The following is a 121,809-nucleotide window of genomic DNA, read 5'->3' on the forward strand; positions in this document are numbered from 1 at the left end:
CTAATTGACGTATGAAAAATAAAAAGGTGAGCTATATATATTTACAAATATCCCTTTTCATGGATGGCTCACTAATTTATTATTTATTAACTCAATTCATTTTAATCTATCTAAATTTAATTCAAACTCACTCATTTGATGTCCCTAATTATGTATAAGGAAGTTCATCGAATTTGTTAAATACAAAAAGATGCATGGGACTTAAATAAGTTGTATCCTTTGATTGATTGGGAGGAATAAGTTAACATAGGGTTGTTCATATTTCTTTATTTAATGAAAATGAGTATTACGATCTAATTTCGCAAGACAGGGATTTAAAATTTTCTTGTCTTATCCAATATAAATTGTGTAGTATCTAATTCGTAAGACATAAATTTAGAATTTTTTTATCTTTATTCGTCAAAAAATATCATGTCACTTAAGACATATTTTCTTAATTGCGAAACTAAATTTATGCCTCCATCAATAAAAGTTCTGCAAAAATTAAATTATGTCTTATAAAATATACTAACTATGAATTATAAACTTTTTAAAAATAGAACGTTCTGAAACTTTATGCCTCGTATATTTTACCTTTCGAACGATCCTATTATTTATGCAAATTTAGAGCCCCATTTAACTTTTTTTTTTTATAACCATGATATCTGACCAATTTTCGTATACGCCAACTATTTCCAATTTATTATGAATGTCATGAACTTTGAATCCTTAAATTTTGTTCTTTTTCTCAATCAAAGGGAACTTTTATTCAACTCATCTTTCCTAACCGTGCACGTTACAAGTTTCTATAACTTGTCGTCACCCACTCTAAAGTACTAATACTTACTTTATTATATTTTTATATAAAAAAATTATTGAAACAATAATTGGGTATATATTTGAAATTCACTTGGTCAATTAAATCTATATTTGAGTTGGTAGACTCACTAAAAAGGTAAAACACTTAATATAGAAATATTTCTATTTACAAGGTTTAAACATATCGAATTATATTGAGTATATTATTATTATAGAATAAAATACTTTCTTTATAAGAAATCACTCTACTCTTTTAATGGATTATCCCATGCAAATTTAAATAAGTTAGATTAACGAATTTTGACGAAACAAGGGCTGATCGGTAGGATAAGAAATAACTTACACAAGTATTTATTTTCGTAGAACTTATACAATGTCTGGTAAGTAAATAGAAAATTAAATTATTCATGTATAAAATTAATATGACGTTTGATAATAATATATAAACTTGTATAAGTTATGAGAGAATCTATGCAAGATAGAAGATGAAATAACTAATACATATCTAATTCCTAAATAACGAATATCAACATAAAATAATAGAGAGTTACCCTCATCACTAATTCATACATTACTATGGTAATATGTGCATAACTCTAACCGGCTATCAGATCCAGATAAAAAAGTATTCATAAGTATTTAAATATTGGTTAAATAATTTGACTGTAACTATAGTAAACTGAAAAATGATGAGTGTGTATATAGACAGATGGAGTAACAGTTATGTTCTGATTTGGTCAAACAGGAGGACAAAAAGACTTTCTAGAACTGTAATTCTATTGGTTCAACTGACATCTTCTGCATAAAAGCAGCAAATCTGAAGTTTCCAAGAATCATGTTCACACTAATTCCAGCACAGTCAAATTAGTACTCCCTCTATTATTTTATTTTTTCGTTCGATATTTATATTAGAATTTGACTAAGTCAATTTGTATCGAATATGATCTCAATTGGGAGGTAGTGTTTGCTATCAAGGATTTTTCCATACTTAAAACTCGAATTCGAGACCTTTGATTAAAAAAGATCAGTCACATTCACTACACCACATCAATACTCTCTTAATTTCAATTTGTTCGATTTATTTGTCTTGATTCGAAGTTGACGATGTCAAATTAATATTTTAACTTTTTACATTTATGCGGACTATATAAAGAATAAGTCACATTAACTAAAAGTTCAAAATAATTTTAAACCAATTTTCCAATTCTATGCATTTGACAAATTAAAATACTCACTTCTTCTTGATCGTTTTTATTTAGACGACAATTTTTACTAGAGAAAAGGAATCTTCAACAACTAGTATTAGTTGTGTGAGACAGATCATTGTATATTTTTTTATTTAGACTAAACGCACATGAAGTATGTTGAGAGAAAAAATAAATAATATAATAAGTACATATGATTAGCGAGTAATTTAATTACAAGACTTGTTATAACTTTATTATGCTAATTAAATTTGACAATACTTTGCGATTATGTAATATATAACATTGACTAGGGAAATTTCCATGCAAATGGTTCAAACTAAAGGAATACTCAAAAGTCCAAAAGTGTGTTGGTAGCGTTGTTAGGGTGTTGCCCTAATTTTCTTATCTTATTTGAAATTTATTTTTTCCTAAAAGGAAAGATAGAATATTATCATAAATGCTTTAATTTTTTTTGAAAGGAAACATTAGTTTCTTTCATATTTGATTTATTCTTTTCTTAGAGGAAAAAATTAGAACTCTATAAATTGAAGGTCACTCTTCTCATATCAAGAACACAATATCATCCACAATGTAGTTGTTTAGCGACTTTTGTTTATAAGAAGATTTTCTCCTAAACATATTAATGACTTTCAATATTAGTTTTATAATATGTGGGTTACTTGACCAAACCAAATTAATAATATGTTTTTTAATATGCTTTTATATGTCATTTGATTTATTGATGTCATGATTTGCAATTATAAGTTTCCGCATGAAGCCCTAATCACTTTCAAATCCAACAAGTGGTATCAGAACACATGGTTCAATGATCCAATGGAACAAAGTTGAAGACATGTTCAAATCGGTTTCAAATCAATTTGCAATCAACGTGATGATAATGAAGATTTTTGTGTTACTATATGTGGAGAAAAATTTCAGATATATTTTCAACAATCTTGCTACTTCATCCTTTAAAACAAAATTAATTTTCAACCGATGATTACTCTAACACGTGAGTTCTAACTTTCAACCCTTGCAAACTTTTAATGCTCGGGCTCCATTTTCAACTCATGAGTTCCACTTTCAACTCATGCATATTACTTTTAACGCATGAACTCTACTTTCAACTCATGCATATTACTTTTAAACGCATGAACTCCACTGTCAACCCTGTTCATAACTTTTAACACATGACTCTAATTTTCAACACATGAATTCTCTCCGAAAATATGTAATAAATAGGCACAATTAATTGATGGTCATTCAATCAACTTAAATACAGACACGCAGTTGAAAAAGTAGTTAGCTAGAAAATGACTAAATCATATTAAAATGTAACAAGAAGTCATCCTATGAAAGATTCTACCAAAATTCTAGTTATAAGAAATTTAGCTATTAATAATACATTTAAAAAGCATAGCATAGACTTCCATAATGAACCAATAAATTAAGAAAAGAAGGTAAAACTCAAAGTAGAAATTTTATCACTTATTTTTTCCAGAATACTTTCTCTGTCCCTAATTACTTGTCTACTTTTAAATTAATACACATATTAAGAAAATAATTAATGACATAATGAGTTTACCATTTTACTCCTATTAATTATTAAGTGGATGAAAAGTTCAATATTTTTCAAAATAATTAGTCATTTAATTGAGGGTATAATAGGTAAAAAAAAATTGTCCTTTCTTAATTTGTCAAAATGAACAACTAATTAAGGACAACTATAAAAGAAAAAAATGAACAAGTAATTAGGGACAGAGCTAGGAAATATGTTTTTATTCAAGTCTCCCCAGGACCTAGGATGTTTTATTATTTTGCTTCACATCAAGCCAAAATCATTTTATTTTAATCGTCTTCATCCAACACATTTTCTATACACATTGACTCATAATAAACTTAAAAAACCCAAGATATAGCAATGTAACGAACAATTATGCATAAGATCATATGAAGCGATAATGTAACATTAATATACATTTTTAGTTGAATATCAGGATTTCAACATCCAATACTTGAGTTATAAATTTAATATTTGTGCATATTTAATAATTTCTTCACGCATACATATAAAATTTGAATCAAATTTGATGAATTTTTACAAAACTCATGTCATAATTACTTATAAAGACTAGATCCACAACTATCTTGAAAAGGCCAAATACTAGTTGAAATTTAAAAATAAAAGATATTCATAACGTACGGTGGTAACTATAGTTGAGTTTGACAAAAGCAAATTTACAATTAATGATTTTACATATTTTTGTTTGAATTGTCAACTAAACCTAATGTTCCATGTTATTCAAAACCTATATATGTAGTGTTCAGAAACCCCTTTGACATGTCTACATTATTAATTGAGCTATACAAGTATGAATGAAGTAGCAATAGAAGTAATTAAAATTATATTATATACTCCTCCTAAAAATTTATCATAGAACAAGAACCAAATAAATATCTATAAGAAAATTAGGAATAAGAAGATATAGGCATGGAATAATGCTTTATATGACTGGTGTTTGTCTCTTGCAAATTGCAATAATTAAGATTCATGAATGAGTATGATGGATCAAATCAATGAGAGATTTGCATAATCTGATGATTTACTTTTTTTCCCAAGTATTATTGACTAATATATATATTATATATATATATATATATCGACGTTGTTTCAAAAATAACTCTTTACTTATCTTTATGAGATAAAAATAAGGTTTACATACATTTATTTTTTCTCTTCATATTTCACTAAGTATGTTATTATTGTTGCTCCAATTTTGTTTATTTTCACTTGTCGTATTTGAACTTGACACACTAGTTAAAAAATAATAATTGACATGACTATTTACCACACTACGTGCCCCTATTAATTGATGCATATGGAATTAAATGCAAAACACGTTGAATACTCCCTATGTCTCTAATTACTTGTCCACTTTTTCTTTTATAGTTGTCCCTAATTACTTGTCCATTTTGACAAATCAAGAAAGGATATTTTTTTTAACGTATTATACCCTCAATTAATTACCTTGAAAAAGGTAGAACATTTTGAAAACCTTAAGTTTTTAATTCATCCACTTCATAATTAATAGGGATAAAATAGTAAACTCACTATGTCAATAATTATTTTCTTAATAGGTGTGTCAATTCAAAAATAGACAAGTAATTATGGATGGTGGGAGTATTAGAGACCATTCTTTAATTAAAATAGGAGAATTTAGATATTAATGTTCCTATTTCTCCCACGAATGTTCTGCATCAATGGAATTGAATTATAATACAGTAAAAAGTTAACAAAAATTATATAATCTTGATAGGTGTGAATGTGAAAGATATTCAAAGATATCAACAATGTGATGAAATATATAGCAAGATCATATTGGAATAAAGATTGAATATATTTTTAGAACATACATATAATTTTAATTGAGATCATGAAGTTATTTGATTGAGCTTATAACACATACATATAATTTTAATCATGATCATGAAATTGTTTGATTGAGCTTATAATACATACATATAATTTTAATCGTGATTATGAAGTTATTTGATCGAGCTAGTAACACGTACCTATAATTTTAATTGTGATCATGACGCTATTTGATTGAACCTGTACCGCATATATATAAATTTAATCGTGATCATGAAGTTATTTGATTGAACCTGTAATACATACATATAATTCTAATTGATCATGAAATTATTTGATTGAACTTGTAACATATACATATAATTTTATTCGTAATCATAAAATTATTTGATTAAACATGTAACACATAAATATAATTTTAATCGTAATCATGCGGTTATTTATTTGAACCTATATCACAATCATATAAATTTAATCATAATCACAGAATTATTTGATTGAGCTTGTACCACGTATAAAAAAGACTTTTTTTTTCTTTCATTTGTGACAGTAAAATACTCCCTCCGTCCCTTTTTAGTTGTCCACTTTAGAAATGGCACACAGATTAAGGCAACAATGATTAGCACAGTGAAGTTACAATTTTACCCTTATGACAACTTTTCACTTCAAAATTACAACCACTTATTTGAATTCAAGTGAAATAAATTGGAGGAAAACAACATACACTTTTACAATTTTCAAGAAGTGTAAATAAGGGTATAATAGGAAAAAATTTGTTGTCCTTTCTTGATTTGTCAAAATGGACAACTAAATAGGGACAACTAAAAAAGGAAATATGGACAAGTAAATAGAGACGGAGGGAGTATAAATGTAGAGTACAAGTTGTATAACTCTTTTTGTTCAATTAAAAAGAAAGAAAATAAAAAGACAAAGATATGAAACATGAAGCATGTGTAAGAGAGACCTAGATACAAGGGCAGTGTGCAGTTGTACCACTTAAAATAAAAAACCTTTTTTCTACTTTCCTCTTTTTTTTTCTTTTTTTTTTTTTAAAGTCAAGGTCAAATGTTAATAAACAACTGTTAAAATACAAAAATGTATCTGTCCTTTATTTATGTCTTTATCAACCCTCTTACTAATTAGTACTCATTGTACTTCTCCGATTTTCTGTTCCATTTTATGTGACATTATTTTCTTATTTATTCATTTAGAAAATGTCATTTTACTATAGTTAAAAATAAATTTAGTCATAGATAATTATCCTTTTTATCTAAGGATTATTTTAGATCGTAGGTTTTAATTTTTTATTATGTAAATAAAATAGGAAAAAAGGATAAATATACCCCCGAACTATCGTAAATGGTATGTGGATATCCTCCATCATACTTTTGGGACATTGGTTCCCCTGTCGTCCAAAACTAGAGCTTATATGCCCTTCACTCTAATGGAAGACTAAATAGGGACACGTGACACAATTTTATCCGTCGATCCGATATTTAATAAATGTCGGGTTGGTGAATAAAATTATAACACGTGTATGTCCGTTTGTATAAAGGGTATATATGTTCTAGTTTTTGGACGGCAAGAACAACAATGTTCCAAAAGTATGATGGAGGGTATCCACATACCATTTTATGATAGTTTGGGGGTATATTTATCCTTTTCCCCAATAAAATAATTTTGAAAGAAAAAAAATACTCCCTCCGTCCCAATTTATGTGACTTACTTTCCTTTTTAGTCAGTCCCAAAAAGAATGACATATTTCTATATTAAGTAACAATTTAACTATAAAATGTCTATTTTACCCTTAACGAAATGAATTACAGCCACACAAATTTCTATCTTTCATTTTAGACCACAAATTTCAAAAGTCTTTCTTTCGTTCTTAAACTCTGTGCCGAATCAAACTACTTCATAAAATGAGACGGAGGGAGTATCATTTATTTTATCATTATTTACCGGGCAAGTACGTTAATTTTGCGAGTATAATCTGAAGTACTTAATAAATTAATAATATTGACATTGATAGGGGTAATAAATGTAAATAAAAACCTGGTGTCATTATAGCAAAATCACACCTACCCACCACCCACACCCTCCCCTACCCCTACCCCCCACTAAAACCCTTCTGCCATCTATATAAACTCCCCTAAACTTCTCCACTTTTCCTTCCCTTTTCTCCTTCTTCTCTTCCGTTCATATTACAATTTATAGCTCAACAGTAACAGTTGCTCAAAATTCTCCCACAAGTTTCTCTGTTTTCAGCACGTAAGTTCCCTTTCTCTCTCATTATCTTCTTCTTCTTCCTGTTTACTGATTCCAGTTATTGAATTATTCGATCGGTAACTTATCGCATTCTCAGGTGCGATTGCCAAACGCTGCGGCCGTTTTTTTTCGTTTGTTTTGTATCTGTCTGTTTATTTGTCAAATTTTGGGATAGAATACGGGATTTGAACCTTTGGACGTAAATTTATGCGTCAAACAACTGAGCTATTAAAATTCTTGGTTTATACGGCGGGGATCGTTGTTCTAGTGATTTACGGGCGTGTTTTAGTGACTAAAATAGGTACGAAAAAGCAGTTTGGTGTTCGTTTTTTGTTTTTTAACCGGTGAAGCAAATTGAGTTCTCAGTAGCTCACGCGCGTGAGATATAGTTGCTTGTTTTAACCATCTGATGTTGCCGTTGGTTGTCACGCGCTAGATGTAGGAGTTGGATTGATACCGTGAGGCTTTTTCGGTTACATTCACCGGCGGTTACGTGTGGTATCTGGACTGTACACGTGTATTATGCTAGGGTCCACAAACTTGACTGGGCTAGGGCCCATTTTTATACTAGCTATTCGCAATAGTAGTTACAATTTCTATGATTTCTCTGAATATTTATTATTGGCCGTTAGGTCGATGCGATATAGATTGTGGAATCGGACCCAGTGACCGACCTTGTTAATATCTTTTTTAGTGTTTTACGTGTTAGATGTCACTGTTAGTGCTAAATCATAATACCTGGAGAGTTAGGAATTGACCTTCTCTATTTAATTTGTATATACCATACATCGTGTTTCCTTGGCAAGAAAGTCGTTAAATATTTGAAAATTAAATGTGATACTATATCGGAGCATCTAATTTCTTTATTTTCCTTACAATTACTATGTCGATTAATTAATCATTTTAACTTAAACTATTTATAGCTTTTTTGACTTGGTCCATTGTATTAGTTGAATATGTTACCTTAGTTATTATTATTCTATATTATATTCAACTTCTAGGTAGTTTCTCTAGTGTCGTCTCATGTTGTGTGTATGTCCTTTTGTGTAGCATCCATAGTTTTTTTTTTTTTATAGTTTTAAGTCCTTTTCTTACTGACATGGATTGTGATGTTAATGGTGAGACTATTTCACCCTTAACTAGAAGTCTCGAGGTTAAATTTTAGATATGGAGAAAATTTTACTGGAACGAATGAAAATAAAAAAAGAAAGTTGTTTTCTTAAGCCTTGTCTAAAAGATGTTCCTAATGTGTCAAGTTTATAATCCTCAAAAATTACCTTCTAGATGGTTTATGATTTTTTTTCCTCCCTCTAAGCGACACGTAAATCTTTTTCTTTTTTTAAACCCTTTTTATTAGTTGGAAAATGGTCCTAAAGACTCTTTGAGTCTTGGTTTCAATTTCGTTTTCTTGTTCACACATATGTTTTCAAAAGTCAAATCATTCACTTCCTTTTTTTTTTTTTTTACACCTTTTTTTTTATTTTTACTAATATAAAAAAGTGTAGATTCCATTCTCCTTGTACACGTCTCACTTTTTTACGTGGCAAGGTTTGTATGTTCGGTTTCATGTGAGTATATATATACATGCAACCAAGAGCAATTCTGTGGGTCGGATGAATTATATGATAATAATAATAAAGTGTTGGTGGTGGCTCCAAATGTAGAAAAAAGTAGCAAAACTAGTGGCCCTAGTACATTCTGTTGGGTCCTAGAATGACATAGAAATGGTTAGATACCCTGTTCAATTTACATGACATTGTTTAATTGAACATGAAATTTAAGAAATAAAGAAATAAATTTTAAAAAAATTTAGTGTGTACATAGTTTTGCTCATACCTTAAACTTGTTCTAATAGATCCTCGGTCGTTTTCAAAGGAGACTAATTAATAAGAAAATACAGATGGAGAGTAGCTAGTAAATTTAAACTCCAACTAGAGTACTTATTAGGAGTCTAATCATTCTTCAATTGTTTATTATGTTATGTGTTGCTGTCTTAAGTATTAAAGCAGGGTTGAAAACTGACAAATTTAAACACTAGATTTTCTGTAGAGGAATAGCTCTGACTAAAGTAACAATTAATGTTTAGATTATAATATACATAATTGTATAAAGCACAATCAACGCCACAATTTGTGTTACTACAATAATTCGTCCTAGTCCACATTCTATATGAATATTTGTATTTATCACAATTATTTTCTCCCAACTTGAATGACCTATTTTATTTCCATTTAAATCATTTTTTCCTAGCTATCTAGCTGTAGCAGTTTGTTCATTCTACTTATTGTCTTTTTTAGTTTCCAAAACAGGTGGCAACTATAAAAAGCATAGAAATTGGTAGTTATAACAAAGCCAACGGTATTAACGCATTAAAGTTTGCAATTTTTTATATTTAAAGAAATTGAACTAACATTAATTTTTGTCGGTGTGTGCTGAATCAGTTTGATTAAGACCTTAACTCTAAGTAGCTTTTAAAAAGTTGCCATGTAACGTTGAGTCACCAAATAGGACTTTAATATTTGATTAATGTCCTTTCTTTTTACTTCCTTTTGTCTTCTTCTTGTTTTTATTATGTTAGTTGTTTTCAAATCAAATTATTGTTATAGCGACCTTTCTTTAATAATAATAAAAAAAGACATATTTTAAGTCTTGGAATCTCTACTAATCATTTACTTACACATGTATTATTATTTTTTCGTCTCCCTAATATCTTATGCTCCAAATTATTTGTCACTAGTAACAATCTTTGAAAAAGACTTTATTTCTATTTTTTTTTTTATATACAATCTCTACTTCTTAGTATTCTACTTTTATTTTTTTAATGAAACGTTTATGTATCTTCACCTAACATATTCCAAGTTTAAATATTGATAAACTTGCTTGTTCCTGATTTTATGGGATTTCAACTCCAATTTACCTTTGATTATTTTAAAGACTTGTAGTTGACCTTAATATTTATTCATTGAATTTAAAACAATTGATTACATATGTACTTACTTTTTCTTTTTTTTAACAGTAAAATGAGAGAAAATTTGACAAGGTGGTTTTACCAGGCTATGGGATTCCAGAATGGGCTGGCTAGGACTCAAAGAATTGAGTCCATTTCAAAAGCAACTAAGCTTAATAAGACTGAGCCCAAGGAAGAATCTAAGCCTGCTGACCAAATGGACATTTCTACTGATGTCAAATACATTTCTTGGTTGGTGAGTAGAACATTTTTATTCTCAATGTTACATAATAAAGTGTACGTACTAAAGTTATTGAGTTCTGCTGAATCTGTTAGTTGAACTATAGTTCCGTCCCTAGTGCATGGTATGATCATAGCATTGATAAGAAAGCAAAACAAATAACTAGTCATTTTATTTTGCCTAGAGTCTCATTTGGAAGGTTTTTTTGTTTCATTTCAGAAAGAGCATCCTTCAGCATTAAGCTCTTTTGAGGAGATGATGGACGAAGCAAAGGGGAAATGGGTTGTAGTGTTTTTAGATTATGATGGGACTTTATCGCCAATTGTGAATGATCCTGAACGTGTCTTCATGTCTGATATGGTAATTTATAACTAACCATGTTGCTGTCCTCGTTTAATTTCTTAAATTGTGGCATTCTAATAGCATGCATTACAATGCAGATGCGCTCAGCTGTAGGTGATGTTGCAAAGCTCTATCCAACAGCTATAATAAGTGGAAGAAGTCGACAGAAGGTAATTAAACGAATTACTTTGATCTCAAGCCAAATTATTTATTTATTTTGTTCATAAAATGAGTGTAATATCTAATTTGTTGTTTGCATTAGGTTTATGGTTTTGTAAAGTTGGATGATGTGTTTTACGCGGGGAGCCATGGGATGGACATAATGGGACCTGCAATTCAAGCTAATTGTTATGATGGAAAGTACCAAAGCAAGGCCCTTGATCAAAAGGTTTATTTGATTTCCTTTTAAGCCCAAAATACATTTGATTCCCTATAGCTATAGTACTTATCTTATCTATGTGTCCTCTATTATTTTATATTACAGGGGAATGAACTCACTGTCTTTCAGCCTGCTCATGACTTTCTGCCTTCAATTGAAAAGGTTGGTTAACATCTCAATTTGTCCATCAAGGCTTTTAATTTTTTTATAAAACATTGTGTTGTTGATTACATAATGCTTATAAAATGTTCATGTATGTAGATGTTGAATGAGTTGGAGGAAACAACTTCGGAGATAAATGGAGCTCTGGTTGAGGACAACAGGTTCTGCATCTCTGTTCATTACCGGCATGTCTTACAAGAGGTACACGATCAAATTAGATTTTATTTCAGTTATAATCTGCCAAGTCATGTGCAGGATGTTGAATTTGTATTCCAAATTTTCAGGATTTGGGGCTGCTGGAAAAGAAAGTTCAGGCACTAGTTGCCAAGTACCCTGATTTTCATCTTACAAGGGGTAAGAAAGTTATAGAAATACGTCCATCCATAAAGTGGAACAAAGGCGATGCTCTGGTTTACTTGCTTGAGACTCTAGGATTCACCAACTCAAGTGATGTTCTCCCGATTTACATAGGGGATGATAAAACTGACGAAGATGCTTTTAAGGTACGAGTCTATAATTGTTGTGTATATACCCAAGTTTGTCGTATGACATTTACTAATAATAATGTCTTAATAATTTGTGCAGGTACTTAAGTGTAGAGGACAGGGGTATCCTATTATAGTGTCTAGTAATCCAAGGGACACATTGGCGTCTTACTCTCTGCGTGATCCATCTGAAGTGTTGTCCTTTCTGATGCGGTTGGCCAGATGGGGGGAGGTTTCCGCGGTGTAGATTGCTTATGAAGTGGAGCTGTGACGGATAAGTTAATTATATCTATCCAATATACAGTTTAAATATATATATATACAAGGTAAAACTGAAAGGAGTGGGAGCTAAGGTATACAAGGCGTTTTTTGTGGTCTGCCTGATATGCTCCCATTAGGTTTACAAAGTACTAGTAATATTATATAGAATGAAACTGCAGTTGGGTGAAGTTTTTTGCATCATTTCCCAATTACTGCAGCTTATCAATGGAAACTTTTGAACTTTTTGGTTTTATGTCAAGTTTTTGTTGCAATGCAATGGTTTTTCACTTCGATTTATGTTACTAGTTGTTGTTTCTTGCACTTTGATTATCATGTTATATTGTTGAAGTTATTGTTCAGAATGTTTTGTTTTGCTTTCATTTTCGTTTTTTTTTCTTTTCTGGACCGCAAAGATTTAGTAGTTGGTGCTTAAAATCTGCTTTCATTCAGTAAAGGGAAACAGGTTGGTGTTTTACCAACTGCTTTCATTAAGCTGGCCGTCTCATAACTTGCATACTTATTGGGCTTATCGGTAATACTCAGCCCACTTTTTTATTTTTGTTGGTAGAATCCTTCTTCCTTTTCAGTAGAGTGAAATGGCCCAGTATAATTTCTCTTAAAGGCTCAACACTATTGTTGGTTAACTTACAAAAATCTCACTAGTTTAGGAGTTAATTACTTAGATACATGCTAGTTTGCAGTATTATGAATCTTATTAGATTTTGGTGCATCTCGAAATACATGAGTTCAAAATTACGTATAGTTTATTCTAGATACATTGTATCTAAGTGGATTCGTATGTATCTGAGATATATAGGCAAATCTCACTCGCTTTTCTTCCATCTCACACGTCACTCTCCTATCTAGCTAGCGTATGTGGTATCCCATGTACATGTAAATCACACCAGTCGTCACCAGATACATGTATCTTGTGTGTATGTAATGTGATTCGTATGTATCTGTGATACATAGACAAATTCGATGGTCTCCCTCATGTTCTCACTGGCCTCTCCTTTTTTCAGTGTATCTGGTAGCAAAAAACATGTGTTTAGATGTATCTGACTTGAAAAATGGAAAATGAATGATATAAAATTCAGTAATGTCATTTGTAATTTAGTCATCCTTGATCATCTATCGTACTCAAAAAGAAAACAAAATTACAACAACAAAAAAACCAAGCTTAGGCGTAGGACTATTTCAGCATAGCATCTTTCTGCCGTTCGAGTAGAGGCAACAAATATTGAGTCGATAAGCATCCGGCCAACAAGTATATACAATTGATAAATCATCGAAGGATTTCGAATTATTTTTTATTCGATCGGCCAGCATTAGGCACGATAAATTCCTATATAAGTCTAATTAATTTGTTTGAAGCATTGATAGTAAGGTATTTTAATTTCTCATTGAACATTTGTGAACTTAATTAGCAATGGAGAAAAATGCAACCTTGCCATTGTTGATAATATTGGCACTATGTTTTCAAGTTATAATAGCCACTTCAGATGAAATTGAAAAAATGACCAATTTGGTCATGCACAGAAGGCTAGAGGATACTAATTGTGTTTGCTATAATTGTGGTAGCTTTCAATGCTATTGCATAGGTTGTTCTTCTGAATTTTGCTGCTTATAATTAATCTCTTATGTATTGAATCATATCTTCTTATAATATATATATATGTTGTGTGTTGATTTATGTTGGTTGGTTGTATAGGCGGAACTAGATCAATTTGAAGTTTACTAATTTTGTATCAATAGTTTATTTTAGTTTTGGGATTTCGCAATTAAATATATGCAATATTGATCCCTAGTTGGCCATAACCTACCGTGTAAAACATGGCATGTTTTGTCTAACTATGTTTAGATGTGGTACTTATATAATATGGTTTAAATAAGCTTAAATATTACTAGTATCTTATTTTTGTTTTGTGTGGAATAATTTAATTTTGAATCGTCATGATATTGATATTCCAAAAGAAACGTCAAAGTGCATGAGGGCATCTAGAGCTGTAAAAATGGGCTGGCGGCTAGAGAGTTAAATGGATTGGGACATGCTGGCCCTTTTAATTAAAGAGTCTGTAAAATAGCAACCCAATCCAACCCTAAGCGGGCCACGGGTTGGGACAGATTGACCCTTCAACCAAAAAATGGATAGCATTGCCCTCTTAGAAAGAGTACGAACGTTGATGTCTGATGAACACAACATCGATACATACAAAAATTCATTCATGGATTACACATACTTCAGTGAATATTTACAAAATAAAAACATAATAGCAAAGATACAATATTCATAAGATTCATGCGAACAAAAAACATTACATGATCACTATTTTCATAAACAAGACAATAAAGGAGAAGTGAAAAATTAGGCATAAAAATAAAAGTAGAAGAGGTCAAAGTTTCATAGTTATAATGGAGTAATGAGTTTGGGCTAATAAGAAAAATTAGTGGACTAAAGGCCCTAAAATGTAAAAGATATGTAAAGAAGTTAGACTTGATTTTATATTGATATTTTAAAAATATTTATTGACAAAATCTTAATAAATAAAACACTACTTAAAATATATATAATAAATATTTTATGTATAAATTTTAGGAATCACATAGTTTTAATATGAAATTACAATCTATCCCTATTTAGTTTGTAATTACATTAATCCCTGAAAAAGTAAAACAAACCAGATACATAATATGTAGCTCAGATACATTATAAGATAAACCAGATACATAATATGTAGCTTGGATACATTAAAAACTAGCTCGGATACATTATAAAATAATTTAGAATTAGGAGAGAAATAAGGGATTTTAGAAATAGAAGGGAATATTAGAAATAAGGTAAATATAAGACAGGTATTTCAGTAATTTTTTCATATTTGTAAAATTCACAGTCCACGGGCTGGCCTCTGAGGCTTGCGGGTTGGGCCTCTGAGACTAGCGGGCCAAATGAGGCTGGGCTAAAAAGTCTCGTTACTAAATGGTCTGAAAAAACTAAGCCCAACCCCAGTTAATTCAAGGGTTGGGATGGATAGGTCTAGTGGGTCAAGCCCATTTTGACAGCTCTAAGGGCATTTATGACTCTTTCAAAGTTTTTAATATTGTTCCCACTATCAACTTTTATTGTTTTGTAATCTAATGCCTTAAAGAGTCATTTAGTCTAATACAGAGGTGTAGTAATTAATTACAATAACTCTATCTTTACGTCTCAAATAAGATAATTAAAGAACTTTTTTTTGGGGGGGGGGGGTATTCACTTTATTTGATAATCATGGATTGGAAAAAAAAATCATCTAGTTGAGAAAAATGAACTATTGCTTTGTATAATGTATAAAGTTTGTATACAACAGACTAATTATGTAACACCCCGTATCCGAAACAGACCAAAAATGTAGATTTTGAGAAGTTACAGGTGCAACCCATGGTTGCCATCCACGGACCGTAGGTCAGACCACGGCCCGTGTTGGTGGTCCGTGGTTCACCACGCAACCCCTCCCCAAACCCATCTTAGAAAATCGGCTAAGTCTCGACCCACGAACAAACCCACGGTCCGTAGGTTAGACCACAATCCGTGGTCTGTGTCCGTGGATCAAGACTCTTTTACCCAGCCTCTGACATGAACTATGGTTGACCAGCACGGACCGTCGTTCAATGCACGGTCCGTAGGTCTGACCGTAGATGAGGGTCAACAGCCAGTTAGAGGAAATTGTTGATTGGGTCAACTTCAAATGGTCATAACTCTTAGCACAAAATGAATTAGGTGTCCCATGAACTAAGATATGATAGAGAATTGAATCCTCTTTCCAACGCTATCGAGTTTGCTAAAATTCGACCTCCGAGTAAAAAGTTATGCTTGTTTTAGTGAAGCATTGTTAGGCAGAGTTGATCGACGACCCCAATCTACGGACTGTAGATTGAACTACGGCCCGTAGGTCCAATCCGTCAGTCACTCCGACAGTAGTTAAGTCAGAGGTATTTTGGTCTTTTCCTATTTCGTTGGACCCCTAAGATACGTCGTTTAGAGCCTAAATCATGAGGTTTTAGTCAGTTTAAGCCTAGAAACATAACTAGAACTTATCTAAGTCAAATCATTAATCAAAACTTAGAAAAATTAGAGTGTAAAAGGAGAAAAAAGGTCAAGAACCCTAGTTCAAGAACGCAACAAGTTTCCTTTAGTTCTAGCCCCGAAATTGAAAGATTTCTCTGTGGAATTCGTCACCATGTATGTAGGATTTCACTAGTGGGTTCCTTTCGCTCATTAGGTCCCTATAATTCAGTCATATTCTTGATTCCATGATTATGAACAAACCTAGGGTTTCTAGAATTTCAATAGATCATCATGAGTTAGTTATTTAAATGTTTCAAATCAGACTATCACGCTATTACTCAGTTTATTGCATAAATTTCAGAATCCTAGCTATGTATTTCTTTAGTTCTTGAATTACACATGCTAGGTCAGATATCTCAGTTATTCAGTTATACATGCCTCAATTATCCATGCATCATTATCAGATTAATTGTTGCATTCTCAGTTTGCATGTTCAGTTTTGAGCTATTTAGTATTTATAGAAATTCAGTTATAACTAGTTAACCACTTAATTCATTGGGAGTAACATAATACCGAGTTGGACTAGGGTTCAGCGTACCCATATAGTCCTAGAACTACGAGCCACGTAGGTGTAAGTCCCCTTTGTGGGCAACATCAGTTTAATTATCATGCCAATCATGTCTCTATACCTTTGGTTAGGTATATTGGGTCCTCTCGATGGGGAGTATACATCAGACTCCACATTTAGCTCATGCGGTTTTATTGTCGGTCATTAGTAGCTACCACAGTTCACTCAGATTCTATTGCATTGACCTCATTTACAGTACAATCAGTATTCAGTTTCAGCATGTTATAAATTTGGTCATTGCATTCAGTTAACTCAGTATTCAACATCTATATCATGTTCAGATTATTTCATTGTTTTATTGCTTTGTTCAGTTATATGTTATTTTAGCGTTACTCTATTATGCATGCTCGGTACCTTTCAAGTACTGACGCATACGCGCGCTACATCTTCTCGTGATGTAGGTTCAGGTTCTCAGCATCTAGATCACGCGTAGATCGGTTCCCGATCTCCTGTTCAATAGAATGAGTGGTGAGTCCTCCGAGGACAATAGTCATGAGTCTCTTTTCAGTATTATTTAGTCCTTTAGTTTCAATTTTGCTAGACCTAGTTGGGGCATGTCCCAACATTTCTAGTTAGTTTAAAGGCTTATTTCAGACATAGATAGATTCAGCTTAGTATTGAGTTAATATCATCTTTGTATCAAACTCATCAGTTTTCATTTATCTCAGTTATAGTATATGGGTATTCCTCATCCTTTTCATTTTATTTATGATTTAGCTTCCGCATCAGCTATTATTATCTTTAGTATGCTCATGATTATGTCAGCAGGGATAGCTTGTGGTCACTTGTGATCCTAGGTCCCGTGTCCGAGTGTCGGGAGTAGTCTCGAGGCGTGACAGATTCAGTTAATGGGCGGATCAATAACCAGCCTAAAATTAAACAAATTGAGTTTAATTTTGTCACTCCAAATCTATAGGATCACAAAAACAACAAGATATTTACATTACAACTTTTGGATCCAACTTTCTAAAATTGTTGTAAAGATGCCAAATGGTCTGGTGGACCATTGTACTTGTATATGTTTGTATTGTGAACCCTTCTACTTACCCTTTTGTCATCTGGACCCCTGAACCCATCCAAACCCAACATTTTAAACATTTTTTGATGTGGCATCCTATGTGGAAAGACTCCACATGGAGCGTGTGATACACACAAAGTAAGAGCGTGAGACGCCTTAAAAAGGCACTAACGATCAGATGTTGACCTTTAATGGCCATCTCTTCTTCTTTATTTTACTCAACACCATTGTTTGACAAATTTGAGCTTTTTCCTCCTCTTTTTCTCGATCTTGTTTTTTCAATTTTTTTAACTTTTATTTTTGGCGCCTTTATTTTTTCCTTCGATCTACTCATCTTTTTTTTGTGTCTGATTCTATTGTATTTTTGTTGGTTTGATTTTGTTGGTCTTCACGATAACGGTTCGATGTTGCTACTGTGGAATATATGTTGAACTAAAGACATCAAAAAACCAACTAATCCTGGAAGAATGTTATGGGGTTGCCAAAAATATTCATCCGATAATGGGTGTGGATTCTTCCGATGGGCTGATGCAAATGATTCAACATGCCAAGAACAATACAACATTAAGAATCTATCAACGAGTTCAGGGCAAAGAAGACAAGGAAGGCAAAGAAGGCAAGGAAGACAAGGATCAAACACTAGTATTGAAATCACTGTTATTGTGATTGTTGTTATTTGGTTTCTAGCCGTTATGTTTAAGATATATTGATTTGTACTAGGTGTTATTTGATAATGAAATGGACTGCATTTGCTTCAGAAATCTGAATAGCAACTTCATTCAAACACAAATTCATATAGAAAAACAAAGTCTTCCTAATAGCAACTTAACACAAATTCATATAGGCGTCATTCATATACAAAAACAAAGTCTTCCTAATAGCAGAACCAAAACAGTTGGGATCAAGTCATTAATCAAATTAAAGTTAGTTGGGACCACGTCATTAAGCTAAACCAAGTGAAATCTAATGTGTGCCTTGAGATCCTTGAGTGCTTGGTGTGCCTTGAGTGCTTATGTAACTCTCCTCTCGTAGCTGCCTTTGAGTAATTGCAGCTCTTCCCTTTCACCTTAGTCCATTGGGTTTGTAACCAAGATCAATATTGGTAGGAGTTGAACTTGACAATGTAGCACTATGTAATACCCTATCAGTATTTCCAAACTGAGAGAACAACAAAAATCCTAACCTAAAGATGAACTAATATCAATTAAAGCAATTTAATGTGTTTAAATGGTAAAATGCATACCCTCTCAGTTACACTGCCACCTGATCCAAATAAGAGACCATAACCAGCTGTCTTTGCTTTTTTCGGTCTTGGTTTCTCATATGCAAGAGTTGCACCACCTCTCAAAGTTATGCTAGTCTTTATTTTTTGGCCAGCTGCATTAGAAGTTGATTGTTGAGTACTTAATTGTCTCACATCACTTTATGTAGCACTGGTAGGCCTTCCACCAGATGCCAAGGCAGTTGCATGCCTTACACCACTTGATGAAGCATTTGTAGGCCTTCTAACACTAATTAGACATGCACTTGGAGTTCAACCGACACTTGGACCTGCAATATGCACTTGGACCTGCATTTACACTTGACTGGCTTCCAGCAGTTGTAGCACTTGCATCACTTCTTCCAGCAACAGCATTTTTCTACAAACATATATTAAAGTCAAAAGTATAACAAGCGTAAAATGCAGTAACAAAGAGACATTAAAGCACAACTTACCAGAGTTGGACATCCTTTCTTGTTATGTCCAAAAGACTTACACACAGAACATTTCATTTTTCTTCCCTTCCTTGTAGCCTTTCCAAACTTCTTCTTATCCAGCTCATCACTATCTTTTCTCCTATTTTTTCTTGGTGCTCCTCGCATGGCTGCAATTTCAGGTGGTTCAATGGCTGGTCTATCACTTTTTGGCCACATCTTCATGTTTGTTATAGGTTGAATAAACCTATTATATGCTTTCAGGTATGTTTCCTTCTTATACCAATAATCAACAAATGTATCAACAACCCAATCCTTATAATGAATTGTTGTAAGTGCATGGCCATAAAGAATTCCCTTTAATTGCCATGACCTACAACTACACACCTTATTTTTTAGGTCAACAACATGTTTATATGGTGGATCATAGATCTCAAAGCCAAAATCACCATTAAACTTTACCTCACAATTATCTACAATTTCAACATTTTTTCTAAGAGTATCCATAGCCATTGGTGATACATCAATAATCCATTTTTCTGAAAATTCTCTCATTTGATTCATTTTTTCCATAGCTTTGACTCTTATTTCTTTTAGTATAGTGATTATTGATTTGAACCTAGCACCTAAAATCCAACTGTTGAAAGTCTCACACATGTTGTTCTCAACCACATCACATTTGCTATGTTCTTTAAAATATGCCCTACACCATACTTCTTTATTATACTTTAACAAAGCTTCTACAATGCCTACTCCTAACTCACTCAAGTCATCAAGTTTGGACTGTAAAAGTACCTCAAATGATGCCCTGACAACCTGCCAGAATTTTCTTTCTCCTTTCTTCACCCCTCAAATCTTTCTTCCAGTTTACCCATATATGCCTAGCACACCATCTAATTTCAGCATTTGGCAATACATCAATAAGTGCAAGATGAAGACCTTGTCAAACAAAGAACATTTGACATACAATAATGTTAAATATCAATTGATACAAGAATAATTGTACATTCCCAAAAAGCAATTGAAAAAGAGGCTATTCAGTTCTATCAAACACTACTTGGTCAGAATACTTCTAGTCTACGGAGTGTGGACATACAAATAATGAAGCAAGGAGGGCGGCTTAATCGAGAACAACAACTAAGACTAGCAGCTCTAGTTACAAAAGAGGAAGTGCAATCAGCTTTACAAGGGATTAATGATCTAAAAGATCCAAGGAAAGATGTACTCAATGCTATATTTTTTAAAAGAGCATGGCCAGTGGTGGGGGAGGAGCTGATAAGTGCAGTATTGGAATTCTTCAATACAAGGGTAATGTATCAGGCCATTAACTGTACAAATGTGACTCTTATACCTAAGGTGCAAAATCCTACCAAAATCAGTGAGTATAGACCTATATCATGTTGTTCAACATTGTATAAAATTATAGCTAAGGTTATAACTGCTAGGTTAAAACATGTTATGGAGACTATAGTGGAACCAAACCAATCAACTTTTGTACCAGAAAGGGCTTTGAATGATAATGTGATACTCAGTCATAAGTTAATTAACGGATATGGTAGACAAGGGATTTCCAAAAGATGCATGGTGAAAGTGGATATGAAGAAGCATATGCTTTCTTGGAATGGACATTTTTGGAGCAGATACTAGGAGAGATTCAAATGTCAGCAATAATAATAAAGTGGATCATGCAGTGTATCACAACAGTTACATACTCTATTCAGGTAAATGGGCATAACACTACCCCATTTAAGGCAAAAAGGGGTGTAAGACAAGGAGATCCCATGTCTCCTTACTTGTTTGTAATAGCCATGGATTACTTGACTAGAATTCAAAAGACATTGCAGACAAATCCTGAGTTTCACTACTATCCTAGATGCAAAAGGCAGAAAACAGTTCAATTAAGCTTTGCTGATGATCAACTGATGTTTTGTAGAGGTGACTTAAAATCAGTAACATGGTTGAATAAATGTTTATGATGTTTTCTAGAGCTTCTGGTCTGGTTGCAAATGTGGACAAGAGCAATGTGTATTTTGGAGGAGTTAAATAGCAACAACAAGTAGAGATATTGCAGGAGTTGCAATTTGTGAAAGGGGAATTGTCATTTAGGTATCTTGGAATGCCTCTGAGTACTAAAAGATTGTCTATAGTAGTACAATGTAAACCTCTGTTAGATAGGATGCTTAATAGAATCACAAGTTGGACAATAAAATTCTTGTCTTATACAGAAAGAGCCCAACTCATCAAAAATGTTTTGTATGCAATCCAAATGTTTTGGTCTCAGATCTTTGCTCTTCCAAAGAAAATAATTCAAGCAGTGGAGACTATTTGTAGAAGGTTCTTATGGACAATAAATACTGAAATCTCAAAGAAAGCATTAGTTGGATGGGATAAGCTATGTTGGCCTAAAGCAAGTGGTGGACTAAATTTTCTGGATATATATAAATGGAACAAAGCTGCAGTTGGGAAGTTGTTGTGGAACTTATGCAAAAACAAAAAATTGTGGGTGGTTTGGATACATAGTTACTATGGGCAAAATGGTGTGTGGAACATACAAGCCAAACAGGCTTCCTGGGTAGTGCAGAAGATTTTGAAGGCATCAAAACATCTACAAGAGGCTGGACTTACTGAGGTAAATATGAGGAGCATGACACAATATAGCATAAGCAAAGTATATATGCAAATGAGAGGTACAAAGGAGAAGGTGGGATGGAGATCACTAGTATGGACAAATTATGGTGCTCTTAAGTGGATTTTCATCATGTATCTAGTTGTACAAAGGAGACTTGCAACAAATGACAGATTGGCAAAATGGAGAGTAATGCAAGACTTATTGTGTCATTTATGTCAGTTAGTTAATGAAGATCATGACCATATATTTTTCCAGTGTGATTATGCAGCAGAGATATGGAGGAGTATTTTACAATGACAAGAAATAAGAAGGAATGTAATGAATTGGACGGAGGAAGTACAATGGGAAATGCAGTACATGAAAGGCAAAACCAGCAGGGCACTAATGTACATAATGGCAATGTCAAATGTTGTTTATCATATCTGGTTGGAGCGAAATGCTAGGATATTTAAGCAGCAACAAAAACCAGCAAGCTACCTGATTAGGCTTATAATACAGGAGATTCATGGGAGAGGCAGTCGATATCCTAGAATAGCTACTAGATTACAAAAGTTGAATACCTTTTCATAGAGTATAGTAGTGGTAATGAGATTTTGGTTTAGCAAGGGTGGAGCATATGTCCACACCGGCTAATTCTTTGTTTTGTAACGTTTACTTGGTAAATAAAATTTTACTTATAAAAAAAATAAAAATATCAATTACTCTAAAAATGAAAGAATAAATTTAACAAATAATATAGTAATACCTTCTGCATATCAGACATCACTGTTAGTCATTTACCTTTTGTAAGCTCTAAATCATGTTTGATGCACTTGAGAAACCAATATCATGTGTCCTTGATTTCTTTATTAACTACTGCCTATGCTATAAGGTACATCTGATTATTTCCATCTTTGGAAATGCAAGATAACAGTTCACCTTTACATACACTTTTAAGAAATGCACCATCTAAACCAATAATCCTTCTACACCCTTCTTTCCATCCACTTTTTAGGGAACCAAGACAAATATAGATACTCATAAACACCTCTTTTCCTGGAATTGTGTTCTTAGATGTCCTAATAGATACAGTAGTTCCAGGATTTGTGGTCTTTAATTACTCAACATAATCATACAACCTAGCAAACTCCTTTATGAAATATCTCATATGTTCATTCATAACTCTCAGTTTTGCCTTTCTACAACTTGTCTTACTACCATACAAACCATACTGCTTTTGTATCAAAGACTGAATTTGATGTAGTTTGATGGTAGGCTCACTCATAATCCTCTCCTTGTAATGTTTACTAATCCAAATGGGGGTACACAGTTTGTTTCTTGTTCTTTTAAAATACTTTTGGACATGAAAATATGTTTTAACACTGAAGTTTCTAGTGTTACTATCAATACTTCCAAGAATATGCCAAGGACAACCCTTTTTATTACACTTTGTCCTTATCCTTTCCATCTCATTAGGTTTCAACTTAATATTAACACCATTCTGAATCGAGTAAGTTTGTAATGCCTCCCTGAACTCAATGTGATTCAAAAATACCATATACAGTTGAAATAAAACTTTTTTAGCAGTTGGATCAACGTAGATCTTTGTACTTTCCTTTCTAGGTGTTGGATCTACCACTTCATCATTCTCAATAGGATCCCTTTCATCTTCACTAATGTCACTACCAGGATCTGAGCTATCAAAATAAGGGTCATCACCACCCAAATTGCCTTCAAATCTCCCCCTCTTCTCCTTATAAATGTCTTCAAAACCAGCATCTATACGTACAAGACCAGATGGTATCTCATCTAGATTTACTCTATCAGTCTTCTCTTTAACTTGTTCTTGAATATTTGACAGCCTAGCTTGAAGCAACTCATCATCCAAATCACTCAAATCATCAATATTTTCATCAACATCATAGAGTGAATCAGAATCAGAATGTTTTTCACCTCTAGAGGCAGGGGCTTGTTCTTTAACTAAAAGGGACTACTCTTCAACTAAATGAGACTGATTTTGATTTAAATCCCTATTTTCATTTTCATCAAATGGTTAATATGAAAACACATCAGCTCTATCTATTTGTGGGGAGGATGACAGATCAACCCTATTTTGTGTAGGGAGGAGGACACATCAGCATTATCTTGTTGTGGAAATGAGTACACATCAGCATTAGTGTTAGGCAATACAAGTATCTCCTCAACAACTAAAGGTATACTAATGGTATGTACAACATATACATCAACAAAATCAACACCCTTCAAACTATTAAGAAAGTTTAAAACATCAGAATCAGTATTTAGCATGTAAAAAACACCCTTCTTGTTGACTCTACATCCGTCTCAACATTTTCAACACCCAATCCCAGTGTTATTTTATGAAACAACATAATATGCAACTCATCTATATTAATCTTTTCAACACTACTGATTCCATAGGCATACCTTAAAGTAGGACCAGATACAAAACAACCCTCATAGTGAAACTGAAGTGTCACTATAGTTAAAGCCATTACCTTACGATGCATGTAAAGTAAAAAAAAATAACTACAGCTAAACCATAAACTTACCATGACTGTAACACAAAAAGCCCTAATTTTTTAAAGGAAATAATGAATTATTGTAACAGTGGACCACTAACACTATCAATACCCAAGACAATTGACCAAAAATAAAATATTAATTTTAGTCGAAATTGGGATTTTACGAATAAACCCTAGAATCTACTCGAATTCACGAAAGATGCCATTGAAGTCACTCGAAGTCGTACATCAACTAAGAAAGCATATTACACGAACATTACACCCAAACCAAAGTAAAATCCCCAAGAAAATTCAGAAAATTGAATGACAATCAACCCTAAAATCAAACAAATACGCACGAGAAAATGGGAAAAATCAGAACTAACGCAAAAGGCAAGAACTTACAACGAAAATTGGAGTGGAACTGAGCTTCAACTGAGCAAAGGTTTGGAAAATCACAGACGAACGTGTACGTGTTAGTGGAGAAATCGCGGAGAGGAGAAGAGGAGAAGAGGAGAAGTGCAAAAGTCGAAGGTTTGGAAAATTTCGTCGGGGTTGGACTATTCTTAGTTTGAGTCATTTGCCATGTGGAATATAATATCATACGTGGATTAATTTTTTTTTTCTTTTTGGCCAACGTGTACGTGTTTGTGCAGCACGCACCATACCACAACCAAAAAAGTGATTAAAATGTTGGGTTTGGATGGGTTCAAGGGTCCAGATGACAAAATGATAAGTGGAAAGGTCCATAATACAATCTTATACAAGTACAGGGGTCCACCAGACCATTTGGCCTTGTAAAAACACTAACTACTTCCAAACCTAGCTAAAATTTAATTAAAAATGCAAGCTTAGGACAAGGACTATTTCGAGTAGAGTTGGGCAATTGGTCTATATGAATTCTTCTTGTGTGAAAATACATTAAAAAAAATGACGTTATAAAAAATTAACAAGATAAAATTTCTATTTATTCATCAAAAGAAACGTCCTTCTTGAAGCGAGACAAATGTTGAGTCAATAAACAGCGGGACAACAAGTATATACAATTGATTAATCAATTGAAATATTCCTATATAAGTCTAGGTAATTTGATTGAAATTAGGGTATATTGATTTCTCATTACACTTTGTGAACTAATTAATTAGCAATGGAGAAAAAGGCAGCCTTGACATTGTTGATAATATTGGCACTATGTTTTCAAGTTATAGCCACTTCAGATGAAATTAATAATATGACCAATTTGGTCATGTCAAAAAGGCTAGAGGATACTAATCGTCTTTGCTATAATTGTGGTACCTTTCAATGCTACTGCAGAGGCAGTTGTAGTTCTAAATATTGTTGCTTATAATTAAACTTAAATTTTACCCTCTTATGTATTGAAATCATATCTTATAATATATTAATAAGTTGTGTATTTATTTATGTTGGTTGGTTGCACGGGAGGAATCAGATCAATTTGAAGTTTACAGATTTTGAATCAATAGTTTGTTTTAGTTTTTGGATTTCGCAATTAAATATATGCATATGGATATAATATTTCCGTCCCGAGTTCGCTATAACCCACCGTATAAAACATGGTATTGATTTTGTCTAACTATGTTTAGATGTGGTACTTATATAATATTTGGGTTAAAAAGTTTAAAAATTAGTATCTTGTATTTGTACCAATAAAGAGAAAAAACAACTACTTTAAATGATTCTTCAAACTGTTGGGCCAAAATGGGTCAAATAGTGTTATCAACGGGCCAAGATGTAACTCAAGCCCAAACATTTGGATAATGAGAGTAGTATAAATTTGAAAGAAGTTAAAGAGATTTTTTTAGAAAAACTACCTAACCAGACATACTTCACTACCATACTTCAAGCCGAAACTTTAATATACAAAGGAAAGAATTGATGAAGAAGATAAAGTTTATAATTACGGAATTACTATGGTTTATGATTTCGTTATTTTAGGAATACTTGTTAGAGTTGATACGCAAGAATCCTGTAAATCTGTTTGGGTTGTTAATTATTCATCAATTAATGAAATAAGTTTCACCCCTTTAATTCAAAGTAATAAATCGTGTATCTCGACTTTTAAAACCGATGGATATATGTATCTCGCGAAAAATGATACATATATCTCAAGGCCGAAATATTCAAAACTTTAAGATACAAAAGAATGAATTGATGAAGAAGATGAAGTTTACAATTACATAATTACTATGATTTCATTATTTTAGGAAAACTTTTTAAAGTTGACATGCAAGGATCATGTAAATCAGTTTGGGTTGTTATTCATCCATTAATTCTTTAATTAAGGAAATAAGTTATACCTCTTTAATTCAGAGTTATAAGCCGTGTGTCTCGACTTTTAAAACTGCGAGATACATGTATCTCAATTACTCTTCTAATTAAGAAAATTAGTTACAACTAATTAATTTAGACAAATAAATTATGTATCTTGATTTTAAAATTAAAGTTGGCAAATACATGCATCTCGCGTATTCAGAATCATGTATCCTAAGCACGAAATATGGTAGAAAAAATAATATTTGAAACTATCGAAAGTCTTAGTAATTAAGACCTAAACTAGTGAAATTTATGTAGTTTGCTCTTAATATTTTCAAAAAATACATTAGCCATCACATTCTATTTTTAATGAAGCAAAATTAAAAAAGGGATGAGATATTAATTCATGTTGGGGAAATTAGATTATGATTCGTCCTTTTATATCTTAACTCAACTTATTTTGATCCAAACAAACTTTAAATAAATTATCACTAGCATTTATTGTTTTGACCAGTTTTAACATTTTAAATTTGAGCTCCGCAACAATTTTTCACCTCTAATTGATGTTAGTGACTTGGTAATCAAGTGTATCGCATAAATGTTGAGTGAAATAGTTAAGGGTGTCAAATGGACATACTAGACTTAATTTGGACGATCAAAATTGTCTAAGTTAATAAATTTGTGGGTCATTAATCCGCTTAAGGGTTATTTAGGTCGAGATGAGATGGAGTCAAGATGGGTTAAACAATGAATCATTGTAACTCAATCTATCCAGCCCTTACCAAGTTTAGATTTCTTTGTTTATTCTTTTATAGTTTATTTAACTATCAAATAAAACTGTTTTTTCTTTATTATGACTATGTATTGCATATCAAACAAAAAAAGAGTTCCTAAAAGAATATTTTAACAAGATTTTCTTGTGGGTCATTTTTACTATAGATTTTATTCAAATAAACCTGACTTTTAGAATAAATCAAAATAAACTAAGTTAATAAATAAATAAATTATTAACACATTCAAATTTAAATCAATCAAAAATTATATCTTTTTGAATTAATTTTACCGGCCTAAATATTTATAGTGTAGAAGTATGACCACAAAAGATACAAGATTTTGCTTTCCCCTACTCTATGATATGTACCTAAATACATGCATGCATGGAAAGTGAAAAGCCTTTAGAAATTACACGCAATTAAACAATTGGAGACCACTACCTTGGTCAAAATTTTATCTTATCTAATAAATAACGAGTGGCTAAATAGCCAATCATGATTTTAAATTGATGTGACGTATAATAATTTCAGCTTTCAAAGTATGCATAATACAAAATTATTCTTTTAATTTTTTAGGATATGTAATTTAAACATTCGAATTAAGTCAAATTTTAGTAGAGATGTTTTCAATTCAAATTTTGAAGAAAAAGAAATTATGTATGCACACAAAAATGTCCAATATTTTTTGGAAATGACGCATTTTGATGTGATTAACTTAAGTATTTATAGACAAATGAGAATACGCATAAAAATATCTAAATTTAGAATTGAAAATATCTAAATTGGAACACTTGATTAGGTATAAATATCTATAAAGTTTTATTTGATATGATTTTGACAAATCAAATTTCTAATATTTGTATCGATTTAATGCTTGACCTTGACAAATGCATATGTTGAGAGTTTGGCATTGATAAGAAAACCTTCAAATGCATCTGTCTGAAGTTTGATTTTTGACAAGTTAAACTTCTAACGCGTATGTCAAAAGTTTGCTTGCACAAGCAGTATGTCAAGACTTCAGACAAAATTTAAAATTTTTTGCATGAATTTTGTAACTTCAATTGTTTGTGTATCTCTTCAATTGAAATAGCTAAACTTACCAAAAATTTATAAACTTAAACCGAATCTCGGGGTCCCAACCCAAAATTGGTTATCTATGCACTTGCCTCTAGGAGGGGAGGCATATATTTATGGATTAAATAGTTTGTGTAACCACTTCTTTATATTCTGAAGCTCTTAATGAAAATTTCGACTCTGCTCAACACTTAAAACTTAAAGACACTAACATATATATGTATTTGCCTCATAAAAAAGAAAAAAAAAGGTTGGGTTGAGGGGGTTGATTAAATTATCTTTTAATTAAAAACTCAAGATAAAAGTTTTTACGAGTCATATTTAATTATATGCAAGGTAGTAAATTCAACAATAATGGAAGTTATTATAACCACTAGATCTTGGTCAAATAAGTTTGTATTTAATGAGATGGTAACTATACTACTACTAGCCTACTAGCCAATCATGATATAGAATTGATAATGTGTGCTGCACTTTCTTTTAGCTTCCAAAATAATGGTCAAAAGAATAAAGAGACATTTCACTTGTCACTTGTACTAACTAATACTCCATTTTCTAACACCCAATCATCTACTAGCTAGACTTGGGTGGGTTTGGTACGAAAATGATTTTCTTAAAAAATAAGTGATATTTTTACTTATTTTTTTAGTGTTAGTAAAGGTGATGGGGGAATGATTGTGAAAGACGGAGAAGATATAATCTGCGTAGAATATCATTAATAGAATTTTGTTTTTCTATTCTTATCAAATAAATTATTTTATCGTAGAAAATATTTTAACTAATTAAATATCCACCCTTAAACTCAATACTAACGTTGTTCTAAAATTAAATGTTGATAAAGATGGTCAAAAAGGGGAAAGGGATTGCATTTTTATCATGTTTGATGAGTAAAAAATAAAAATAAAATTAAAAAAATTGAAAATAAAAATAAAAACAAAGACTTTTCTAGTTAAAATAGACAAAATAAAGTCCATGAATATCATTTTATTTTGATGATATTTTTACCATAACTCACATGCTCTAACTTATTTTTTAGAAAAATACTTTCCAAGAAAATGTTTTCTGTCATACAAAACACACTTGATATCTTGATTAGTATTCCTACGCCTCAATATTTATGTCATAAAGAAAATTAAAAACAAACTGTGAGGTTTTAATTAATTAGATACTAATGCTACTTAATTTGAATTTGCTTATCTAGCTAACTCTCTTATATTATCATTAAAATGAAATATTGTGTCTACTTTCAAGGGCACAGTCCACCAAATTAAAAGAAAGTTATTTCTTAACTAATTGAGAAAGTTGAAGTATCTATTCCAAGCTGTTATTTCTTTATCAAGGCAGAATATTAATAAGGAAAATGTTTTTTTTCTACCTACACCTAGATATCAGTTCGATTGAGATTTGAAATTTATAGATTCTTATAAAATTAATTGACTATCAAATATCTAACATAACGGACCAGATATATAAATATCTGTTGTTTCGAAAATTTGATCAGGTCAAGTCAACTTTTTATGTATATATTAAAAGTTTATTTGTACGAGTAATAATATGCAAAACTTGAACAATTAAATGTATTGGAAAAGTATCAGATGTAGAAAGTATCCTAATTAATTAGATTAACAAATATAGAGCCAAAAAACTGTTCCAACCACAAAGTAGCCACTAGCAAAACTTTTATTTTCCTTCACTTTAATTTACGACTAAATTATTGCACAAGACGTCAAAAAAACATGGTTCATGTAAATAAAAAACATAGTAGTAAACTAGTACTCCCTCCATCTCATTTTATATGTCATTCTTTTTTATAAATAACTGGTTCATAATACTTGTCATTTCATAAAATCAATGCATAAATTAGCATATTGTTCCGTTTTTACCCTTGTGAGTTATTAGCATTGAAAACATACATTTGACCAACTTAGAAAAGTTAATAAATGATTCATGTTCATTGGTTAAATTAATTAATCAAAATAAATTAATTTATATTCATTGATTGAAAATTTGAGTTCCAAAAAAAAAAAAAAGGGTAAAAGGGTAAAATTACATCATTTTTTAATGCAAGTGCAAAATAGAAAGATGACATATAAAATAAAACGAAAAGAATAATTATTTTTAAAAAAACGAAACATGACAACTAGAACGGAGATACTATAATGATAAATAATTTGCAGAAAGATAAGAGGATAAGGCCAATTTCGTATTGTCGCTGTATTTAGAACTTTGAGTATTAAAGTACGTCTATCCTATTTTCTGACAAAGGTTCGTTAAAGTGATCCTACTTAATTCATCACTAATTTCTCATGTCTTATCCACATTGTCTTTATGAACCTACTATGCGAATCAGGATTTGAAGACTTTGGTATATCAATATTACTTTAGCTTATATTTAAGCTATAAGATAATTATAAAATAAAAATAATTGAGCTATAAGATAATCTTTAAAAAAAAATAGTGAAAATAGTGCTCTAATGGGATTTGAACCGAGGTCTCACAGGTGGTTCCTCTAATTTGTACCAATAGCATGATGATATTTAATACTCTTAATGAGTACACTGTTAATTACTCTCTCTGTCTCAATTTATGTGGAACTTTTTGGATTTCGAGATTCAAACAAGTCTATCTTTGACTGTAAATTTATCGTATATCTTTGAAATATTTTTAATTTTCAATTATTGTGACTTATAGTACTTTTTACGTAGTTTATAAATATATAAATTTCATTTAAAAAAAAATGAAGATTCCATGCGTAAATTGCCGGTCAAATTTAAACTATTTAACTCTCGAAAAATGAAAAGTCTCATATAAATTGAAACAGAGAGAGTATATCATAATTTTTATCAATTTTTCAAAAAAAAAAATAATAATGAAAATAAATAAATATATATATATATATATGCACATAATTTTTTCAGAAGTTAACATATGCATGCACCTCTACCAATAGGGGTGGGTCCGCCTCTGCCTACTTTTTCAAAGTTATGACTATCACATTATTCGAATGATATTTATAAATAAATATCTTCGTTCGAAAAAATAAAATCTTAAAATAAAATAAGTTACTTCTTATGATAAATAAAAGTAACATACGGATAATTTAAGAATTTTTGTTTTAACAAGAAGATATATAACGAGAAAATCAGCTTACACTATCTTTGATAAAAGAAATTGCAAATTTATCACACTATCAGTTAACTGTCATAAATGACTTTTATTGAAGTTTTTTACATGAAGGGAATGAAATTCGAGATTTTAAGTTGATTAGATTAAAATAAGTACAAATTTAACCCTTTTTTTATCGGACCAAAATATATTAATAGTTGTTTGACATGAGGAAAATATGATCACGTTTAAAATCCTAAATATCTTGATCTTTATCTTCAATCATTTAGTGGGATATTTCGCATGTGGAATTTTTTGTTTGGCCACTGATTATTTATTACTTAGAGGTAGAATTTTCCTATGGAAATTGGTGATGTGTAGATAATTAATACTGTGAGTGGATTACACAATTGTTGATTAAGATGGTCAAATCATGGTGAAACAAAGATATGTTAGAGTATCTTTGATAATTTTAAATTTTAATTTTTAACGTGATATATTTAATATCATTAAATTAAAAGGTATTATGAACAAAATAAACAAAATGTACTTAATAATATTTTAATTTTTTAAAATAATAATTTATTTTTAATAAGGACGATAGGTAAAAGTAACTAGTATGCACTATATTCTTCTTTCTTTATCAAGGGACTTTTGAATTTACTATTTTTCCTAAAACGTACTATGTTTTGTTTACGTTTTTTAAGGTATGAGATGAGAATCCAATCTTTAATTTGCTTGTACTACAAATTTATGCTGTTCTTATATATATTTTAAAATTATTTTTTCATATGTACGAAGCAATTGTTAGTCTAAAAGAAATAGATTGGAAATAGAAGAATCTCAAAAGAAAAGAAAAAAGGTTTATGCATCTTTAAAATAAATAATTTTGGGGAAGAAATCTCAAACACTTTGGGCCCTAGCTAGGGTTTCAAAGGTGCCAAACCTTTTTTGTAGATGCACTTAATTAGGAGATATTTGAATATTTTTTTACCCCATCCGATATGATTTATGTAAACCTATTTATTTTCTAATATGTTTTCGGTACGATTCAAATGGACACCCATTACCATTACACCAAAGGCATAATCCTTTAAATGTAGAATTTGACATATACATGCAACGTAATTTTCCGACGAAGGGTGTCCAAGGTATCCAATTGGACACCTTGGAGTGAGTGTGGCTACGCCACTGCCTGATAACAAAGAAGGAATTTGACCTTGCTTTGAGTCGTCGTGCTAGTAAAACGCTACTTGCTACCTGCCTATCTTGTCAAAGGCTGGAGCGAACTCTTTTCTGGTGTCAAGATAAGCTATGAATAGTTATCGATTTTCGAAAAAGGTATCTCTCCCTTAAAAAAGCATGTTAGTGTCAAATTTTGATGTCTCACTATTTTAGACGGGCAAAATAATTACAATATCATAATTTCGATGTTAGAATTTCGTTGATATATAAAGTTATAATGTATAGTTATAATTAATTAATTAAAATGATATGTGTCGGTAGTCATGAGCAGCAATTATATATGAGTGGACCAAAAGTAGTGGAGAAAATAAAAAAAGAAATATGGTCCAAAATTAATGCATGAATAAATAAAGGCTGTGAACATGTTGGGAGGTAAACGTGCAACTTCAGTCCCACTAATTACTATATATATAAGTATTCACTCATGGAACTATGAATTGTCAAGAGCTTTTTTTTTTAGCTCTATTATTTCGAATTCATACCGCGTAGGGCCTATTCAAGGGAGAAGCGCTTTCCACTAATGATTTTTCTATATTCATGACTCGAGTCCGAGACCTTTGATAAAAAAAGAAGCAGTCTCATCCACGGCATCACATATGGCTGTCAAGAGCTTTATGATAGTGAGGTCTAAACAGTTACCAACTATACTGCAACAAATAGAGAATTTTGTTGTCCATTATTTAGTGATAATAATATAATGGTTATTATATTATATTTAGTTCTAATAATAAATATGAGTATTTGTAATCAGCATTCTATAAATATTATTAAAGGTTTTAGCAACTTTGAATGCAATGACGCTAACTCAATTGTCGTTAAATATTTTTGCGCTAATAAATATTATTGCTCACAGAAAAACTCGCCACTAATTAAATATCTCTTTTGTTGTAGTGTTAATATCTGATAATTACATGTTAGGTGCTTGAGTTTTGATATTATGAAACTATAGATGATCAAACAAGGGCCCCCTAAAAAAAGAAGCAAAAGGAAGCTAAAAGTGATAAAAAAAAAAAAAAAAACCTTAGAAGAAGAAGCAAAGGATGTAATTGGTCATGTGGTCAATTTGCTAAAAAGAAAGCAAGCAGGTGCTAAAGTATAAAGAAATTGATTGTACATAATAAAGGTAACAAGCATTGGGGATCTTTAAAAAGCTAGTACATTGAGTAAGTTTGTAATTTTGGGGTCTTAATTTGAACAAATATATCTATTAATGAAAGAGAATAATTTTTCTAAACAATCATTTCTAAGTTATATAAATATAATTGGACTCTCTGAAGTAGCGCAAGTTGATTAACAATGATGTTATTATACGAAGGAATTTGCTTTTATTTCCCTAAATAACATACTAGCAATATATCTTTAAGGAATCGATTTCCTGCCTCAGAGTCTTATTCAATTCACATATATTTAATATCTTAATGGTGAGAAATCATATAATCGAAATGTTTAAAGTAACTAAAACACATTGCTTGATTTGAGATGAGAATTTCTCTTTTGGATATAATCTCGCTATATTTTAAGATAAAGGTAAAGTCTATGTACTCTCTTCAGATCTTACTTAGTATATTGTTATTGTTAATTCATTGTAATTAAAGCACGTGATAAACTAGATATTTTGATTTTGTTAACTCGTCAAAGTTGTCCTCTTGCTTGCCTTATAGTATTTGTTTTTCTCAAGAAAATTAAACCATAAGTTACCTAACTCATGATAGTACATGAAGAATATAAAAGTAAATATATTTAAGATAGTGGTAATTAAATAACTAGTAAAAATACCAAAACACAAAAGCAAAATTATTAATCATATAGATGGTGCGTTATCAACTTGCGTAGTGGAAAGCAATAATGGATTGTAACAAATAATCAAGTTTGTTTTGGGTCCACATATGTGATCATCAAGGTTCTAGATTCTTAATTTAATTTTTTTTGGACAAATGTAAGCTAATCAATTTTCAATTTAATTTGAAAATAACAACACATGTATATAAGTTATACTAACATCTAATGATTAATTGTTTTTATTCAGGATTTAAACTATGTGTAGTCTTGGTATGAAAATAACAACACATGTATATAAGTTATACCATCTAATCATTAATTGTTTTTATTCAAGATTTTAACTATGTGTAGTCTTAGTAACAACACATTACATTTATTAATCCTCCCCTTGTCTAACCTAGACAAATATTTATTTGTAATTTAAGCTTCAAACTGCAGGACGAGCCATAAATTTGAAATTTCCACCTATAGCCTATACTAACAAGAAGAGGAGAGAGACGGATAAGTATTATGGTGGTCTAATGATAAGTATTTTTTCATCTTTAATTCGAGTTTTCAAATTTGAGTAGTGGATATAGAATTATCCTTGATGAGGGACCTCTCGGTACACATAAATTTATTGGCTCTCAATGAAAATACGGGATATCGGGTGGAAAATTAAAAAGAAAATTACTAATAATATAATGTTTGTATGTCTTATATTTTGATTTTTCAGATGACATAATACTGATTGACAAGACACTGGTGGATGGAAATTTGGAGATATGTTTGAGAGTCTGAAAGCTTCAGGTTAAGCAGGACTAAAACGGAGTATCTAAAATGCAAATTCAGTGACATAACACATGAGGTGGAGGTGAAAGTGAAGATCGAACAAGTCATACTTTTCAAGTATCTTGGTCCAATAATCTAAGGAGATGTGGAAAGATTGATGATGTCGTATGATGTTAGAAGGATGTGTGGGGATGGTTATACGGGACAAGGTATGAGTGGCTTCTGTCGCTAAACAAGAAAAAGGAAACAAGATTGAGATGGTTCAAGCATGTGAAGAGGAGGTGCGAAAGGATGACTGTACTAGAGTTAGGAAAGGTAGAGATAGACTAAAGAATAACTAGGGACCTGATAAGACAAAATATGAGACAAGTTCACATGACCCTGGAGGGAAAGGTATAGAGATTTAAGGTAGAAGATTGGTAAGTAAATAAGTGTGGTCGCAATTTAAATCAACCAAAAACGACTTTGAAATATTGTCAAAAGAAAAAAGAAAACACTTCACATTTCTCACTCTACTTTTTATTTATTTATTTAGTAGCCAATGATAAAGTAGACTTGACCAAAAAAACTTAAATTGGCCTCACCTGCAATTTATGTCCCCACTTTTTAAATAATAGCCAATTATATCCCTAGAAATTAACATGCCTTAAATTGTGGCTATCTTATTGGTTATTGCTTCGAATAGCAACTTTGACATCAAAGGATTGAAGATAAAGACAACTTCATAATTCTCAACTACTTTTAATAAATTCAAAAATAAAGTTAGTTCAATTCCTTCCAAAAATAATTCTAACTTAATAATTTTGCTTGTTGCCTTTCTTATTAAATTCTTAGCTTAAATTGGTAAAATGACAACTTTTTCCTCAGGCAGGTGGTACTGTTTCTAGAACAGAAAAGGACATTTTTTATAATAATATATTAAGCGGATATTTGATCATGAAAATTTGAAAGTTAAAATCAAAATTATATTGGATCATATTTAGAATTTGAATGTACTTTTACTAATTCAATTTCTAAAAACTAGAAAAATATTTAACTTGATTAATTTATGTCAAATATACATTTTTTTTATTAAAAAGAGATACATTTTTTTTATTATCCTTTCTTTTTTAAAAGCACAAGGTATGTCCAAAACTTAATATATCTAAAATAGAAAGGCAAAACCAAAAGCTTTTTCAAAAGAGTTTTGTTTTGTTTTTTCCGAAAATTTTATTTATTTATTTATATATATATATATATAAAATAAAAAAATTAGCGATGCCGCAATCTTGAAGTCGAAGGAAGGAAAAGAAAAGGAAGCAATAGTGCCGCCCCCGTAACTTTTGGCGGCGGCTTTTTCAAAACCATTCTTCAAAAAGTAAAAACAATGTTCCGGACGACGTTTTTTATTGTTGAGACTTGAGGCTAAGGTTAGGTTCCTATTTTATATTTTCACGGCCTATGAATTCATTCGGAATATAAAGAGGTTCATACAAGTGATAATCTCACAAATTTTTTCTTTTAATCAAATTTTTCAAAGATCTTAGGATTACGTTGTGAATATTGATTAAGTAAGAAATAATGTGTCTCTATTTATAGTCTTAAACTTTTTCTTACTAACCAAATATGGAGACTTTACGTTTTTTTAGAATTTTTTTTATCTATAGTAAGAAACTCGGCCAAATACCCAACATTTATAAACTGGGATTTGAGGTTAGATAGGTCCAAGATCATATAAAAAGGGGAAAAAGGACAAACATACCCTCACAGGGGCGGACCTACATATAGCGTTGTGGGTGCTCGAGCACCCATTGACCTCGACGTAAAGTTTACATAGGTATACAGGAATATTAAAAAAACTGATATATAAAACTAGTGAGCACCCACAACATTAAGTCTGCTATGGCGTGTTGGTTGATAGTTGGGTGCTGAAGGTTCTTATTTTCGGCAGACGAGGGATCGATTCCCGTCTAAGGTACCCTTTTTTCCTATTTTTCTTCTTCTAATGTTCTCATTGGTGATTAGTTTGTCCAGTTTTAATTTCTCCTCGTTAGTTTCTCTTGACCTTTTGTTTTTTTTTTCTTTTACTATTTTCCTTTTTCTAATTTAATTTTAGATAAATGAAAAGGAAAATATAAAATTATTAATTCATTGTAGCAAAATTATAAAATAGAAAGAAGCTTTTAAAAAATTTCAATAAATTACCACTCATGAAGGCTTGAACAATTCTAAATTATGAGTATTGTTTTTAAATATAAGAAGCAAAATATACCTATGAGTGAACTTTCTTGTCCATGAGTTATATCACAAATGAATTTTATAATAATATTGGCGTAAATTTATAATGTTATTTAATATTTCATACATAGCATTTAATATTCACAAGTGTTAGCAGTGACATTGTTAATCATATCCACTCCAAAATATGTAATTCGATGGGTACATTTGTTATTTGTGACTAGTTTTCTTTCATAACGGTGATACTAATTGTAATGATTTCATTACCATGTTTTTACTTATAGAAAAACACTATTGCAATCAAATAGTTCTACACATATACAATTGCATGCTATGTAATTAGTAATAACTTTATGCCAAAATATAAAAAGTTAAGCACCCACTGTCGCAAAATCCTAGATCCGCCACTGTACCCTCAAACTATCGTAAATGGTATGCAAATACCCTTCGTCATACTTTTGGGACATTGGTGCTCCTACCGTCAAAAAACTAGAGCATATATGACATTCACTCTAACGGAAGACTAAATAGGGACACGTGGCGCAATCTTATCCATCGATATGATATTTAATAAATATCGGATTTGTAGATAAGATTATGACACGTGTATGTCCGTTAGTATAAAGGGTATATACGCTCTTGTTTTTAGACGGCAGGGGCACCAATATCCCAAAAGTATGACGAATGATATTTGCATACCACTTATAATAGTTCAGGAGCACATTTATCTTTTTCCCTATAAAAAAGGGAAATGATGGGAATTTTATGCTTTGTTTCAATTTTGGTGTTTGCAAACATTAAAGATGTGGACATGGAGCTTTAAATGTCATTTAATAGGCTCAAAGTTGAGAAAGAGAGAGTTCTCCTTGAAATAACTATTATCTATTTACAAATACTTTAAAGACTCAAAAAGGCTTGAGAGTGAAAATCTACTAGCAAATCGAAAAGACCCTTGTGAGATTTATGAAATTAATGTTCATTACATCGTGAAATAAAAAATAACCCAATATCATACCTATTTGATTAAGAAAACCAAAACAAATTCCCTTTTTGCAACTAGTGATACAATTTTAACTACAATTTCAAGTATAACGATTCAATTAATAATTATTAATACATTTTCTTAGAAATTAAGATTTCAAGTTGGATTTTACATTGAATAAGTAATGTTTCTTCATGTATTCTTGGAAGGATTTGATCACAACTTATTGTTTCTATATTTGATAACGACCATTTTGTACCGTTTAAAAGAATAAAATTTGGACGTATCAAATTTATGTTACTACCGAAAAATAGTATTTATAAAGATAAGATGATATGTTCTAATCAGTAGAGAGCTCAAAAAACAAATTGATATAATTTTATGTATATATTTGACTATTCTATCTATTGACAAATATGCATTAGTTTTAAATTATGGAAATTAGAAAATTAATGTTCATTTTTTTCAAAAAGTAATACGACAAGAGTTGAAAATGAAAAAAAGCTATTTAGTTGTAGTCATTCAAGGAATAGTAAAGATAAGCCTAGAAAAAAAAAAAACGCAAGGAAGGATCATGGTTCAGTTAATAAAGACAAAAACATTTATCTGTTGTTATAGATTTTTTATTGTGATATTTAAAAAAAAAAAAACTTTAAACGTACTTTTTATAGGTATGTGAATCACATTATTTCTATCTCAATCATTCTATTAAACATAAATTTGATAAACGATTTAATCAATGAAGACAAGGAATATTAGGTGATTTTATTCATTTGTTGTAGTCTTAGTGAACAGAGTTATCTGATGCATGTTATTGTGGGAAGTGATAGATATCTCGTAGAATTAATCAAGATACACAAAAAATATATTTTATTTTAATTAAGTAGAAATCTGATTACATTTTTCATAGTGTAAAAGAGAGAGAGAGTACAAATCGAATAATTTTTTATTGTTTACTTGATTATTCGATTTATTGATAATAATAATTCTCAATTCAAAATTATGAAAAATATAAAATTACTGTAGCATTTATTTGTGCTTCAAAGGATAAAGACAAAAACAGTTATTTTGCTGTTACAGATATTTTATTGGTTCCAATAAGAGGGAGCTGAAACTGAGAAATCCTATCCCGTAAATAAAAGACTTATCGAGGGGTAATTTGGGAACTGTAGAAGTGTCAACTCCCGAAATGGACAAAAAGAGTGGTTCATCGGGTAGATACGGAGAATATGAAGGGTAAAAGCGGAAAAAGACAAAGAGCAAGAAGACGCCGAAAATGTTTTAATATTCCAGGAGAGATAATTAAATAGCTGTACTAAATCGATAATGGAGATCTATTTGTAATGGCGGTGGCTACTTCCCAAACATACCGAGTCCGACTCGTCCACTTGCGAGTTCAATACGCGTTAATCTGTCTCTGAGAGATCTTTGCTCCGTCATCGGGGTGATACTCCAGTCACCGGCGAGAGAAATACACGCCGTTCATTGATTACAGGTTTTGCAGGAAACTAAAGCGATGATGAACGCTAATGGATTCTGCGGTGTTGAGAAAGAGTATATAAGGAAGCATCATCTACATGAGCCTAAGGAGAATCAATGCAGTTCATTTCTAGTCAAGCACATTCGAGCACCTGTTCATCTTGTTCGTTCTCCTCTCCTCTCTCTCTCTCTGAATGCGTTTACTGCATTTTTCTTTAACGTAGATCGATTGATTTATTTTCAGCTGTGTGTGATTGATGATTATCCTTTTAAATATCTTGAAGTTAAACATTAGGTTCGTTATATTTGCGATGATTGTATGGTTCCTGATTTGTGTTGATCCGTGTTCTTAGTTTTGTTTTCCTGAAAAAATACGACGTCACTAGGCTTTGATTTTGGTAGTCAGATCATCGAGTTCCTTCTTAGTTTTGTGTCTTGGTCAAATTTGTATAGAGGATGAAACGGATAAGATTTGAATTGTTTCCTATTTTAGGTCAAGCAAAGATTGTATTATCTTTTAGCTGTTTGGTTTATCCAGTCATGAAAGTTGAAAGTGACTCTTACTATTCTTTTGGTTAGTTGTATAAGAAAGGATCCCTTCCATAAAATTCTTGCATAACTAGGGGGTGAACTACAAGTGTTTATAGTGAACAGAGACGAAAGGCTAAATGTATGAGCAATTGATATGTTCATTGATTATGCAAAAGGGGCAAATGACTCATCTGCAGTTATTCTCCACGTTGATTGCCTGTTTGCCTTGTGCTGGATAACTGATATTACTGCAAGCAGGACAAAATTAATATCTCTGGTAACATGAACGAAACTTGCATTTTATATTTTGTGTTTAGCCAGTCGTAATGGTTGTTGGTTCTCCCTCTTTTTATCAGGTTTGGTCATTGGTTAGGCGGTTTGATCAGCCACAAAAGTATAAGCCCTTTATTAGCAGGTGCATTGTGCAAGGAGATCTTGCGATTGGTAGTCTTAGGGAAGTTGATGTCAAGTCGGGCCTCCCTGCAACAACGAGTACCGAGAGATTGGAGCTTCTTGATGATGAAGAGCACATCTTAAGTGTCAGGATTGTTGGTGGGGATCACAGACTTAGGGTATTAAATAATTCTCTCTTGTTTCGTTGTTCCTTTCTTTTTTCAATTGTTTTTTCTGATTTTTAACAACTTTGAGATTTTGTTGTTATTAAATACACTTGAATTTGGTTTTTTCCTCAGAGGATGATCATTTCTATGATAGAAGATTACCTCCAAACTAATTAGACTACCAAAATAAACTTCTAACTTGAATTACTTAATATACTTCTGATTTCTAGTTTACAGTTCTATTTTTCAAGTGCTTAGTCATATATGTTTATAGAGAAGGTCGAATCATCTGATATTGATACTTTTGTGATAATGATATTGCAGACTACTAATCCTCTTCCCCTTAAAGACACTACAACTTGTCGACAAAATAATGGATATTGCAGTCTGGTATTCTAGGCATATTCTAGGCAGGCTAAAAATGTAGCATGTTTCTCATCTAAAAGACTAATTTGTTCTCTTATAGATTGATGTTTTTCGGGATTAAGCTTTAGTGCATTGAATCATCGTCAGGGGGCTTTTTGTGATTGTACCATGGCAGGTTATACCTTTTAATGCCCCCTTTGACTTGGTGATGAGATCTGAAGACAATAGATCAATTGCTAGGCATTTGAGGGATAGATAAGTGAGTATCTTCCTGATGCAGATCCTTTCTTAGAGCCAACTCTATTGGTTCTTTGATTTGGCAAAAATGATTTGGTTCTTCTGTACTAGAGCAACACTTTTAATTGATGATAGCGCATTATGAAGCTGAATGATCAGTACAGCACAAAAAGATAGTTATTTTGCTTTTGAGGTTTTTCTTAGTAGAGAGCCGAGCATGTGCTTTTAAAAGTATGATAACCTTTTTTGAAAGGTCTACCAGAAGGCCAAGAAAAAATCAATTTAAATTGCAATCATATTGGTAATAATTAATAAAGGGAGGATGGTACGTTATGTAGCACAATGCAGGTGTCTGAACTTGTGAGTTGGATTGGGTTAATGACTTTCATGCACTTTTTTTAATTGGAATGCGGAATATTGTAAATTGATTGCTGTATGATTGTGATGTCATGTCCTGTGAATGCAAGTTTTTATGCATTTGGATTCGTTTGAAGAATCACTAGATGAATGATCTGCTTTTGTTTTAGCAGGTTAAACATGATAGGTTAGTTTGATCTTGCAAAGAGAGAGAGATACTTTGTGCTTGCTTCCGACCTATAGTATTGTTTTCACTACATTCAATTAAATATTCAGCCCTGTATTTTGCCCTTATCTTTTCTATTTGATCTTTTCCAGAACTACTCTTCAGTCATATCTGTCCACCCGGAGGTGATTGATGGAAGACCTGGGACACTAGTGCTTGAATCATTTGTGGTGGATGTGCCCGAAGGGAACACCAAAGACGAGACATGTTATTTTGTTGAAGCATTGATCAATTGCAACCTAAAATCACTTGCTGATGTTTCAGAGAGGGTTGCTGTGCAAGACAGGACAGAACCCATTGATCAGGTCTAAATCAGGAAGACGTTCTGAAGGTTATTTCTACTTAGGATGAAGCTTCCTTAAGGCTGTTAGTTCTCCTGAGGCTTTGGATGCCGACTGTATGTGGCTTGCTCTCTTCAATATTCCCTGGTGCTTTTAGTGCTCCGCCTTTTTTTTTCCTCCAGTGTATGTTTAGGGTTCAGTCATATTACTTGTTTGTAGTGTCTCAGAACCACACGTTTTACAAGGATTTGTAGACACCCTGTAAATGGATGAAAAGACTAGCCTGTTTCAATTCATCGAATTTTGATAGTGGGTGTGGTATGTCACTTGTCTCTGTTTCGTGTTGGTCCAGGGTATATTGAGTGCGTAGTCGTGTCTTTTAAGTGCATTTGTGGTAAACAATGGTTGGGTACAGCGGGGGGGGGGGGGGGGGGGACTCTATTTACTGAATAGAAGCACATTTAAGGCTCCAACAGTCCATGAGCTAATGCTGTACAGACTAGTTATAGAGAAATGCTCTAGATCTGCAAACATTCTTATTTATATCGTTGTTATATTTATCATTGATCACGCAAAGACGTTTTAACTGTTGTGCAGTGGCTGGAGTTATGAGAAGAAAGTTGAAGATGACTTCTAAGATTGCTTTAATAAACTGAGAATGGTAGCTTGTCATGTCACTCTGCGAGAGGTTCTTTCAACGAGCATGTAATTCACAAGATAAAATACTGCACACACACACTACTTAGATCTACTTATTTTCTTGGAAAACTTTTGTGAAGAAAACGTTTTCTTTCATACTGAACACACCTTAGCTCTACGCACTTTGACAAGTTGTAAGTTTTTGTTACTGTGTTAACATTGGAAGTAATGGTTAGCTATTCACATTTACCATAGAAAAAGCAAACAAATGAAAAAGATTATTCCACAGTTCTTATTTTCTTGGAAAACTTTTGTGAAGAAAACGTTTTCTTTCATACTGAACACACCTTAGCTCTACGCACTTTGAAAAGTTGCAAGTTTTTGTTACTGTGTTAACATTGGAAGTAATGGTTAGCTATTCACATTTACCATAGAAAAAGCAAACAAATGAAAAAGATTATTCCACAGTTCTTATATTCTTCTTATCTTGATCAGGAGAAGTGTTTAACAATATCATCTGAGCCCTAGAAGACAATACTTCAAATATAAGACCAAGGTGTAAACTATGAAAATTTCTCTGAGAATTCATTCAAAAGATAAAATACAACAAGGCTGTTATCAGCCATTGATGTGGAATGCTTTGTCGTATACAGTATACCAGAATTTGAAATTTATCAGAGTCTTCGTATGATTCAAACATTAAGGCATCATGAAAAATGATGAGCAGAAGCCAGATGGTTTCATATCATATTTGCAGAAATAAGTGTTGACCCTTTTTACTTTTTGAGATCGTAGATTTGAAGATTACAAATATATTGGACTGTATAGCATGTCAGAATTGAACTGAATTATGCATTTACCTAAATTGATCAAGATGCAAGGGTCATGCTTGGGCAGCTGTCAACTGTGCAGGCCAGTATGTCTCTATAATCTCGAGATATCCTGAACGAGTCGTAGACTTTACCATCTCTGCTCTTTTTGTACTCGAACAACAGATTTGAATGATCAAATGCTGTTAACTTCACAAAGCCATGGTCATAATCCCTGAAGATACTCCATTTAGTTTGGATAGGGGTAAATTCTGAAAGGCTTGCTCCAGCCCCTCCAGCAGCTACGTGTATAGTTCCATTCAAGGCACCTTTATACAAGTGTTTCTCGTTGTTTGTACAAATATTCTGCGGTAAACAGGGAAGTGTTACCCTTGCATCAGTCAAATAAAAGAATGTTGGAACCATTTCAAGTCAGAAATAATCCTAATATGATGTGTGGAAACATCTTACTATATTTTCTGTCTGCTATACGATAGAAGATGAAATTCAGAAGTTCCAAATATACCTGGTAAATGGGACACGTCCTTTCATAGTTATGAACATGGCCGAATATAGCTATATCAACTTTATACTTCTGCCAGAGTTTTTGAAGGCTTTCCCTACCCATAGGTTCTGCAAAAGATCCTTCATCAGCATATGAAGCATCTGAAGAATATCCCAGTACCCGATGAGCTAGGAAGATCAGCCACGGTTGTTTTTGTCTGTCTACAGATGCCAGACAGTGTTCAATAAAGTTATATTGCTCGGTTCCCTGCCTCCAGTCGTGTTCTGTATCAGCTATGCAGAACCGGAACATACCATAGTCGGTAGAATACCTAAGAGAAGAAAACAAGAACTAGTATCTCAAAGAATTGTTGGACACAAAAGGATAACTAGTGGAGGTGCAGATGAAATGACATTCTCCAAAAGATTATATTGCATAATTAGAAAAATGATTGGCAGTGGCAGTTACAGATACAGTGAGGTTCATAGTTGAGTGATGATCATACGTCACAAGAGACGGAAAAAGTACCTATAAAAATGAAATAATCAGATAGGGACAATCACCATACCAGAACTTATCCCTGTTTACTGTGGGAACATAAAACATATTCTGAACTAAAACACCACATTCTCCACCTGAATCCATATTCCCATAAAATGACCCTGTACCAGGCCAGTCACGCTCATGGTTGCCACTGCAGAATGAAGTTAAGAATTTACCCAAAGCAAGCAGAAGATTCTTAAATGTTCAACAAGGTTCTCCGTAGAACAGCAGCATACCTAGCAAGCATATAAGGTATAGTTGAAGCAATTGGCTCAATCTGAGAAGTAAACTGATCCCACTGTGAAATGTAGCCGTTGGCATAACAGATATCACCAATGTGGAATACAATGTCAATGTTCTCTAAATCATTAATAAGCTGATTGGTAGTGTTAAGAGCGCCAGGTTGGAACTGATTATATTCATTGGAGCCATCAGCTTCATCCTGCAGTTTGGAACCACATCATTACAAGATCAACAACTTGATCAGGATAGTAAATTTTAGAATGCTTAACCAGCGGTTTGATCTATGATTTTGTAAAGGAAAGCAAACACAAAATAGAAAAAAATTATGAAAGTTGAAGTTGGTCCTTCAACTAGGAAAATACTGTTCACATAAACTATTATACTTGTGTAGTTTCCAATTTATTTCAAGGAATAAAGAACTACCAAATTGACATCTCATTTACTTGCATCACTATCACACATTAGACTGACAGAGCTAACGCCTAACATTTTTTAGGTAAATTACTGAGTAAGTTGAGCTAAAATAACTTCAAAATTTGGAAAATTCAAGTGGATATGGAAGTAGGAAAAACAAGAAAAACACATCAACTTGACATGGATCACACTAGGTCAAAATTAAGCATGTTCCAGATTGAGATAAGGTTGTCTTTGAGGATTTACTACTATCAATAGATGATTCATCATATGCAATCTAACCACAATTTTCTTTGTACTTCAAAATAGTTTGCTTATCAGTTGGTATAGTTAGCATTATCTGCAGATGTTGAATATGCAACAGTGGAGATAAAAGTCAAATTTACTTGGGAAAATCATAGAATTTAATAGCTCTTGTAGTGATCTAATTTTTACAAAGGTGATTCGAATTCTAGTAAAACTTGAAGGGAAGGCTACCAACTCAACTAGTTGAAAATGACAAGTGCAGGAGGAAGAAACCTAAGAGAAGACGCTCGTCTCTTTGGTCCTTATTTCCATGCAACACAGGAAACCATGCTCTTTTGTTCATCCCTGCAACTTTCCAGATTTTCAATTGCACGCATAGCTAGGAGCCTTCAAATTCCGTTTGAGCTACATGCAGATGCATGCTTATACGCATTTGTGCATTTAAGTAGTGCCATCATAAACAACAAAAATAACAAGTATTGGTCTCAACTAGTTGGTCTATCCACCTTGAATGCTAAAAGCCAGTTGGATCAAACTTATCCGCTTCCATAAATGCCAAACCAATTGACCAGTGCAACATATTGTCATTTTGCTTTCCCCTCATTCTCTTACTTCCTCAGAAAGGTGCTTATTCACAAAATAGTTTAGTATTTGCACTCTTATGCTACTCTGCGATTGATAAAAGCTTTTCCTGGCTCCCCTCCCCCATGAACTTGATAATCCACATGGAAAGATAACAAAAGCTTCACAATTGTTAATCAAACAACAGGAAGCAGTTTATTTTTAAAAAATAAAAATACCATGAAGCAGCACAAAAAGACCGAAAATTCATGATAATGCACAAGTCATAACCAAGGAATACAAATTAGTAACGAAAGCATATGGCGAGCTTTTCCAGATAAATAAACCGATAAAAGTTCTAGCAATCTAACTGAATCTAAAGAGATTACAAACCTTTCCCATGTCCCCAAAAATGACAACACGTTGTACAGAGTTTTGACCAGGATAAGGAGATGATTTAAATTGACGCATCTGATTCCACATATACGTGCCATTTAAGAATCTATGACCAAGCTTGTAGGTATACCTGCAAAGACCAAGATGCAGCATGATCCAGAATTTTACCTACTAAAATAAAAAATAAACACTCCACAGTATTATAGAAGGTACTAGGTTGAACTTGTCTATAAATATAATGAAGTTAACTTTTGTTTTAGAAGTACAACATCTTGATATTGAGTTTAGGAATGTTAAGTGAAAACCAAAGCTTCCCTAATGGAAGAAGTACACATGCCCAAAAACAGTTCTCAATGTTCTATGGAAGAATGAAGACATCTATGGCAATCTGTATGCAGTTCTCGCACACACGGGTAAAAAACATACATTGTGTTCGGCCATAATTCTTTTAGGAAACTGGTGTGGATGAATCCGGGATCACGCCATCCAACAGTTCGAGCCGGTGCACCTGAAAGTGGCATCATATATGAGAAAGACTATTGTTGATCCACCATAACATTTGACACAATTAGACAACATGTTTGATAGCTCTGAATACCAACCAAATTCTGCTAGCTTCCTAGATGTAAGTACCAAAAGACAAATAGAACTCAAAGTCTATAGTTAGAACATGACATGTCAACTCATCCAAAAGCAACATTATCTAAACGAGTACACTGATTCTCGTGGGGCAATATCTTATGTTTCAAGTTTATGGTTCTAGATTATTTTCTGTATTAATAAACATAGAAGGTGATACAGTGCGGAACTTGAATATATGTTCATCATACCACCAAGCTTCATCCCGAGTAAAACGTACCTAGGTTTTTACCTTATGATTATTTTTAATGCTGATGCTCTTATAACTTATCAGTTGGCTCTTTCCAATTAACTCCATTAAGTGGATAGTCATGACTTAACCCAATTCTTCTCCTTAACCAAAATATAATCAAATATAAAAGATTCTAGCGCACCACACATGCTGCTACGGTCAAATGTCAATGTCCCTGCTGGACTATGTCCCTGTTGTCCTCCCTTTGGACCCCATTCCACGAAAGGCTCTGCTTCATTGATTCCATATCCACTTGTCCATGTCACAGCCATCTAAAAGTTAAAGAAGGTTATTTCCTCAACTTATTTGTGTGACTACATCCTAGTCCACAAAAGCAAATTCCACAGAAAGTTAAAATAAATATCAAGCTGCTAAAAGCTTACTCTGACCTCTGTTTGCAGGAAAAATAGACACTTACTTCATTCCATGTCTTTCCTTGTGCTAAACGTGGATATACTGGTGCATTTGGATTTGCAAAGGCAACTATGTTTGATACAGCCACCAGCTTTGGCTGTTGGATAAGGAGACAAATTAATGTAAGATGAGATCACTACAAAGTCGCCTACTGAATATGTTAAATGAAAACAAAGCAAAAGCCTGTATAGTGGAAGAATAATAAAAACTGATCGACATACAGAAACAGACAGACAGATGAAAGAAACATTCTGTAAAGTTGAAGAGATCTATACAATGAACATAACCACAAAACAAACATGTTTTGATAGAAACTACTCTTTTTAGGTTCCAAATTCCTGAAAGCTTTGAGCTTGCAAAATTGAATTCAAAGGAAAATGGATCAGGAAATTGTTTAACTTGTCTACAAAGGGAAGAAAATCAATATATTAGAGAAACTTCGGTCCAGATAATAATTTGTAAGTGATTAAGATTATTTAAGGTGCACATTAGATATTCTTGAGATGAAGTACAAAGTAGTGATGACAAGACATACATAAACTTGCATTCAGTGTATAAATACTCTGGACAGAACACAGAATTGACGAGGATGAGAAAGGTATGAACATACACTGAAGAGTCCACCAGAAAACAAGGAAAAAGAAAAGTCTGATCTCTGGTTAGTCAATTGAAGCTTCAGTGATCCCTTCCCAGTGTCTTTGTAGTGAGGATTAGAGTAACTGGCATATTGATACTGCACGGTAAAAATGCAAATAGTGGGACAATCATGGTTACTTTTTATCCCTTCATTCAAGAGAAACTTCTGGAACCAAATATAATTAAAATTGGCAAAACACCAACCTTTATAGGTGATGTACACAGAAATGGTGGAAATGTTCTGGGATTTTCAGGGGAGCAACTAGATGCACTAAACAAAAGAAATAGCACGGTTATGTAATGAATAACAAATTAAAGCCAGCATACTCATGAATTTATTAAAACTTCACTAGTTATACTCCCAAAGGGACCCGGAATTTAGTTTTTTACACAAATGTTTAGGTAACCTTTCATTTAGGAAAAAGGAGACTGCATTTAGGAACTTCTAGTTATAAGATACTAACAAAGAGATAGTTAAGAATCTGTGGGGAAAACATCAAAACTATTACTTAGTTAGTAGGAAATCATACTGGTTAGTACCATAAAGAAGTAAAAGGATGCACTCCAACTTTTTAATATCAACTGCACTTCGTATTGCCAACAATATCATTTATCAAGACCATGCAATAGTTTGTTTGAACTGATAACTGCATGATTTCTACCTGAAATTGCCAGGAGAAAATACCCCAATCCAATCATCGGCAGAGGGATTTGAAACACTATACTCTAGAGAAACCCATTCTTTATTTTGCCCCTGCAATTTGAAGGGAAATTTAAACTATGAATGAGAGAGACTTTGTACCTTCTCATTCGCAAGCCATTGTTTATTAGAGACCAGGAAATTCAATTTGTTCTCTAGCTCTGTGTGTTTCAACTAGTTTTTCCCTGAGTGGTATATATGTGCCTGTAAGAAAAAGATATTGGAGCTTACATTAACCCCGAGAACTGAAGGAGTAGCTTTAATAGAAGCATGAATGTCAATGGCAAGAACAACATTATGAATCGCAATCCTAGAAAGAGGCTGCTCCCCATGGCATGTTACCCCTTGAAGGCTAACCAGAGTTAACACAATCGAAAGCAAAGCTATTAAAGTTCCCATTGCATCCCCTGCAAAATCTGAAACCAATCAAGCAGTCTTGATTAGAACAGACAGTCAAGGACAAATTTAGCATCCATCAATGAAGATAAGATGGCTGTCAGAAACTAGTAACATGAATAAAACAAGTATCAATTAACACCATTCATGTCTTTCTTATAACCAAAAGTGAAATCAAGGTCAACTTTGAATATTGAGTTCCTTGTGACACCCACACCTAGCACTTGCTTAAGGACCTGTTTGGCCATATTTTTTTGAGCTTTTTTTTCTTTTCAAAAAACTGTATGGTTATGCACTGTAGTCAATTTTTTACTCCAACTTGAAATTAATAAGTTTTTCAAGTTTGAAAATCTGCTTCTTACCACTCTCTCAAAGTTGAAAAAAAAAAATCCCTTTCTTTAAGTGAAATGAATGTCCAAACACAACTTCAATATCCAAACACCCTTTCTCAACTTAACTTCACATACTACTTTTTTCATCTTCAAATATCGCCAAATTCATGTTCAAACACCAGCCAAATAGAGCAGAATGAATGCAGACCACACATATAAACGACTGCTACTAGTTTGTAATCTATGTGTAGTTAGCTCAATTAGCCCAAATACTCTTTTTTAGCAAAGCCTGCACAGTTTTTTTTGGGACTTTACTTGCACACCAACAGCAAATATCAGAACAACTAAACGTCCTGACTAATCAGCAAATACATACAACAAGAAGCCAAGAATTAGCAATTAAAGTTGGAATCACTAAATTCAAATAGAAAGTACTTACCTTTAACTACTTGAAATCAGATTCAGGTGAAGTTCAAGATGAAAATTTTAAGCGGCAAAGTGGGAACAAATCCATAAAAGCTCAAGTTTTTAGCAATTTGAAGAGAGCAAGAAAAGCTTAAAATTATTATTGATAATGATTGTGACATCTTCTGATGCCAAGAATATTCTGGGATCATTGCTTCCTACTTCTAAGATTGCAACAGTCTCGAGCTAATTGAGGTGAAGGTGACAAAAAAGTCTTAAAATTAAAATTGGTGACAAAAAGAAATTTACCAAGTCAAATCTTTTTTTAATTAGTGATTAAGATAATTGGGGATTAAAGTGTAATATTTAAAAATTTTAAACTTTTAAAAATATTCAAATAAACCCATTCCAATTGTCTTTCTTTTTCTTTCTTGCAACAGCTAGAAGCCCATTTCCAATTGTATTTGTTTTTCTTCTTTGCAACAGCTTGTAGCAGAGAGAGACGACATTGTTGCAAAAATATTGTTGGTGACTTCCAATACCTTCGTCTTGGTCTTCTTCGTCATAGCCGTCATCTACCTCAAGGTAACACTCTTTTCTTTTCTTTCATTGTTAGGGTTTTGAGATGGTAAAGATTGAAATTTCATTGGGTTTTATTAGGCCTTCTTTGTTTTTAGCATATGAAAGTTTGTGGATTTAACGATTTTGCTTGGTAGGGTTTTCTTGGGGGAAAAAATGTGGGTCTTTTACACAAGATTTGTGTGCTTTCATTGATCCTACTTTTATTTTATTTTTTGTTATCTATGTGGGGTTGTTCTTATCTTTGGTGATTGATGGCTCTTTAATGTCTGCATTTTAATGTTTTGCCTTGTTTTAGGTTCTTGTTTTCTGTAGGAAAAAAAGAATTTGGTTGCTTTTGAGGTAAATGTTTGAGACATTAGAGGTGTCTTTCTTGGACCTTTAATTATTGCTCATCTTATGGAGAATGTTGTTCTTAGAGATCATTTATTTTTCTTAGTCTTAAGTTAGTTTGATCATTGGTAGTTAAGCATTGCTATTAGTTGTTATATTCCAATATTATGATGTTCGTTAACTCTTGGGGGTGTGTTTCACAGAATGTATTATAGTAACTAGTAACATATTCATTTTTTTCAAGCCTATGGTTTTGTTCATGATTTAAGAGGAAAAGTGTAGTATGGTTTTGTCACTTCCTGATGTTGTTGTTACCTTATTTTATAGTATGCTTTGTATACAACAACAATAATTATTATACCTCAATCCCAAACAAGATGCCATATAGATGATTTGCATATATACTTCAAATAACATGCATCTAGCCAAAATTTGATGATATATTTATAATTGTTTACCCTATTTCTTTATGTGGTTTTGAAACTAACTTTCAAAATTATCTAAATGATAATGAATTGTCTTTTTTTATTATTACATTTTGATTTTATTGTTTTTATATATAGATTGTGCATCCATGACTCCAAGGAAAAAACGAACAACTCCTACTAAAACGTATGAAAGGCGAATAAGAACACAAAGACAAAGAGAAGAAGAACTAGAAAACACATATTTGACATATTTGAAAAAAATCTATAGAAGAAGAAGGAGAACATGAAATAGATGTTTCTTCTACAAATGTAGAAAGAGATGATAGAGCAGTTGAGGAGGACCAGAATGACATAGCCATTCCAGAAAATGAGACATCTCCTATTGTTGAGTCTTCTCCACTCAGTCCTTCACCCGATAACTTCATTGTGAAGTCGGTTAGGTATGCAATTACAATTTGGAGTCAATGATTGATAGGTATCCAAACTTAAGAGGTTCTTTAACTGTTAAGTCGGAGTTACGTAAGTTTTCTAAATTTAGAAAAACAAAAATTGGTAAAGTTCTTTCGATCTTCTATTTTCAGAAATTACTTACAACTTGAAGATCGTATAAGATTTCAAATGAGTTTAGTTTACCAACTTCTTCGCCGTCAAATTTATAGCCATCGAAAAAAAGAAATTTGGATAAATTATAGTGGCATGCCGATTTGTTTTGAAATGAAGGAGTTTGCTATCATTACCGGCTTAAATTGCTATAATGAAGAAGTGTATGATGGTGAAAATATGTCAACTAAGACAAAAATGAGACGAAAAGAAATTCTTGAGGTTGTGGGAAGGAGTTGCAAGAGAAATGAGTTGATTGAACATCTCCAATCCAAAAATCTCAGTAAAGATGTAAAAAAATCATTGTGTTTACTTTATTTTGTTCATAGTTTTCTTTGTGGAAAAGATGTGAATACAAATATTCCAAAAAAGTGGATTTTGCTCTCGGCCGATAGAAAAGCATTTTCTACTTATCCATGGGGTCGTATTAGCTATGATACTACAATAAAGCATCTATTGAAAGCGGTGAAGACTATTGATGGGAAGACTATCAATCTTTATGGCTTTCCATGGGCCTTTATGGTTAATTTAATTTAATTTAATTTTAGTTTATATATATATTTATTTCATTATTTTTGGGTGCTTCCAATATTTTGATCTCTTTTTGTGATTATGTTATGTAGTGTTGGGCATTTGAGGTTGTTCCTTTCCTCCAAAAGAAATATAAGGTGTTTTCGAAACAAGTGTCTTCACCGAGGATTTTTTGATGGCTTTTGGCGACTAATAACGAATCAGTTAACATTAATGAGTTGTTTGATCCCCCTGAGGACTCGGTAAACATTATTCTTTAAACATTTTTAGTAAAAGTGAAATTGTTGTTGCTTTTCTATTTTTGTTGTAGCCTTTTCAACAATTGTTTTATTTATTTAATTAGTTGCTGTCAATTGTTGAAGTTATTACAATAATTGCTGGAACAATTAGAACAACTGATATATAATAATATTTAAATGCAGCAGTTGCTTTATCACATTTTAATTATTATTATTTTTACATGTAGATTGTGCATCCATGGATAATTCCTACATCTAGTGAAATGGAAATGGAATTTTTCACTACGTTTGTGCCTAAGAAATTAACCAAGTATGATAAGATTGAAAAGCTTGAGATGGATTTGAATGGTGTTGTGGCTATAAAAAGAGACATCATAATTGATGAGCATAATCTTGATGTAGGAGGTGGAGGAGCATCTTCTCCAATTGTTGAGAGAGTTTTTAGTGGTGTTGGTGATGGAGGAGGAGGAGAATTTACTCCAAATGTTAATAGATGTACTGATGGTGTTGATTTCGAAAGAGGAGGAGACTTTGGTGATATTAGTGGTGATTTTGGAGTAGGAACATCTTCTCCGATCGATGAGAATGTTCCTTGTCTTCAAGAAACTCCATCCACTAAGGAGACGGTAGCTTTATTGAATGTCAGAGTAGAGTCTTTAGAGAAAACTATCGTCACCATGAATGCTAAGATTGAGTCTTTAGAGAAAGCTATCGTCACCATGAAGTCTAAGAGAGGTATTAGGCCATCATCAAAGATCTCTCATCCATATACTCCCGACTATGTTAAAAGAACAAAGAGGCAAATTTCGGTGGCATTGTCAAGTGCTAGAAAAAAGAAAAAGGGAAAAGTGAATGAGACCATTATCGAAAAAGAATTGGTGTCCGGAGATAGTAAAGGTAAAATTATATTCTAATCATCTTTCTAAGATTTGTCTTGTGTTATATATATTTCATTTTTACATGTGAAATTCATTTTTTTAATTTTACAGATGAAGGGGTTGATATTGCAGATGAAGGGGCTGATTCGAATTCAAAAAGGAGTTGAAAGAGTGATGAAGAATGGGCTGCTTGTGAAAATGCATTTTTACCACTATTTTGCTACACTTTTAATTCACTTTTGTTGTACATTAGTAAATATGATATTTTGAAATTGATGAATTGAAGGGCAACTTGTGGGTATGCATTTTTACCACTATTTTGCTACACTTTTTAATTCACTTTTGTTGTACATTAGTGAATATGGTATTTTGAAATTGATGAATTGACGGGGCTGCTTGTGGATATGCATTTTTACCACTATTTTGCTACACTTTTAATTCACTTTTGTTGTACATTAGTGAATATGGTATTTTGAAATTGATGAATTGAAGGGTCTGCTTGTGGATATGCATTTTTACCACTATTTTGCTACACTTTTAATTCACTTTTGTTGTACATTAGTGAATGTGGTATTTTAAATTTGATGAATTGATATTTTAATCGGAAAAAAAACTGTGATGTTAGTGAACTAGTTGAAGGTGAGGATTTGACTCATCCAATTGTTGAAATTCTCTACAACAATTAAATAAGTTGTTGTATTTTTTACAACAATTAAGCAAATTGTTGTACTTTTCATAGCAATTGCTACAATTCTCTACAGCAATTAAATGAGTTGTTGTATTGTTTTACAACAATTGCTTAAATTTCTACAAGCATGAAAATTATTGTACTTTTCATAGCAATTGCTGAACTTTTCTACAACAAGTAAGAAAGTTGTTGTACTTTATATAACAATTGCTAAAATTTTATCTAACAAGTAAGCAAATTAATTGGCTAATTGATTGTTTATTGGTTGTAACACTCATATTTAATGATAAATAAAGTAGTGTTGATTTAATTTAAAAATAAAATTTATATTAGATAGTGACCTTGTATAATGAGATAGTTATTTGAGATACCAGACGATCAATTTCATTACAATTTCACATGTTATCGATTTATAATGAGTAATTGATTGTTTATTGGTTGTAACACTCATATTTAATGATAAATAGAGTAGTGTTGATTAAATTTAAAAATAAAATTTATATTAGATAGTGATCTTGTATAATAAGATAGTTATTTGAGATACCAGACGATCAATTAAGTAATTTCACATGTAATCAATTTAAATTGATAAATTGATTGTTAATTAGTTATATTAATCATATTCCATGATAAATAGGATAGTTTTGACTAATTTTAAAAGAAAATCTAGAATATGTAGTAATTTTATTTGAATATGCTATAACAAATAAGTAAATTGTTGTACTTTTCATAGCAATTGCTACAATTCTCTACAGCAATTAAACGAGTTATTGTATTGTTTTACAATAATTGCTTAAATTTCTACGATAAACACGAAAATTATTGTACTTTTCATAGCAATTGTTGAACTCTTCTATAGCAAGTAAGAAAGTTGTTGTACTTTATATAACAATTGCTAAAATTTTCTTTAACAAGTAAGCAAATTAATTGGCTAATTGATTGTTTATTGGTTGTAACACTCATATTTAATGATAAATAAAGTAGTGTTGATTTAATTTAAAAATAAAATTTATATTAGATAGTGATCTTGTATAATGAGATAGTTATTTGAGATACCAAACAATCAATTAAGTAATTTCACATGTAATCAACTTAAATTAATAAATTGATTGTTAATTAGTTATATTAATCATATTCCATGATAAATAGGATAGTTTTGACTAATTTTAAAAGAAAATATAGAATAGGTAGTAATTTTATTTGAATATGCTATAACAAATAAGTAAATCGTTGTACTTTTCATAGCAATTGCTACAATTCTCTACAACAATTAAACGAGTTGTTATATTGTTTTACAACAATTGTTTAAACTTCTACAACAAGCATGAAAATTATTGTACTTTTCATAGCAGTTGCTGAACTTTTCTACGGAAAAGTAAGAAAGTTGTTGTACTTTATATAGCAATTGCTAAAATTCTCTACAACAAGTAATAAAGTAATAATAAGAATAACAATAAAATAAAATATGCTCTTACAATCAAAATAACAACAATTAGTACCAAAATAGATAAGATCAAATGTGTTCACAAATAATAACAACAAAAACAACAATTAGTACCAAAAAAGATAAGATCAAATATGTTCACAAAAAATAAGAAGAACAAATGTATTTTTATGCAACATTTCGCTCGGAGCATGTAGTTCTCTTGTGACCAATTCTTTTGCATAAAGAACATTTATTTTTCTTCGTTGAAAATGATTCCCCGATTCCTTTATGTCTTTTTGAGGACCTTCTTCCAACCTTGTCTGGCTCAACAAATGGAGAAGATATTTTTCTCTCTAAAATCCCAATAGGAACTTCCCAAGTTTCTTCAGATGGCACCGGTTTAATTTCTTCCACATATGCAATAAGGTATACCTCTACATTGTAATACGAAGAGGAGTACTCATAAATGCGTCTCCCATAGTCATCACCATATTGGCATCGAAGCGCTGCCATAGCATTTGGACAAGGTACTTTGTCAATGTCAAAAACTTTACAAGTACAAGATTTGGCTAGCAAATCAACTGTTGCAACTTCATCTTGACCGGTGACAATATACTTGTAGTTGGCAGTTTGATGGACCAATAGCTTGTTCCCCAGATTAATATTTTTTGCAATGTCTTTTTCTATCGAAGGGACGAAGATGGTGTTGACACCCAATTTTGACCGACCTTTAACCCCTTTTGGAAATGATATTCGATTAAATACGTATTTTAAAAATTTATTTCGAGTTCAAGATTTTAGTCGATTTTGTCTAAAAATTATATTTTTAGTAAGCTTGATTTATAAAAATTTATTGTAATTAAATTATTATTATATTTATCGTTAGTTCAACTCGGAATAATTACCTACTTAAATGTTTTAAGAAACTTAGATGTGTATAATGTATATGAAAACATTTTAAATATAGTATTTATTAATTGGATATCAATTCCTAATTTTCCTCCGAATCATTTAAATTTTAGCCTATTCTATTCTAATTCCTTGCAATTCTAGACATTCTAATTCAATTGTCATTTCAATTATAGCCATATAGTTGATTGCAATTTTAGCCCATTCTTATCTCAATTTTTCAGATCTCAAATATCCTCCTTTAATCGTAGCCGTCCGTCTAAATCATATCATCCAAGATTAAATCACAGGCGTCTATTCAAATTTAAATCAATGGTCCGGATTTGATCCTCCTATTTTCCTATTTTACATCTAAGGAACTTTAACCTAATTCATTTATTCACTCTCTTCTTCCTCTCTCTCCAGGCAGCCGCCACCCTCTCTCCCCACCATTTTCCGGCGAAAGCCACCGGAGGCAATCGCCTCTCCACCTCCCGTCTCCCTCTCCGGCGCCCTCTCTCTCCCTTCACACTTTCTCCTTTATCTCCCCTTGCCCCTATCTCTTCTTCTCTTCCTTTTCAGGCGAAGGAGGCAGCTGGACAGCAACTTCAGCAGCTGGCAGCACTCCGACCAGCAACAGCAGTAGCCGACGAAGACAGCTGGCAGCAGCTCCGACCAGCAGCAGCCGATGAAGACGTCTGGCAGCAGCTCCAGATCCGGCCAGCAACACCAACTCCAGCAGCAAACAGCTCCGGCCAGCGACTGGCGAAGCCATCGCGAAGAGCAGCTCCGGCAACGCAGGCGACAACAACGACGTTTGCTCCGGCGAAATGGAACACCTTGGACAGCATTTGCTCGGACCAAATCTTAAAATCTTGGCCTGTTGAAGACGGATCTTAACAAATCCGTCCGGGTTAGTCCCTCTTTTAGAATTTTCTATTATATATGTCAAATTTATACATGGAGAAACCATGATGCTCATACATGTGTATTCTAGATGGATTTCATTTTTGTTCTATAATTCATTGTGAGTTTTCTGATCTTTTGAATAGTTGTACATTTTAGTCGTTATGTGATTTTAGATTGGTTTATCATGCTGCCCAGAACTTCAAATTTGTGTTATACGCCGAGATATGCTTATGATCGTTGAGAATAAATGCTAATACTGATAAGAGTTTCTCGTAAAAGATAAAATTGACAAAGATTTGATCTCCTATGATTTTGTTGGTAGTTGGATCATTTGGTAAATCGATTAATATTGGTGGTTTCTAATGCTGATAATTTGGTTATTCCATTTATAAAGATTTGTAGATTGTCTTGCTAAAGGCTCGATTGGATAGTATAATGGTAATCGTTTTTAGTATTGACTTATTAATATATGGATGTTAATGTTTGACTGTAATGTTCCTCCCTTACTTAAGTTTTAGAACAGACCTCTAATTACTCCGGTTATATGGTAAGCTCATTGATACAGGGTGGGTGATATTGACCGAAAAGGTAATTATTCTCTTTCCCTTAAACAATTATTATTTGTCTTGCTTGATTGTGGCATATTGGTTGTTAAATTGACCGTAATTGCCTTAGTTAAAATAGGCAGATTCTTACTTCAGATTTATTTGGTAAAAAGGCTTGATTTAGTATTGTGAATTGATTTGTTTGCCTTAGCAATTTCTTACTTGCTCGTATATTTGGTAAAAAATAAAATAAAATAATAAGTTATGTCTTCCTTCTTAACAAGGAAAATGTTTTAATTGATCCTTAATTATTTCTTTTCCTCTATTATGTGCCCTTCCCTTCACTATATAAAGAGACTTCTTAGTTCATTATTCAGAGGGAGATACGGTTGAATCCTCACACTCTCACACCCGGAGATTTCTAACTTTTACAATCACTCTCATCTTAACTCACTCACGGTTGAACACACACCTCGACATACATTCTCACATTGCTCATATATGAATATTACATAGATACATTGCTCCCTACTCTTGAAACGAATCAAGTTTTCCGGTAAACATCAAAGCATTTCTATTCTTGCTACTTTGCTGGGTACGGGTCGAAAGTTGGATTAGGAGGTCTTCATTGCTGATATTATTTTCTGCTTAATTGGTTAGTTTCTCCTCACTAGCGTAATTTTATTTTGCATTATGCATGGTTGTATGTTCGAATTAGTTTACAAGGAAGCACGGGTCAGTTTTCATTCCTCCTATGGGTGATAATGTCTATGATTATTTTTTATTTGTTTTGATTTTCTTACGTGTGTTGCTGAAAGTGATTTGTTGCTATGAATAAATGATGATATGATTCTTTTGCCATTATATATATGTCTGTTACATTATCCTTTCTAGCAGGATTTGAACAAGATGATGAAGAATCGCCTAGAGGAGAATTTCACATGAAGCTATTATGTTTATTTTAATGTTGTATATTTTTTATTCACTTGCTCTTTGCCTTGGTTTGTAATATTGTGTAGTAACTCTATCTCCATATATGTAATAATTTGGGGGGATCGTCTACGAGAGGGATGGGGATATATGTGCTAACTGTTTATTTATTTATTTTTGCTTATGTGTGACTGTTATAACCTGTCTATCGTTAATCGCAGAATTGTGCAAATATGTTAGAATAATTTAAATAAGTGGTTTAAAATTAACCTTTATTTACAACTTTATTTAATCAAGCAATTTAGCGTAAATATACGCCATAATTTGTTGTGATCTTGACTTTTAGAATCTCGCCTTGCATGCCAATATTGTTAAAATGTGGGAAATTGACTGATAAATTATTAGACGCCATGCCTTAGGTTCTTTTCTTGAATCTTATTATAATCTTAGCATGTCTAAAATTGAATAACATGTTATAGATATCTCCTGCTCATTATTTGATCATTTATGCATTATGATTGCTCATTTTTTGCCATTTAAGATAATTAGGTACTTCAGTCGGATTACAACTAATTAAAATTAATCTGCGTAATTAGTTATTGCTTTGTTAACGATAAAATATCTTTGCGTGTCTATCATTTAAAAGTCTTGTTTATAGGTTATTAATTAAATTGTCAGCATGTCACTAAAAGTTTGAATTGTAATTCAAATGTTAGGATCTTAATAAATTAAGCTTTAATGATATATCTGTTGCAATCAGTAAATAAATAACTCCAGCATGTTCACATTTAGAAATCATGCCTATAGGCTTCTGAATATTGTTATATCTTATATAGAAATTATGAATAATAGGTTTTGATAATATTCTCAGCATATGCCCACTTAGATACCATGCCTACATGAGTTACATAATCTTATATATTATTTGGGTGTAGAAATCAAGCATATAGGTTTCAAGTGATTTTCTATTTAGAAATCATGCCTTAGGATTAATAATTAATTGTTGTATCAACTAATTGATTGTCTAATAAAATAAAACGCTAATTTTTCAGCATGTTTAATTAATCACTAAGCAACTTTAAGTATGTTAATCATTTAATTAGCATATTCATAGGCTTCTAATAAATTTTCAGTATGTTTTTAGTCTGCTATGAATATTCTCTATCTAAAATAAATAATTTTTTTAAATAAATCAATATCTACTCCTGCATGTTAACTGTAATATTAAATTTGTCTACCATTAAAAAATAGAGTTTAAATCACTCTCTTGCAATATTAATATTTCTGTCTTTTTTTTAAATCAATTGGTAACTAAAATCGGCTTTTTGTAATAATTTCTGCAACCTTTTAAAATAGTCTAATCTGCTATTGCATAAATAATTTGTTTTCTGCATAACCCGCTATTTTAAATTTGCTGTCCTAATTAATTCTGCCCAAAATATTGTAGTTTCTACATTGAATAAATTGTTTTGCCACCTCTAATCAACTAATAAAAAATAAACAATTTTTGCTTTGTCATAATTATCTGCCCTTTCATAAATTAACTGTTATAGTGTTGTGTTACTTGTTGTACGCTTATATGTTCACACACTCGTATGCAACCTTTCACTTTATATGTGTTTGCTAGCATGTTTAAATTAAAATCTAGAGGCCAATATGAGACCCTACGTGCTAAATGCTCGTCCAAATTGTTTGACTTGGTGTCTAGGTGGGCCTATTAAGAATGTTATTTTGTCTAAAACCACCTTATTAGTAGTCCAACGCCTCTTGGACCTTACGTGGGGACGCTAGACACCTTTTAGAGACGAAAGCATGCGGTGGTGGGGTAGGGGTAGTCTAGGCCCTATGGAGATGATGACATCGACTCGGTCTAAATGACAAACCTTGGTTTTGTCTGTCCCTACGAGAAACCGACCGAAATAAAGAAAAGTCGAGTGCTGATCCTAAAGTCCTTTAGAGTCTCCCCATCCTTTTGTCCCCTTTATTTTGTTTGTAATTAGATTATTTGGGGTAGTTTAATTAAAATAAAAAATGATATTTGCTTATATACTTGCGTACTTTCTATCTTCTCGCTATTTCTTTTAAATTTTATTTTGTAAGTTATTTAGTATTGTTATCACTTAGTTTTCGCAGGTTTAATTAATTAAATAAATAATGGCTTTAATTGTTTAATATTATTTATCATTCTAGTCATCATGCTAATTAAATAAATAAAATGAAGTGACCTTAATTGCTACTTGTAACCCCTACATATTGCATGAGACACGGTCGGGACCCACATTTGTGGACCTCGAGGGATGCCTAACACTTTCCCCTCGAGGTAATTTGAACCCTTACCCGATCTCTGGTTCGTTGACCTTAGCTAGACTTAGTTAGGTTAGACAGGTGCCCTAACGCGCCTTAATTCGTTAGGTGGCGACTCTTCATCACCCAAAGCCCAAAAGAGTTGTTAGGTCGTGCACCAGAACCCGTTTTGCGAAAAACGGGGCGCGACAGATGGTTGGTGCATTAATGAATTTCATACGTCTCTCATGAAATTTTTCTGCAAATCGCCTGTTTATTGCATCAAATAGAGCAGTAATGGGATATTCTCTTTCATCAAGAAACATTTAGTTAACCGACTCAGCAATATTTGTCGTCATAATATTGTACCTGTAACATATAAGTGTCCAATAATATATTATAAGTATGTGTTTACAACTGTTGTATAGTTTTTATAACACTTGTTGCATATTTCTCAGCAGGTGTTGAAATAAGTGCAGCAATTACTATAAAAAATTGCAGCAGTAGCTATAAAAAACTGTAGTAGTTATGCCAACTATCAATAATAACTATAATAAATTTTACCTATTTTCGGGAAAGAATGCCCTGCTCCATCGGTGAAATCCAACGCATTCAAGATGTGTGGCAGCCTGTGGAACCAAATCTCTTATCCGATTAAAATGATCACTGAACACATCAATATTATATGCTTTTGCCGCCTTATAAAAGTGGTAGACAACACTCGCATTGTGAAAATTATTTCGAATATTTTCTCCGAAGTGCCTCATGCAACAACCATAATGAGCTAAAGGAAATACAATTGAAATCATTTTTCTAATACTCTGATGTTTATCAGAGATTATGCACAATTCAGGAGTATCAAGTACAAAACTTCTCAATTGCTCGAAAAAGTATCGGTAGGAAGCATCACATTCAGAGTCTACTATGCAAAATGCCACCGAAAAAATATGATTCTCCGCATCCTGTGCAACAGCAGACAACAACACACCACCATATTTACTTCTTGAATATGTCCCATCAACAGCTATGACTTTTCTCATTTGTGCGAAACCAAGAATCCAAGCTCCATATGCTACAAAAAAGTACTTGAACCTGCCATTTTCATCAATCTTCAACGCCGTTTTACTTCCCGGATTAGATGTCCTAAGCATATGACTATACGCATCAATCACTCCATATCCATGTTCATGTGTCCCTCTTACCAAAGACTTTGCAATCTCGCTACCTATCCAAACTTTCCAATAACTAACATTGCATTCCAATTCAATACGGATAGAGTTTTTCAAATCTTTTGTAGATGGACTTTTACCTTCAGGATATCTATCTTTGAAGTATGCTCCAATGACTTTTGCTGTGGCATGTGGATTATGACTCGTAAAATGTTTCGAGCCACATGTATGCATCTTTTTATACTTTTTAATATAAAATCTATCCGAATTTTCAACTTTCACCGCTCTTAGCCACCACTTGCACTCAAGATGCTCACATTTGACACAATACACTGAACACGAATTAATTACCTTCTTCAATCTAAAATCTTTTTTGACACAAGCAATTTTCAATGCAATATCTAATTCTTGTTTATTCTTAAACGACATATCTTTGCAAAAACCTGTTCCATCATCTTGAGCATGACTGCATTAAGTTAATTAATTATCAGGTAAAGCAAAAATTAATTAAGTGTACAAAGAGGATGAACTTTTAGAAATAAGCAAATTTATGAGTTTATAGTACTTGCCTATCAGCAATTTCACCAATAATGGGCAATCTATTCCGAACTTCAGGAGAAAGAATATGTTAACCTTCACGCTCTTCATTCGGAATATTCATATTCATCCTACCACATTCATCGTTCAACACTTGTTGGTCATCACATAAATTATGATTCTCCACCAATCTTTCAACCATGTAGATCCTTAAAACACCTCTAGGCTCATCTTCCAAATAAGTACTTAAACTAAGTTGATCATTTATCTTAAAAGGAGCCGTCTTCTGTTTTTCACCACAACTATGCAGGTAAGTGATCACAATATCTTCCAACTCACACTTTAATTTACAACAAGCAATGATTTTATTCGCAAAATCATCATATGCAATATCTCGATGCACAATCATCGCAATTGTCGCGGCCAATTCTTTACTCTTCCAACGCCAAATATAACGATTGTTGGACTCGACCCATTCACCATTACAATCAACTGGTACTACTATTCTATCTCACATTAATGATGTTGAAGATACCTGAAAATATTGTAACTTAGAACTAAAAAATTGATCATAAAAAAATTATATTAAAATATCACAATTGTTGTAAGTTATTTAGCAGTTGCTAAAATAGATATAGCAGTTGCGGCAATTTATTCAACAACAACATTCAACAATTGTTGTAAATTACTGAAATAGTCATATCAGTTGCTGAAAATTATGATACATCAGTGGCAAGAACAATAACACAAAAATCAAATTTTTAAATGAATAATACACACAAACAATACTATTAACTTGTTAAAATGATTGAAAATTATCAGTTAAGAAGTAATTTCTAAAGCTTAGACTTTTTCAAATCACATGTTAAATTAAAATTTGAAATTTTCCCTTCTCAAATTCTTCAAATAAGAAATCTACAATAACCTGCAACACCAAAAAAAGAAGAAGAAGCGCTAGTGATGAAGATTAAAAGCAAAAAAAATGTGAAAAGAGCGGGATGTTGGGAGAGAACAAAAAAAACTGATTTGGGGTTTTCCTATTTTAAAAATTAGGGTTTTACTTAAATTTGGGTGAAAGTGTAAAAACAAAAACTTGAAGACTTATTTAATTATTTTTAAAAATTGATTCAAAATTTGTCACCTACGCTTAATAATTAAAACTAGAGTCACTCTTTTTACATTTCAACACTTTTTTGTCACCTATAATTCATTCTCCCAACAGTCTCTAGCAGAAACAACAAATTTTTAGAATTATTTTCTACCGAATTGCTTACTTTTTAGGTTTTTTAATTCCAGTTTTAGAATTTTGGCCTTTTTTAAAAAATAATTATTTAATTAATGACGTGTCCAATTATTATTGGACATGTGTAAAAAATAATTTTGTAAAATTGAAAGTGTTTTCATTCAGTTAAATAAAAATGGGATAAACAGGCACTTAGTTCAACAGCTCGATGATGTATTTGAGTTTTTTCCTTTATAATGTATGTATATTTCATACTTGTTGACTCTTTGTTGGATACACAAATATGTGAATCAATTTTTATTTCAAAATCACTCCTCGATTTTTTAAGAATTCTTTTTTTTTTAATTGATATGTATAAATTGAATAACAATAATATATCTAATGTAATTTTATAAGTGAGGTTTGCAAATGGTCGGGTATATATAAACTTTATAAAGTAAGAATGTGAACAATGCAAATCTTCAATGAAAAAATATGATATAAAGTTAGAATAATTTAACATTGCTCAATAATTTGATAAGTTTATATAACGATATCGAAATAGTATTTTGCTGAATTTGATAAGTTGATATAATAATATCGAAATAGTGTTGTATTGCTTCAATATAATGATGACTTGTTGTTATGTCTGAAATTTTGAAGAGATAAATTTTTTTTTGATCTTTTATAAACAAAGTAATAACAATACATTTTGTATAATGCAAAAGATTTGATGGTTTGGGAGACTTTTGAATATTATTGCTCGCATGATAAGCATCCGTCACTTTCAAACCAAAGGTTGTGAGTTTGAATCACGAAGGAGCAAAAATGATAGGAACTTTATGGAGGGGTAAAAAGGAAAAAAAGGAAAAAATGGAAGACTAAGTAGGCGTTTGGCCATGCGATACCATATCACGATATGGTATCGTGAGATGGAATCAGCGTTTGGACATGCGATTTTACGCTGATTTCATCTCATGATTCCATATCATGAGATGTGATTCCATATCATGAGATGTGATTCCATATTCTCCAAAAACCATGATATGGAATTATATGGTAATTCCATATCATGATTTGAGATATTTTTAATACAAAAATTGATCCACGAGTTTATATTTTGTTAAAACAACCCCACATTTAAATCTACTAACCATTCATTTCATATGTAAATAAAATTTATAATCACATCATTACTTTTTAAAATTTATTATTCTCACCGACATAAAATTTATTATTCTCACCAGCATATAGTCACTTTAACTCACACCAACCGATTGTTAAAGTGATGAAATATTTATGATCTATGAGTATGAAAATATAGTTGCGGATGATATTGACCAACAAATGGCTCAAAGTAACAATGTTGGTTCGTCTTCTCGGTCACATGATCGAGAAATGCAAGTTCAACATGAGAAAATTGTCCGTATTATGTGGGAGGATTATATTAAAGACTAGTACACTCAATTTATGTTCAATTTTTTTTAATTAAATTAAAGTTAGATGAAACAATTACTTAAGTGGAGAACAAATAACTTTGTAATAATTTATTCTACGATTTTATAAATCTTTGTTTATTTGATAAGATTGAATAAACAATTAGGGCTATTTTAATAGTTTTACAACTTATGAGATTTTGATGTTTATGAGAAAATATACAACACAAAAATTTCATATCGCAAGTCCAAACAAAACTTCAATTTCATCTCATGATTCCATATCATGATACCATATTATGATTCTGTATCATGATACCATATTGCATGGCCAAACGGGCCCTAAGAAAGGAAAATATAGGAATAGTAATATCGGTTGATCTTAGTTGTCAGAAAATAAATGAGGAAATAAAATGGATAGTCATATAAAAAAGATGAACTTTCACATATAGCCACTCAAAAATAGCCTAATTACTCTCAATAACTATAGTTTGATAATTACAATTCGTAGCTATATGTTATAGGGAGGAGAGAGACGAGCGAGACTGGGAGAGAGAGGAGAGAGGCGAGCGAGAGAGGGCAAAGAGTGGGAGAGAGGTGAATTGTATATGTATATCGGTTAGATATTGAATATTATACATATGAATTTGTATATTCTGACGAATTATACATATACAAACGTGACTAATTATACAAACTCGAAGTCAGCCCACGTAATTAATGTTTAATGTTAGTCGCGAGTGGTAATTATAGCAAACTATAACTATGCTGAGTAATTAAGTAGTATAAGTTTGCTTAACCACGTAATTTCCCCGAAAAAAATGATACTACAGTCTACAATTACTTAAATTTATTTCATTTCTCAATTATTATAATGACCCTCCGTTAAAATAAATTAAAAATAAGTTATTTTTAAATTTAATAGTACATAATATATATATACATATAAATTTACTTTAGTGACCTTAGGATACTTCTTGTATCATGGATATTATGAGGTTTAGTGGCATCATTTAGCTCAATATTTTGAGGTGGGGATTGGCTCAAAATGAAAACAATACATCACAATATATAAATGACTCAGAACTAGAGACTATTATTATTTTGCTTTTGGTCCATGCAATTTGAAAGTTTTTTTTTTTTATAATTACATATTACTTTTAAATTTTATTTAAGTTACTAGAAAATTATTTAAATTGAGATTTTCTTCATAATTCAAAATTATTTTCTTTTTCTTTAAATTTAACAATAGAGTAATTTTCAAGCTAAGATATTTGCCCTTCAAATTATTCCCCTATTCAACTATTAAGTAAAGATGATTTTTATTCTTCTAAATAAGAAATCTTTGTATCTTTTTTCCAGCGAGAATCGAACTTAACCAACATATAATTAAGTAATTATTTAATATTAAGTATTTTTTTAGTCTCAAAATCTTATGCGGAAATAATCTAATCAACATATATTAATTTTTTTTGTCACGCGACAATTAACCTAACATATTTATTGCATAACAATTTTTATGAGCATTCAAAATTGTAATTTAATTATTAGTGAGTTACATTATCTGGATTTTGAAAGCACATCATATATATGCCTTCCATGACTAATGTATGAATACAAAATAAGAGATAATCAAACTATTAAAAGGTTTACCTTTTTGATAAATCTTGTATAGCAAGATCTAAAATATTCAAATTTAGTTTTTTTTTATAGCGATATATATATAGCTTGCCCAAGCCTATTGCAAGCAACATGATAATATCCGTATAGAACATCACATGACACCATTTAGAAGCTAGTGTTGTTAAAGGGATATATAGCTTGCCCAAGTCTGTTGCAAGAAATATGATACTATCCGTATGGACCATCACATGACCATTTAATCAAAAGCAAGCACTCCAGTCTCATACAAGGGCTGACCCACCCTTGGCCGAGCGACACCCTTTCACTGAAAAATTGAATTGTATAGAGGTCAAATTTTGATTAAAAAAAATAGATATACATAAGTATTGATACCTCTTGACACAAGTGAAAGGTTTAGTCTAGTTGTTAACGGATTGCAATAGTTCCTAAAGGTTATGTATTCAAGCCCTAATGGCTTCGTAATTATTTTTTTATTTTCTTGCTACAATCATAAATACCCCTTATATACTTTACTCATTTCAGATTAATTAATGTTTAATGTGAATTGAGAGGTAAATTTTTTATTATTTTTTTTAAAAATAAAATAAAATTTACTCTATATGTTATTCAGTCTTTAAACATCATTAATGGAGTAAATCGTTAACCTTATATAAAGAGAAACCATCAATTCATCAAACTCGTCGGCTTTTCATCTCATCTTGTTTCACCTATATATACACCTACTCGGCGTCGTTGTGTGGTGGTTCCGTCGGTGAAACCCTAATTTCTGAGAACATCCGCTTAACCTAGGTTCGATCTGATTTAAACCTATGATTTCTTCATTCTAATTCAATCTTGTTACATTCTAATTCTATATCATATGTTTTTTTTAGTGCCCTAATCCCTATTATTCGTTGAGTGCAATTTAACAATGGCTTTTCAAAACATTTTAGACGGCGACAGTGCTTTTAATTCTTGCTCTGAATCCTGCAAGTTCTATTATACAGTTTTCGGCCCTTGGAGAAATAGGAGTAGCTCGTTTTTTTATTTTTCTTCTCCTTTTTTGGTTTATATATTCGATGAGTTTGAGTTGAGGGACTGTACGATACTATGTGTTTTTTCCCTTATTTAATCGTCTACCGGTTATTCTGCTAGTCCAGCTCACAGTTACCTTAATAGCTGTCCGACCGAGGGTCTGCCTTTGTTGACCATAAATTTTGATGTCTCTTTAGGTGAGTGAATCACAGTGATTCTCAGGAATACAGGACATTTGTATATGTTACCAAACGTCTGTGGATAAGTTAGTTGTTTTTCTGCTGGTGGGACTTGGATGCTTGTGGGTCTTCACTTAAGTAGTATTTATTTTTGGTGGTGCGGGGAAGGGGAGCAGTGACACTAATATACTGATGATTCACTAGTATTATTGCATTATGAGTTTGAAGACTTGAATTTTAGTTTAGCAAGACCACTTGTCATGCTCTAATAGAGATTTTCACTTTAAATAGATTAAATGCCATCTAGTGTTCCATCTAATATTTTCTTTCTTTATCGGTGTCTCGCGGTTAACCTTGGTGTGGGATAAGGAAATAGTAACTGGTTGAGTGGGTTATAGTTGCTTGATATATCTCCATGAGAAAGCTTAGTACAAGGGACATTCCAAGTACGAAGGAAGATAATATATGGCAATGGTTGCTTGCACCAAGTGAAATAAGTCACGTTTTTAAGTGGAGAAGGACAGAGGACCAAGGTCATCAGTTTCAAAAAGAGTTTTGAAGGTTGCAGTTGACCCCCAAGGGTTGGCTTCACTCTGATTTCTTTGTCATAAAAAAGAAGAAGAATCACACATGGTTGCACTTACTCTGAATTATATTCCATCTTTCTAAAAACTTATGTTCCATATGTTGCACAATTGCTTTCTATTTAGAAGCATGCTTATTAGATTCACTAGTTTACATTTTGAGTCCAATGCGCTTTTGGGTGTTGCACTGTGATCCTTTAGCACATGTAGTCTATATACTGCTTATAATCCATTCTTCTCTTAGCTTAGAGACCTCGAGGAGTGTTAAATGTTGGGTCAAATGACATTTTAATATCTGTTGTTCTTTTTAAAGCTTGGGTTTGTAGTTCGGATGGCATCTGCATCTAGCCAGCCTCAGTTTCGATACACACAGCCTCCATCAAAGGTCCTTCATTTGAGAAACTTACCATGGGAGTGCACAGAGGAGGAGCTGATCGAATTGGGAAAACCTTTTGGTAGAGTTGTGAATACCAAGTGTAATGTAGGAGCAAACCGAAATCAAGCATTTATAGAGTTTGTAAGTTGCTGAATTCACCTTTCTCTTTCATAGTATATCTGTTTTTCTTTTGAATCTTTACATCCTTCAAAACTTGAGTTCTTACGTCTGAATTGTTAATATGTGTAGGCAGAATTAAATCAAGCCATTGCAATGATATCGTACTATGCCTCTTCCTCAGAACCAGCTCAGGTACGGGGGAAAACCGTCTACCTACAATATTCCAACAGGCAAGAGATAGTGAATAACAAAACTACAGCAGACGTAGCTGGAAATGTGTTGTTGGTTACAATTGAGGGAAATGATGCTCGCCTTGTCAGCATTGATGTTTTACACTTGGTAAGGATTAAAATACTTCCCATTTGCTTTGGTGGAGAGGAAATCTTCTTCGTGGAAAGGTTTCCTGTAGTTTTGGTAATTAGGTTGGAGTATTTCATGCTTTCTTGAGCACTCTTTAACATGAAATTGAATGGATCAGCAGGCCAATGTCCAGGATATATCTTCAATGGCAGCTTATTGCATCGGGAGAAAGAGCGCATGCGTGTTTGTCTCCTTTCTCTTTTTCTTAACTCTAGCTCTTTCTTCCCTTCTCCTCATCTAACTTTCCTGACTTTCTTGGAGTGTCAGATGTTTCTTATTCCTCTAAAATCTTCATCCTTCCTTAGCATGTGCATAATGGAGATGCAATTTTTTGTTTTCCAATGCAAACTTGTTGCATATGCATCCGGCAACTTGCAGTGGATGCATAATTTCCTTTGCTTATAGTAATAATGTCTTTTGGTTAAAATAATTCGAAAGTTTAGGGTCCAAGGTCAAACACAAAGTCAGATAATCATTTATGAGTCAGACATTTGGTTATCTAAGCTTCCCATCTCCGAGACTTGCTTGTCTTAAAATTTCTGTACTTTTTACTTCAATGGCTTAAGAAATAATCTCCTTCCTCTTGTTTTAGAGTTATTAGGATGTTATTAGTGTGAAAGTTTGGTTTTCTAAAATACAGCTTTGTGGAATGGAGCTTGCCTGGTTAGGGGCCAAGATCTTACAAACTTGAGGTGATTTATGGCTGCTTAGACCTTCTCTGATGATGAGATTTGTTTGATAAGGTTACCCTTGTAATGAAGTTGAATTTTAGGCTTTGTTAACAGACTTGGAAGTTAACTTTCTCTAAAAGTTAATTTTGTTTCGTGTGGAATACTACTCTTGCGTGAGCTTGGTCGTAGCTTAAATGTTTTACATTCTTCCACTAGAACAAGGGTTCAAGACTTGTATCAATGCTTCTTGTGGAATTTTCTGATTGTATGAGTGCCTGACCTAAATTTGTGGACTCTTCAGAGAACTGTCAGATAATTTTCTAACTTCAGAGAATTTTCTCATGTTCAGATAGTTTTGTTTGCATCACATATTCATGTTCAGTAAGTTTTGTTTGTATCATGTGCTGTAAATGACAGGAGAGATGTTCTTCTTTTCAACTTCATCCTGTGTATATCCTTCACATTTTGGAACTTCTTTAGGTCAACTGATGGAGAATACTCCTTGAATAGATTTTTTCTTTGGCAGTAGAGAGTATAATTAATAATCATTTAAAGTAGAAATGTTGTTTGTGCTATTTGTTTCTGATGTATTAGACACTTACTTGAGAAGAGCATGCTGGATTTCTTTTTAGTGTATATTATTTCTCCAAATTTATATTTTTAACATTGAATAGATTCATTTCTGAAATAATCCTATTCTTCCAGGTATTTTCAGCTTTTGGATTCGTGCATAAGATAACAACATTTGAGAAGACTGCAGGATTCCAGGTATTTATGCTTCAGAAGAAGCAAATTTGATCAGTGTCAATAGGCTTGTTGACCTCCTAATTAGCTGACTAGTCCCTCGCCTCTTTGATCCCTCTTCAGGCTCTGGTGCAATTTTCTGATGCAGAAACCGCTACTTCAGCAAAGGATGCCCTGGATGGAAGAAGCATTCCCAGGTGATTTTGGATTTATATTTTAGTTGGCTATGTCTTTAACCATGCTTACCAAAATATTAATAGCCCTTGTATTACTACTATCATAGTTTTCTATGTATTAGTTATACACCCTATAATACTGAATAGGGTGTATAACTAATACATGTATTTGTTATACATGGGCTGAAAATCCTACCAAACAATGGAGTAAATAATACCATGTCTAGTACATGTATTGGATTCTCTAATACGTCCTACCAAACGGCCCTTATTATAGCAATTGTCCTTTTTAATGCTCACACCATTTTGTATTGTTAAATTACTCTCGAGATGTGTTGTTACCATTGTTATTTGACTATAAGGAACAATGTGATCTAGAACTAGTGCTCTGGGTGAAGATGCCTCATATTACATTGAAGTGGCAGTAGCACAATTAGATAATGTTACTGTTGAGGGCTATGATTAAAAAGAGAGAGGATAGAGTGAAGAATTTCTCATTTTTGAGTGGGATTAGTAGATGAAGATGCATAATAAAGGGTTTCTGATATAGTTGCCTCTTTCTCTGAAAGCAGCTGGTAGCTTTATTATTAACCCTATTGTACATCTTTGTTTTATTCTTTTGATCCTTTCAACATGAGTTTTCTTCACAATGAACCTTCTATAAATACACTTGATATGAGCCCTTGCACTCAAATGAAACAAGCACAAATATAACCAAGCTGTATTTGATTAGTTTTCTAGGCCAAACTTGGAAGTATTGTTTGTTAAAATAAAAATCAAGTTAATTTATTTTGTTTTTTAACTAAAACTATTATAACCAAATCTAACATTCTACAAATTTATTGACTTTAAAATTTGTATTTCATAGGGTAATGATACTAAGGAAGATTCGTAGAGGGTGAAAATATTGTACATCCTTAATTAAATTATAAATATCAACTTCCCGATAGGCATTTTCTCCCTCATATATCAATTTACTTCTCTAAATAATAATTTTAGAGAAGGTGATGTGGTGCACATACATGGGGGCTGGACATCTTTGAGGGCCATTTTTTTTTTTTTTTAAATTCACTGGTGCACATGTTCCTTAGCTTAGCTGCTCCATATACATTGTATATTGACATTTCAGGCACCTTCTTCTTGTGCTCATGTCCATTCTAGCTATGTGCCTAATGAGCTTATCAAATTCTGCTTTCTAAATGCTGCTACAGAAAATATTTATAACTAGGAGTCTAGGACTGGTGAGCTTATTTCCTTATTGTGTTAGACAATGGCTGATCCTGGTATAAATTGCTGGTCAGAAATGATGATTGTTTTTTTTTTTGTGTAATTTAGTTGGCTAAAATTGAGGTGGTTGGCTAGCTGTTTAAATTACATATGGTCAGAGCTATTAATGGAATTCTATGATTTTGTAAGGGTGAAAATATCTCTAAATTTTCATACCAAACTCAATTGGTGTACTGGAGAACTTGTTACTAGCTACTACTTTTTTTGATGAAGTATTACTAGCTACTACTTATTGTTCATGCAGGGCAGTTGACTGATTTTTTTCTTTTCTCGTGCATCAGCTACTTGATTCCGGAACTGGGACCATGTACCCTTAAAATCACATATTCTGCCCATACAGATCTGAGTGTGAAGTTTCAGAGTCATCGTAGCAGGTACAAATGATCTCCATCTACCACTCTATCTCACACACGCACATTTTCGGATAAAGTAAATAACCTTATTGATGATGGGAAGAAAAGCTCCCCTATAAAGTGGCATACCAAAAAGTAGAGAACACACAAAAAATATGATTTTCCACAAAGATACTCTATCTTCTATACAAACATACACACTCATAAGTGATGACTGTTTTTTCAAAACCTGTTTTGAAAATGCTTATCTCGAGCTGAGGGTCTTATGGAAACAACCTCTCTGCCTTGCCAAGGTAGGGGTAAGGACTCCATACATCCCACCCTCCCTAGACCCCAATACTTCATATGTTGTTGTTTGAAAGTTGGTCATACAGAATGCTTTTGCGCGATCTTCACTGTATTTAATTACATCTTGTATATGGTTTAATTTGTTTGTGTTAATTATTGCTTTCCACTCTTCCGACTTATATCTTGTTTATGGTTTTGATTTAGGGACTACACCAATTCTCTTCTTCCTGTTGCTTCCTCAGCCATAGATTCAAGTGGTCAGGTAATGAATCAGTCAAAGCTCTAAAGTGCAGACTCACTTGCGCGTAGAGGATTTGCTAGGATTGTTAGATCCCTGTCTTCCAGTTCCCTTGTTGCTGCCATTATGGATTTCTGTTGGATTACTTTAAGATACTGCGCTTTCATACAGCAAAGTATTAATTGGACCACCGTGAACATGTATCCCGATCTAATGTAGGATTGAGGCATAAGTTTATTGATTGGTCATTGGTGTGTATGTGTAGAATTTGAGAAGGAATAAAAGGCTTCTTTGTGTTTCGATATATATTTACATCCCAGGAGAAGGGGTATTTATACAATGAGCCCTATAAATAAATTAGGAAAGAGAGTTAATTTTGATAAAAGTAATGTTCTCCTATAATTGTGCTAGGTAATAAAATTTCCTGGAATAAAGCTAAGCTATTAACACAATCAACAGTATTCATGTCTTTACATGGAATGCACTTATTTTTCATGTTTCTATGGTTTGTGATATGTTCCTGGGGGGCAAGTTCGTCATGGAATGCTGTCTATCCTTTTTTTAAAGTTTCTTCCATCTGTGCTGCAGTTCAGTTTGGGTCTGGATGGGAAGAAACTGGAACCTGAGAGTAATGTTCTTCTTGCTTCCATTGAGAACATGCAGTATGCAGTAACCTTGGATGTCCTATACACGGTAACACTCTTCTTCAGTTGCAAAAAAGATTTCTTTCATAACCATCTTCTGACTTGTTTTGTTGGTTCTCATTTTCCTTCATATATGCTCAGGTTTTCTCAGCTTTTGGTCCTGTCCTAAAGATTGCTATGTTTGATAAGAATGGAGGGCTTCAGGCTCTGATACAATATCCAGGTAAGATGAAGTGCGGACAATAATTTGCCAAGTGTTAGTTCTTGCCCTTACTCATTACTTGCTTGCTCCAATGTTTCAAAATCATTTGACAAATGGCCAAGCACTGTTCTCAGCTTCTTGACATTATATTATGTTGTGATTTCTATATGGCATTCTATATTCAAGCAGGGTTATTTGTTTCTAGTGAATATTTTATTGGGTAAATGTACTTGCTGTCTGGATTATGACCCTGTAAGTATTCTTTTTGTTTTTTTTTTGGACTGAGGAAGTGCAAATATTTTATGGAATTTCAACTCCAGACCACTCCATAAAAGCTAGGTTTCTTACTCCATTTACCTGGAACAAGCTAAACCCCTGTAAATAGCTCGGTTCAGTTTTTTGGGTTCTCTTAGCTCTCTGATCCTCTTTTCTTTTTGTGTCCCCTTTTGTGGTTCAAAATCTTCTTGATGCATTTTAAGTGACCAAATTTTATGAAAAGAAAGATATACTTCTTGCTGTCCTTTTCTTCTTTTTTGGTTTCCTCTCAAGTGACTTGGTTAAACAAGATAGTTGGTACATTAGTCAAAGAAATGTTTTGAACTCGTCCACCCTGGGGAGCAATGTTTTCCTCTTGTGAATTGGTCAGCTTGTACAAACTTCAAAGTAGTGGATTTGAATTGGTTATTCTGTACTCAGATGCTTGTGAGTTGAACTAAGCTATAGCTTTGTTGAATCTACAGATGTGCGAACAGCTGCTGTTGCGAAGGAAGCTTTGGAAGGACATTCCATATATCAAGGTGGATATTGCATGCTTCATATCTCTTACTCTCGACACACAGATCTTAGTATAAAGGTAAAAGCAGCTTTGTAGAGAGCTTTATTATCTTTGAGATATTAATTTGTGACGGGAACTCTGTAATTTAGTGTCTGCCATCTCTCTTTTGTTCGTTACTTAATACCCCCCCCCCCAAAAAGCTTCCTCAAGCTTTCTTTCCCCCTTCACTGTGAGGGAACAAGTCACTGCCTCTGCCTTAATTGAATGGTTATTTTTACTGATTTCAGATTAATAATGATCGCGGCAGAGATTACACAATCCCAAATATTCCAATGAATTCTCAACCTTCAATCATGGGGCAGCAGCCGCCTCAGATGGGAGGTCCAGGTGTTCATCCATATGGTGCCCCTTCCCAGTACACGCCAGCTCCGCCTCAGCATTCTGCAGGCTGGAACTCGGCCCCTGTCACTGCAGCTCCATCAATGCCTATGCAGATGCATAATCACCCTTACATGCCAGCTGCTAGTATGCCTTCTCAAATGGGTCCTGGGATGATGCCAATGCATGGACAGAACGTCATGCCACATTCTACTTCAATGCCTCCTTATCATCCACAGTATCACTAGTGTGAAACAAGTTTTGCCTATTAGGGTCCTCAATATTGTTGCAGAGAGGTGTTAACCAAAAATGTCACAAGTCTTTTGGTCCTAACTTGCATGTTTTGGTTTTTTTTTTCGGTCTTTCTATGCTGTACCTTTTTTTCCCCTACCTTTTTGGGGTCAATGGATGGTTTCATACCTGCTTTTAGGCTGTGCATTGTACACTATTCTTGATTATCTATTATCACTATGAATTATAATGGAGCCAAAGGCTTTCATTTCATGCTTGTCTTGTGTGTAACTTATATGCTCGCCTACTCTCCTTCCCCCAACTCATGTTACTTTGAAAACAAAGAGTAAAACAAGAGCCAATATCTTATGTTTGTTTGGTTGGAATATTTTTGAAATCTTGTTTGATTTATGTTGTCGAAAGAAACACGTATAGTAACAATTTTTCTAATGGTTTTCGAACTCCAAATTATGCCAAAGCTTTCACAGCAATTGAACTTCTCAAGATATGCTGAAAAAGAAAAAAGAATTTGGCTTCTCCAATTGGTGCATCTCATTTCAATCCTGAAGGATAGGCCACTTAAGAGAACCTAAAAGTAATGAACTGTGCCGTTGGGATATGAAAATGACCAGTTGCCATACTGAAAATCTCAAAATAGCTACGTATATACTATTTTTCAAAAAATATAAGTGAGAAATTATAGAGGCCACAAGAAGAAGACCGCCAATTTGAGTAGAGATAAGGTTTTCTTGTTTGCTCTATAATTCCAACAAGAAATAACCCAATCCCTTCATCTCTCTAATTCCCATAGTGAGAACAAAAGGGAGAAGAGAATTGTGTTGTTATTCTCTGCAAGAAACCAAAAAAATAATAAAAATCCTCTCTTTTGCAGTAAAGAATCTTCTTCAAGTCTTTGGATTGAGTTCAACCCAAAGTATCTCCTCTTCTTTAAACCCTAAAACATCTAATCTTAAGGAAAGAAAAGCCATGACCACTCTTCAAGCTTCTCTTCTCTTCAAGCCTTTACCTCCTCTTTTCCATTTTTCTTCCTCAAAACATGTTCGGTCCCTTTCTTTCTCCAACCCTTTATCCTGTCTTCGTTTATCTACAACTGCATCTACTCCTTTCAAGACTCGGTTTTGCCGCCACAATTTACTGCTTCATTGTACATTGAATCCTGAACAAGTCGATTCCTCATCGGAATTTGCCTTATCTAATAATGACAATTCTATTCCGGAGATTGAACCCCTAGAATTCAATGAACCATCTGTTGTTGAGATTGGTTCCGTTCAAAATTCTTCCATTGACTCGAATGGTGGAGTAGTGAGTAGTGTTTCTGATAATGAAGCCGGTCATGTGGAATCATCTGAGGTTTTGGTGGAGAATGATGAACTGAAGAAAAAACTGCCTATACTGGTTTTTTTGATGGGGGTATTTGCAAAGGTGAAGAAAGGGTTTGAGAATATTTTGCTGTCGGATTGGTTTAGCTGGTGGCCGTTTTGGCAGCAAGAGAAGCGTCTGGAGAGATTGATAGCGGATGCTGATGCAAATCCGAACGATGCTGCTATGCAGAGTGCTTTGCTTGCTGAACTCAACAAGCACAGGTAAACTTTGGTCTGCCTTACTTAGTTCATCTGCACCAGTGACAGAATCTAGTGGAGGTAGATAATAGTAAAGTATCTTTTTTTATGAGGAATGGTGTGTGTTCACTACTGATTTCTAAGGTGCTTTTCTCTAGGGGAGGTGAAATGACTAGGATACTACATTTTTACAATCTTTGCCTATATCGTGAATAAGATAAATACAAAGCTGTTTAATGTGGTCATTGTTTCATGGATGCTTTTGATTGATCTGCCTAGTTGCGACTCTCACTATTTTAATTACAAACTAAGAGAATCATATGTGATGTAGCTAAACAATTATGCAGCCTGTCAGTTCCTGTGAATTATTGTGTTGGAGTCTTTCACCTGATCACTTTGGGTTACTTTTGTTCCCCTTTTTAGGTTTGTTTATAAGTTACCTTAGCTACACAAATTTATTTTTAGAGAGTATTCACTGTTCTCTTTATCTTTTTAACCTTAGCCCTGAGTCTGTCATTCGGCGCTTTGAGCAGAGAGCTCATGCTGTAGACAGTAGAGGAGTTGCAGAATATATGCGAGCTCTTGTGGCTACAAATGCTATTGCTGAATATCTACCTGATGAGCAATCTGGAAAGCCTTCTAGTCTTCCTTCACTGGTAATTGTTGATCATATAATACCTTCAGGTTTTTGTGTCTATTGGCAATGCCACCTATGCGATAACAAACCATTTTAATGTTTGACACTAAATAATGAATGTTTCGGGTTCCTGATTATCCCAATCAGTCCTAATTCATTCTAAGTGCTTCTATTTTTTAGAGTGAAAGAAATCATTCTGAACTCTAGATATTCTACTTACTCCTGTAATTTGTACTGCACTTGTCTCTTGATTTGGTGTTCTTTTTTGATGATTAATGGAATAAAATTATAGTTGCAAGAGTTGAAGCAACGGGCATCAGGGAACATGGATGAACCCTTTTTAAATCCTGGCATTTCCGAGAAGCAGCCATTACATGTTGTGATGGTAAGATACTCTCAGCACTGCAGTTTCTGTTAAGACAAGGAGTCTAATGTTCATCTTAAGCATCATACCTAAAACTAGTGTTACTAACAGTTAAATATGAAACCATGGCTATTGGTGCTTCCATTGACTCTGCTCATAATTACTTTGTTCATTTGTTGGGTCATGCTTTTGTGCGTGCATGTTGTTTACCCAGAACTCTTTATTTTCACATGTAGGTTGATCCTAAAGTTTCAAACAGATCATCACGTTTTGCGCAAGAGTTTCTCTCAACTATCATATTCACTATTGCCATTGGCTTGGTCTGGTAAGCTTATCTTCTTGAATTTACTATTCTGCATTCACAGAAATGAGGCCCAGTAATTTCTCTAGATATATAGTCCTGCCCTTTTCTCCAGATTTTCTGGGAGTTTGTTTGTGGCAGGGGGGTTGTGCACTGATTATTTTATGTGATTGCTACTGTGCTAGTTAGCATATTAACTGATTTGTCTCTATTGTTATCTTAGTTTTCACTCTCTTTCCTTGTTTTAGGTAACTTCTTTTGTCTTTCGTTGGCAGTTATTTAGTCTTATTCTTCTATATTTTTACTAAGAAAAGAGTATAATCTTTTTTTCAGGATAATGGGTGCTACTGCACTTCAGAAATATATTGGTGGCTTAGGTGGGATAGGAGCTTCAGGTGTTGGTTCAAGCTCATCCTATGCCCCGAAAGAATTGAATAAAGAAATAATGCCTGAGAAGGTTTGTTTTCTTTCTGGAGATATTACATGTAGGTTGTCTTCTGCACCAATCTTATGATGTGCTATGTGATTAAAGGGTTTGGAAGCTAATTTTATTCTATTTTACTTTTTAATTCTTGTCATAGTATGAAATATCTAGTTTGTTTGTGTTCCTCGTTTTGGTATTAGAAAAAGGAGTCCGTGTCCCTAGGATTTGGAGGATTTAGGCGTCTCATTTTTTATTTTCTATGTTCTTGCATTATCGGACATCCACCAGTGATCAATAAAGACTAACTTGGAAAGGGGAAGTAGGAACAGCTTCAAGTATCTCTTTTATCCCAGGCTACGCCTTATGTAACTTTCTTCCATATCAATTATATAGTGTATTAACATAAATGTTCATGCGTCATTGGTCTTGGTTGTTTGGTTCTCTTAATCTTCCAGCTGTTTCAGGAGTAACTCTTTGAGTATTAGCTCACTCAAACTATTAACAACTTCTAAAGTTTGTAAAACATTCTCTCTTTGGGTATTAAGACCCAACCCTGTAGAAATGATGCTCTCGAGGCTCATTGATTGGAATGTTTTCAATAGACAAATACTAATAGTCCTTGTTGGGTTATTTACTTAGTTCAGCTTTAGATTAATGTGTTGGTGCTTGAGAAAGATGTTGGATGGACTTGAACCTCCACACTTACTCTATAGTGCTAGTCAATACTAGAGTTTGCATTTTTCTTCCATTGATTGTCCAATAGAGATTGGGAAAAGTATGACTTCTCTTGTTCGGGGATTTGGATCTTGCAGTTGTTTTTGTTTATCTATTTTTCTTTTGGATGCAGAATGTCAAAACGTTTAAGGATGTCAAAGGTTGTGATGATGCTAAGCAAGAGCTTGAGGAGGTTGTTGAGTACCTAAAAAATCCTTCTAAGTTCACTCGGCTTGGAGGAAAGTTGCCAAAGGTTTGCGCTATTATGCCCGTTTATCCTGGCTTGTTATTGGTAGTGTGCTTCCTTTTATGTAAAACTCCCCCTATGCTTTTCCTGATGGAATAATTGTCTTGTTTTTAGGGAATTCTTTTGACTGGAGCACCTGGAACAGGAAAAACTCTCCTTGCCAAGGTAAGCTGTTGATTACATTTTATGCTGAAGTAGTTGTCCACATTGGATGTTCCATGTGTCGGCTAGCAGTGTTCTTTGTTATATCTTCAGATGCATTGCGTACTTCCAACTATAATCAAATTCAGATGCAATTTCTTCTTGTTAGTTGTGAATTGTGAGTCTTCTGGTTGAGCAGTTTCTTCTCTCTTTCCTTTTCCTATTTGGTGATGTAAAATTTACTAATCCTTTTCTCTTTCTGATACAGAAAAATCATTTAAGATTTTTATTCCTTGTAATTACAAAAACATAGTTATTTCTTCTGCTCTTGAATAAATTCGTAAGTGTCAGCATTGGTCCTTTTTTAATTAGTTAAAGATTTCTCTTCTATACCTTGTTCTCTTCTTTGGGCCAAGTTCTTTGTTCTGCATTCTCCCTTCATTCATAATGTGACCTTTGCTTTCTAATTCTGCATTCTAATTATGTAAACATAAGCATGTACTTATGCTAATCCTGCTTAATTATCTTGATTTGAAGGCTATCGCTGGAGAAGCAGGGGTACCTTTCTTTTATAAGGCAGGCTCTGAATTTGAAGAAATGTATGTTTACTACTTTCTCTACCTCATAACTTGGTCATGTTTGTATCCAATATGTGAGAGAAACTTATGATTTGTGAGCTCCTCTTACTTTCTAGAAGAAGCTCAGTTTCTTCTCAGGGGTAGCAAGTTGCTTGGTGCTTAGAAAATTACCTTAGTCAGTTTTTGTTCATTATATGTACACATCTGCAGTATTTTGCTTCCAGCATCTAGGGAATTGAATGATATCTGTCATTGATATCACAGTTTGTCATATTAACTTTTAACTGTGAAGAGAGGATTGGTAATTGTGTGCAAGCCTATGCATGAAAATATGTCTAAATTTGGATAAGGTAGGCCAATAGCTATAGTAGGGCAGATCTTTTTTCCTGGACACCTGACGAGTAGGATTTTGTTGATCTATTCCAGCTCTAAGATGGTACAAAGTGTACACACATAATCACAGTTAGCAAAAACTCTGTCCAAACATACATACTTATGATTAAGTCCACTTCATGCATGTTACCATTTTACCCCAGAAGACGATCTAGAGTGTGCTAAAGATACTGCATCTTTTCCCTAAAAATTTGGGAATCCTTTCCCTCGAAGTGTCCAACTAAATTCATGTGGGAATGGTGCTATAGGCAGCTTTAGTTTCCTTGTCAAGTATTTGAAGATAAAAAGATTCCTTGTCAAGTCTGCTCCTGATCCAGCATTCTAGCTGCTCCATGGTTGACTTTAGCACAGCTCACTTTACTTACAAAAAGGGGAGAACTGTACCAGAGTCGACTTGTGAAGTTGCAAAGCAGAAATAGGTGATTAGAATCTGTAATATTCTTTTCGCATGAGGGCATCGGGTACAGCGTGCTGTGTCAAGCATGCTTCAGGTGCTACCAGCCAAGTTGTTGAAGTCTTTTAACTTACCATATGTTCTTTCACGACCAAAGAAGTTGATGACTGGTTGGATAGTCACTTGCAGCATGATTTTACTATGGAAGTCCATCCTTCTGTCCTTCTTAGAACACACTGTCTGATATTGTGCACTTTATTATTTTGTTTCTTTTTTATTGTTGGCCAACTATTCTCACTTTTCAAGATCTTACAGCTGGTTACCTAACAACCTAATTAACTTGACTGGGTAATTTTACATTCTTTTAGGTTTGTAGGAGTTGGTGCTCGGCGTGTGAGATCTTTGTTTCAAGCTGCTAAGAAGAAGGTTTGATAGATTATACATACATCACTTACTTATTGTGGTTTATAAAGAAAAAAAATTGCTTTTACAGATCAGAGCAAAATCATGTGAAATGTACAGTGTTCTAGGTAAACACTGGACTGAAAATTTTCAGTCAGTGCTCAGTTATGTTTGAAAAGCTCACTTTTGCTCAAGTGGTTCCATTGTGAAGCAATATGTTCTCTGTGTGCATAGAACTTATCTTGCATGTTTCATAAAGTGTGCATGCCTATTAATCTATGCGTAGCAGAAGATACGGGAGAAAAATTGATATGTTATTCCATGTAGTAGCAAGCATATACACATATACATAGAATCCTAACTATGGAAATAATTTAAAAGGAAAATCCTATAGATCTGTTATCAATTCCTATAATTATGCTTTTTATGTATATTACAATGAATGAGACTGCATTCATTCCTTAACACTCTGAAATAAACTTTTGTTCGAGTTACATAGTACAAGAACTGTGAGATCACCCATAATTGGTTATGAATGTCTCCTCTATGATTTATGAAGCTGCAGGCAATTTAATACTTGCCTGTCTGTCATCATTTGACATACTTCCAATTTGGGCTGTCCATATAGAATGTGCCTTCATCAATGGGAAAAAGGAGTTTTCACCCTTCTTAAATCAAGAGTTTGGAGTGAACAATGAATTCAGCTAATGAAAGAGGAGGTTTTGGGTAACTCCAAACAAAACAGTTGCTAGTATTCCATTTTTTGATATTAAGACTTTGCTGTACTAGGAATGTAACTTTCTTGTTTGCTTGAATTAACAAAGCTTAAGGGGAATGATGCCCTAGTATCTGCCTTGAATTTTGTTGTTGTTAAACTTGCTATTTCCGTCTGAAATGCAAAATAAAAAGAACTCCTAGTTAAATAACTGTGAAAACCTAATGGGAAGTTGGAAGTCCTCTTTCTGCTTCATGTTACTATATCTATCATGTGAGATACTTTGCTTTGTCCTCTCATTGTCATTGTACTTGGAGCAGGAAAGGATTTGATGTCTGTTTCCCTTTCTCAAGAAGCTCAATCAGTTTCCTGGAACTGCTTTCTAATTTTCATGTGTCTGACTCCCTTTTAGGCTCCATGCATCATATTTATTGATGAAATTGATGCTGTTGGATCAACTCGAAAGCAGTGGGAAGGGCATACTAAGAAAACACTGCATCAATTACTTGTTGAGATGGATGGTTTTGAGCAAAATGAGGTAAACGTCTTGAAGTTAAAGTATCTGAATTATGAATATCTCTCCTGAATTTGAAACTGAAGTGTACTTTTGACTCATTTTTCAGGGCATAATATTGATGGCTGCGACAAACTTGCCTGATATTCTTGATCCTGCCTTGACAAGACCCGGTAGATTTGATAGGCATGTAAGTCTTTTGGAACTTATCCATCCTGTTCGGCTGCTTTCCTACTTCCGGTCTTCCAGATATCCACACAAAAATACCTCTTGATGATATTAAGACTATGTTCAAGATCTTAATGATTAAGACCTATTCAGATCAAATAAGTGCTTAACTCTTAACGTAAACAAAATGCACTAAATGACCTAAGGTTTGAACCATTCAGATCTCCAATAAGGGCAAACAAAGGAGGTCTAAGTTTGAATTTTGTTGAACGACTTTTTATCCTCCTTTTGGAAAAAAACATTCTAAGTGATGAATTTGAGGAATATTTTATTGTATTTTTCTTCTATAAATATAGTTTATCATCATGCTGTTAACATCAAAACAACTTTTTTCTAGATTGTGGTTCCCAATCCAGATGTGCGGGGTCGTCAAGAGATCTTAGAGCTTTATTTGCAAGACAAACCAGTTAGTGATGATGTCAATGTGAATGCGATTGCTCGTGGAACACCAGGATTCAATGGAGCAGGCAAGTGCAATGCCCATTTTATTTTATGTTCATTTCCTTTTGGTTAAGTTTCCATATAATGTGAATCTTTTTTATCCTAAAATTGATGTCTACTGAGATGGTATACTACCTTTTTCAAGATTGAAATGGATGATCCTGTTACGTGGATTCTATTTATTACTTTTTAAATATTTTGGTAAAAGAAGATTGGATTTGTGAAGTTGGCTGTATCATTTATCCAATCTGCTAGACATGGATTACTCCTCAAAATAACTCTGGACGTGTGAAAGTAAAGTTCATGGATGCGGGATGTAAAAAAAGTAAATATTATGCAAGTTCATGGGCCAAATACATGAATAAGAGCACTAATTTATACTTTTTCTTATCAGATCACTGAACTAGATTAAATTTGGAACGAATTGTATTCTTGTGTCCATTGTTTTGTACATTGTTTCCTTGCGGTAACATTGCTTTATGAACTTCTTTTGACAATTTACTGTTGGTTAATGCCGGAGTTTTTTCCTAGCCTAGATACATCATATTACTGTTATTGACCGATGGAATCGTGGTGTTATTGATATACATCATTTCACGGTTACTAATTGTCATGTTCCCTAGGGATCTGGGCGGATTATAATATTGGGAGATTGGGCATTTGACTGAAGTAAATATGTGAGAATTAAAGTACCGATGACTTATGAAAGGGTTAGATGAATGATGATTCTGATAATTTGTTTACTTTTGGGGTAAGATGGGATTATAATTTCTATAACAATTTCTTTTTATCATAGTATCAATTGAGTCACCAGATTAAAAATAAAACTTGAATTCTTAAAAACAGAGAGGGGTTTGGGCTGGGTGGTAAGGAGTGAGGTAGTCAACAATTTTTCACTTGCTCAAGTGATAAACCGAGCATTCATATGCGTTTTGTGAAGGGGAATATGGGTATTTCAACTCTATCATTGAGGCTATGGATGGAGGAGTCCAGAATCATTCGAGAATTTGTTTGGCCTTTGGAAATTGAGACTTCTTTTGTGGGGAAAGATCAAAAATTGAATGTGGAAGTAGAGATAGGCTCAACAAGCTGGTAGGCATAGAGTATACTCAATGAATTGAAGAGTTGTCCTAGTGTGGAGAGAGAGAGAGAGAGAGAGAGAGAGAGAGAGAGAGAGAGAGAGATTTGGAGTAAATAGAGATAGAGAGCGGCTCAGGGGAGTGAGGAGTGAGTCTCTAGCAAAATTAGTGGTTGATGGCTGGATTGAGAGGGAGAAGCCTGGTTGAGAAAATAATAGCTAGAGAAGCAATTACGGAAACAGGCTCACCAAAGTTTGGCTGTGATGCCACATGAAAGAGTATGAAAATTCACACCAAAATCTTAACCCAATGGGTGGAGTAGACAAGAATCATTAGAAATCCTTTGGAAACCTTTTCTCAACCAATGTAGGACTGATAAATATTTCAACAGCCTCTATCATGTGTTATATCAATTCTTGAAATTGCTCCTGGATTAAAGATTATTTTGCCTTCATTTTCTTTTATTATTTACCTGACTTTGTGCATTTTTATTGGGGGAGAAGACGAAGTGTCACCACAAGGATGTGGCTGAAGTAGACAAAAGAAAAGAGAGAGAGTAGACTTACCAAGCTGAGGAGTAGGCCTGGAGTTGAGAGAAAAAGTAGATTCGATAGTAGATGATAGAACAGAGAGAGAGAGTAGATTTACTAAGCTGAGTAACAGGTGGAGTTGAGACCAAAGTAGATTCGATAAGCTCAATGCTGTTTTTAGAGAAAGAACCTTAGAGTGATAGAAATGTTAAAGAAAAAACAATTGTGAGTGAGCTTACCAAAGTTTGGTTCTGATATCATGTATAAACTAAAAGAGAAAAATAATGAACACCTGATGATAGTGGCATACAAGAAACACATATTATAGGTGTCAAATTCAAAACACATGATATTTGTTTCATGTGGGACTATATTTTACTAATGACATCACTCTTGTAACACGACATTTAAATACTAAAATTACATTCTACCACCTTTTCTAGGAACTGTTAATTCGAGTGATCGTAACCTGGTTCTTTTCTCAATATGGGTATATTACTAACAGTTTCTGTTTGAAACAGATTTGGCAAATCTGGTGAATATTGCTGCCATTAAGGCTGCTGTTGAAGGTGCTGAGAAGCTAAATGCATCACAGTTGGAGTTTGCAAAAGATAGAATAATAATGGGAACAGAACGCAAAACCATGTTCCTTTCAGAAGACTCAAAAAAGGTATTCTGCTCTATTATGAAAAATATGTTCATGTTTGTATCCGGTAACTCACTAGTAAGTTTGATTTGATTTGTCATCAGGCATCGAATTTCGGTAATCTATATAGTTATTTGATTTTACATGCTTATGAACAGACAAAATTCTTTAGAATATAAAAACTTATTGGGCCTCAAAACATCAAGTTTGTATTTTCTGAATGCTGTGCAGAATCTTGGTCAACCTCTTGTATAGTAAAATTAAAGGACTCTTTGGATGCTTGCTTAACGGATAAACACCTTGTTTTCCTGTCCTTGTTCTGTAGTGGACATGTTACAATATCCCAGACATAGTAATCACCATTATGGTAAATATCGTCTTTTTCAGCTAACTGCATATCACGAGAGTGGCCATGCAATTGTTGCCTTGAATACTGAAGGCGCACATCCAATACATAAAGCTACAATCATGCCACGTGGGTCTGCTTTGGGAATGGTTACACAGCTTCCTTCAAATGATGAGACATCAATCAGCAAAAAGCAGTTGTTAGCACGGCTTGATGTTTGTATGGGAGGAAGAGTAGCCGAGGAGCTGGTCTTCGGTCCAGACAATGTAACTACTGGGGCTAGTAGTGACCTACACACAGCTACAGAGCTTGCTCAATACATGGTACGATTTCGCTACATATTAATGTCTATTATAGTGAGTAAAATTGTCAATTTATGTAGTAAAAATACTTCTTTCCTCTTCCCTTTTTGTTTCTCTGGTTCACTAAACAAGGATTTTTTTAAAGACGCCTTGAACAGTTTAGAAGTACATGGATCATCGTGTATTACAAATATTAGCTATGAGAAAAAGTTGTTTCCCAGTTTCGTTTTTGCTTATCAGCAATTACATGCCTACATATTTCAATGTATGCATGCAGATTAAATCTGATGATCTTACTGGCTGCATGATTTCTTTTAAGGCTTAAGTCATACGTGGCCCCTTAAAGTTGTCCGCATAATTCACTTAGATACCTCAACTAAGTTTTGTACCTATTGAACATTTCTAGGACCTCAAATTTATACCACTTGAGCACTTTTTGCCTACATGGCATTTTGAATGTGATTCACGGCTGATGAGTGCGTGAAAGCATTTAGTTAGATATTTTTTAAATAAAAAAAAACAGTCATTTTCTTCTTCTTTGTGCTTATTTGCCATCACTAATTTCTCCGGCAACCGCAGGCAATCGCCGTCGCCATTGCAATCATACTTCTTCTTCTTCTTCCGTATTTTTCTAGTCACTCCAATTCCTTTACCTTTATCATCATTTTTTAAAAAAAATTGTCATTATCGCTGCCATCACATCCCTTTCTTCCTCATCTTTTGAGCAACCACCAACATCTCTACCATCAATGCTGCCACATAGTCATTTTATTTCTTAATATCTAGAATCGCTTGTACCTTTTTTTTCCTTCAGATCTAGAACTGAATCTTTGTCGATTTATGAAAGTAAGCAAAGTTACAAATTGCAATTTAAACAACTCCACCACCTCTACCATTAATGTTTCACTTTGTTCTTTTTTCCCTCCGGATCTTAGAACATTATTTTACTATTAGATGTTTTATTTTAAAAAAAAATCTAAATCTACCATTATTGATATATGGTAAAGAACAAGAAAAAAAAAAGGTGGTTCGATGAGCAGCATTAGACGTCTTCTTTCTTCTTCTTTTTAAATTTTTTTTTTTTTTAATCTAATGATTTACCATTGTTGATTCATACAAATGAAGAAAAGGTTAATTGCTGGATTTCCTTTTTCAGAGTTAGAAAATTTCGTCACTAAAATAGCTCAATTCCACCATTAATTGTTGACTTTCCTTCGACTTTTTCCATAATTGAATTAAGAGAAAACGATGGGTGATGTTGGCGACGATAATGGTGGATGTACAGCAGCATTTTGAAAAAAAAGTTGAAGAGTTTTTCCTTTGTTTTTGTCATAATGGTGGAGTAATTGTTATTTTGACTCAAAATGCCACATATATATCGTTTATTTGACAATTTGCCGTGTCAGTGCGAGGGTACTACACTCATTTTATATTTTCAACTGATTGTCAAAAAAATTCTAAAATGGTTCTAATTCGACTCGGTAGAAGTGTTCAATAGGTACATGTTGTGGTTGAGGTGTTCAAATGAAATATACGGACAACTTTAAGGGGCTGTGGATGACTTAAGCCTTCTTTTAAGTTGCTGATTTGGGTTTTAGCTGCATTTATATGCCAGAATTTGTTAACGCAGAATGTCTTATTTTTCGACAACATTATACGGGGTAGTGCTTATCCCATTTTGATTTCTCGCCAGCTAACTGCATAAATAAAAATAATATTTATGTGAACATCAAGACCTTTGGATTGCAGGTTTCTTAAGGAACTTACCTAACTGATGATGTTATGAAGAAAAAATTGTCCCATGTGAAACTCAAATGATCAGAAAGATAAACTAAATCTGTCGATTGAAGGTGCTATGCTGGGCTCAGAAAATTGAGTCTTGCCGATCTGAAACTTCAATGTTCGAAGTCATTTTTGCTTTCCTTGGACTGTCGTTCAGTTTTTCTCAGAGAAAATTGTATCACCTTTAGTTCCTTTTCCTCAATCTACTACTATTTGTTAATATAAGTAAAATTAACATCTCTGTAACCTAGGCATAACCCAACGTGGTGGAAAGAGAAAAAAGAAAGCAACCATACCCTCCAGATGTCTATGGTGTGGGAGTATTTTGCACTAGACATAAGTTAGAAGCTACTAAGGTTTTACCCCACATGAGACGTAGCTTTTCCACAGGCAAAAGCTGCCTTGAGAGGGTTCCTCTCCGGACCTGCTTTATAGGAAGAGTAAAAAAGAGTCGGTTCTTCGTTTTCTTTGTTTGGCTAATGTATATATTCAGCTGTGAATGATGTTAGTAAATTTGTCAGAATGAAGCTTTCTGTTACAAGTGTGTGACAGTACCACATTTTTCTGTAGGTATCGTCCTGTGGGATGAGTGATGCAATTGGACCTGTTCACATCAAAGAGCGGCCAAGTGCTGAAATGCAATCACGTATGGATGCTGAGGTATGTGCTTAGCTCGAGTTTAAAAACTTTTTTTTGTAACAACTGACCTGATGAAGAATTTCTAAGTCACAGTATTCTAGTATGTTTTTTATTTGGGTTGATAAGGTCTTATAAGTTTGTTCTTCTGATGCACAGGTGGTCAAACTTCTAAGAGAAGCATATGATCGCGTGAAGGCCCTCCTAAAGAAGGTTTGTCTTACATATCTTAATGATCATAGAGCTATACTAACTGGCAGAAACCTGTTAGGTTCGGTTAGCATAAGCTTATCTGTGATTTTCTTTTTCAATGCAGCATGAAAAGGCTCTACACACTCTGGCAACTGCCCTTCTAGAGTGCGAAACATTGACTTCAGAAGATATAAGGCGGATTCTTCTCCCTTTCTCTGAAGACCGGCTCTCTGAACAACAGCAGCAGCAGCCTCAGGACGAAGAAACTCTCGCATTGGTTTAGATATATGGTTCTCTTCCATGGGTGATCATCTCAACTGGTGTAGGGGGCTATTATGTACAGTGTATACGGAGCACTAGTTTTGATTATTTCACTTACAGGTCTTCACTATTTTTTGTTTCTTTCCCCTTGTGTTGTAACATATTTTTAGGACTTCCAAAACAGGTGTAGCTTCAGTAGTGTTGTACGCCTTAGTAGGACTTCCAAAATTTCTTTTTTCCGTTTTCTTTGTCAACCGTTTTTTAATTTTATATACCCTCTATTGGGCAAAATTTTGCATGTAAACTTGGGAATTGTATATCTATTTATTATACTGGGAATAAGGATATCCTACTTAACACCATACTCTAGGATTTACTAATTCTGCTCCTTTCAATGCTATCTCATCTGAACAAATTAACTGATTTGTTCTCGAGTATCTGGAGATTCATTTGGTTCTGCTTTAGATTCGAATTTGATAATTTAAGAAAGTAATTCCGCTTCAATTTACGTGAGGGTGTTTAACATATATCATATATTGGATAAAGAGTTATGTTCTACACTGTATCAAGTCTTTCAACAGTAAATCACCCCTTGCTCTGCATTAGGAAAAACTAAAATTCGAGATTACATAACAAATGTAACATCTGGCCAGTGTCCCTATGACCCATACTAAACTTTGAATCAAATATGTACGTGATCATGATCCACATTATTCAACAACATCAAATTCAAGTATATTAAACAATCGTGTGATTGTATGCCAAACCACCCCTCAACAGTTTTTGTCAATAAGCACGTAAATCAGCACCATATAATAAGGCAGCAAGAATGAGCTAAATTGCAAATCCTCTGTATAGCCTCATGGCGCACGACTGTCCAATCGCTGCATATAGAGTCATTAACTCTCAAGCCTGACCAACAAGAACATCCTTGTAAGGAGTTGGGGCAATGGTAGAGGATGTTGTTTCTTCCACTGGCGACTTTTTCCTTCGCCTTTGCTCTTCTACTAGCAGTGGCATTTGTCCCTCCTCCACCGATGACCGTCTCCTTCGTCTTTGCTCTTCTATTAGCAGTGGCATTTGCCCCTCCCTTTCTTGTATCAATCGGTCTTGTGCTCCACCTCGTAGCTTTTCTAGCCTCAATCCACTCATTTGTTGCATCTTGAACACTTTTACCACATTCATTAATCCTCCAATGAACAGCAATAAACTCCCAAATAACCCGAACAACATCCAGTCTTCACTCTGCATCATTTCACAAGTCCCTCAACAGTTAGTTGATCGAGCTGCACAAAAGGTGTGCAAGAGATTGTACTGCTCGTTAGTATATTAATAGTGTTTTCTATGTCATAAGCCTACAAGAAGTATAAAGATATAGACAGAGTTAAAAGTATACCAACCAAATAGAATGTCTCAGATCCAAAAGTTGGATTGGCTATACGGAACCTCTGTATCAACTTATTCAGTATTCACTTCATCTTACTGATAGGACTACTACTATAGAATCTATTCACAACATCCAACGTTTAAGACTACTCCTAGAATGTTGCCAAAAATATAACTTTTCCTTCTCTCCTCTTCTCTTTCTCTTTGATACTTGGTTGACAGGGTCATGCCTTTCTGAGTATGCACATCCTATAGTTTAGTAATTAAAGGCCTTTCTTATTCTTAGACTACTTGATCATGCTTCCCAGACGAGGGTCTTAAGGTCCGGGAAACTAACTAAAGAGAAATAGTTGTTTTTTTTCAAGAGCAACTGAGTAAGAATGAGAGTTTAGTTTCTGCGGCGGAACTTGCAAGCATGGTTACAGGAGACGCGGGCATCAACCCTACCTTGCGAGTATTTATGGAAAGCCACCTTTTTTTCCCCTTTAAATGTGGGTTGATATATACGTTTTATGATCATTATAGGTGGTATTAAAGAGTTAGATGGTAAGTCCATAAACAGATTTTTCCGGTATTGATAATTGTAAAAAAATGTTGGTTACTTACTAACAATTTCAAGCCATGGTGGACATATCCTGACTGCTCTCTCCAATTGAGGAGTGATCCTACCAGAAACAGTAAACTGCCCAACAAGAAGGGGATGTTGACACTTTGTTGCAAGATTTGGACATGCCCATCCGCTCTTTCGTAAATCTGACACGAGTTATGGATTGAACCAAGCAGCCATAGAGCAGGGCCAGCAATAAGCAGACTCACAGCTTGCTTCTCCATTTTGTAATTGCCATACCCTTTTTCTGCCTTCACAAACGAATTAAATACATGATCAGATGAAGAACTCAACAACATTATACTGAAACTACATAGCCAATATTCAATGTTATATTTAGCCAGCAAAGCAAAATTACTAATCCCTGTTTCACATTCTTGGCTTCTTTATCTGTTAAAGAAAAACCAGACACCTCCTTATAGTGGCATAGGCTGAATTTGTGCCAGTGGTATAGTGATCTTGTCAATGGGTTCAAGTTTGGCATTGTGGCAGTTACAAGGCTATTATGTTCCTTTTAGTCCGTTTCAAAAGAATGTAGTAAATGAAATTTTCGTACATTAGACATTTTTTTTACGTTTGCCCTACCCATACCGGAGGATCCAGGGGCGGAGCTACCCTAGAGCAAGGCGTCGGAAAATTACATTGTATATATAGGTCAAAATTACATTGTTTGAGATTGTGTGTTCTATCCTTGATAGGATTTGCTTTTTTACTTTATATTTTGACACCCCTTAATAAGTGAGGGTTCGATTCTCCGTCTTATAATCTCCTTCTCTCAAGGTATAATAGATTAAAAAAAAAAAATGTATTCCTTTTTCCAATCAAACACCCTCTTACAAAATGATTGCTTAGAATTCAGTGTGATGTTTTTAACGATAAAACATAAGAACTATAAAGCAAATGAATAAGGCACCTGAGTTCCAATTTGTTTGTCTGATTTTAACTTAGACATAAAGTCCGTCGAGTTTTTTAAAAAATTAAAAACTTTAGAATTTTGTGATGAATGTAACAAAAGGTCATTTAATCTCGTAATCATAAGTATTGTGACACATTTTTTTTTAACAAACTAAGACAAATATATTAAAACAAAGGTAGTTAAGAATTACCTGAGTGAAGAGAAAAAGAATGGCTAAGAAGTTGAGAATTGTTCCTACGGACTGAACTACCGGCACAGCGAATTCGACGAGGGCAAGCTGCGGATCAAATCCGAGCAATAGAAATCTATAGTCGATTCCAGCGAGGTGAGCTAGAAGATCATGCACATTCACTACAACAATCACTGCCAACGCTATCAACAACAGAACCAAACCGGATAATTGCTCGTTCGAGAACTGAGCAGCGAACCCACCCACCAGCAATATGGTAGCGAACAAGTATAGACCCGCGTTGATGTACTCGAATCGGTTTCGGGTCAGCCTCGGCCCGTACAATCGCATCTCCCGCGCCGATGCTAATTTCACCATTATTGTTTGAATGAGAAAACGAACGAATTCAAATCTCTATTCATAGAGGAAATTAGGAGTTAGCATGGGGTGTGGGGGTGGGGGTGGGGGGTTACGTGGCTTTCTGCATGCTGCATGAAAGCGTCAACGGTAACCAGTGGTTAACACGTGTGATCGAACGATTATTTTACAACTAAAATTTTGAATAATTGATTATGCATATTTATTACAGTCAAATATGTTTAGTGCTACGTTATTACTTGAACTATAGTTATATATTAGGCCAAATCCATCGGTGGCCTTCTAAAATTAACAATAATTTTCAGTTAGATACTTCAATTAGACGATATTCATTTTAGACACTTCATGTAGAGTTTTGATATGTCATTTTAACACTTTTTTTTATATTCTTAGAACTAGCTTAAGTGTGTGTATCCTACGTGGATAAATAAATGAATGTTATGGGATTTAGTTATGAATGCTATGGGAAAATGTTGGGGATTTAGTTATTTAAATGGTGAAGATGCAGACAGTGTAATAGTTTGTTCCTCCAATTTTCATTGTTACAGACACAGAAAAATTAGGATAATTTTCAGTAAGAAAACTAAAAATCAAGAGAACTTCTCATTATTATTGGGGGCGGGAGTTTTTTAGTTGTAGTAGCAGATAACATTAATGTAGCAGAGCTTAAACTTTAAGTGATTTGATTTTAAAAAGAAAAAGAGTCACAAATTCTTAGAAAATGATGATGATCTTCATTTTTTCTGGTGAGATTGCTAAAGAAATTGACTCTTTTGTTGAAAAAATTGGATTCTAATATAACCCAACAAAGTTTTGCAAATTTTTTTCGAAAAGTTGTGTGGTGATGTTGGGTGATAGAAGGCGGAGAAGTTAAAAGAAGAGCGAAATAGTCTGATGAACCCTTATACTTATATGAGTTTATTTTCTAGACCCTCTTACTTAATCCTTTGTCAACTGAACTCTTAAATTCAAATAAAATAAGACTTTCAAACCCCTCCACTCATGTGTGTAACTCACTCTCCCTTACAAAATGACATGTCATATCCCATCAGATATATTAACGCCACGTCATAATGCCACATCATATATTATCAACCAAAATGTTAAATAATAAATTTTCTATTTAAAAAATAAAATAAATATATTTCTCAACTTCTCTTCACCTCCACAACCACCATAAATGGATTTTGGAGATCCTTCAGCTATAGAAGAAAAAGATGGGTATCTATAGAACAAGAACAAAGCAAGAACAAGAAAGAAAAGAGCAGCCAAATTGGTGATACTTAGCATCTTCTTATTCTGTCTAACCTATGCAATAGGGTAATCAAAATCTAATAAGATAGTTGGCAATTGGCATCAACAAATTACTAATCTCAAATCAATATAAATTTAATATCCACTTTCCCAGAAAAATTGTAGTAAAACAAAGTACTAGTATTATTAGAAAACATAAAGATAAGTTCATCAGTAGACATGTAAAGAAGCGAATCCAGATCTACTCCTCTATAGCTGAACTTCTTAATCATTCTCTTCCTTGGCTATCAATCGCAACATCAACTTCAACCTTCGCCATGGATTCGGGACGTACTAGAGCTTAAGAAAGTAACAACGGCTAGAGTTTTGGGGACGATGACGGAAGGAGGGGTTGGGGACGATGACGGAAAGAGGGGTTGGGGACGACGATGACAAAATGAGGGGTTGGGGACGATGATGACGGAAGGAGGAGTTGGGGACGACGATGATGACGGAAGGAGGGCTTGAGGACGGTGACGATGATGGAAGGAGGGGTGAGAAGTTTAATTTGTTTTTCCTTTTTATTTTTATTATTATTTTTTTAAAAAAATAAGCTTGGACCATTGGTCCCATTTTATTGAAAAAGAACGTCAGATGGACTCAAAATGAGACCATGAAACAGAGAAAACAAACATAAAAAAAAACAAATAAACAATTGTACATTTCCAGTCATTTCTTTTTCATCTTCTTTCTTCCTTGCATCTGAAAATGTCCTCTTCTTTGTAGGTGTACCTTCCGGTGGGGAATCTCGTAAGAGAGTCTAAACCTAGTGCTCCAAATTTGTAGATCTGTAAGTATTTCTCTTTCCCTTTTTCTTTTGTTCCAGCTGAATTCTTCTTTAATATTCCCCATTTGATGTGAAGTAGGACGGAAATTGCTCCCAAATTACTTCCTACTGATTTCCTAGTTGGACATAAGGACTTCAATGCATCTCTGGTTCTGCGATTCTCACTTTTCGCTGGTATTTGTTTCACTTTTTGTTGACTGATATAGCTTAGACTAGTTTGTTTTTGCGCAACTGACTATCTTGTCCTTTAACTGACTACAAACTTTGATATAAAACTTGTAGTTGTGTGACTCTGTGGTCTCACCTCTGTTTTCCATGTTATGGACTGCGTGTGATCCTCCTTGTTCTTATCCTGATTGTTGCTATTTGTTGTTTATCCATGTTCAAAATCTTTTTTGCCCTGCTTGGTAACTGGTTGAAATTCAGAAACTGTTGTTTTTCCTCTTGATCTATAGCTGTATTTGCGATGAGATCAGCTAATTGATTTGCTTCCCTGAAGATGTGCTTTATATGAATGTGTAATGTATTCATTAGTTCATGAATCTCCTCTATTCTCTCATTTAACTCCCAAGGTATTCTTCACTCCTTCCGAATCATGCTTTTTAGACTTAGAGAACCAGTCTCTAACTTGATATGATCATAACCTTGTGCTTTGCAGTATCTCAATGCCTGTCATATTCCTGTTAATTCTGCTACCATGTTTGTAGTTATTCCTATCTTATTTGTTTCTGCATACAATAAATCTCCATTTTCATTTCTAATATAGAAGCTATAAGAAGTCACTCCCGGATTACCTTTGCTTGCACCATCCGTATTACACTTTATCCATCCTTCCTCCGGCTTTGACCACTGTACTAACTGATAATACAGTTTAGGTTTGTATCCTTGTAATGAATCAAACATCCCTTCCCAATGATAAGGAATATCTCTAATCCAAGGGAATTTGACTATTATCAATTGATGTACTGTCCTTTGACAATGAAAGTACATTTTATTGAAAGAGACCTCTTTACCATGTCTTTTAACATTCCTTCTTTTCCAAAGTTCTCATATGACTATGGCTGGTATGGCCTACATGATCTGCTGCAATTTTGGACTTCCTTCATACTCCCACCATCTAAAAATTAGTTGATGTAAGTGTAATCCATCAATGCTAAAACCTGCACAGGAAGCAAACTGCTTCCATAACCTTTGAGCTATGGGAGCTGTTAGTAATAAGTGTGTCATGGTTTCCATTTCCCATTTCTCACAGCAGTAACATTTAGATACAATTTGCATTCTCATCTTCTTTAAATTGTCATCCGTAGCAATTCGTTTCTTCCATACCCTCCATAAGAAAAAAAGATCTTAAATGGCAGACCTTTTATCCATATATGTTTCATCCATTCTATGAGTTCCCTCTTCTTCCTTAACATATGATATGCTGATTTCACGGTGAATTCTCCTGTTGTACTCCCCATCCACCAGACCTTATCATTTAGTTCACTAGTGATCGGCTTAATGTTCTCTACAATGTGATCAGACATTCCCTCCGAAACCAGCTCCTGTAATTTCTCTACCTTCCAATTACCATTGTCAATGAATTCCTTCACTTCTATTTCATCTTCTTCTGCATTTTCCTCTTCTGTAAAATATAATGCCCTTTGTTTTGTCCAGTTATCAAACCAGAAACTGGAATTTCCCGCTTTCAATTGCCACCAAATCTCATGCTCCACTTCCTCTCTTATGGATAACATTTTTCTCCATACATGGGATGCTCCAGTACTCCTCACTACAACATGATATAGCCTTTTACAATATTTATTTCCTATGTAACTACACCATAAGGATGAAGTAGATGTCCTAAACTTCCACCACAGTTTGGCAAACAAAGCAAGGTTAACATCATGCAATGATCGAAAACCCAATCCTCCTTCATCCTTGGGAAAACACATATCCTCTCATGCTATCCAATGCTTCCCTTTGAGACTTCTTGTGCTTCCCCAAATTTTTTTTGCAAATATTTGATGCAATTGTGCAATAATTGTTTTGGAGGGATTCATCGCAGATAAAAGATAAATTGGTAACGATTGAAGAACATGATTAATTAGAATGTACTTCCCCCCGAATGATAAAAATCTATTCTGCCATGAGAAAATTCTTCTAGCCACCTTTCTAATCAAATCTTCAAAATGACTTTTAATCTTTCTGCCATAAAAGAGTGGACACCCGAGGTACATGAAAGGAAAGTTTCCTTGTTTTATACCAGTAATTCGTCTTAATCTGATTGCTACTATCAGATGAGTCTTCATGAAAATAAAAGGAACTCTTTGACTTATTAATTCTTTGGCCCGAAATATTTTCATAATCTCTCAGTATTGTCATCATCTTTATCACTGAAGGTCTATCTCCCGAACAGAATAGGATAGTGTCATCGGCATAGGATAAATGATTTATCTTTGGACTCCACTTTGGCATACCATACCCCTTATAACCTTCTTCCTTGTGCAAACTATTTAAACCTCTGGCTAGAACTTCAGCCGCAATAATAAATAATGTTGGGGACAGTGGGTCTCCTTGTTTGAGACCCCTAGAAGATTGAAAAAACCCATTAGATTGTCCATTAATGAGGACTGAATACTAATTACTAGATATCAGTCTCCATACCATGTCAATAATTACTTCTGAGAAACCAAATTCTCTTAATACCTTGGTTAAAAAAATCCAGGACACTCTATCATAGGCGTTAGTCATATCTAACTTCACCACCACGTTAATATTATGATTCCTCATATGGATATCCCTAATGATTTCCTGAGCCAGTAACACATTTTCTGCAATACTCCTTCCCTTCACAAAACCTGACTGATTTGGTGAAATTATCCTTAGCAGCACCTCCACCATTCTATCATGTACCATTCTTGATATGACCTTCTTAATGAAAGAACTCAAGCTTATTGGCCTCAGGTCTGAAAAGTTTTTAACATTTTCTTTTTAGGTAAGAGCACCAGAGTGGTGTGAGTAATGAAATTGGGTAACTCCTGCCCACAGAAGAAAGCTCTCACTACTCTGGTTATATCTTCCCCTATAATATCCCAACACTTTTGAAAAAATAGGCCTGAAAAACCATCTGGTCCACATGCACTATCACCATTTAGCTCAAAGACCACCCTTTTGACCTCATCAAGATTCAGAAGCTTTATCATCTCTTCATTATCCTTATCTGTGATCAATTTAGGAATATGTTTCAACATTGAAAAATTTAGGGCATTCCCTTCTTCCTTGAATTGATTTGAAAAGAAAGCTACTGCTGCTTCTCCTATCTGCTGATTTGAGTGTACCATTTCCCCTTGCTCGTTACTAATTTCTGATAAGTGCAACTTTTTCCTCCTCCCTTTCACATAAGAGTGAAAGAATTTTGTGTTCATGTCTCCTTTAACGAACCACTTCATACCTGCCTTTTGCTTCCAAAATTCTTCCTCAATCTTGAGGTATTTTTTTAGCTCGGCCTCCAGTCTACACAGTTCTGCCCTATTATCTGCTGAAGGCAAAATCTCTAATTGTGCTTCATTTACCTTGATAACATCCTCAATAGTAGTAATTTCTTGAAAAATATTCCCAAAGACTTCTCTGCTCCATTTAATTAATGCTCTCTTCACCCTCTTCAATTTAGCATGAAACTCCAAGAACGGGCAGCCTACAAAATCAATCATCTAGTTTTGTTGTATGATTTCGTTAAACTGAGGATGTTTTGTCCAGAAATTCAAAAATCGAAAAGGCTTGATAGCATGTTCCTTTTCAGTATTGCAAATCACATGGAGAGGGGCATGATCTGACCCTTGTCTGATTAAGTGTTAGACCTCAGTAGACGGGAAAGCCTCAAGAAATATCGAGTTCACTAAAATTCTATCCAACCTTTTAAAAATGCAATTTTCCTCTATTCTCCCATTCCACCAAGTGTACTTACTTCCCGAAAATTTCACTTCTGATAAAGCACTATTGCTGATGCATTGAGCAAAATCAGTTGCCTCATGTTGAGTGAACTCCAGACCTCCCATCTTCTCCTCCTCATTCAAGATAACATTAAAATCTCCCCCAACCATCCAGGGAACTTGACAATTTTCAGAAATATGTACAATTTCCTCCCATAATTCAAATCTATCCATAGCATTACATCTAGCATACACAGTTGAAATAATGAAAGATTTATTATTCTTACAAAACTTCATAGAAAGTTGTTGTAAAGAATCCAATATTACAGAGCCCTCCCATTCTTCCCTCCAAAAAATCCAAAATTTGCCCGAGCTGTTGGCATAGGCATTGTTGAAACCTAACTTCCTTTTATATTGATCTAGCTCTAACGGATCTTGAAATGGTTCCATTAAAGCTACAAATGAATATAGATGTCTTCTATTTAGATCCATTAATCTCCCAAAAGAGTTGTGAGTATTAACGGATCTAATGTTCCAAAAGATGACTTTCTCAATCATTGATTACTATGAGAAAATTTGTCTTTATTGCTCCTTGTTTTGACTTGAAGAGGAATTGTGGGCCTTCCTCTTTTTGCCTTTAAACTATTGGTATGCCTTGGTGATAAATCACCTGCTTTGCTAATTTGCTGAATATTGTACTCTATGCTGTCATCTTCTTTTGTTTCCCTCCTGTGTTGTATTTCTTCATCTGACTCATCAACTAAATATGGAGCCTCTTTAAAAGGCAGCTCATGAATTTGTTCCTCCATTGTGTTCTTCACCTTTCCTGCACTTTTTTCCTGTTGATGTTCTTGGACTCTACTCTTCTGCACGCTTGCACTATTCACTGTATTATTACTGGTCCCCCCAAGTTTGCTAGAAACTCCTACTGGTTCACCACTCTTCATTGTTGTGTGCTGACTAATACTATTTTTCTCTTTGTTGTTGTGACTTCCTTGTACTCCTGGCGTTGATTTTTTACCTTGCTTCCCAAAGGCTCTTTCAACCCATTCTCTTGTAATTTCTTTCTCAAATTGTTTACTTTGTATTTCATTGGTCTGGACCTCTGCACCTTTGGAACTGTCCTCCATTTCAGCTTCCTGGTCTTTATTCTCTAAAGCGTCAAATTTGTTGCCAATAGCAATGTCCACCTTGGCCCAAATTTTTTCAGGTTGTTTCTTCCATCCTCTTTTTTTATGCTTTGGTTCTTTAAACCTATCTATCCTTTTGTTATGCTGGTGAACTTCATCTTCTTCTTGCTTCTCCTTTCTGTTGTCCATTTTACTTCCTAGTTGTGTATTCCCCTCTTCCTCCTTCTTATCTCCTACTTCTTGGTTCGTCTTTTCCTTCTTTGGATATAATTCTGGGTGCTCCACATAACATTGTTGCTCGTCATGTCCTTGTATCATACATGTCTTGCAATATTTTGGAACATAATCATACTTTATTCTTACCCACTTCTCCATTACCTCCCCATTAGTCTTCTTCATTCCTATTTTAATTCTTTTTGGGAACTTTCCGAGAAGATCCACCTCTACCTTTACTTTTGCACAACTGGGCCTTGTTTGATTTCTTGTCGCCATGTCAACCTGTAAAGGTTTACCCACTGTCGCTGCTAGTGAAAAAACAGTTTCTCTCCCAAAGAAATTTGGAGGAAGTGCTGGAAACGATATCCATGCTATTGTTGTTGTAGTCTCTTCCTCTGGATCAAACATTGGGTCCCACTTTAACGTTCTCATAGGAAACGACCAACTTTTTTGTGTTATGTAGAAAGCAGGCTTTGACAGTAGATGAACATAATCTTCCAAAAGAGACGCCCTATTAGAATATGTTTATTACTAAGTAACCCGATTTTACACTCTCCTTTTAATTCACATTGTTTTGGAATTAATCTCCTCAAATCTTGAATATCAGGCCATCCATATAAGAACTTTCCAATCACTGCATATTCAAGATTTTCATTAATAATCATCTGGTTAATTTCTTCCTGGTCCCATAGAACTCTTGGTTCTCCATGCAAATATGATATTGGCTTCAGTGGTATTGGCTTGGTGTTCGAAGGTGTTGGTTTTAGCGTGTTCGCATATGTAGCAATAGGCAGAATGGTTTTAACAGGTTGACCAACCTCTGTAGGAGGTTGGCCATCGGCCGTATTGGCCATCTCCACCGGAAAATAGGCAAAATAGGATTTAAACGACGGTAGGGTTTAGGGTCACCTCTCTGGCTTTGACTTGAATCTTTTTACCTCCCTTTTTATTATTTAATTAGTTTTCGAAAGCAATTTTTTGCTTCACTCTCCTTTTAGAGTGTGGATACCACGCTCTATACTGAGTTAGTAAAAAAAAGGCCACATAAGTTCAGTCAATGGTTAAAGGGTTTAAAAAGTTTCATTTTAATTGAGTTTAAGGGTTCAGTTGACTAAAGATTAAGTATAAGGGTCTAGAATACAAACGCATACAAATATAAGGATTCATTAGATTATTTCACCTAAAAGAAGAGAAGAGTGAGGAAGAAGAAGAGAGCAAAAATATTTTGCAAGAAAAAAAAAGTCACGCGCATAAAATTTGTGTAACACACATGCTTTGTTGAGTCAGCGAAAAGTGTCAAAATAACATAACAAAATTCTACATGAGGTGTCTAAAATGAACTTCGCTTAGTTGAGGTGTCTAAGTGAAACTTGGTGCCAAGTTTAAGGGGCTACCGATGGATTTGGCCTATATATTATTGAGTCATTGGAGCACTGAATTCAAATTGAGCATTGTCGAGCTCATTTTGAGAGTGACAATCTCAGTAAAATTTTCTCAAATCGAAAATTCATGATAAAAATGGAGCAATTCTATCACTACACCTTATTGTATATTTTCTCCATTTCTATTTAGTTACGTTGACATCATTTTATATTTTTTGTTTCTTAAGAAAATTAGGTAAGTTTATCATTGCATCTTTATTTTGTGTTCTTCTAAAATAAGGTTTCAATATATGAACATGAATTAATTTATTTTGATTAATTAATTTGACCAATGAACACTAACTAATTACTCCTACTTAATTTTTCAAATATATACTTTCAACGCTATTAACTGTTAAAGCTAAAATAGAAAGAATAATATATTTTGTAAAAATATCAAATATTAACAATTAAGAACAACATGTAAATAAACAGACAGAGTATTTGAATATTGATCGTTTCCCCCTCCAACTAAATTTGAATCGCGCTGCAAGTCTATTCGGGTGGCGCTTCCCACCAGATTTTTTCGATGCTAACATTAGTTAATTGACAATCTATTCTACTGTGCAGGAGTTTTTACCAGAGAGAGTAGCTGCTCAGCTCCTTGTGTTAGTCTGACAAATAGCAAGAAAAAGAAGCCGTAAATTGGGAAAATTCGTCGCCCCCGTTTGTCCAGAAGGGATAGTAAAAAAATACAAAGAATGATTATAAGGCATTCATTTACAGGGACCTGGAAGCATCACCGCTGGAAATGGAGTTTGAGATTTTGCTCGAACATGTGCTGCAATAGTAATAATACGCATCCATCAATGTCCAACGTTGTCTCCACTAACATTGCAATTACAGAATTAGCAAAAAAGGGTTCACTCGAACAAGCACGAAAGCTGTTTGACGAAATGCCTCAAAGATCAATTGTCTCATGGAACACCATGATTTATGGTTATTCCGAATGGGAAATGTTCAGTGAAGCGTTTAGCTTAGTTTCATTGATGCATAGAAGCTATATAAAGCTGAATGAGTCTACCTTGTCCTCAGTACTAAGTGTTTGCGCTCGATCACAGTCGCTCAATCGTGGTAAGGAAGTTCATGGGCTAGTTTTGAAATCTGGATATCAAAGTTTTCAGCTTGTGGGTAGTGCTTTATTGTATCTTTATTCAACGTGTCATGAAATCGAAGAGGCAAGGATGGTATTTGATGTATTGCATCGGGAGAATGAGTTGTTATGGAGCTTGATGCTTGTGGGATATGTTAAATGTAACTTGTTAACTGATGCTTTGGAGATTTTTAGGAAAATGCCAACCCGTGATGTTGTTGCTTGGACCACTTTGATTTCTGGATACTCAAAGGTTGAAGGTGGATGCCAGAAAGCTTTAGAGTTGTTTCGGTCGATGAGAGAGGATATTGAGCTTGTCCCGAATGAATTTACTCTGGATTGTGTTTTGAGGGTGTCTGGTAGATTGGGATCTTTATATGGGGGAAGAGCAATTCATGGGTTGGTAGTGAAGTTTGGGTTTGAGTGGGATCATTCTGTTTCTGGTGCACTAATTGATTTTTATTGTAATTGTGAGGTTCTTGATGATGCTATGTTAGTTTATAGTGCACTAATTAATCCTTCCTTGAATGATTCAAACTTGCTGATTGGAGGGCTAGTCTTGGCAGGCAGGATTGAGGAGGCTCGATATTTGTTTAACGGATTGATCAAGCGAGATCATGTTTACAATTTGATGATTAAAGGATATGCCATGTCTGGTCAAGTAGAGGAGTCAAAACAGTTGTTTCTGGAGATGTCAGAAAGAAATTTAACTTCCATCAATACTATGATTTCTGTGTACTCAAGGAATGGTGAAATCGATAAAGCTGTAGAGCTTTTTGAAGAAGTGAAAGTACAGGGAAATTCTGTTACCTGGAATTCTATGATTTCAGGATATACCCAAAATTATCTGCATGAGAGTGCATTAAAGTTGTATACGACCATGAGAAGATTATCAATTAGCCAAACTAGGTCAACATTTTCAGCCCTGTTTCACGCATGCTCCTGCCTTGGTTCACTTCAACAAGGTCAATTGATTCACGCAGATTTGATTAAGACTCCATTTGAATCCAATAACTATGTTGGAACAGCTCTTGTTGACATGTACTCCAAATGTGGGAGCCTTAATGATGCTAAAACATCCTTTCATAGCATTGCATATCCTAACGTAGCAGCATGGACAGCTCTGATTAATGGGTATGCACATCATGGGCTTGGCTCTGAGGCACTTGTACTTTTTCACCAAATGTTAGATGAAGGGATTGATCCTAATGCAGCAACCTTTGTCGGTGTCTTATTGGCTTGTACTTGTGTGGGTTTGGTTGGAGATGGCACAAGACTTTTCCACGTAATGCAAGAATACTATGGTATAGCACCTACTCTGGAACACTACACGTGCATGGTAGATCTTCTTGGTAGATCAGGCCATTTACATGAAGCTGAGAAGCTTGTTAACAGAATGACTATTGAACCAGACAGCATTATCTTTGTTGCACTGCTTAATGCTTGTTGGTTCTGGATGGACGTGGAAGTTGGAGAGAGGGTGGCAGAAAAACTGTTGTCGTTGGATCCCAAGTCTACATCCGGCTGTGTTATCATGGCCAATATGTATGCAGGATTTGGCAGGTGGTGGGAGAAGATGAGAGTGAGGAAAGCAATGAAGAAACTGCAGTATAAAAAGGATCCTGGATATAGTTGGATTGAACTAAACAACAAGGTTCAATTTTTCTCTGTTGATAATAGAACTCATCCTTTTTGTGATTTAATTTACTCAACTTTGGAAAACCTAACAGCAAATGTGGGCTCCGAAATTAATTTTGATTGTACTTCTTCAAAATTATATGGTGAAAGTGAGTTACTCTCTTAGTTAATCCTCCTGATTATATTGATATGCATAGCTTCCGTGGTGTTTATTGAAATTATTAGTTGTGTCAAAAAATAAATGCAACTAGCATCATATAGATTTCTGCTAAATCAGTTTGACTTCTTATGCATTAAAACTGATTATGGAACTCTGTTTTTTCTCCAAGGCTTCATTTCTTTAGAATGATATTTCACCTAGGTGGGTGCGTGGGATTTGTTATGGATATGCAACGGCTAATCTTTGATATATGAGGCCTTGAAAATCATACTAGGTTCAAAGGCATAGATTCAAGCGTTAGGAGATGCTTTATTCTGGGATATTGTCAGTTCTTGTTCATACACGTTTCCACAATTTTGACGGGTTCTCAGTATATATTCTTTCATTATCCTCTGACAGTATCCATTACAAAGTGGGTATACGTTTCATATTCCTAAGAAATAGTAGGAATATTAGTTTCTGGAGCTGCATCCATTTTCCCGGCATTATTCTGATGTTTTTCTGATCTTCTTTTTGGTAATTCTGATGCCTTTTTGGGGGAAAAGATCTCATACTACATGGTGTTTCCTAAGAAACAGTAGGACTAATAGTTTTTGGAACTGCCTCCCCTTTCCTGTGATAATTCTGATGCTTTTTCAGGGAAAAAAAAAAAGCTCATAGTTTACATGGGGTTCCTTATGGTTCAGATTTGATCTTCTATCGAATTAATCTTTAGAGAAAATGTCCGTTAATAATGCTTATCGTGAATGTAGTATTCAATTACTTTCATATATATTAGACCTAATCGTTACTGATGAGACGAGAGATAATTCAAGATTATGTACTAATTGTATGGTTCCTGTTGACCTGTCAATTGATTGTTTGAATGAGCTTGAAGCAGATTTCCTTTCTCCTGCCTATCCCAGTGATCTTTATTTTCCATTATATTTTCTAAAAATGTGATTGCTGGGTGAAAGTCGATCGTAGCAAAAGTGAAAAAGATAGAGAAAAAAAACCAGCAGCTTCTGGCACAATGTAAGTTCTTCAAACTCCTCAAGAGAAGTAACTGAAGGATTACACAGAGACAAAACAATGTATATATATATATGATATGGTTCACCATGTTATGTACTTGTTGGTCCTCTTTTCTGATCGTTGGTGAGTGGAATGGCTACTCCATTATTCGAGCAAGGTTCTACCTGTTTATCCAAAAATGAAATACTTAGCTATAACACGAAGGATATTGATTGCAATTTGCAACACACATGCCAGAGAGTTGCTTAAGTCTTGGTGCTGAGATTCTCAGTGACAACGAGCATCGATTGATCTTTCTTCTCTTCTAACTTGAATTCTTGCTTGAGTTTGTCATCGTTATACTCCAAATCTGGTCATTTCTGTGGTTCTAATTCCTTTACAGGGTTCTTTCGATACTTGAAATACAGTATAAGCTGCAGGATACAAAGGGGTGTTCCCACCAGATTTGGAGACTGAAAGAAGAAGAAAAAGAAGATTTGTGTACAAGTGAAATGAGAAAGTTGAAGTTGATATTTCATGTAACTACACTTTGTTCTTGGATTTATGGAAAATAAAAGTTTAAAAAGGTAAGTTAGTACTCCCTCTTCAGCTCTGCCCCAGTTTATATGACTCACTTTTCTTTTTAATCAGTCCCACATATTTCTATATTAAGTAATAATTTAACTTTATAATTCTCATTTTACCTTTAATGAAATGATTTATAGTCACACAAATAACTATCACTTATTTTAAACCACCAATTTCAATTTTATTTTTTTTAACTTCGTGTAAAGTTAAACTAACTCATATAAAATAGGACGAAGGAAATAGTAAACAAACCGCTAGAAAGAGATCATGGCTGAGTAGTCCATAGGCCATCCAAAGACCACTAGCAAGAAAAGAGAATAATGACAAGTAAAATGGCATAAACTCCACACTCTTTGTCTTGATCACTTGTCTCTGCAGTACACATATGAGTGTTTATTATAAAACAAATTTTACAAGTTGTTTGACATTAATATTATTTCGTACTAGATAATCATTTACGCTATCAGTATATATATATATCTCGAAATTCAAATACGAAAAATGTCTCACCACAACAACTAAAGGAGAAGCATACATAGCAATTGAAGCAACAAGTCCAATACTCCCTACAAAAACTTTTCGACGCTGGTGTTCATGAACTACAAACGTCGATATAATCCCCGTCGCTACACATATTAGAATAATAGGCACCACCATTTTTGCAACTTCCTTCTGCTTTTAACAAAAAAATAATTAATAATAATGCATACTATATACTATACAAAAAAATTAAAAAAAATTGCATCACACATATATATAACTTGCCTTTCCTTTAGTTGAAGAAAACCAGAAATAAATGAGAATGAATGAGATCTCCAAAAGTATCCCAATTCCATTTATAGTAACCACTGGGAAATTTTCCCATTTATAACTTACTATTGGTAACCCATACCATGTGTAGAGACAACAATTGAATAATGCTAGTACGTAAGGTACACATGAAAATCCTTCAATATTCTTCTTCTTCATAACTCGAGAAAATGTAAGCCTGTCGATAAAAAATTTAAGTTATATACATCATCACATAAGGATTTTTTACATCATGTCACATTTATTTGTTATATATAGCAGGTTATCTATCTTATTACGTACATTGGTGCAGCATAGAGCAACATGGAGGCGACATTCCCTGTGACAAATAAAACCATGCACATTTAATTTAATTATCATGTAGGACATAACGTATAACTTAATTACTAGTTATTTAAAATGAAGTAATATAAATATAAATTATAAAAAAAATATAGTTTACCCATTACTCCAACTGCTAAACGCAATCTTTCACCCATTTTTCTTTAGAGAAAAAAAAACAATAATTGAGGAATTTATAAGTGCTTAGAGGCAAGTAGTTAATTGTCTTTGAATTCTGTTATAATTATATATATATATATATACTATGGTTTTGATTAAAGTGGTGTGTCTACATGTATTTAAATTGTGGGTGGAAGGTGATCAATCATTTTCAAAATAAAAGAAATTAATTAGAAAAGACAAATTTGTGGTAGGAAAATTGGTTGGAAGCTAATCATGGTAATGTATTTTATGGAATAATTTTGTTCTAACTGTAAATGCTCCATTTAAAAATGCTTTATTGGGCTAATAATAGGACAGAGGGAGGGGATGAGAATTGAGATGCATGCAAAAAAGAAAGGCATAAAATTAGATAATTCTTGTTTTAGTAGATAAATAAAATTTGTTCTTTGTGTTTGGTGGAAGATGTTACTAGACTTCCACTATCCACTTAATATTTATGTTGCAAATGTTAAGTCATTAAATTTTGTTTAATATCAAGCTAAGTTTGAATGATTTTATTGATACAAAGACTTAAGTTGAATGATTTTATTGATATAAAATAAAGTTTAGTGATTTTACTAGATAAATTCTCAAAGTTAAGTGATCTTTTGACATATTAACTCGAGTTTTTGCTTATTTCATGTTATTAAATATTTTTTTTAGAATTGAACACTATTAATAATTGAAATAGTTTCTTAATATATAGATAATCCTATTTTTGTCTTAAATTCTTATAAATGACATTTATTTTGAGATAAATTATTTGATTAAAATGACACTTAATTTGAAACGAAAGAAAGTAAAACTCACTAAGTTTTACTGTGATTTATTTTTTTCATCCAGAGGAACCCAAGATGAAGTCTTTTCTTCCACAAGCTTCAAAGGATAGTCACCATTATATATATATATATATATATACTTTTTTTTATAAAATTAAAAAAAAAAAGAATTTTGGTTCGTGTGGTCGTGTCTTACTTTCACTCCATAACAAAGATATTTTTTTACGTGTTTTCGCCATAAAAACAAAATAAAAAAAGGTTCACACGAAGGATATCTTGAAGCTCTAATTACATTAGTAAAAATATATTCTCTCTAATAACTTAAACATTTAGATAATCATGCAACATGCAGAGGTCCTAAGTTTTCGAATATCATTTGATACCATTATCAAAAATAATTCTAACGTGTCGGGCTTATGGAGTCTAATTGAAAAGCATCAAATACATAATCACATCATTCAACGTATTGAAAAGGAATAAAAGAGCAAATCAGATCGATTACCATATATTTGCAGAATACGAATTATGAAATTATATAAAGGTGCAATTTTAATTTGAGGGAAAGGTGATTAGGGAAAAGAATTAACCATTCATATTTATGGTTGATATGATCAGCATTATCTTTTGTGATGTCCCCCATTCATCATCTCAACTTGAAATTATAGCTTACTAAACAAACTTGATTTCCTGATTATTGGCCATATATATCGTATATCTGTCTTGCTTTCATACTTTTTATCACAATTAAATATGATTCTTAAAGACTAGTTAGACTCTTCCTTCACTCATCGTTTTTCAATCATGCTTGTAAAATGACATCGAATTTTTAGTGCTTTTGTTTTGTCTTTTCTTTTAATTGATTGATGGGGTGGAGCATATATTGGAGGATTTAGGCTTAGTATATAGTTAGTACAATATTGTGCAATTACACTAATTACATATTTTAGCAAATAAAGCACCACTTCAAATTAAATTTACTATAATTTGTCTTTGGGATGGTAGGGTTTGAGAGTCTAGTGCGTTAGGGAATTGTAAATAACGCCAAATAGGAAAAACTCTGTGCCTCATGAGATTTAACGTCTTCCAAAATACAACTAGCTAAGTACAAGTGGACAATCATAAGTGGGGTCTGGGACAAAATATACGCAGCTTTACCCCTTACCTTAATGAGATAGAGAGGTTGTTTTCGATTGATTCTCAACAACCTTCCTCTTTTATCCTAGGGAAGACAATGTGAGCGAGGCCACATGGGCGGAGTTCATATAACTAGCCAAGCATATTTTTGGATTTCACGCAGTAATGGGTTTTGGAGACTGGAGTGAGGCTTAGCGAGCTTTATTAGGCCGACTAATGACTACTACATAAACCACTGCCTGAAAAGGCTTAAACAGCTAGAATTATTTCTTTCACGCCCTTGAACTATTACTCACGAATAAATTGAGAAAGCCCCAACATAAAGTTCTGATTCTTACTTCGTAGAGCTGGTGCTGCTAGCCTTTGAGAATGAAATCATCCCAGTCATTCATGGCATCAGTACCCTTATCCAATCGGTTACAGAATCGGATGTGTAAAACATAGATAATTGACTTACAAGTTTTTTACAAGCCACATAACATTTGCCAGTATCTTGTTTTACAATATTTAGTTATGATTCCCCAGTCAATGGAACATATCACTCAACATTATCCAATAAACAACTCCTTAAAATATTATGACAATAATAAAGCAACATCCCTTCATATCATATCCTCAATCCCTAATGCATTATGTAGCTATTTGAAAATCTAACCTGCATCCATTTTCCTTACCTTATCATATGGTTTATTATACTGCTCAATCATTTAAATAAGGATGCACTTACAACAATTTTTAAATTTTATGTCATAACGTGGACTTGCACATGCAGTTTCACTTGTGGCTTATATGGATGACGATCCTCCTCTATTTTATACAAGTGCTATTCTGAATCACAGCAGATGTCACCTATATCATCACAACCCCAAGTTATCCTGAGACAACAAGCACTAGCAGATGCTTGTACAGTATTTCTATTTCCCTTTTGCTTTTACCTAAACTACAAACTTAATGCTCCAAACACGGTAAAGCATATCCGATGACATATATATAGTATAGAAACACGACTAATACAATCAGAGACCACCATGAAAATTAGGACAATTGAAGATCACCATGTCGTAAATATACACATCAGTTGATTCAAACAGGTCTGTAAGGAGAAAAAGAAAATAATATAAGTTGTTTACAGGGTGTGTACTAACAGATTTGGTTTTGAGTCTAGTGAAAGAGGATGTAATTACAACTATAGTGGTAGAAAAGATTAGTGTACACGCAGCTACTATATACTATACAGTATGGGCAAGATTGCTGACACAGGAATAGGGGTATAAATTTTCTCCAATACAATGATCAAATGGTGTTGATTTCTTTAGAATATGTACCGGCGAACATAATCCACTCGAGTTGGATGCTTGAGCTTCATGAGAGCCTTAACTTCATGCTTCCGTACCATCTCTCTCGAAATATTTAGGTTACCCGCAATTTCTCCCAATGTTCTATCACCTTTGCCATCAAGTCCATATCTTTGTCTGATTACTAGACTCTCCTTGGGCTTAAGAGAATCAAGCTGTCAAGGGAGAAACATGATTTCAGATCAGATTTAAAATTAATGGTTCAGAAATCCTGAACGCCTCGTAATTTAACAAACTGAAACTTATAAACTTAAAATGATTTTCATTTATGGCAATACATATCTTAAGATTCAAGATTTACAGGTAGTAGTTCAGCATATCTACTAATAGTGTCCTTTCAACGACAGAAGTTTCCATTACTAATCTTTGAAGTGCTATTAGCATCTGATTCTCTGCTTTGAAAGCCCGATGACCTCATAATGAAGGCCTCTAACAAAAAGAGATGTCAGTTTCAAAGATAGGCTTTGGTCACCAAAGCTTAGATAATCCTAGGGATGGCAAATGGGCATTTTAGGCTGAATTTGAGCGGGTCAAGATGGGCAAACTCAATAAATGAATCCTTGTCCAACCCCTGCCCAAAGTTTACTTGGGATAAGATGGGTTTGCCAAGCTTGGGCTAAACAATGGGTTATAACTCAACCCTCCCAATTTGACCCAACTTTTGTTATTTTTTTAGATCTCCATAAACTTTCTTAACCAAATATGCACAAACAAGTATTCATTATTACATTTTAGAAAAAGTTATAAATGTATCTAATTTTATAACCATAAATAATTCTGTGATATTTCGTAAATCGCCCAAGTGATATTACTTCACTCTTAACAGTTCTCTTTTTCCCCATATATGTGCAAGTTAAACAGCATAAGGTTTTGTATAAAAAATAAGTCACCTTATCCATTATAAACAAGAACGAAATTATGTGCTTTGGGGTGTTCAAGATATATATTCAGTCACCAAGGATATTCAAATGTTATTTCGAGGACTCGGATGGTTAATTCAGGAATTCACAGAGGAAAAAACATTACCACATCATCAAGAGCAAGCCTGAGTAGAGCTGGCTGCTTCCTCTTATCCCCATCAACACCATCTACGTCAGTTATTCCATTGATGAGTTCTTCTTGGGTTGTCTTGTTTCTTGCATGGAGAGAGGAGACAGGTTTAGATACTTTCATCACTTCATGGTATCTCTCAGGGGAAAGTCCAACTCTTTTAATTATTTCTTCATCTGTTGGTATCCTCTGAAGCTCAAACAGCAACTCCAATTTGGCCTTCTGGATTTCCACTCTGATCTGAATCAGAAAAAGAATATCATTTTTTTTCGCACTGACTAATTGATAATTATGAGCAAATGAGTCCCGCAGATCAGACATTTCCTTGAAGACGAGAAGTATACTCCTAATGGGGTCACAAAAGAACTTACAGCTATTTAATGGATTTTCCATTTTATCTATACAAATTCCTTTAGTTGGAAGCCAAGAATGATTTTATTTTACCAAGTGAAAATGTCTCATAAATAGAGATAATATTGTTTTTTCACCAAATGAAACAATTCCTTGGCTTCCAGACAGTGACAGAACAAAGAAATTGGTTCTTTGATGGGTAAACAATAAAATGTAAAAACACTGGCAGATAGAAGAAAGAAAACGTACAGATTCAAGCCCGAATGGAACTTTGGTGAAGCTTGAGGTTGTCATAGAACGTATTATGGCATGCCTTATCCAAAAAAGACCATAGGTTGATAGCCTGAATTTTCTATTAGGTTCAAATCGGTCAATAGCTGTGATTAGACCCTTGACGCCTGCCTGACAGAGGTCTTGGAATCTTGACCCATTTGCAAAATCTTGAAAATATTTGTTCATAACAAACAAAACAAGTCGTAGATTGTGCTGCAACCGAACAAGACTGCAAAGGTGAGTTATTTATAAAGCTAAAACACATCTAATATCTGGATGCATATGTAAGTTAGACGACATCAAGAACGTGGGGTAGTTCAAGTTACACTAGTACTATTGGCTTCATTTCCCCTTTCAGGGGCATAGATTCAAGATCAATATTTCAGAATTTCAAGTATACAAGACACTCACAAGAAAATACAGAAGATAATTAAGTGTGCTTTATAACATGTAAAACTACCTAGCACATATTACTGTTTGTAAGCAGTACATGGGAAGATTGGCCAGTTTCAATGATATAACAAATTCATGTTGAGGAATTATGAAAAAACAGATCACATCAGGATCGCTTGACGCGGATTATAAAACCAGAAACAAGTTTACTTTTGCTTGAGGCATAAATTGAACTTCTAAGGTGCACAGCAAGAAGGTCTTACAAGTAAAAAGAAAGAAAGTACCTTAATCAGCTTATTTCTAGCAGCTCGACCAACTTCCAGCTTTTTCCGTAGTTCAGAGGCATCCATATTTGTTACCTCAGCCACTTCACCATCAGTTGGTTCTCGCCCCAAATCGTTTTGCAAGTTTTCTTTAACTTGTAGGATTGCCTAAATAACAACATCTGACTCTCAATCGTAAAGCAAAACAATAGCAACACTAAAATCCAATGAATAAACACAAACTTCCTTTTACGTTTAATTTTTTTTCAGTTAACTGTAAAATGTGTGTACCTTCATAGGTTGCATCAACTTGAAGAGCCACACATGCTCAGATGATGGAAGCACTGGAGGGATCTTCATTTTCTTCCAGTCTAAGCTTGCTAAGTCAGTAGCACCTGAATATTCTCTGACAAGCTTATCAATTTTTTCATCTTCTGTGTCCTCTTTAAGTTTTCTTCTTTCGGATGAAGCAACCATTTCACCTTCTTTATTCTTTAGTAAAGCAATCCTCTGGTCAAGATTCAACCTCTTTGACTTCTTTCTACGATTTTTGACCACATTATCAGCAACTTCTTTCTTCGCTTCCTCATCACCTTCTACAATCCTCTTCCTCGTCCTTGGCCTTCTCTTCACCAAATGATCCTGAACTTCTGTATTGGAGCTAGCAGTTTCCAGACTGCGCTTGTAGATACTTTCAAGTTTGGCAGCAGCTTCACTGTAGTCTAATTCTAACGTACTTGGAGAGGCTTCGATCGCTACAGCATGCACTCTCTCGGAACGCTTAGACACTCGTCTTGACCTCTTTTCATTTTCTTTAGATGTTTCAATAGGCAAGGATATGGATTCTTTAGGTGCAATTAAAGTTGTATTCTTCGTTTTATCTTTTTTAAACGATACAATTACTGGCCTTTTAAGCGGACTTAAACGAGTCGAAAACCTTGAGCTTAATCCCAATGGACTTCGAGATGCAGAGCTTGAAACAGTCACAACTCCCATGCCAAGTTGTGCTATCAAAATTTTACTCAATGAACAGTAGAGCTTCTCACAGACTATTCCCCTGTCAAATCCAATATACATGCATTATGATATGTAAAATAAATTTAACTCAACTGGAAAACAAATGGTTGAGGAAATTCTCTAGGGCATGAAATATGTTCTTTTTCTGTTTGTGTCCTGAAGAAGCTTCACTACGAACAATCAACAAATTAAAGTTTATTAGTTGAAAATTCCGTAGGGTATTCACAAAAAAAGGCATAATAAATAAATGTGTCCTTTAACTTGGCTTTAGTTGGAATCTATGCCCGTGCAGAAGTAGACACTTACAGTTGCGTAAAGTTGATCAAGTAGAGACACGTACCGTACGTGGCATACATAATGAATGTAGTGTCACCTAGGACGTGAATTGTCATATAAGACACCCCATAGGACACATGGTCTACTTGTTCAACTTTTACGCGGTTAAATGTCTATTTTTACACGCCCAAAATTAGAGGACATAGATGTCACTTATGGTCAAGTTAAAGGGGCATGTTTATGTATTATGTGTAAGCAATTCTGAGATTCTGTTAACTGAATATCATAAGCAAGTTCGATTTGGAGAATCACTCTACTATTCAATCACAATCATCTTATTTTCTAAAATAAATTCTGTTTCCTCATTTTCCACAAGATCGGAGTACTAAGACATTGAAGATGCATCAGTTGAAACAAATCGGAAACTAATCTCTAACTCAATCAAACGACAACGACGCCGGAAGGAGGTAAATCAAAACTATTTAGAGCACTATTTAACAAACTTACTCAATTTCAGTACTCATAAATCAGAAAACAATATATCGCACCTGAAACGGAGCCCAATCGAATTTCAACTCTCACAAAGTAATTGATCCCGGCGACGATGAAGATTCCGGTAGCGAAACTGATCAAGGCAGAATTTTTATTTATTTTTCTCAAACAAAAATGATCGCAGTGGAAACTTGAGAGGCTGAAAATGGAAGTGTGGTAGTTAATAAGAAAATATTTTTTTCTAAATAACAATATATACCTTGTCGAATTTCGGTGTCCACAAGCTCTTTTCTCCGACTATCCAACGGTTAAGATTTCTTGTTTAGAAGATCAACGGTGTAAAATTTTTGTCCATGTGGATTGAAAAGGAGAAAGTGATGACGTGGACAGTGCCATAGCAGAAGAATAATGGGAGTGAAAGAGCATACGTGGCAAGTTGAGAGTGGAAGCAGAGATATTTTGAAAGAGTATATGGATGTGGTTACTGACACGACGTATTGTTTTTTTATTGTTTAAAAAAAATGTTCTAGTGGGACCTACTGATGAAGTGGTGTGGAGAATCTTACGTTTCTTATTTTGTGCCATTTGAATTAATATATTTTCTAGTTTATGTTTATTAGTTGTCTGCCTCATAATTTACACAAGCAGTGAATCTTGACTATTACTAGTATTATTTGAATTTTTAAGGTGATTTTAGTAAGGTGTATAAGAATAGTATTGAATATAATGTATCGTATTAATGGTTGTATTAATTAGTTACTATATTGAGATTATTTTTATGTTGTGTTTGATTTGTTGTATTAAAAATAGCATACGCACTTTTATTATAAAAGTTATTGTTGACTTATTGTATATATTAGTAGTTTAGAAATGGTAAAATGTTAAAACTCTAAAGAGAAAAAGCATAAGACAAAACTTTTAGAATCAAGTCTCTTTCAAAGAGGGCCAATATGAACACTGGAAATTTTCATGCCCTTTGAATATTGGAAAGGTTCTCATATTGTTGATTTGTTGATTAACCGATAAATCAATTGATTATCGTTAAATTTTGAATCAACTAATATCTTTATTGGTAAGGCTATATATATATATATAGTGTATTTAAAAAATCAACAACTAATAAACTTAACTATTAAGTGCAAATATTCAATTGAACTATTCGATAAGTACTCATAATGGCTAACATAAGCTCTCGTCTTGTTTTCATGCTCATAGTCAAGCTCATTTTCTCTGTCCTAATTTATATGTGTTATTTTAACTTGGCATGAAGTTAAAGAAATGCTTTTGAATTTTGTGGTTTAAAATAAGTTGTAGATATTTGTGTGGCTAGAAACCATTTCATTAAGGGTAAAATGAACATTTTAAAGTTAAATTGTTACTAATTATGAAAATGTGTCCTTTTTGAGATGAACTAAAAAGAAAGTAGGTCATATAAATTGAGACAGAAAAAATAGTTAATTTTGAGCGTGTGTGGTTGAAATTTATTAAAAGCACCTGGACAAAACTATTTATAAAATTTGAGGAAAGGTGAATTGGACGAGTATATATGGAATCAAAAGTCAGAGCTAAAATTAATCTTGGAAATATCATTGTGATAATTAATGTATCATTTCTTTTTATAGATATACACACAATATATACTTGATATACAATTTTCCCATGTATTTAAATGTGTTTCGTGGACACAAGACTATAGAGCTCTTGAACTACCTATATGAACAAGAGCAGATAAGTGCTTAATTGGACAAAGGACGACTCTTCATCACTGCTCTTCAGCAATATTCATCATATGATCCAAGAGAATCACTAAGAATTGCTCTTGTTATTTTGTTAATTATTCACATTATCAAAGGGTTAATATATTATAAGTTTATAAAATTTTGTAAGTCTAATTATGATGTCATACTGAACTTTAGAAGTATATGATTAAAGTTGTAAGATTCACATTCAAAAATAATAGTACTAATATTTACCTGGAGTTTGACATATTACTTATGCAAGTAAATTTAAGTAAAACTTCAGACATTTTACCTAAAATTTTGTTTGACATATTATATGATATATTGTGCCAAAGCCAAACTACGCTACCATTTGGCCGTAGTTTTCCAAATTTTTTTGGCAAATATTATTTGGGTGAAATTTTATCATGAGTTTGGCCATAGTATTTGGAAAACATATTTCACTTTTTTAAGAAATATGATTTATACCCATAAGTTTTAAACTATCAAAATTAACCATACGTTTGTATTACACAGCAAGATAGAAATGTCGACGTAACAAGATTCATGACTTCCGCAACAAGCCAATTAGATCTTCATTGCAACAAATAACAAGTAGTGTCTATGACACTGGAGCAATGTGGTAGTTCGGAGCGAGTGCAACAAGCATCATTCCATACATCGTCGTGAAGTAGACAAAGCTAATGACTTTGTTACCCTGAGTCGATTGTTCGTCATTTTCATCAACAACCATATCAACACTTTTATATTCACTGAATATTCCATCACTGTTTTGTTGTTCACGTAAAAAAATTATGTGTTACAACGCAAACAACAACTATAGAGGGTGTTTTTGTAAAAGATAAAATTTTGGTGTAGATATTGAATTTTTAAATGCCCTCAAATAATGAGATTTGGTCCAAATACTAGTTTTTTCTAGTATTTGGAAATTTGGGTTATTTGCCAAAATATCATATATATATAAAAGAGAACCTTAGGCCCGCCTACGTGGCGCCACCACAGATCAGAATTTCCTTTTAATTTATTTTTTTCTAAACTAGCCTTCACAGTTCATGAAAAATTGTGACTTTTAAGAAAAGTTTCAACTTTTATGAAGAGTTGCGACTTTATGAAAGGTAGTGACCTTTTCGGAGGGTTGTGACATTTCCAAAGAGTTGTGACCTTTCCGATAAGGCACAATAAGCATTTGTTCACACTACCCTTTGTTGCATTTAAATAGAGGAATTTCCTCTCATTTTAAAACAATAAAAATTTTGAACTTCTTCTTCTTCTTATTCTGCACAATTAAATATTCATGTATTTTGCTCTTGTTGAGTGGCTTACTGACACCATTGTTTTGTATCAATACGTTGTTGAATAAAATTGTTCCATCCTAAGAGGATCTAATTCTTTAAACCCGTGTATTAGAGGGGAATAATTTTTTTTAGGGGACATTGTGCACTTAGCGGACTCGATTTTTTCCTTTCTGTTTCATTCTAATTTTACATATCCTGGTATTTTTTTACAGTCATTAATTTATGCTTATGATGCTAATTGTTGTTTTTGAGTACATGTTTTAAACTCTATTGTTTATGTTTCTGCAAAGTTATTGTCTCCAGTTATATTGAACATATACACATATAGTAGGTATATTCATTGTGTAGACAATAATTATTGTACTCAGTTTCAACAATTCATGTTTTGATATTTTATATAAAGTTCTATGACTTAAAAGTACTACATATAAGCTTACATATTATCTATTTAACATAGATATGATTTTTTTTAAAAAGTTTCTTCACTTATCAATTGGATAAATTCTTTATGATAATTCAAAAGTTATAATTGCTTTCATGTTCAGGCGTAATTTCTTTTTTGAATCTGTTAACAAGTTTTTAAAATTTTTCCCTGAGACATATATCACAATTGTATAATCTATGCAACTTTAATGTGTTCTTTTCTTACGAAATGTCTTTGTATATATATTCTTATTTTCTTCTTTATTTTCCTTTTAATGTTGATTAAAGAACCAAAGATTTATTATTTCCTGAATAATTCATCCATTAGAGGTTCTTGAGTTATGTGATAATGACAAATAATCAAATTCATGTTGGAATATTGTTAATATTTTTTTAAGATCCTATTTTTTTATTTTTTTTAATATATGGATATTAGTAAAGGATTATTTACAAGTTCAATGCAATTATTATTTATGACCGCGCGAAGGGCGGACAAATTACCTAGTTTGCTAAGTAATGATAAATTATATAGACAAACACTATTTGTCAAATTTCTTATTTAGGAAATCTATGGCCAAACGGATATGTTTGATGTTGTGGCTCTTTGACATTAGCGTAGATGACTGAACTTGGCCATTTATGCTTAAAACCTCATGTATCAAGTCATCTATCCATCAATTTTAATATGTATAATGATTATATCCATTGGATGAGTGGAAATAATCCTAATGGTGTAGCTTTATGTTTTGTAGAGGTATTTTTGTAAATAAATAAAAATTAGAAATTACATAATACATAATTATTTTTATATATCAAATCAAAGATTGCATCAGAAATAATCTCAGCATAACTAATATCAGAATTATTAATATATCTTATGCAACATTATTATTATACATCTTACCAAATGACTCTAAAGTAACTTCAAATTTGAAGCCGTAAGTAGGGGTGTGCAAAAATCAAATCGATCAATAAATTGAATCGAAAAAAGTGTTATTGGGTTATTGGGTTAACGGTTATTTAATGATTTTATAAAAAAAATTATTGGGTTATCGGTTCGATATTGGTTTTCTAAATATAATAGATTACCATTTTAATTTTTAGTCATACATAAATACCAAATAAAAAATATTAATATAATCACTATATTAGACTATAACTATAAGGACCCTACACAATTAACACTACTTAACTCTGCTCTCTTTATTTACATCTTTAGGTTCACAACGTCAAAACCTAAAAAACTAAGAATGACGACGGGTAGGGTTTGCAACGACGATGGCAAGGGTTAGGCAACGACTAGATTGTGAATTGTGAGTATTTTCTATTCGTTTACTACACTAAGCATAATTTTTTCACACAAAGAGTAATTTGATTTCTCTCTTCTTTTATTTCGCGTCAAATTGTTGGACAAGCCATATATTTGTTTTGAAAATATTTTTTTATTAGTTAAATCGAAAATCGAATCGCTAAAGACCAAAGAATGATAAACCAAGAACCGATAAACTGAACCAATAATACTCAAAACCGAACCGATCAATATACACCCGTAGCCATAAGTTCTCTTGAAAAAAATCAAGTAGGGGTTTGGTAATGCAATTTGAAGCTTAAATTTAACGTTATGATTGAAATCAACGTTTGTTTATCACATTTGATCAAAAGTACAACTTCAATTTGAAAATTTTGATTTCAAATCTCATATGTCAATATGGGCTAGGCCCGTTGGGCAGGCCTGGCTTAATCCGTGATTTGATAGGGTTGGACTACGATTTTTAAAGCCCAATTAAGAAAAGGATTTTTTAGCCCGGCCTGAATAAGTCTGCCGATTTGTGGGGCTTGAGAAATATGGATAGGGTTGGGCCGTGGGTCAAATAAAAATTAATTAAAAAATAAAAATAAAACAGATTATTAAAAATAACAAGAGTCTAAACTCAA

General features: G+C 33.4%; 10 protein-coding genes across 13 annotated transcripts; 5 read left to right on the plus strand and 5 right to left on the minus strand.

Annotated features, from left to right (window-relative positions):
- The first annotated feature begins 7,471 nt into the window (after nucleotides 1-7,471).
- LOC125833170 (probable trehalose-phosphate phosphatase 2) lies at nucleotides 7,472-12,441 on the plus strand. The gene is made up of 9 exons (XM_049512312.1): nucleotides 7,472-7,626; nucleotides 10,640-10,826; nucleotides 11,031-11,171; nucleotides 11,252-11,323; nucleotides 11,416-11,541; nucleotides 11,638-11,694; nucleotides 11,794-11,895; nucleotides 11,979-12,197; nucleotides 12,280-12,441. The coding sequence occupies exons 2-9, from the start codon at nucleotides 10,644-10,646 to the stop codon at nucleotides 12,424-12,426; spliced, it is 1,047 nt and encodes a 348-aa protein (XP_049368269.1). The 5' UTR covers nucleotides 7,472-7,626; nucleotides 10,640-10,643; the 3' UTR covers nucleotides 12,427-12,441.
- Nucleotides 12,442-40,479: 28,038 nt separating this feature from the next.
- LOC125833179 (abscisic acid receptor PYL8) lies at nucleotides 40,480-43,514 on the plus strand. Its single transcript, XM_049512320.1, has 3 exons — nucleotides 40,480-40,818; nucleotides 41,543-41,758; nucleotides 43,025-43,514. Exons 1-3 carry the CDS (start codon nucleotides 40,693-40,695, stop codon nucleotides 43,241-43,243), a joined length of 561 nt encoding a protein of 186 aa, XP_049368277.1. The 5' UTR covers nucleotides 40,480-40,692; the 3' UTR covers nucleotides 43,244-43,514.
- A 1,065-nt stretch (nucleotides 43,515-44,579) lies between these two features.
- Nucleotides 44,580-51,493, minus strand: LOC125833167 (probable inactive purple acid phosphatase 1). Its single transcript, XM_049512306.1, has 13 exons — nucleotides 51,358-51,493; nucleotides 50,422-50,606; nucleotides 50,153-50,244; nucleotides 49,695-49,761; nucleotides 49,465-49,587; nucleotides 48,859-48,951; nucleotides 48,583-48,712; nucleotides 47,996-48,077; nucleotides 47,567-47,699; nucleotides 45,946-46,151; nucleotides 45,735-45,860; nucleotides 45,188-45,497; nucleotides 44,580-45,027 (listed from the first exon to the last, which is right to left on the minus strand). The coding sequence occupies exons 2-13, from the start codon at nucleotides 50,587-50,589 to the stop codon at nucleotides 44,722-44,724; spliced, it is 1,836 nt and encodes a 611-aa protein (XP_049368263.1). The 5' UTR covers nucleotides 50,590-50,606; nucleotides 51,358-51,493; the 3' UTR covers nucleotides 44,580-44,721.
- Nucleotides 51,494-63,140: 11,647 nt separating this feature from the next.
- LOC125833143 (uncharacterized) lies at nucleotides 63,141-64,695 on the minus strand. The gene is made up of 3 exons (XM_049512287.1): nucleotides 64,383-64,695; nucleotides 64,315-64,318; nucleotides 63,141-64,215 (listed from the first exon to the last, which is right to left on the minus strand). The coding sequence occupies exons 1-3, from the start codon at nucleotides 64,693-64,695 to the stop codon at nucleotides 63,141-63,143; spliced, it is 1,392 nt and encodes a 463-aa protein (XP_049368244.1).
- Nucleotides 64,696-70,649: 5,954 nt separating this feature from the next.
- On the plus strand, nucleotides 70,650-77,249 carry LOC125833168 (polypyrimidine tract-binding protein homolog 2). 3 transcript variants are annotated; one of them, XM_049512307.1, is made up of 10 exons: nucleotides 70,650-70,882; nucleotides 70,991-71,200; nucleotides 72,598-72,660; nucleotides 72,760-72,833; nucleotides 74,381-74,473; nucleotides 74,945-75,002; nucleotides 75,567-75,671; nucleotides 75,764-75,845; nucleotides 76,565-76,677; nucleotides 76,887-77,249. In XM_049512307.1, exons 1-10 carry the CDS (start codon nucleotides 70,697-70,699, stop codon nucleotides 77,223-77,225), a joined length of 1,323 nt encoding a protein of 440 aa, XP_049368264.1. In that variant the 5' UTR covers nucleotides 70,650-70,696; the 3' UTR covers nucleotides 77,226-77,249. The 3 variants fall into 3 exon arrangements, with proteins under 3 accessions (XP_049368264.1, XP_049368265.1, XP_049368266.1); XM_049512308.1 differs by lacking the exon at nucleotides 70,650-70,882 and adding an exon at nucleotides 71,340-71,404; XM_049512309.1 differs by lacking the exon at nucleotides 70,650-70,882 and adding an exon at nucleotides 71,343-71,404.
- An 823-nt stretch (nucleotides 77,250-78,072) lies between these two features.
- On the plus strand, nucleotides 78,073-91,502 carry LOC125833130 (ATP-dependent zinc metalloprotease FTSH 11, chloroplastic/mitochondrial). Its single transcript, XM_049512275.1, has 17 exons — nucleotides 78,073-78,812; nucleotides 79,291-79,444; nucleotides 79,718-79,810; nucleotides 80,026-80,114; nucleotides 80,424-80,547; nucleotides 81,362-81,481; nucleotides 81,590-81,640; nucleotides 82,154-82,215; nucleotides 83,350-83,407; nucleotides 84,511-84,636; nucleotides 84,722-84,802; nucleotides 85,178-85,307; nucleotides 87,412-87,560; nucleotides 87,924-88,205; nucleotides 90,537-90,626; nucleotides 90,762-90,815; nucleotides 90,919-91,502. Exons 1-17 carry the CDS (start codon nucleotides 78,196-78,198, stop codon nucleotides 91,075-91,077), a joined length of 2,439 nt encoding a protein of 812 aa, XP_049368232.1. The 5' UTR covers nucleotides 78,073-78,195; the 3' UTR covers nucleotides 91,078-91,502.
- A 449-nt stretch (nucleotides 91,503-91,951) lies between these two features.
- Nucleotides 91,952-94,512, minus strand: LOC125833172 (uncharacterized). The gene is made up of 3 exons (XM_049512314.1): nucleotides 94,155-94,512; nucleotides 93,048-93,299; nucleotides 91,952-92,300 (listed from the first exon to the last, which is right to left on the minus strand). Exons 1-3 carry the CDS (start codon nucleotides 94,509-94,511, stop codon nucleotides 91,962-91,964), a joined length of 948 nt encoding a protein of 315 aa, XP_049368271.1. The 5' UTR covers nucleotide 94,512; the 3' UTR covers nucleotides 91,952-91,961.
- Nucleotides 94,513-103,962: 9,450 nt separating this feature from the next.
- On the plus strand, nucleotides 103,963-106,336 carry LOC125833120 (pentatricopeptide repeat-containing protein At2g13600-like). Its single transcript, XM_049512263.1, has one exon. The coding sequence runs from the start codon at nucleotides 103,971-103,973 to the stop codon at nucleotides 106,164-106,166; it is 2,196 nt and encodes a 731-aa protein (XP_049368220.1). The 5' UTR covers nucleotides 103,963-103,970; the 3' UTR covers nucleotides 106,167-106,336.
- A 1,083-nt stretch (nucleotides 106,337-107,419) lies between these two features.
- Nucleotides 107,420-109,093, minus strand: LOC125833144 (bidirectional sugar transporter SWEET3b). Its single transcript, XM_049512288.1, is given in 6 exon segments — nucleotides 107,420-107,626; nucleotides 107,994-108,113; nucleotides 108,252-108,416; nucleotides 108,507-108,729; nucleotides 108,834-108,870; nucleotides 108,994-109,093. Coding segments are annotated over 6 exon segments (789 nt in total). The 5' UTR covers nucleotides 109,031-109,093.
- Nucleotides 109,094-112,043: 2,950 nt separating this feature from the next.
- LOC125833122 (RNA polymerase sigma factor sigE, chloroplastic/mitochondrial) lies at nucleotides 112,044-115,686 on the minus strand. Of its 2 annotated transcripts, XM_049512266.1 has the most exons (6): nucleotides 115,115-115,686; nucleotides 114,924-115,027; nucleotides 114,654-114,800; nucleotides 113,953-114,189; nucleotides 113,329-113,592; nucleotides 112,044-112,457 (listed from the first exon to the last, which is right to left on the minus strand). In XM_049512266.1, the coding sequence occupies exons 1-6, from the start codon at nucleotides 115,626-115,628 to the stop codon at nucleotides 112,260-112,262; spliced, it is 1,464 nt and encodes a 487-aa protein (XP_049368223.1). In that variant the 5' UTR covers nucleotides 115,629-115,686; the 3' UTR covers nucleotides 112,044-112,259. The 2 variants fall into 2 exon arrangements, with proteins under 2 accessions (XP_049368223.1, XP_049368222.1); XM_049512265.1 differs by having other exon boundaries at nucleotides 114,924-115,686.
- Between the last annotated feature and the right edge of the window lie 6,123 nt (nucleotides 115,687-121,809).

This window comes from Solanum verrucosum, unplaced genomic scaffold (genome assembly GCF_900185275.1).
Source record: "Solanum verrucosum unplaced genomic scaffold, falcon-dt-bn FXZP01000100.1, whole genome shotgun sequence".
NCBI lineage: Eukaryota > Viridiplantae > Streptophyta > Magnoliopsida > Solanales > Solanaceae > Solanum > Solanum verrucosum.

What these genes read in the sequence shown, in the direction of transcription:
- LOC125833170 (XM_049512312.1), top strand. Translation starts at nt 10,644, where the DNA reads ATGAGAGAAAATTTGACAAGGTGGTTTTACCAGGCTATGGGATTCCAG. An exon ending in TCAAATACATTTCTTGGTTG is followed by an intron (nt 10,827 to 11,030) that starts GTGAGTAGAACA and finishes GTTTCATTTCAG; the next exon opens with AAAGAGCATCCTTCAGCATT. An exon ending in TTCTGCCTTCAATTGAAAAG is followed by an intron (nt 11,695 to 11,793) that starts GTTGGTTAACAT and finishes TCATGTATGTAG; the next exon opens with ATGTTGAATGAGTTGGAGGA.
- LOC125833179 (XM_049512320.1), top strand. Translation starts at nt 40,693, where the DNA reads ATGATGAACGCTAATGGATTCTGCGGTGTTGAGAAAGAGTATATAAGG. An exon ending in TTCGAGCACCTGTTCATCTT is followed by an intron (nt 40,819 to 41,542) that starts GTTCGTTCTCCT and finishes TCTTTTTATCAG; the next exon opens with GTTTGGTCATTGGTTAGGCG. An exon ending in GTGGGGATCACAGACTTAGG is followed by an intron (nt 41,759 to 43,024) that starts GTATTAAATAAT and finishes GATCTTTTCCAG; the next exon opens with AACTACTCTTCAGTCATATC.
- LOC125833167 (XM_049512306.1), bottom strand. Translation starts at nt 50,589, where the DNA reads ATGGGAACTTTAATAGCTTTGCTTTCGATTGTGTTAACTCTGGTTAGC. An exon ending in TGACCGTAGCAGCATGTGTG is followed by an intron (nt 48,078 to 48,582) that starts GTGCGCTAGAAT and finishes TGCCACTTTCAG; the next exon opens with GTGCACCGGCTCGAACTGTT. An exon ending in GGACGTGTCCCATTTACCAG is followed by an intron (nt 45,028 to 45,187) that starts GTATATTTGGAA and finishes TGTTTACCGCAG; the next exon opens with AATATTTGTACAAACAACGA.
- LOC125833143 (XM_049512287.1), bottom strand. Translation starts at nt 64,695, where the DNA reads ATGATTGTGCATCGAGATATTGCATATGATGATTTTGCGAATAAAATC.
- LOC125833168 (XM_049512307.1), top strand. Translation starts at nt 70,697, where the DNA reads ATGGCATCTGCATCTAGCCAGCCTCAGTTTCGATACACACAGCCTCCA. An exon ending in AGAAGACTGCAGGATTCCAG is followed by an intron (nt 72,661 to 72,759) that starts GTATTTATGCTT and finishes ATCCCTCTTCAG; the next exon opens with GCTCTGGTGCAATTTTCTGA. An exon ending in GGCTCTGATACAATATCCAG is followed by an intron (nt 75,846 to 76,564) that starts GTAAGATGAAGT and finishes TTGAATCTACAG; the next exon opens with ATGTGCGAACAGCTGCTGTT.
- LOC125833130 (XM_049512275.1), top strand. Translation starts at nt 78,196, where the DNA reads ATGACCACTCTTCAAGCTTCTCTTCTCTTCAAGCCTTTACCTCCTCTT. An exon ending in CTTCTAGTCTTCCTTCACTG is followed by an intron (nt 79,445 to 79,717) that starts GTAATTGTTGAT and finishes ATAAAATTATAG; the next exon opens with TTGCAAGAGTTGAAGCAACG. An exon ending in TTTCAGAAGACTCAAAAAAG is followed by an intron (nt 87,561 to 87,923) that starts GTATTCTGCTCT and finishes CGTCTTTTTCAG; the next exon opens with CTAACTGCATATCACGAGAG.
- LOC125833172 (XM_049512314.1), bottom strand. Translation starts at nt 94,511, where the DNA reads ATGGTGAAATTAGCATCGGCGCGGGAGATGCGATTGTACGGGCCGAGG. An exon ending in TTCTTTTTCTCTTCACTCAG is followed by an intron (nt 93,300 to 94,154) that starts GTAATTCTTAAC and finishes TCGTTTGTGAAG; the next exon opens with GCAGAAAAAGGGTATGGCAA. An exon ending in ACCATGGCTTGAAATTGTTA is followed by an intron (nt 92,301 to 93,047) that starts GTAAGTAACCAA and finishes GAAATGATGCAG; the next exon opens with AGTGAAGACTGGATGTTGTT.
- LOC125833120 (XM_049512263.1), top strand. Translation starts at nt 103,971, where the DNA reads ATGATTATAAGGCATTCATTTACAGGGACCTGGAAGCATCACCGCTGG.
- LOC125833122 (XM_049512265.1), bottom strand. Translation starts at nt 115,628, where the DNA reads ATGGGAGTTGTGACTGTTTCAAGCTCTGCATCTCGAAGTCCATTGGGA. An exon ending in CTAGAAATAAGCTGATTAAG is followed by an intron (nt 114,190 to 114,653) that starts GTACTTTCTTTC and finishes GTTCGGTTGCAG; the next exon opens with CACAATCTACGACTTGTTTT. An exon ending in TTCCATTCGGGCTTGAATCT is followed by an intron (nt 113,593 to 113,952) that starts GTACGTTTTCTT and finishes TTTCTGATTCAG; the next exon opens with ATCAGAGTGGAAATCCAGAA.